Source organism: Equus przewalskii, chromosome 8, assembly GCF_037783145.1.
Source record: "Equus przewalskii isolate Varuska chromosome 8, EquPr2, whole genome shotgun sequence".
Lineage (NCBI taxonomy): Eukaryota > Metazoa > Chordata > Mammalia > Perissodactyla > Equidae > Equus > Equus przewalskii.
This window is the reverse complement of record NC_091838.1, coordinates 82,823,730-82,933,833: the sequence shown is the minus strand read 5'-3', so window position 1 is coordinate 82,933,833 and position 110,104 is coordinate 82,823,730. Positions and strand designations below refer to the sequence as shown.

Below are 110,104 nucleotides of genomic sequence, written 5' to 3'. Positions count from 1 at the left end.
ACACAACCAAATATTGACAATGTCCAGCATGCAGTCCAAAATTACTTGGTGCAGGGAAAACCAGGAAAATCTCAATTGCAAGGAAAAGGCATTCAACAGATACCAGCTAAGGGATGACACGGATGTTGAAATATCAAAGACTGTACCACAAATACTGTCGCTGTGCTCTCAGAAGTGTTGCAATGAGTGGAAAGCTAGACCATCTCAACAGAGAACTAGGAGACAGAAAGAGAACAGAATGTGAAGACAGTGTGGTAGTGGTGAAAGAAGACACAAATTGGTCATAGAACAGAATAGAGAGCCCAGAAATAGACCCAATTATAGTCAACTGATCTTTGACAAATGAGAAAAGACAATTCAGTGAAGAAATGATAGTCTTTTCGACAAATGGAGCTGGGGACATCCAGATGCAAAAAAAAAAAAAAAAAAAAAAAGAAAATTCATCCAGATGTGGTCCTTACACCATCCACAAAAATGAACTCAAATGAACCTTAGAGCTCAATGTAAATCTGTAAAACTTCTAGAAGATAACATAGGAGAAAATCTGGGTGACCTTGGATATGAGAAATGAGTTTTGAGATAAAACACCAAAAGCATTGTTTGTGAAAGAAAATATGGATGTTAGATTTCTTTAAAGTTAAAGACTTTTGCTCTGCAGGAGACACTGCTATACAACGAGAAGACCAGCCCCGGACCATGAGAAATGCTTGCAAGACACACATGTGATAAGGGACTGTCATCCATCATGTACAAAGAAGTCCTAAGACCCCACAATCAGGAAACACCCAGTTCTGCATCTGGCTTGCTGTGGAGGCCACAAGAGTTCACTCCAGAGCTGCACCACCTGATGGTGGAGGTGGCCACGCAAGTGTAGACATTGTCAAAACTCATCGAACGCTTAGAAAGGGCGGGTCTTCTTATACACCTTGCAGGGGAGCAGGATTTGCCGTCTCAAGATCTGTCTCTTTGGCATGAGGATTATTTTGGGCTGGTTATTTTTAAAAAACTGCAGACACGAGAGAAGCTCTGAAAAACCAAGAAGTTATCCTTTGTAAGAGATATTTCCATTTGCCAGGGAAATCTCCATCTGTAAAGGTGTCTCCCTCTCTGCACCAGGAAGAGGGGGACAACCTTATCTCTAGAAACTCTTGTCCATGCGGAAGGCCGAGAACTCAAATCTGCACAATAACCTTCTTCTTGTTCACTGTGCCTTTTCTGGTAACCTCCTGTAACTGACTCCCCCCACCCCCAACGTCCTCCTTTGTCTTTAGCAGAAGATGGTAACCTCGGCCATTCTGGTGAGTTACTCAGCTTTCCTGGGTTCCTCCCACGTATACACGATAAAAGCTCTGTTTGATTTTCTCCTGTTATTCTGTCTCGTGTCAATTTAATTCTTAGACCCGTGAGAAGGACCCAGAGGACAGAAGGATGTCTTCCTCCCCTACAACTTCAACGAAGCTGAGTAAAAAATGTGAAGTTCAGGTAGGCACGGGGGTGTTAATTACTCCGCACCGGGAACATCATTGTGTAGAGCTCCATGTAATCTGCGATACAGGTTTGGAAGGTTTTCTTTTTTATTAAAATAAATCATGTCAAGGAAAAAAAAAGAAATAGAGAAATAACAGATCCGATGCACACATTGCAACCCAGATGGATCTTTTAAAAAAAAGATCTTAGTGGAAGAAAGTAAAAAACAGAATGAGATATGTAACAATATAATTTAAATAAATTAGAATATATGTACTTTGATAATTGTACCATGGTTATGCAAGCTGTTATTGTTTGTGGGACCTTGTGAAGGGTCCAGGAAACCTCTCTATACCGTCTTTTCGACTCTTGTGTATGCCTAAAATTATTTCGAAATACAAAGTTGAACAAAAAGATACATTGTTTTTTCTAAGAGCAGTTGCAAACAAAAAGATACATTAAATTAAATTAGAATAATTTAGAATAGTTGCTTCTAGGTTGGTAGGAGGATTATGGGGATAAAAAGAATAAATAAACAAATAAAAATGAGGCTTGCATGGGCCAGTGGTGGTAATTCGCTGCGGGCTGAGTACGAGTAACACAATCTTCTACATGTGAAAGAAAGAGCATTTACCATCAACAGACTAGAAGGACCTGGACAGAATGTCCTTCGGGAGGAAGGAAGGAAGGCATGAAGTCTAAGAGGGAATGGTGAGATGTGGTTTATAGTAAGAAACATACATTTGGTCTTCATCCCCCTTCCCGGCACAGAGTCCCAAAACCCTTGGAATTTCCTAAGTTAAGAGAGCAATAAAGGTGCCTTTTTTATGCTAATGAAGTGATGTTTGGTGCTCTACCACGGGGGCTGGTTGCCAGGGGAACCAACCAAGTGATGAGAGGGTTGAAACTTTCAGTCCCACCCCCTTGACCTCTGGGGAGGAGAGAGGTGCTAGAGGTTGGATCAATCACCAATGGCCGATGATTTCATCAGTCATGCTTATGTAATGCATCCTCCACAAAAACCCAAAAGGAGGGCCTTTGGAGAGTGTCCAGGTTGGTGACCACATGGGGGTTTGGGGAGAGCGATGCTCCTGGACAGAGCTTGCAAGCTTCACGCCCTTTCCCCATACCTGCCCTGTGCATCTCTTCCCTCTGGCCCTTCCTGGGTTACATCCCTTCATGACAAACCAGTGATCCAGTAAGTAAAATGTTCCTGTGAGTTCTGTGAGCCGCTCCAGCAAGTTAATCAAACCCAAGGAGGGGGCGTGGGAACCTCCAATCTGTAGCCAGTTGGTCAGAAGCACAGGAGATGACCTGGACCTGCAACTGGCATTTGAAGTGTGTGTGTGTGCGTTCGGGAGACAGTTTTGTAGGACTGAGCCCTTAATCTGTGGGGTCTGACGCTATCTCCAGGTAGATGGTGTCAGAATTGAGTTAAATTGTAGGACACCCAGCTGGTGTCTGGAGCTCTGCTTGTTGGTGTGTGGTGGGGGGAGGTGTGGGGGAGACGCTCCAGGAATAGGAATTGGGTGCAGAACCCAATTAAATGGTGAGCAAAGAAACTGTTAAACACATAAATAAATATAACCAAACATTGTCTATTTTTTAAAAAGATGATAATAATGTCTAATTTATGGAGTTAAAAAATACAACACTAAAATAATAGACGATGTTACTGTGTACACCCAAATAGAATGATTAAAATGTTCTGAGGACCTTGTATTGTTTGAAGGAGGCATTAATATATTGATAAATTTTAGAGCTTGTTAAGTTAAATAACTGGTAAAATTTCAAAGGTAAGCTGAAAAGGAACAGAAAGAATCTGTATCATTTTCAGACCAATAAAAGGTAAAAGTGGATTAAAAATAAATATTTAAAAAATGTAATCATTTCAAAAAAGCAAGTGAGAGGGTGTTTTGTTTTGTTTTTGCTGAGGAAGATTCCCCCTGAGCTAACATCTGTTGCCAATCTCCCTCTTTTTCTATGTGAGCCACCACCACAGCACAGCCCCAGACAGGCAGTGGTGTAGACCTGCTGCAGGAACCGAACCCGGGCTGCTGAAGCAGAGCCCTCTGAAGTGAACCACTAGGCCACCAGGTCTGGCCCGAGAAAGAGGGTTTTCTAAAAATACAGTGAAAGCAGGACAAATATAGAGCACTAACCAAGATGGAGAAACAAGCCCAAAGAAATCAGTAATGACAAAAAAATGTTACTAAAAAACCAGTTAAAAAACAGATTCTCTGATTGGTATTTTAAAAGTCTAATTGTCTGCTGTTACATGAGTTACACCTAAAATTTGAAAATGAAACCATGAAAATACTGTTTAGCAAAGGATAGGGTATTTATATGAATATCAGACGGCATGACTTTACTCAAAAGATAAAAATGTTATATAGAGAGATGGTCACTTCAAAAGGATAAAAGATTTGATTTGCTGGGCAGATATAACAGCTCTAAACTTGTATTTCCCATATGAAAGAGCATGTAAACATATAAAGCAAAATTTGGTGGAATTACAAAGAGAAAATCTACTATCATAGAGGGGAATTTCAATACATCTCTTTCAACCATTGATAGGTCAACAGATACAAAGTAAGTGAAAATATAGAAGATTTGAGCAATGAAAATTGATAGGCTTGGTTTAACCACCATGTAAGTGATTTTTCACTCAGCAATCAGAAAATACGTATGGAGTGTTTTCAAAAATTGCTACATACTATGCAGCAAAGCGAGTCTCATACAGGCTGCATTCTATGACAGCATTATAATTAAATTGGAAACAACAAAAAGGTAGATTTTTAAATTTCTGTGGTTTAGAACTTTTGAAACATGTACAAAGTAACATATATCAAAGAAAGTAATTATAATGGAAATTAAAAGCCATTAAAACTGAATGAAAATAATATATATGGAAACTTGCAGGGTGGAGCTAAAGGAACACTTTGAGGGAAATTTGTAGCCTAAAATGCTTATGTTAGACAACAATAAAGGCTAGGGGGGATTCCAAGATGGCGCCGTGAGTAGTCCTCTTTGTCTCTCGCCCTTCGAGTCTACAATTATTTGGACACTTATCGCTTGACAAAGGATATCCAGACAGCATCTCAGGACGTCTGAGACACCCACGCGACTATACATCGGAAGGCGGACGGACTTTCCTCCGGGAGGATGTGGAAACAGGTGAAAACTCTCCGACCCCGACGGGCAGCCTAGTACCCGCAAGCGGCTTTCTTCCAACGGACGCCCCCAGAGGATCCACACACATCTAGGGCAGGAGCGAGAACACAACAGAGGAGCGACGGTGGAAACAGGTGACCAGAACCCTACTTAAACCCCCTGCAATTACTCCTAAACGCAGAGGGAAACTTTGGAGTTGCACACCTGAGCCCGCGGGGAGAGTCTCTCCCCGCCATTGGCGGGGAGACCCAGCCTGGTGCTCGGGGCGCCCGGAGGGTCCCAGAGAGACGCCCGCCCCGGGGGACTAGGGATTGCCGGAGATCTCGGAGAGGACCGGGGCGGGGGAACTTTCAAAGGCGCATCCGGCGACCCGGTGGGGAAGCGCCGGAGCTCCGCCAGGCAGCAGACAAAACTCTCTGTCTGCCGGTAGCAGAGGGGCCACGCTGAGCACTCAGGGCTCCCGGCAGAGGCTCGGACAGAAGCCCAGAGGGCGGGGCGTCCCCCAGCTGCTGTTGCCCGCCCCGTGGGACTAGGGATTGCCGGAGATCTCGGAGAGGACCGGGGCGGGGGAACTTTCAAAGGCGGGTCCGGCGACCCGGAGGGGAAGCGCCGGAGCTCCGCCAGGCAGCAGACAAAACTCTCTGTCTGCCGGTAGCAGAGGGGCCACGCTGAGCATTCAGAGCTCCCGGCAGAGGCCCGGAGAGAAGCCCAGAGGACGGGGCGACCCCCAGCTGCCGTTGCCCACCCGGTGAGGCTAGGGATTGCCGGAGATCTCGGAGAGGACTGGGGCTGGAGAGAGTTCCAGAGACCCAGCTTAGTAGCCTAGGGGGAAACCCTACAGGCTCACAGAAGCCTTAGGGAAAGCCTCTGCACAGCACCAGTAGAAGGCACCCAGCCGCCAGCCACAAGGCTGGAAGACCCCAGGGCAAAAGCAGCATAGCTAGGTGTACTAACCACAGACTGTAGAAGATGCCAATAGCTCTCCTGCGACCCATAGAGGACAAGTGAGATTTGGTGGGTGCCGACAGCAACGGAGCGACAAATATAAGTGATCCCACCCCTGGCCGCTGGAAAAGCCCATAACACCGTTGCAGACCCCAAGGAGAGAGCGCATCTAGGTGGGCAACAACAGTAGGCCCCTGCAGCCTGAAGCCCCCCGTGACGGCCCCCACGGCAGAGGAGGGAATCCAAAGGGCCACTGTGGCTACGAAGAGGGGCCCAGGCCCAGTTAGCAACTACGGACAGGGTTCCTGGTTGGTGAAGTATAAACAGCTGCTCCCCCCACCGCAGCAGCTGAAACAAGTGAAAGGAGCAACTAAACTCTATCTCCATGCGGAGGCACAAATCAACATCATCAAGCAATATGAAAAAATACATTAAATCTCCAGAACAGAAAGAAAGTAACAAATACACAGAAAACAATCCCAAAGAAAATGAGATATATAACCTAAATGATGATGACTTCAAAACAGCCATCATTAAAATACTCACTGAGTTAAGAGAGAATTCTGACCGACAACTCAACGAGTTCAGGAGCTATGTCACAAAAGAGTTTGATACGATAAAGAAGAACCAAACAGAAATATTGGAAATGAAGAACACAATAGAGGAGATTAAGAAAAATCTAGATGCTCTGAACAGTAGGGCCGATAATATGGAGGAAAGAATTAGCAATTTGGAAGATGGCAATATAGAATTGTTGCAGGCAGAGGAGGAGAGAGAAGCAAGACTTAAAAGAAATGAAGAAACTCTCCGAGAATTATCAGACACAATTAGGAGATGCAACGTAAGGATTATAGGTATACCAGAGGGAGAAGAGAAGGAGAAAGGGGCAGAAAACCTATTCAAAGAAATAATGGCTGAGAACTTCCCAAATCTGGTGAGGGAGATGGATCTTCAGGTGACAGAAGCCAATAGATCTCCAAACTTTATCAATGCAAGAAGACCAACTCCACGGCATATAGTAGTGAAGCTAGCTAAAGTCAACGACAAGGAGAAAATATTAAGGACAGCCAGGCAAAAGAAACTAACCTACAAAGGAACCCCCATCAGGCTATCAGCAGATTTCTCAGCAGAAACTTTACAGGCTAGAAGAGAGTGGAATGATATATTCAAAAATCTGAAGGACAAAAACCTACAGCCGAGAATTCTCTACCCAGCGAAAATATCCTTCAAATACGATGGAGAAATAAAAACTTTCCCAGATAAACAAAAATTAAGGGAGTTCATTGCCACAAAACCTCCTCTTCAGGAAATCCTCAGGAAAACCCTCATTCCTGAAAAATCCAAAAAAGGAAAGGGGCTACAAAACCAAGAGCAGAGGAGATAAGTAGAAGGACAACAACAGAGAGTAGCAGCTCTACATCAGAACAGATTAAACCATGGGACGAGAAACAAAGGAAACTGAAGAAAACCGGAAAACAAGACACAAAATGGTAGCGGTAGGTCCCCACGTCTCAATAATCACTCTAAATGTAAATGGATTGAACTCCCCAATCAAAAGACACAGAGTGGCAGGATGGATCAAAGAACAAGATCCAACAATATGCTGCCTCCAGGAAACACACCTCAGCCCCAAAGACAAACACAGACTCAGAGTGAAGGGATGGAGAACAATACTCCAAGCTAATAATGAACAAAAGAAAGCAGGTGTCGCTATACTAATATCAGACAAGGTAGATTTCAAAGCAAAACAGATAAAGAAAGACAAAGAGGGACAGTATATAATGATAAAAGGGACTCTCCACCAAGAAGACATAACACTTATAAATATATACGCACCCAACACAGGAGCACCAAAATTTGTAAAGCAACTCTTAATAGAACTAAAAGAAGACATCAACAACAATACAATAATAGTAGGGGACCTCAACACACCATTAACACCAATGGACAGAACATCCAGACAGAAAATCAACAAGGAAATAATAGAATTAAATGAAAAATTAGACCAGATGGACTTAATAGATATATATAGAACACTTCATCCAAAAACAGCAGGTTACACATTCTTCTCAAGTGCACATGGAACATTCTCAAGGATTGACCATATTTTGGGAACCAAAGCAAACATCAATAAATACAAGAGAGTTGAAATAATATCAAGCATCTTTTCTGATCATAACGCTATTAAACTAGAAATCAACTACAAGAAAAAAGCAGAGAAAGGTGCAAAAATGTGGAGACTAAACAACACGCTTCTCAACAAACAATGGATCATTGAAGAAATTAAAGAAGAAATCAAATATTATCTGGAGACAAATGAAAATGAGAACACGACATACCAAATCATTTGGGATGCAGCAAAAGCAGTCCTAAGAGGGAAATTCATCGCAATACAGGCTCACCTCACTAAACAAGAAAAAGCTCACGTAAGCAACCTCAAACGACACCTAACAGAACTAGAAAAAGAAGAACAAACAAGGCCCAGAGTCAGTAGAAGGAGGGAAATAATAAAAATAAGAGCAGAAATAAACGATATTGAAACAAAAAAGACAATAGAAAGGATCAATGAAACAAAGAGTTGGTTCTTCGAAAGAATTAACAAAATTGACAAACCCCTAGCCAGACTCACCAAGAAAAGAAGAGAGAAATCGCAAATTAATAAAATCAGGAATGACAGAGGAGAAATCACAACAGATACCAATGAAATACAAGAGATCATAAGAGAATACTATGAAAAACTATATGCCAACAAATTGAACAACCTGGAAGAAATGGACAAATTCCTAGACTCCTACAATCTCCCCAAACTGAATCAGGAAGAAATGGAGAATCTGAATAGACCAATCACAAGTAAGGAAATAGAAACGGTAATCAAAAACCTCCCCAAAAATAAGAGTCCAGGACCAGACGGCTTCTCTGGAGAATTCTACCAAACATTCAAAGAAGACTTAATACCTATTCTCCTCAAACTGTTCCAGAAAATTGAGAAAGATGGAGAACTCCCTAACACATTCTATGAAGCCAACATCACTCTGATCCCCAAACCTGACAAGGACAACACAAAGAAGGAGAACTACAGGCCGATATCACTGATGAACATAGATGCAAAAATCCTCAACAAAATTTTGGCAAACCGATTACAGCAATACATCAAAAAGATTATACACCATGATCAACTGGGATTTATACCAGGGACACAGGGATGGTTCAACATCCGCAAGTCAATCAACGTGATACACTACATCAACAAAATGAAAACCAAAAACCACATGATCATCTCAATAGATGCAGAGAAAGCATTCGACAAGATCCAACACCCATTTATGATAAAAACCCTCAGTAAAATGGGTATAGAAGGAAAGTACCTCAACATAATAAAGGCCATATATGATAGACCCACAGCCAACATCATACTCAATGGACAAAAGCTGAAAGCCATCCCTCTGAGGACAGGAACAAGACAAGGGTGCCCACTTTCACCACTCCTATTCAACATAGTTCTGGAGGTGCTGGCCAGAGCAATTCGGCAGGAAAAAGAAATAAAAGGAATCCAAATAGGTAACGAAGAAGTAAAACTCTCGTTGTTTGCAGACGACATGATCTTATACATAGAAAACCCCAAAGAATCCACAGAAAAACTATTAGAAATAATCAACAACTACAGCAAAGTAGCAGGGTATAAAATTAACGTGCATAAATCAGTAGCATTTCTATACACTAACAATAAACTAACAGAAAAAGAACTCAAGAACTCTATCCCATTCACAATCGCAACGAAAAGAATAAAATACCTTGGGATAAACTTAACCAAGGAAGTGAAGGATCTATACAATGAAAACTACAAGACTTTCTTGAAAGAAATAGGCGATGACATAAAGAGATGGAAAAACATTCCTTGCACATGGATTGGAAGAATAAACATAGTTAAAATGTCCATACTACCTAAAGCAATATACAGGTTCAATGCTATCCCAATCAGAATCCCAAGAACATTCTTCACAGAAATTGAACAAACAATCCTAAAATTCATATGGGGCAACAAAAGACCGCGAATTGCTAAAGCAATCCTGAGCAAGAAAAACAAAGCCGGCGGAATCACAATCCCCGATTTCAAAACATACTACAAAGCTACAGTGATCAAAACAGCATGGTACTGGTACAAAAACAGGTCCACAGATCAGTGGAACAGAATTGAAAGCCCAGAGATAAAACCACACATCTATGGACAGCTAATCTTCGACAAAGGAGCAGAGGGCCTACAATGGAGAAAAGAAAGTCTCTTCAACAAATGGTGCTGGGAAAACTGGACAGCCACATGCAAAAGATTGAAAATTGACCATTCTTTTTCACCACACACCAAAATAAACTCAAAATGGATCAAAGACCTAAAGATTAGGCCTGAGACAATAAGTCTTTTGGAAGAGAATATAGGCAGTACACTCTTTGACATCAGTTTCAAAAGAATCTTTTCGGACACTGTAACTCCTCAGTTGAGGGAAACAATAGAAAGAATAAACAAATGGGACTTCATCAGACTAAAGAGCTTCTTCAAGGCAAGGGAAAACAGGATTGAAACAAAAAAACAGCTCACTAATTGGGAAAAAATATTTACAAGCCACTTATCCGACAAAGGGTTAATCTCCATAATATACAAAGAACTCACACTGCTTAACAACAAAAAAACAAACAACCCGATCAAAAAATGGGCAGAGGACATGAACAGACATTTCTCAAAAGAAGATATGAATATGGCCAATAGACACATGAAAAGATGTTCATCATCGCTAATCATCAGGGAAATGCAAATCAAAACTACACTAAGATATCACCTTACCCCCGTTAGATTGGCAAAAACATCCAAAACCAAGAACGACAAATGTTGGAGAGGTTGTGGAGAAAGAGGAACCCTCATACACTGTTGGTGGGAATGCAAACTGGTACAGCCACTATGGAAAACAGTATGGAGATTTCTCAAAAAGTTAAAAATAGAAATACCCTATGACCCAGCCATCCCATTACTGGGTATCTATCCTAAGAACCTGATATCAGATATCTCAAGAGTCCGTTGCACCCCTATGTTCATCGCAGCATTATTTACAATAGCCAAGACGTGGAACCAGCCTACATGCCCAGAAACTGATGATTGGATAAAGAAGATGTGGTATATATACACAATGGAATACTACTCAGCCATAAAAAAAGACGAAATTGGCCCATTCACAACAATGTGGATGGACCTCGAGGGCATTATGTTAAGCGAAATAAGTCAGTCAGAGAAAGTCGAACTCTATATGACTCCACTCATAGGTGGAAATTAGCATATTGATAAGGAGATCTGATCGGTGGTTACCAGGGAAAAGGGGGGGTGGGGGGAGGGTACGGAGGGGGAAGTGGTGTACCCACAACATGACTAACAAAAATGTACAACTGAAATCTCACAAGGTTGTAATCTATCATAACATTAATAAAAAAAAAAAAAAAAAAAAAAAAGACAACAATAAAGGCTAAAAATTAGTGTGTTAAATATCTAGCTTAAGTGGTTATGTTTTCATAACAAACCTAAAGAAGGAAGGAAGGAGATAACAAAGAGAAGAGCAGGAATTAACCGAGAGGAGACAACATGGTGGATCCACAAAGCCAAGAGTTTTTTTTTTTTTTACAACTGATAAGTTGAACAAGAAAAAGAGAGAAGACAGAATTCAAACAACATTAGGGATGACAAAGGGGACCCAGCTACAGACACATCAGAGATCAAAAAGGGAATAAGAATGTTATGAGCAACTTAATTCCCCTACGTTTGAAAACTTAGTTGAAATAGACGGATTTCTAAACATATGTGACCTAGTAAAAGTGACTCACGAAGAAATGGAAAGTCTGAATAGCTCTATGATTAAATGTCAGTGAGAAAGACTAGTTAAGGGGGATGTGGAAGTGTCCGGAGAGAGAGGAAAGTGTCCTGGTGTAAAGGGCAGACAAGGAGGTAGGGACGGGAGGCAGGGCGTGGACACGGACGCCGGACCTGGCAGGAGAGAGCCAGCGGCCCACTGTACCGGTTCTGGGATAACGGGAGAGGCACGAGGCAGGTGAAGTCAGTGCGTTGCCCTCTTGCCTGAGGCCTGTCAGTGTGCCTGGCATGGACACAGGCAAATTTTACATCCGGCTGGCACTTTAGAAGAGTCCAGGCCCAGATGATTAACACAGTGGCGTGGGGTCTCACTTCTCGCTCTGTTTTCAGTTTTGAATGGAAACGGCTCTCTTTTTTCCAACAATACTCAGTCATCGCAATCACTTCATGCACGGGTGGCCAGTGTGGTGTTTGTTAGGAGCGCAGCTGCTGCAGCCTGAATGCCTGGGTTCAAAGCCCACCACTGACTTATCTCTGCAACTTTGGGCAAGTCACTCACCCTCTCTGTGCCTCTTCTGTGAAGGAGGATGATGATAATGGCACCTGCCCCATCGGGGTGCCAGGAGTTTGTTACAGATGCCTTCCCTCGGGCCCCTCGGCCCTTCACCAGCGCCAGGCACCCCGACAGGTCGTCTGTGATGGCTCTGGTCCTCACTAAAGTCCACCTGCTCTGGGAGCCTCCTCCAGGAGCCCTCGGGCCTACCACCACAAGTGTCCCTGCAAACCTGGCACCCACAGGAGGTGCTGCCTCGATGGGCCACTGAGACCAAAGGGACTGATGAGACGGGACTAACCCTGCCTCTGCCTCAGAGTCCAGAGTGGGCCGCTGCCCTCAGCACACGGTGTCGGCTCCTCAGCCTGGATTCCGCCCTTGCCTCCACCCTCACCTCTGTGTGTCCTGCCTGCTGCCACTGTCGTCCTCCTCCAGGGACAGGCACACCCCCTGGCAAACACCTGGAGGTGGTGAAGGCCATCTGTGGACCCCTCCCCAGCAAGCACTGGTGGGCCTGCTTCCCCAGGGTCCCCCTCAGTCTGCCCAGCTGTCAGAAGAGCAGACCCAGGTGCATGCCGGAGTTCAGGTGGCCCCTGTCCTGAGGGGACAAGACCCCCAGACCAAAGCCTGATGCAAGACGTGGTGACTGAGAGGCTCAGAGCCAGGCTGGGTGGGACGGGAGACCCCAGCACAATGGGGCCCGGAGAGCATCCAGCAGCCAAAGGCAGAGACTGCTGGATCCAGGCTGGCGAGAGCCCAGGTGGAGCTGAGACTCTGGGGTTCTGGGGCTGGCCGAGCAGCAGCCCAGGCCCCGCCTGTGTGACCCCAGCCACAGCCCCCTCCTAGTGTCTTGTGGGTGACCTGGGCTGGGCTGGAGACCTCTCTGGGACCCAGAATCCCCTGAATTCCCCCAGGGGTGGGACCTGAGATTGGAGCCTCCCTCCTCCAGCAGGTGGGCCTCCTGCTGAGCACTCACGCCATCAGCAGCCTCTGAGCCTGTGTCCAGGTGGCCCTCCTGGGCGCCCCACTACCTATCCCATGCACCTCCAGGCTCAGCCCAGTTCCCTCCTCCAGGAAGTCTTGGGGGTCATGTCCCTGCTCTGGCTCCCCTGCCAGCTCTCAGGATCCCATCACCAGGCCACCAGGCGTGTCCCCGTTTGCTCCTCCAGTGAAGCAGTCAGCTCCTCCCCACCCCTCCTCCTTCCTGTCGGCCCGCCCCAGGCACACCTTCATCCATCTGGGAGGCTGCCCTTTGGAAGACTGGGGAGGACTCTGTCTGCTGTCTCCCCTCTGCGGACTGGGGGAGCTGGGCCTCGAAAAGTTCTGGGAGGGAGCAGCAAGGACAAGAGAGGAGGCGGGGGCCAGGCTGGTGGAGGGAAACCATCAAGAGGACCGGGCCCCCTTGGTCATGGGCAGCCCAGCCATCCTGGAACCCCAGACTTCCAGGCCACCCCCACTCGCCATCTGCCTCCCAAGGAACTCCCAGGGATGGAGGGAGGAGGGAGCCCATGGGGGTGCAGTCTCCTACCTCCTCCCCACTCCCCTTCCTGGGCGGGGTCCATATGGTGTTCCCAGAGAGCCATACTGAGCCCAGCAACACCTCCTCCGCCTTCCCGGGCCAGCTGGGGCCGCCCTCGCCCTGCGGCTGGCCTGAGTGGGACTCCGAGCCACCCCCCTCCCCAGTCTGGGTCCCCACTAGCTGGGAGGCTGGGCTTTGGCTGCTGGGAGGGCATGAGGGAAGCCCAGCCTCCCTTCCTGGAGAGGCCCTGCCCTTGGGTCCCCTGAGATTTGGGGGAGGGTCTGAGTTTGCCTGTCCTGAGGTTGCACACATGTAAATGCAGCCTTCTGGACCAGGACATCTGAGGTTCAGAACATCTGCCTTCTGAGGCCCAGAGGCTCTTCGTTCAAGGAGTTCTAGCCTGAGCCTGACTCCCAGGCCCCCCACCCCACTCCCCACCCCAGCCCCAACCACCCTCCAGGGGAGACCCCCGCGCACAGAGCCCCACTCCCCGGGCTGGCATTGCTGGGAGGGAAGGTTCTGGAGCAGCACAGCTGGGAGGCTGACGCGCGGTGACTGGTGGCGCTCGCTTCCGGCGATGCCAAGGCCTTATTTGGAGGCGTTTCCGCTCCACGTGGGGCAGTGACTGGCACGTTCGCGAGCTGTTCAGGGACACCCCTCCCCTCCTGGTTATTTTTAGGGCCGGAAAAAATACTTGGGGAGACTGCTGCTCCCCACGCCTTGAGAAGTGCGGAGTCACAGACTGCTGCCCCGGGAGGGGACCGCAGTTACCCAGTCCTGCTCCCATGGGCTGGAGGGGAAACCGAGGCTCAGAGTGGAGGGGTTTGCCTGAGGTCAAGGCCTCCCGCCCCCAGCCAGGCCGTGGCCATGATCTGTTCACCCTGCACCCGGGGCCTCGCCTGCCTGCCTTTGGGCCCGTCTGTGGGCCACTCTGAGCAGACCTGGATAGAGGCAAGGGATGCCCCAGTGGGTGGGGCTGCACCAGCTGGGGACCTGCAGGAGAGGGTCCTGCAGGGACCAGAAACACCCTGCCATCTCTCACAGGTCTGCAGGGAGGGGACTGCGGGGATCCCTACTCTGCAGAGGTGGTAGATGGCAGGGCAGCAGCTTGTGTGACCACTCCCAGCCCGACCGGCGCTCTCCAAGGTCTGGGGGCCGCTCTGTGCAGGGTCTTCACACCCTCCCCAGGGCCTGGGCATGGGGACTCCTCAGAATAATGCCTCCAGCCAAGATGCCTACGGGGGTCTGGGAGGGTGGAGGCTGGGGCCCCCAGACTTCCATCTGTCAGGAGGGGCTGCCTGGTCACGTCCTAGGGCAGTGGATGGCTGAGAGGGGTTGGGGTGCAGTTTCTGGGCTTCTCAGGTGGGATACCAGCTGCTCTCTCACCTCAGGGGAGCCACACAGGTCCCACGTCCCCCCCACCCCACTGGCCCAGGTTTCAGGAAGAGGTCACAGTGAGCTGGGGGTGGAACAGGGACAGAAGGGCACTTTTGGCTGGTGGAAGGTTCTGGAACAAGTCCTGGAGCATGATGCACACTGCAGATTTGCTCCTTTCTGGAGACAAGCCCATGAGGGAAGCAGGGCCTGGGGAGGTGGCGGGACCCTGAAGGGTCTGTCCTTCATCTTGAATGGGATCAGGAGGAGCCGGCAAAGGTTGGGGGGTGACCACTGGGTGGTCAAGGAGCAGCCCAGACAGTGAGGAGAGAGAGGTTGTCAAGATGGAGGGAGGGGAAGAGAAAGAACTGATAAGAGAGTCTGCTGATGAAGACAGGGACCCCTCATTCTGCAGCACGAGGTTAGACTGGAGGAAGGACTTCCTGACGGCAAGTGTTTGCTGCTGGATTGGGGTGGAAGTGGGTGGGAGAAGCGGTCGTGAAGGCTTTGCTAGAAAGAGCCACTACCTGCCGAGAGGTAGGGCCCCTCCAGCCAGGGGTGGCGACTTCTAGGGCCTCCCTCCCGTCTGGCCCTGTGCGCCTTGCTGACAGGAAGGGGAATGAGCAGAAAGAAGTCAGGTGAGAAGAAGCAGCCTCCGGATCTCAGGAGTGTGGGTGCTGATGAAACGCATAGCACCTGGCAGCTGCTGCGCCTGTCAGCTCCACCCCGTAGGTGACTCAGACACTCCAGTCATTGTCCTTATGTGTCCTTCCTTCCATCCAGCCATCTATCCATCCGTCTTCCAGATACTCCCAGCCCATAGGAGTAGGGGACACAGCGAGCTGGTGAGATCCTCATTTTCAATTCCATAAGCACCGTTACCAGGAACATAGTTTGTAGTGGCTGCTGTCCCGGGCAGAACCAGCACCAAAATCACACCATATCGCCATCACTACCATCATCTCCAGCTCCATTATCGTGACCATTACTACAATCACCACCTCCATCACCATCATCTCCATCACCACCACCACCATCACCACCATCACCATCATCACTGTCACCACCACCGTTATCACCATCACTACCACTGTCATAACCGCCACCACCAACATCACCCCCGTCATAACCACCATCACCACCATCACTACCACTGCCAAGATATCCAGCTCCAGCTTTGTCCACGAAACCGTCACCATCACCTTTGGCCACACGCGTTCCTGCCCATCGCGGTGACCACCACCGTCAGCAGCCCCACACCTCTCCCCAGGGCAGGGTGGTGCTGCTGACAGTAGACGGAAGGCAGCAGGGAAAGCGGTGTCAGCTTCACTGGTATCTGGAGGACGGCACTTGTACAAAGAAGCAAAGACAATCGAAGGAACAAAGTCCAGGAAGATCTTTCTGGTGGCCAGGCCAACTCTAGACTCCACAGGAAAGGAGTGGCTTCTGATGGTGGGAACTGATACGGACATGCCACTGCTGCCCTTGGGTAGCCTCCCCATTGAGAGGAGGGTCCAGGAAGGAGGGTCAGGAGAGCTGGGTTCAGGCGCAGTCACACCCTTGCTACCTGTGGGACACTGGCAGCAGCGCTTAGCCACCTGGAGTCTTGGGTTCCTCATCCGTAGATAGCATCACCATCCCTGCCTTGCCCAGTGTCAAGAGCTGTCTGAACAACTGCGTGAATACAGAGGGAACCTGCAGAGGTCCCCACCCTGGGTCTGCGCACCTCATGGCCCCTGGCCCAAAGCACTGCCCAGCAGCGCTCACTGCAAGAGGGTGATGGAGGGCAGACCCAGGCAGGGCCCAAGGGTTTTGACGAAGCTTATGGGAACATCCCTGGCAGCCTTCTTTTGCTGACAGTGAGGGAGCAGACAACACTACCTGTGACTAGTCCCATACCAGACGGTCACGGAGCATTGAAGAACTGTGAACGTGGGGCCCAGGCAGGACACAGGATGTGGACTCTCCTGGAATGACATAGCTTTCTTGGAGGGAGAGATTGGGATGGAGGAGAAACTGGAGTCTGGTCACAGGCTGACCCTGACCTGGTCACCCTCTGAGCTCTGACCCTGGTCACACGCTGAACCCTGACCCTGGTCACATACTGAGTCCTGACCCTGCTCACACTCTGAGCCCTGAACCTGGTCACACCCTGAGCTCTGACCCTGCTCACACACTGAGCCCTGACCCTGGTCACACTCTGATCCCTGACCCTGCTCACACACTGAGCCCTGACCCTGCTCACACACTGAGCCCTGACCCTGGTCACACTCTGAGCCCTGATCCCGGTCACACTCTGATCCCTGACCCTGCTCACACGCTGATCCCTGACCCTGCTCACACACTGAGCCCTGACCCTGGTCACACTCTGATCCCTGACCCTGCTCACACACTGAGCCCTGACCCTGGTCACACTCTGATCCCTGACCCTGCTCACACACTGAGCCCTGACCCTGCTCACACACTGAGCCCTGACCCTGGTCACACTCTGAGCCCTGATCCCGGTCACACTCTGATCCCTGACCCTGCTCACACGCTGATCCCTGACCCTGCTCACACGCTGATCCCTGACCCTGCTCACACACTGAGCCCTGACCCTGGTCACACTCTGAGCTCTGACCCTGGTCACATGCTGAACCCTGACCCTGCTCACACGCTGAACCCTGACCCTGGTCACACTCGGAGCTCTGACCCTGGTCACATACTGAGTCCTGACCCTGCTCACACGCTGAGCCCTGACCCTCGTCATACTCTGAGCCCTGACCTTGTCACACTCCGATCCCTCATCCCGGTCACACTTTGATCCCTGACCCTGGTCACATGCTGATCCCTGATCCCGCTCACATGTTCAGTCCTGACACTAGCAGTTCCCATTGTCTGAGTAGTTCCCCTCCCATGCAATAAGTGTGAGACGTGGGTCAATCTTCTCTTTTTCTTTCGGTTTTTCTGCTTGAGTGGTGCTGGGTGTGAGCAGGGCAGAGGAGGTCAGGGAGCTGGAAGGACCCTGGCCTGGTCACTCCACAGGGATGGGGATGAGCTCTTCGCAGAAGCGCAGCCCTCCAAACCCCGGCCAGTGCCCTGTGCTGCCTCGCCAGAAGGGTTGCTGGGGGCTCCAGACTTCCTCCGTCTCGGCCTGCTGTTCCCGGGGGCTCTCCCAGCTTCCTCCTGTAACAGCGGGAGGAGGGGAAGCCAGCACAGGCCACAACCCTCATCTGAATCTCCGGGCCAGGTGGGTTTGGAACCCAGGACCTCTCCTGGTTGAGAGAGCTGGTACGGGGCGTGTGTAAGATTTCACTGAAAATCCCAGGAGGCCCTACTAAGACGCGTCTCTGTGCATTTCGTGGTCCAAATGAACCAGAACCTCAGTGTGGGTCAGGTTTTGCTGCCAAATCTCGCCAAAAATTTTTGGCTTTTTAGAAAGTGTTCAGAACTGTGGCTCAAAGACCGTGCACCCATTGTAAAGCGCTGGTTGCTGGGCGCCTGCCACGGGGCCCGTGGGGGCTCTGTCCCACCTTCTCTCGGCTCCTGCAACCACACGCCCTCTCTGTTGTCCATTCATACGGGGTCACTTGTGGTCACTCACAGTCACTCCGCCCCTCCAGCCATGCATGACCACCTGTGGTCACTCTCTATTCCTGTGGTCACTTGCAGTCACTCCGACCCTCGCAGCCATGCACCGTCACCGGGGGTCCCTCTCTATTTCTTGTGGTCACTCGTGATCACCCGCAGTCACTGTGGTCCTCACCCAGCCAATTTCCATCCCATCTCCACCCGATGAAGACTCTGGGGGCATCAGGGACACATCCACACCCGCGAGATGCCCAGGAGCTGTGCCCTGAGTGTGGACTTCCCAACAACGGGCAAGGCCGCTTGGGAACCCCAAGACAGGCAGTCACCCCACTTTTCCACTTGGCTTAGCATTGCTTTCATTTTGAATGACTTGGTTGGGGGGCCATAATCTTGGGGTGCTGGGACTCCAATGGCCCACCTGCACACTCCCTCTCTCAGGACCCCACAGGGTCACCCGGCTGCCTGAGGCCCTGGGGAGCTCCGCTGTGGGGCACAGGCTGCAGAGGGGACCTTCCCAGCCTCACAGCTCCCAGCCGGGCTCCCTGTGGAGGCTCAGGCTGCCCCCTGCTGGACACATGGAGAAGAGGCCAGACGCAGAACTTCAGTTTACGTTGGTATCTGAAAGCTCCTGCTCAGAAACCAGACAGGGGCCCTGGGCCCAGAGACGGGAGCAACAGAGGAAGTGAGGGTCCACCAAGGTCGGCCAGCAGGAGGGGGAACCGCAAGGCCCTTGCATTTCTTTCTACAGTCTCAGGATGTTTTTAAAAAGCACCATTTGTTGCTTTTGTCTCTCCTGCAATGAGTGAATGTACAGGAAAGTCAAATGCATCCCCCCATGAGTCTGAGTGTCCTGGGGGGGTGCGGGGCAGGGGAGAACCAGCATGGAGGCTCCCCATCAGGTCCCCTGGAAGCCCCCTTGGGGGATGAGATGCCTGGGGGCCGCATGACTGCTGGCCTGGGGGCCACGGCCCACAGAGTCCACTCCTGACACCCTGACACCGAGGCAGAGCTGACGGCTGGGGAGGAGCCGTGGTGCCTACCAGGCATCCCCCAGCCCTCCCTGACGCTGGCTGGGGGACTAAGACTGGTCAGTGAAGCCCACCCCCAGACCAACGGGGCCACAGATTGGGAACTGCACAGAGAAAGACCACACACATAGGACATGGTCTTTTAATTCTTTTTATTGAAGAAAAGAAAAGGAGAGAAAAAATAGATTCCCCACCCTGCTTCTTCCTGGAGTGGGCTTCTAGTCCCGCCCCCGAGGGCGGTGCAAGTGAGAGGGCTGTGCTCTCGCCCGGGCTAGGGAGGGGCCCCGGGCCCTGGAGGGGTGGGGGTTGGCTGCTTCCGGAGGGGTGGGGGTGTCTAAAAAACGGTGCCGGGCCCGCTGGGCCAAGCAGGCTGGTCCTCTGTCGCAGCAGCTCAGGCGGACGTCCAGGGATGCTGTCCGCGCCAGTCTGGCTGCTGGCCGCGCCTGCCCGCTCGCCCGCCCGCCCGCCGGGGCTGGGCTTGAGGAGGGCAGAGTCTGAGGCACCTTCTGGCCTCTGGAGCCCTGTGCCCGCCTGGGCCGCCGCCACCTCCTGTCCTGTCTGGCTCTGGTCCCAGCACTGCGGGCCTCTGCCTGGCCGCCATCCGAGCGCCCTGAGGCTGGGGCGCGGGCCTGGCCCGCCGCCCGCGAGCGTGTCTGTGCCCGTCCTGCGGCAGGAGCGGGCAGAGCAGCATCCCTCCTCCGTGGCCCGGTGCGTGGCCGCCACCCACCCGCTCAGACCTCAGTCTGGAGGTCGATGATGTCCTGGCCCACCAGCGGGATCGTGGCGCCCGACTTCTCCCACTCCACGTTCCGCAGCTCCAGTGGGTTCGGCGGCAGGGGCTCCAGCTCCTTCTTCACCCACGCGGGCGTCCCATGGGCTTTCCGAAGGCTCTCCCAGGGCCGCTTGTTGGGCGTCTGCTGCTTTTCTGGCTGCTGGCCAGCGGCGGTGAGGGGTTGGGGGCCCAGATGGAGAGACAGAGCAAGAACACATGGGGAGGGGAGAGAACGATGCAGACAAGAATCAAAACGGTGAGGAAGGGAGCGGAAGGAAAGGAGGAGTGGGGCAATAAGGAGAGGCCAGCACAGAAGCACGGGAGCAGAGCTTTTCCCAGACTGCACAAGTGTGCGGCCCCCACCAGTGCGTCACCGCCTGGGGACGGCTTGCAGAGGAGGGCAGCCTGGAGGCCCCTGCCTGCTCGGCACCCCTCGTTTGGCTTGGCTGTTACCCTTCTCCGGAGGGCAGCCTGTGCAGGCTGACTCAGCCCCAGCTGCACCCCAGTACGCTGCCTACCCTTCCAGACCGGGCCCCTGGGACACACCCATCTGCCTGTCCTGTCCCTCCAAGGTCTAGCATGGGCTCGGTCAGGCCAGGCCTTGGGAAAGACTGAACAAATGAATGAACATGTGGATGAAGTTGGAGAAAAGGAAGCAGGGAGAAGGCAACCTTACCTAAGGGCTCCCCCTCCGCCCGCCCCGCGGCCCCGCCCTTCGCCCCACCCACAGCCCACAGCTCCCGCAGCCCTGCCCCTCGGCTCCGCCCCCTCTCCCCGCCCCAGCTCCTAGGCCCCGCCCCTCCCTGCCCACAGCCCCTGCGACTGTCCACAACTCTCCAGCCCCACCCCCAGCTCCCCGGCCCCGCCCCCAGATGTCGTGGCCCCGCCCATAGCTCTCGCCGGCCCTGCCCCTCGGCCCCGCCCTCTCTCCCCAGCCACAGCTCCCAGGCCCCGCTCCCTCCGCCCACAGCCCCCGCGGCCACGCCCACAGCTCCCGCGATTGTCCATAGCTCCCCAGCCACGCCCCCAGCTCTCGCGGCCCCGCCCCTTGGCCCCGCCCTCTCTCCCCAGCCACAGCTCCCAGGCCCCGCCCCCCTCCGCCCACAGCCCCCGCGATTGTCCATAGCTCCCCAGCCCCGCCCCCAGCTCTCGCGGCCCTGCCCCTCGGCCCCGCCCTCTCTCCCCAGCCACAGCTCCCAGGCCCCACCCCCCTCCGCCCACAGCCCTCGCGGCCCCGCTCTCTCCCCACCCCCTCCCCACCCCCGGCTCCCCGGCCCCGCCCCGCCCTCCAGACCTTGCTCTCCGGGCCCAGCGCCTCCTTGTCCTTCTCTGCGTGCTGCAACTTCCGGTTCAGGTCCTGGAACATGTCCTGGTGCCGCTTGCGCGTGTGCATGATTTTCTGAAGGGGGAGGAGGGACAGCGAGTCTTGAGCCAGGAGCAGGGCTGCCTGCGCTCGTGGCCTCCGGGCCAGGGCGGGGTCCTCCTCCTCAGCCCCCTCCCTGCCTGTTGGAAGGGCCTGAGCTGGGGGCCCAGATGCTCTGGGGAAGGGACACGAGGACCCACCTCAAAGTCCAGTTCTGCGTACCGCGATTTCCGCCTCTGTGGGGAGAAGGAGTTTGCGCCCATTTGCAACCAGTTCCCTTGACTCCCCCAGACCACCAGTCCAGGCTCTCCTCACCTAAGGACCGGGGAGACTGAGGACCCCTCACCCCATGCCTGCCGGGGGGCCCAGCCAAGCCCTGCGGGACACGGCTCTGGTGCCCTCGAGCTGTGGTTCTCTGTGCCCTGAGACAATGGGGGTGTAGCTGGGGGCTCTAGGGGAAGAGGCTGGGCAGAAGGCAGGGCCAGCTCAAGTGCAGCTGGGTGAGTCCAGGCTGTGGGCCCCTGAGCCCCTCTGCAACAGGTGAGACCACCACTGCAGGGCCGTGGTTTGTGGTTTGCTATCAGGAGCACCCGAGAGGGCCCGGGGAGTATGGCTGGAGAGCAGATAGAGGCGTCTCCCTCGCAGAGTGGGGACCCCTGGGTCCTAGGACAGACTCTGCCCCTCCTAGCCATGCAGGTGGGTGCGCAGGGGCAAGAAGGCAAAGCCCTCCCACACAGGTCTCAGTCTCCCCTCTTGCCAAGGGGACACTTGCAGCAGAGGTGAGCCAGGGTGCTGGCATTCCTACGCTGGCTGCCAGCCCCCCCTGTGGAGCCACAGCCCCAACCACGGGCCCACCATGCGCCCTGCCCCGCCGCCTGGGCCCTCACCTCCAGGGAGCTCACGGACAAGGTGGAGACGTTCTCGTTCCTGGTCCCCGTCCCGGCACTGGGCCCCGGGTGGGCGGCGGCCTCTCCGGGCTCCCCCAGGCTGGGGGGCGCCGGCTCCAGGGTGGGCGGTGGGGGCAGAGGCTGCTGGGGGGGTGGGGGTGGCGGGGGCGGTGGTGGGGGCTGGGCGGGGGGCGCCTCAGGGGGCTGGCGGGAGGGCGGGCTGCGGGCGGGAAGTCCGGCCTCAGGGGCCATGTTGAGGTGGATGAGGCGCGTCTGGGGCATCTGGTCGATGTGGATGCTGTACTTGGGCTCCTCCTGGGGCTTGGGCCGCAGCGTGGCCGTGGCCGTGGGCAAGATCACGTAGCTCGTGTCCAGGGCCTTCTCCTGGGCCCGGCTCAGCTCCGAGTCCAGCTTCTTGAAGATGTCCCCGTCGCCGATGAAGGACTTGGGCGCCCTGTCCTTCTTGAGGGTCAGCGAGTGGTTGGGGAAGTCGGGCAGGGGGCCGCCCGGGCAGCGGGGCGAGCCGTGCAGGTGGAGCTTGGACACGTTGGCCGGCAGGCTGTTGAAGTTGGGGGGCGGCGCCTTGGCGTGGGCCAGCTTCCGCTTCTCCTCCTCCGGCAGCGACGGCCGCTTGAGCGTGCCTGTGATGGTGGCTGTGCGGCAGGCCGCGATGTCCTTGTTCAGCACTGTGGGGACAGGCGAGGGCGTTAGGACGGCCCGGAGCCGGGGGAGCCACCAGGTCCCGCGTGGCCCCACCTGCTGGGTGATCTCAGGCACACCCCATTGTGTCTGCTGTGGCACCGGGGGTTCCTTTGCCCTTTCACACAAGGCTGGCACGCAGGGGTGCCTCTCTGTCCTCTTCTGCAAGGGGACAGATGACCTCCACCCACACACTGCCCTTCCCAGCAGCTGCCAAGGGCCAGTGCGGGGACACAGCTCCTCGCCGTGGGCAGGACAACCTGTTCCTGGGGGGCCAGCACCCTGTCTGCTTAGCCACCCCTCTCGTCTGTTCAGCTGAGTGAGGACCAGGCCGCCCTGACCTCTGACCCCTCACTCGGGGCCCATCCTCAGGAAACCTGCTCTGCCTGCAGGCTCTCCCTGAGCTGGCCTGGTGCGAGGGCTCCCACGCCATACCCCTGCCCAGCTCCCAGACACCAGCGCTCGCCACTTGCTCCCTGCAGCCACCTGTCAGCACACAGCCCCCAAGCAGCACATGCCAGCGGCCACCCGCCCTCCCCTGGTCCTCCCCACCACCCGCTCCTGACAGCCGCAGGTCCCAGGCCCTTCTCTCCAGCCCTTGGACGTCCACTCCCTGCCCCATTCCACGTGGCCCAACAGGGGACTGCCATTTTCCTTGGGCAGCAGGTGGGCAGGATCAGTGGGGCATGAGCAGGGTCAGGAAAGGCCCCCTCCCTCACTGCCTCTCCCCTGCACGTCACTCCCATCGAGGTCTCCCAGTCCACCTCAGAGCCAGAGTCTAGCCGTGGACCAGGCTGTGCACACCCCTGCATCAACCCAGCCGCAGGGGTCCCATGCACTCGTGGGGGTGCCCCCCCCCGCTCCTTGCCTGCCTGGGCAGGTCACTGCTTCTCTGCACACTCAGCTCTTGGTTATATGTGTGACCCCCATCCCCGGCTGCCAGCCACTTGCTGCTCAAGAGGCCACAGGCCAGGCTGGGCCATGTGACCAACAAGGAAGGAACCAGAGGCGACAGAGGCCAGTATGGCCCAAACAGGGCTGAGCCCAAGCCCCTAAGACCCTCCAAGTGTTGGAGTCACCTCCCAGGGAGGTTGACTAGAGCACATGAGATTAAGAGGGGCCAGGAAGGATGTTCTGTTTACTTCCTGCCTAGTCCAAGCCAGAGGTTACCTCCTCCAGGAAGTCCTCCTGGGGTTCACCTGGCAGCAGCTGACATTTCCCACCAGGGCTGTCCCAGCCCCTCCCCGATGGCTATCTCTAAGAGAAAATGCTCCTTAAATATCTGACAGGCCAGAAGACTGGTTGGGCCTCCCCAGTCCAGAAAGACACTGCCTGCCACTTCCCCAGGCACTTGGCTCACAGAACAATGACACTTGGGGGGGCTTCCTTTTATTGGGCGATTGATTGCCTTTTTGCACTTGCACCCAGGAAGCCCATGGCGAATCCAGGGCTCAGCTTTGGGTTCTTCTCCCTGCTTTCCTCCTGCTCCCATTGACGTTCCCCACCCGTCCTCCACATTGAACTAACGATGAAGAAATGAAGGCAACACAGAACACAGGCCCTTGAGGGAGGGCAGGCAGGGGTGAGGGGGTGGGGGACTGCAGGGTGGAGGCTGGGTGGGGAGCGGGGCAGCTGCAGGTCTCACATGGAGCTTGCCCAGCCTCGCCGCTGCTCCCAGGAGGCTGGAGGGCCAAGATGGAAGGGTGTGTGGGTGCTGAGAATCAGGGGCACGAGGAGAGAGCAGAGGGCCAGGGCGGCCCTGGGGGCGCTGAGAGCTCCAGCAGCATTGGACAGCCCGCAGCCGCCGAGCCCGAGCTCCAGGACAGTTTTCCAGAGGCTTCTGCTCATGCCCCACCAACCCTGCCTGCAGCCTCCAGGGAGCAGGGGCTACGGGCAGGCACAGAGGCGGCCCAGGCCCTGATGGGGGCACTCGTCCCCACCTCCTGGCTCAGACCAGGGCTCCAGGGCCGCGGTGGGGGCTGTGGGGGGAAGGGGCGGGATGAAGACAGACGAATGAACAGACAGATACATGGAGAAAAGAGAAACAAGAAGCAGGCCCAGGCAAGGCCCCCTGTGGCTCTCACCTGTCAGGCGCTCACCTGATCTACAGGCCAGATCCACGTCCTTCTCGAAGTCGGTCTGCAAGACAGAGAGGTGGGGCGAAGGCCCGTGGGCGAGGGGCGGGCGGGTGCCGCCTGCGGGCAGGGGGAGCGCCACGCTGGAGCTGCAGCTGCACCTTGGAGGGGCATGTGCGTGCGCACGTGTATGTGTACATGCTGACGGCTAAGGGGGTCCATGTGCTCAAGGACACCCGTGTCTGATGTGTTCACATGAAGTGATTCCCAGATGGGCGGCTGCGCCTCTGCGCGCTCTTACCGTGTGTGTGCGCGTGCATGTAGCTGTGTGTGCACATGTGTTTGCATGCTTGCACACGAGAGCACGTCCTCCCTCTAAAGCATTCGTGGATTAGCTGGGAAGCGGGAAGCCAGTCCCACCACAGCTCGCTCACGCTCTTGCCCTCCGGCCTCAGTCTCCTCCGACCCCTAGCCCCTGACCTCGGTACAAGAGCTCTGTCCCTCCAATGGGGCAGGGCACACAGAGAGCCCAGGCCAGAGCCCCTGCTGCCCAGGCTGCGATCCGCCCACATGCCAGGCACGGGGTCCTGCCCCACGTCACCTCTTCAGTCCTCACAGCCCTGGGTATGCGGAAGTGCAGGCCAGCGGCCAGGGAGAGGTGGGGTGGGGCTGGGACGCAGATGTCTGGTGCCAGGGTGGGACCAGCTGCCCTGCAGCAGTGGTGGAGCAGGCTAGGAGCTGGGAGATGGCAGGGCCACCCTGGCCCTGCCCTCAGGGAGCTCGGCCAGCTGGGGAACAGGCGTGGGCCACCCAGGCTGGGCTGTGGAGCCCAGGGGAGGGCCGGGCCCTCAATCTCAAGCCTGGAGCCTCCTTCCCTGCAAATGCAGACATCGAGTCAGCTGGAAGACCACAAGGGCTTCCCCCAGAGGTCAGAGATCAGGCCAGGAAAAGTGTCAGGGGATCCAGGATCCAGCCTCCTCCTACAGCCTGCCCCTGCCCTCACCCCCAAGGATGCCAGCAGCCTCCCCGGGGTTGGCCACTGGCATCTGCTGAGGCCCTGCCTGTGACCCTCACAACCCCCAGGAGGTGGCGGGCACCCAAAGGCTGAATAAGCACCTCCCGCCTGCCAGGCGCACTGTGCGCTGGGGACACCCGGCGGTAGCAGATGCCGAACGACAGGGAGGAGAATTCACCCAGGGTGCTACTAGGGCCTGAACAGGCAGCCTGATGGGCCATCAGGGAGGGCCCCCTGGAGGAGGGGACATCCCAGTGCAAAGTGGGCAGCAGGAGGAGGCAGGGTGTGCAGGGCCTGCGGCCGGAGGGTGTGTGTGATGCTGGAGGACCAGGGGCTCAGGTCCTGAGAGGACCTGGTGGAGACAAGGCCACGATGGGTCCCGGGTGGAGGCCGAGCAAGCCAAGTTCCGTTCCCGGCTGAGCATGAGGGCACTGAGAAGGCGGGGAAGGCGTGTGGAGAGGCGTGAGGTGAGGGCCGCCCCATGGCACTGCTGGTGCCAGGGTTGGGCATGGGGTGGCCGCCAGCCCCGCCCAGACTCCTCGACTCGACCCCGCCCACCCCAAACCCTAGACCAGGAGTTTCACCTTGGCGATCCTGTTTCCCCAACTTCAAACTGGGCTTGGACTTCCTCCTAATGGGGCTGCTGGGGGCTAGTGAAGCTTTGGGCAGAGGGATGACTGGAGACGCCTGGTGGGGGCACCAAGTGGGGGCCACGTGTGCCCCTGGCTCCAAGCCCTACCATGAGCTGGGCGTGGCCATTCTGGAAGGAGCCGCCCGAGTCCCCGTTGCCCTCCTCCTGGCGATCGACCACGCGGCACTTCACGGCATCCTGGACCTGGAGAGGGAGAGCAAAGGCATCGACGGGCAGCCCACGCCCACAGGCACAAGGCTGGGGAGGCGAGGGTGAGCTGGGCGCGGCCTCTCGGTGAGGGGCAGCTGCAGATTCACACAGGCCGAGGGCCGTGGGGCACGCCCGGCCACCCTCTCCTCTCTGAGATGCACCCTCGCCCTCTGGGGCATGAAAACTCAGAGACGTGGAGCTCCGGCCGCTGAGGAATGCTGCCGGCCCTCCTCGCCAGAGCCCATGGGTAAGAACCGACCATCGAGCTGGGAGGGTCACTTGTGTCCAGGCTTGTCCCGAGTCACCCATGGCCTCCGCTCCGACTCTCGGGGGCAAGCCAAGGGCCCAGCCCCTGCCCCATCGGGGGGACACCCAGCCTGAGCGTGCACAAGGCTCCTGGCGGGGAGAGCGTGTCCGCAGGGAGCCGGGCGCCATGGTGCGCGAGGACGAGCTGTGTCATGGGCACAGCTTGCTCCCTCCAGGGGAACTTCACCATTGTGGCCCCAGACTCTTCAGAATGGATGGTGATGATGGCTCCGTGCATGAGGAGCCACTGAGCAGCCAGCACAGAGCCTATTAACAGGGAGGAGCCGTTGGAGGAGGAGATACCTGCTTATCCAGGGAGGCATCTGCCAGTACCATGGCCACCTAGGGGTGCTCTCTGGGCCCTGGGGGTGGCAGTGTGCAGAGTGCCCATCCACAGGGAGCTGTTGCTTAGGACCACAACGTGCAAACTGAATAAATGAATGTGCAGGGGCTGTGAAAGCACCGAAGACTTCCTGGAGGAGGTGTCCTGAGGCAATATATCCTGGCCCCCAGACAGCGACTCACCATGGAGCCATGGACCTGTCCCGGCTCACCCTGGCCACTGAGCTTATGCTGTGGGGAGGGGCTCAGGCAGTCTGTGCACCCTTCTCATCATGCAACGGGGACACTGAGGTCCAGAGAGGGCTACAGACTTACCCAGGGCCACAGAGTGGGTCAGAGGCAAGGCCAGGGTCTTGCTGGCCTCGGAGCCATGGACACCAGCCAGCCCCTGGGCCCCCCTCCACTGCAGAAATGCCTCCTTCCATCCTGTGCTCCCTGACCTGCCCAGCCAACACTTGCTAAGCGCCTACTGTGTGCCCTGAGGGGGCAGGCCACAATCCAGGAGACGGCAGATGAGAAAGCAGTTTCTCTGCCAGCAGGAAAAGGAGCTGGGACTCCCAGAGCACCTGCCTCCTAGCTCCTCCTCCAGGAAGACGGCCTGGGCCAGCATCACCCGACTCTGCTCCCCCAGGAGCCCAGGCTCCGTCAGAGCAGATGAGGACCTTACTTGTCCACCTGCTAGAATGTTCCATGCCATAGGGCTGGCTGGGGCTGCCTGGTGTGGCCTCCCCAGCCCCCCTGCAGCCCTCCCCACGGAGGCATGAGTATGGAGGCCCACGCCTGAGCTGGCCCAGACGGCAGGGCCCCTGCAGTATGGACCCCACACACGGGGCCTGATGGAGACATCTGACCCACGTGTCCTCTGCCCACCCAAAGCAGGGGCACATGTGTGGGATCTCCTCTGCCCTGCCCCCAGGTGCTGCCTTCCCGAGGGGTGCACCTGTTTCTCCTGGGAAGCCGGCTCGGCCGCAGACATCACTGCCTCCACCCCAGCACCAAGCCTCGCCCTGCGCCTCCCATTGTCAACCAGGCGGCCCTTCAGAAGCCACCTTCTGATGTTTTCCAACCCCCCTTCTCTCCTCGGTACACACGGCCGGGTCTGCCATCTCCTGGGCTCTTCAGTGTCAGCTCTTGCATTTTTAATTCCTACAGCTCCCTCTCCGTCCTCAGCACGTTCCTTTTGTGTTACCTGCTGTTCTTGTTTCACAGAAGCCAGGCGGCCGAGGGCCAAGAGGGTGACCCTAGAGCCCGGTCAGAGTGTGGCTCTAGGCTCAGACCCACCCATGGCGACAAGGTCCGTGCTGGCCGGAGCTGGCCCGTCTGGTGAGGGGCGTGGGCGTAAGTGTGCTGTGGGGCTGTCGTGCGAATCGCCAACCCGAGTAAATCGGGGGCCAGGGCCTGGCGCATGTGGGTGCTGGGCCCTGTGAGCGAGCGCTTCTCTCCGCGGATGTCACGCGGGTCTGCGGAGTCTCTTCTTCCCGGCCTGTGTCTATGGCCCATGGCTGGTGGCGTTTGTGGCTCTGCCAGCGCAGCCTCTCCTCCTGTCCTCAGGATTTGAGCACTGGACCCTCAGGAGCGACTGGGGCCGTTGCCACGTTAGCAACTTCCGGTCTCCATCCTCCTCCTTCCTTGTGGTCAGAGCCCCTGGAGAGGGGGACCCCGCAGGAATGAGCCGCGGGCCTCAGCTGACGGGGAGACTGGGGGTCAGCATGCGGGCTCCCCTCAATCTTTTCAGTATGACATCCCCACCTTCAGATGTGCAGGGCCTCCCCAGGCCAGGGCCCAGTGTCCACTCCTGCAGAGCAATGCTCCAGGTGGGGGGCTGGAGGGCAGCACTGCCAGTTCAGTGGGGATCGAAGCTGCCGCCCAGGTGATGGATAACCAGGCGTCCACTCCGGGCCTCCCCTCAGCATCCCTGGGCCCTGGCGGCTGCGCTTCCACAAGTGCCCTGGGCTTCAGCGGCGTGCAGCAGCTGCCACATGGCCCCACTGCCAGCTGCACACAGGCTCCTGTGGGCCGGCCGAGTCCACGAGCACTTATGCACCCGCCTCCCAGCCTTCCAGGCTTTGATGCTGTCGCCTCCTGTGGTTTTCTTTATCCTTTCACATCTCGCTTTAAAACATCCCTTTGCCATCTTTCTAGGCATTTCCATGGGAAGTAGAGCTGATCCCACACGTCTGCCCACCTGCTCCTGCCCCTTCAGCCTCCGCTGCCGTCCTGGCGCCAAAGCCAGTCCAGCCCGGCGTCCCGCGCCCTTGGCTGCCCTGCTCTCCCTCACTGCTCTCCACACGGCCTTGAAGGAGGAGCCCATTCCGTCGACATCAAGAGGGCCACCTTTTCGCATTGTGGTCCCTCTAAGATCCGGGCACACCACCGTAATCATGGCTACCAGCCAGGTGGTCGTTGGGATGGAGTCTGGTGAGGACCTTCTCCCACCACCTTCTGGAGAGGTCCAGGAAACGCCAGAACGGGAATCAGCCGCCGTGAAAGCTTCGTCTCCAGTGGCTCTCCTTCCTGTAGGCCCCGGAGGACGGAGCCCCCACCCCGTCTGCTCCAGCCCGGGCGCAGGGCGTCCCCGGGAGGAAGCTGTTCTAACAACGGCTGACCGTTCTCGGGACCTTGGCTGCGTGCTGGACGCAAGTCTGACCCCTCGGGAGGGTCAGGGGCCATGGAAGTCGCACCCCCCTCTTCCCGGCCTCACCCAGACTCCTCCCGACAGAGGAGCCCAGCTCGGGCGGGTGCCTGGCCCGCCGGGCCGGCCCACCTCTCTCCGCAGGATGCAGTGCACCATCACGATGACGAAGCCCTCCAGCGAGTCGAAGACAGCGAAGAGGATCTGGAAGAGCGCGGAGCGGCGGTCGGTGACGGCGAGCACGGCCGACATCCAGGTCAGCGCCAGCAGCGGCAGCACCACGCAGGAGCTCCACAGCGAGGCCCTGCGGGTGGACGGGCGGCGGGCGGCAGGCATCAGGGCTGCCCGGACCCTGGGGCCCAACCCCCGCGGCCCCAGCCCATCTCCCTCCCCGGCGCCCGGGCTGCCCTTCCCACGTGGGCACAGCTCCCTGGGCTCCCCACCACTCCCATCCTCTCCCTGGAGACCCTCTCTCCTGGGCAGCAGCGTCCTGCCAGCACCCCCACCCCTCAGCCCGAGGAGCTGGGGCTCAAGAGGGTGGTCCTGAGGGGCCAGACACGGCAGGGAGGGCGCTCTCCAGGAGACCCAGGCTCCTGACTGTCCAGGAGGCCACAGGGAGGGGAGGAGCCCCTGCTGGCTCCAGCTCCCGGGGCCCTCAGGCCCCCAGCCAGGGGTCCAGGGCCCAAACTGCAAGACGCCACGGAGGAGGGCACTGGGCCAGGCCTCTGAGCTCTGGACAGAGAGAGGGAGGGAGACAGAGAGGGACAGAGGGCTCAGGGAGGACCAGCAAGGGATCCTGCGAGGGAGGAGACAGGAGACAGGCCAGGCAAAGAGAGGACCAGGGCAGAGACAGACAGACACACAGACAGAGAGACCAACAGGTGCTCCTTCCTCTTGGCGGGCCCCGCTCTGCCCATCCCCAGGGGAAGAGCTGCCTCTGCCCTGCAGCCCTCACCCCCTCCTCCAGGAAGCCCTCCAGGAGCGCCCCTACAGTAGGCACTGCCCTGCACCACCGTGGGCTAAATGTGTGGCCACCCGGAGCCTGTCTCCTCATCTGTACTAAGGGAACACTGTGTCACCTCAAGGGGCTGTTGTGGGGACAGAGCGAGCACCAGCAGGGTGCCTGGTGCGCAGCAGGTGTCTGAGAAATGCACCTAATCCCATCCTCACCACTACTAGGACTCTGGGGGCCACCATGGCCTGAGGACGACAGCTAGGGCAAGCTCCGCCCCAGGGGCCCGTAACTGCCTGCAGAGGCTCCGAGGGGCTGATGGGTCCCTGTCCCTGTGGCCAGGGAGGGGCCGGCGTCCCCTCCTCCCTCACAGCTCACCCTCCTCCTATGGATGTGGCAGAAGCAGGTGGGGCAGAAGTGACAGGAGAGCACGCAGTGGGGGTCACGGAACACGGCAGGGCCACCAGGGAGGAGCCAGGGGCACCGGGAGAGGGGCTGAGAGGGTTGCATCCGGCTGGGACTAACCAGCGGGGCCTTGGCCAGGGGCCCGGGGTGCACCACAACCCGCATACTCCGCTATTCCACGCTCTCCAACGTGGCTCAGCACCGAAGCCGCCTGCCCTCGGGTGGAGGCCTGCAGGGCCCCCTCTCTGTGGCCCCGCCCAGTGCAGACACCGGCATCCTTCCCACCCCGCCTCAGCCCTCTTCCAGGACCCAGGTCTCCGTCCCAGACCCACTCCTGTCTCTTCTCCAGGATGGAGTCCCCAGGGGATGGCTACCGGAGTCCCCACCCCTCTTCACTCCTGGGCACAGCATGGGCTCCAGAGCCAGACCTCCCCGCCCCCTCCTCGCCTCCCTTTCCAGGACCCCCGCCCACTGAGGAGGAACCGGCCATGGTGCTCACCTCCCTCCATGCCTGCTGGGCCTGCACCCAGCCCAGAGCCGGCCCAGGGGGCCCTCCATCAACCTTGCACACCCTGACAGCCGCCCTGTGCCCCTTCTGGGGCTAGGCCTCAGTTTCGCCCCCGTGGCTGGTGGGGCCCAAGGGTCTCTCTCCTCCCTTCCAAGGTAGGAGGGACACCTGGCCACCTCCGCACCCACGTTCTGAGCAGGAGGGGCAGAGCCCTCCCCCGCCGAAGCTTCTCATCCTGCCGTGACCCATCTTCCCTCATCCTCCCTCGGCTGGCGCGTTCACATGCCGATGCCGGGGCCTGGGGACCGTAAGGTACTGAATTCCTGCAGCCCAGCCTCTGAAACACCCCGCAGAGGCCTCGCGGAGAAACCCGAAGGTCGGGCGCCATCAGAGGGGCGCAGAGGAGCCGCCAGGGAGAGGGCAACTTCTGTCCCCTTGGAAAATCAGGTGCCCCTGGGCTGGGGGGCACTTTGAGTGCAGACGTTGGGGGAGCAGGGCCTCCGACTGCTGTGTGACCACGCAGGTAACGTCCCTCCAGGCTTCTCGAGACCCCCGCCCCTCAGGGTGAAGTGGTGCCTCTGCCGCCAAGACTCGGGCGGAACACAGGAGGCCCCGCTGAGACCACGGGGCGCTGCTCCCTCCATCAGCAGCCGGTGCAGGGGGCAGCGCCAGGCACCAGGGTGCTGCCCGCTGACACCTCATCTCCGCCCCACCCTCCCAGCCAGAGGCTTCTGCCCATCCAACCAGTGCTGCCCTGAACCCGAGTCACCTTAGGTCAGGTGCTTCCTACGGCCAGGAGAGCCCTCTCCACGGGGCTCCTGGAACCCTGGGCCCCAGGGCCCAGCTCAGGGAGCAGACACAGGCCGGCCCCAGGGGATGTGCGGGTCTGGGGACAAGATGACCCGGCCACTCTCGAGTCAATTGTGCCAAGCTCGCTCCGGGTCTAGCCTCCGCCCCAGGCCCCAGGCCCCACTGTCCCTATCCTACAAACAGCGCCTGTGGCTGCCCGGGGTCACCCAACGAGCCAGCTGGCCCCTAGCCGGCTGCCTGTTTCCGTGGCCATGACTGACTCTCTCCCATTCACATTCACACTCTCGTGATGATCACCAACATGCACACTCACACACGTGAACACACTCACATACACGCACTCTCACAATCATCTTGCACATCACATGCCCTTACACACTCAGAGCCCTGACCCCAGCACGGCCTCACACTGACGATGGCCACCAGCTGACCACGTTCTCGCACGGACCACAACCCCATCCTGTCCATGGCCACATGTTGCCCGCGGCTGGAGGCCTGGCTGACATCCTGCCCTCCGGTTGGTCGGTACCTCGAGGCCCGGAGGACAGCAGAGGGCAGCCTGGCGGGGAGCAGAGCCAGGGAGGCCGGGCAGGGGCTGCCTAGGAACCCCAGGGTGGACGGCAGAGATGACAGAAATGACAGGAAAAGCTTAAAACAAACAAAATGTAGCTCAGAGGAGAGCAGGGCCCTGCGGGCGGGCGCTGGCGATGAGAGGCACTAACATGGCGTTACTGGCGGCTTCAGAGGTGGCGTCGGCCGCAGAGAGGGCTCCACACTCAGCACATTTGAGGGCACGCCCGAGGGGGGCCTGGGGCAGCTGACTGCAAGTGAAATTAAAAGGCTGAGACAGAAGCAGACACTGTTCTCACAGAAACCGATCGCGGGCGAACCAAAACCAACCAGACAGTGGGCCAGCCCAAGCCTCCCTGGGGGGCCGGGTCCTGGGGGGGAGGGGTCGTGGGGGTGTGGGACCAGGTCCTGGAGTGGGGATGGGATTCTGGGGGGAATAGGGTCCTGGGGGGATGCTGGCGGGAGTGGTGATGGGGTGCTGGGTGAGGGGAGACAGGGTCCTGGGTGGGGAGACAGGATCCTGTGGGGGGGTCAGGGTCCTAGGACAGGGAGACAAGGTCCTAGTATGGGGCGGGTGGGGATGGGGTCTGAGACGGCAAATGGGTGGGACAGGGTCCTGGGAGGGGTGCGGTGGGAGGGATGGGTCCGAGGGTGCTCAGGTGGGGCTGGGGGCGTCCTCAGGGCCTCTTTCCACCTGCTGCACCCAGAGCCTGGGGCGGGGAGAGCCTAGTGCAGGGTATGTGGGCCGACCAGGGCCTGGGTGGGAGGGGAGGGCAGGGCTGGCCCCCGTGTGCGTGCGTGCCCCGTTGAGGGTGAACTATCGGCCTACACTCACACAAAGCAGCAGAAATCCCAGAGTGAGCCCGCTGCCTCTTCCCCGGGGTCCCCAGTATCTGGTCTGACTACATGCTGCCCCAGCCAGGGAGCAAGGGACCCAGGAGCCAGTCAGCTGAGGGGTCTGTGAGCTACCCGGGCAGCGGCCTCCCACAGGCCGTGTGTATGCATGCGTGTGCGTGCAATTGGGCACAGAGCAGTGCACAGGGTGCTTCCTCTGTGCACAGCCACATGGACGAGTCTGGGTGTGCTTCTGAGCCGCTGCACCCAGCACACACTGGAGAAGGGGCCCAACGAGGCGGCAGCCACTCGGACACGCTGGCCTCCAGTGTCCGCCTGACCTGGCTTGAACCCCGCCCCGCCAGCCACTCCCCTGCCTGAACTTCAGAATGCTCAGCTGTACGATGGGAACGACAGCCCTGCCTCCAGGGTGACCGCAGATAGCACGCAACACAGGGCCGGCGCAGGATGAGCGCTGCACGACAGCTGCCTGGACAGTGCATGGCCGGGATGGTCTGCAGCGCCCTGAGCCCGCTGCGCAGCCCTGGGGGCCTCTTCAGTGTGTGACCCACTGTCCCAGGAGCATGGGTGGGTAACAGTATGTTCTGGGGCGAGGCCTGCCAATCCCCACTACACAGACCAGGACCTGAGGCCCAGGGAGCGGGGGCCCAGGCCCACGGACCACGAGGCCAGGCTGCCCGCGCCTGCGGGACTCCACGGTCACACGCCTCCCCCAGACAGGGCAGCAGGTTCCCAACTGGGAGCAGAACCCTGCACCAGGGACCTGAGGGGAAGGTTTCCTGAAGCTTTGTTCACTGGGAAAAGCAGGAGCAGGAGAGGGGAAAGACAAGAGAGACAGACACAGAGACTGAGCAAGACAGGCAGGGAGGGCGGCGGGGCGGGGCGGGGACCCCACACAGACAGTGGCCAGGGCAGAGGGAGAGACACAGCAGCAGGCGGAGGTGAGGTGCGGAGGGCTCAGAGGGCTGGGGCAGGTCAGAGAGGGGGCGCGCCTGTCCCGGCCCGGAGTTGACCTCCCCCCATGACCTTGGGGCTTGGGTCCCTAGCAGGTTGTAGGTGCACCTTCCCAAGCACACTCCCTGCCACCGCTGGGCACCACCCAGCCGCCCCAGTGCCGCGTGCCCTCTGGCCAGCGGGGAGGAGCAGGCGGCTGGCCTGCGTTCTCCTCCCCAGGCTGAAGGCACCCCCAGGACGAGCAGGCTGCATCCTGGCTTGGGGTCACTCAACCCCGTGACAGGGAAGAGGGAGGCTGGGGCACCCTCCCCCATCCCTGATGGGCCTGGCAGGGGTGGGGGCTGTTTCACTGTTTCTGAGGACTTTATACGGCCCCGGCACCATCACAGGTCAGATGGAGAAACTGAGGCACAGAGCTAGGCAGGGGCTGGCTGTGAGCCTATGCAGACCTCTGTGTGTCAGTTTCCCCACCTCCTCGGGGGAGGGGGGGCCCTGGGTCTTTTCGACTCAAAGCGGGCAAGGAGCCGCATGGCCCCGGTCCTACCCTGCCCGCTCCTTCAGTTTCTTGTCCGTGATGCCGTCTTTGGACACGAGCTTGTTGAACACCAGGATCCCGATGACCATGTTCACCTGCCAGGCACAGAGGAGCTGGGTGTGGGGGCGGGGGCGCCCGCACTGGACCGGCGAGTCACCCCCAGCGCCAGCCCAGGCCAGCAGCCGGGGACGGTGAACACAAAGCGAGGGCGGGGACTCCAGGCTCCAAACCGGGGCTCAGCTCACGCTCTGCCCGCAGCACGGGGCCAGCACAGGGTGGCCCTGCGCCCCACTCCCATTGGGAGACGAGGCTTGGGGAAGCAGCAATCGGCCTGCACTCTCGCCCCCTTCCCTCATCTCCTTCTAGAACATCATCTGTCAGGCGGGGCTCTCCGTGCCCCATGCCCCTGACAAGGCCGGGCACTGCAGCTCAGGGCTCCCACGTGACCCTCCCATGCGTCGGGCTCCGAAGGTGACACGAGCGGCTCTCCCCGCAGGCTGGACATGGTGGCTGCCTGGGGCTGGGTCCCAGGGGTGGGCTGCAGTGCACGGCCCAGAGGCCTATCTGCTGTCCCCACTGTGGTCAGCAGCAGTTTCTGAAGCCGGGATCCCAACAGGGACAGAGCCTAGAGGTGAGAGGTCAGGCTGGGGTGGGGGCGAGCCTGGCCCTGTCCACAGCGGGGCTGATCAGAGTCAAGCATGCGACTGCTGGGCAGTCACCCTGTTCAGACCACAGAAGGGAGCTCAGGCGACGTCCAGTCCAGCAGCTGCCCACATCCAGGCTCAGCCGTGCTCCCACCTCTGAGCAGCCCTGTTCCTCGCATCCTCCCACAACAAGGAACTCGCTCTGCACCAGGGCCCTCCTGGAGGCCCATCTTGGGGGCACGTTCCCTGACCTGGCTCTGCTGGGCCACCCCGTTGTGCCCTCTGCCCCAGGCAGCCCTTCAGAGACCTTAACTCAGAGCCGCCCTCCCAGCGGACATCTTCCCTGACCCCCACTGCCGGGTGCCCGCACCCAGGAAGTACTTCTCGGTGCCAAGGTAAGTCTATGCTGCTGCCTGAGCCACCGCCTATGACAAGAGAAGCTGTCCCCAGGGCGCCCTGGCCAGCCGCTTCCACGGCTCTGGGGACCCTCCTCCCACCTTCTCCGCTGGGTGGGCCAGGCCCCCAGCTCACACCCTCCCTCCCCTGCACGCCCTCCCTCGGCTCCAACTCTGCAGGGGGGCTGCCTGACTGGGGCGCCCGGCTTGACCCCCCAGCCACGTTGCTGTGTTTCAGGGACCCTGGGACCCTGTGGATCCCTGGACCTGTGACCCTGGGCCTCTTGGTACAGGGAGACCCAGGCCCGGCAGCCCCACAGCTCTGGAGTGCACAGCTACAGAGGACGGCCGGCCTGGGCCCTGCCCTCCACCACCAGGTGAATGAAGTCCCCAGACGGGGGCGCCCAATGCTTGGGGCCTGACAGTGGAAGTGTCCCTCCCGCGTGGCCTCGTCTTCTGACGCAGGCAGGACATCAGTCATCACCACCCACCTGCAGCAGACTCTGTGCTCAGCCTTGACTGCATGTCCCCACATTACAGAAGGGGTCCAACAGACGCTCAGAACCAGCCCCTGCCCCTGCCATGCATTGTGGGAGGGACGTGGGGGGATGGGGGCTCTTGCCTCTGACACCTGCCCCTCCGACCCCTGCTGGGGAGCCAGCCCTTCAAATGGCCAGGGCCATTGACTTGCCAGCATTGAAATGCACAGCACGCAGGCCTCTCCCTGCCCAGTGCCTTGGAGGAATAAAGGAGCTGGGATTCTGGGCTGGGGCTGTGGAGAGGGTGTGGGGCTGGCCCAAGGACACCGCCCCCCGCCTCTGCCCCTACCCAGGCTCCCCCAACTCGTCCCTTGTGGACTCGGCCCCCCCCTGGGTGCCCTGGCTGCAATGTTCTCTGCCACGTCCAGCCTGTGCCCAAGCCTGGCACCACGCCCCCAACAAGGCAGCATCAGCCTGTGAGGACACCCGATGCCCTCTCCTGGGGACAGGAGGGAGGGGAGGGCGAGATGGGCCTAGAGCCGGGCCAACGGAGCCCGGCGAGCTTGGTCAAGCCCCCAGCTGCCCCTGCTCATCAGCAACCAGGGCAGAACAGCCCCAGAGCCACACAGCGCTGCCCCGCATCCCTCACCAAACAAAGGCAAAAACAGCGGGAAGGAAAACGCGGAGGGCCCATGGAGGAGAGCTGCTGCCCTCTCCAGGGGTGGGGCTGGTGGCCTGTCAAGGGAGAAGCCCAGCCCAGCCAGCCTCCGGCTCAGTGCCCAGGCCCGGCCCGCACCCCTGTGGCCCCAGCCATCCATCTGCCCAACAGCCCCCACCACCCCGTCACTCACTCATCAAACCCGCACGCACCTCCTGGCAGGTACACAGCTGGTGCCCAATAATCAGGCAAGTTGTGTTGACAGCAATAAAAGGCTGCCACCGCAGCCCAGCCTCTGCACCCCAGTGGAAAGTCGGGGGAACAGAGGATGGCACCCACCCTCTGGTGACCAGGACAACCAACCCTGATTGGGGCAGCAGGCACAGCCCAAGGCCCAGCCCAGGGAGAGCAAGGGGCCCAGCCCGGGATGGCGGGGCGGGGTCAGTACCAGCACGACAGCGGCGGCCGGTCCCACGAAGGCGTACAGCAGTCCCCCCTCCAGGGAGAGCCAGCAGCTGGGGAGGGAGACAGGCCAGTTAGCGCCGCCTCCCCCGTCACAGAGCGCACCCCGCTGGCCTCCCAGGAGAAGCGGCAGAGGCCGGCCAGCGCTGACAGGTGCCTCTGCGCACGACACCTCACGCTCACTCCTGAGCTTCAGCATCCTGGTGAGCCCGGCGGCATCGTCCCCCCAGTTCACAGATGGAAGGGCAGGGGCGCACCTGCTCGGAGCCACTCAGCAGAGGGCCGGATGAAGGGGCCCTGGCCGCTCTGCCCCCCGGCTCTCCTCTCCTAAACCCTCACCAATCTCCTGGGCAGACCCTCCCTCCCAACATGACGCCAGAACGTTAGGCTGGGTCCCAGGCCTGGCCCTCGTCCGCCCACCTGAGCAGGCCCCATGGCCTCGGCACCTGGCCCTCTGCTCACACATCCGGTCTGGTCCCTCCCCACGCTCAGTTACCAGCCCCACACTTCCCCAAATCTCCGAGATGCCACCCATGCGGGCCCACAGGAGCCCTGAGCCCAGTGAGGACATGGCAGTCTCCACGTGATGCCTTCTCTGCCCCGAGCACCCTACGCCAGGCTGTTCGTCCAACAAACTCCTCTCGGCCCTTCAGAACCCCACTTCAACGTCCCATCTTCTCCTGATCCTCTGACCCTGTAGGCTGGGTGCTCCTTCCTCTCAGGTCTGGGGACGGTGTCCATATTTCCCTCCCAGCACTCACCCGACTGGGCTTCCAGTAACCGGGTCCTCGTTCACGTCTGCTGCCCCCCACCGCCCAGGGCGAGCGGTGATCCAGGGCCTGGCTACATCCTGTCCCCTGGGGCTCCACAGTGAGCCAAGCCTGCACAGCCTCACCAGTCCTTCCTCCTGCCTCCTGCTGTCCTGTTCTTGCCCATCCTCTCAGCCACAGCCCCTCCAGGCCTCAGTTCCTCTCCCCCGACCCTGGGAGCCACACTGCCTCTAACCCCAACTTCCTGGCTTGGCATTCAAGGCCCCCAGGACCTGGCCCAGCTGACCTTCAGGGCCTCAGTGACTTTATTTGTAAAACAGCCACCCCCACCTGCCTGCCTTCCCGAGGGGCCACACAATTCCCCTTGTGCAAGGGTAAATGCCCTATCATGCAGATGGGGAAACTGAGGCTCTGAGAGACTAAGGACCTGTCTAGTGCCACGTGAGGAGGAAGAGAGAGGCTCCAATGGCCCCAAACCCCACGTCTCTCGATCCCACTGCCCACTGCCAGGAGGAGCTGGCGATGGGATGGAGGAGGCTGCCTGAGGAGCCCGGCCTCCAGCTCCCAGGCCCCGCCCTCTCCCAGCCTGGGCTTTCTCATCTGAGAGATGGGTGCCCGGCCAGCCCTCACCTTCTAGGGTGGTGGGAGGGTCTGGGGGGGCCGTGTGGCCTCCACCACGTCCCCACCCCGCCCCAACTCACTAGTTCACGGTGCTGTACCCTTTGGCCTTGGTAAATCCCACGGAAATGGCCACGACCAGTGCAGGGAGCCCTGGGGAAGGACGAGAAAGAAAGGGAGTCGGGCCCCACCACCGTGCCCAGCTCCCCTGTCCGCCCTCTGCCTCCCTCCAGCCCTGCCAGCAGAGGGCGGGGGCCAGAAACGCGCCTCTGAGGTTCCCAAACAGGGGGTGACCCCAAGTGTGTGAGAGAGGGAACAGGAGGGAATCATGGGTGAGGACCGAGAGACCTGGGGACAGGGCAGCCAGATCTGCAAATAAAATGCAGGACACCCAATCATGTTGAACTTCAGAGGAAAAAGAAAACGTTTCTTAGCATAAGTTAAATCCCAAACGTTGAACGAGGCGTAGACTTACACTAAAACACTATGCTTTATTTGGAATTCAGATGGAACCTAGCGTCCACGTTGTATCTGGCAGCCCTACGGAGGATGGTGGCCCGGGAGAGTGCCCGCCCAGGGAGCGCCAAGAGACCCCAGAGGGATGGGAGAGGGGAGGGGCTGCGGGGGCCAGGCCCACGGCCAGAGCTCACCCCAGCCCAGGCAGAGGAAGCGCTTGCGGATGAGGCGGTTCCGGAGGCGGCCCGTCACGGCCATGTAGGACTGCCAGGCCTCGGTGAGCACCCAGCAGAAGGAGGACAGGAAGAAGAAGTGCAGGAAGGCGGCCACCAGTGTGCACACCACCTGGGTGGGTGGGCGGGCGAGGCTGGCAGGTGCTTGCCCACCTGGCCCTGCGCCCGCCCCGCGTCACGGCCCAGCGCAGCCAAGAGAGGCCCAAGCCTGGCGCCCGCTGCTGGGACCACATCCAGTGCCCAGGCAGGCCACCGAGGGGCTGCCCGCCACTGCCCTGAGATGGGCTGTGCAAGGTCTAAGCATCCTGGTGCGTGCTCGCGTGACCCTGCCCACAAATCGCTAGGGACAGACACCCCTCCCTCCCCGTCTTCCTCAGCCCCCCATTCACAGTCACACCAGATGCCCGCAAGCAGCCCACTCAGAAGTCCTGGGTCGAGCCCACCTGTTCAGTAGGTGGTGAACTCGAGGCCCAGAGAGAGTAAGTCACCCGAAGGCCACCCGGCAAGGCACAGACAAGGTCAGACAGAACCTGGCCCGTTAGTGGGCCGGGGACAGGGGGCTAGAGCTGGCTCATCATGAAGCACCAGTCTAGCTGGAGACTCTGGACACCAAGCCCCCAGGCCCATGCTTGCTAGGTGACAGCCCCCTCGGGCCTGAGCCGCCTGGCTGCCATGGCCCGAGGTGGAGAGCACAGGATTGCACAGGGCTCTGCAGCCCTCTTCCCTGAGCATCCCAAAGATCCCAGGTGTAGGCCCCTGCTGGGGGTCATCACCATGACCACCCTCACCCCACCACACCACACCCAGGGATGACGGGAGGTGCGTGATAGGGCCAAGGCCACCTACCTTGTTGCGGGTCTGGGTCTGCCCGATGAGGATGAGGGCGTTGGAGGAGATGATGGACAAGCAGAAATTGATGAGGATGACGGAGCGCTCTGAGCGGATGTACCTGTGGGAGAGGGAGGGAGGTGCACGGTCAGCACCCAACAGGGCCTCGCTTCACAAGACTGGGGTCCTGTGGCCACACCAAAACGAGGGTGCCACCTCCTCCCCGCAGACACTGCTGCCGCCACTGTCATCGGTGCCGCTGCCACCACTAGCACCAGAACCAACACAGCACCAGCACCACCACCATCAGCACCATCACCAGCACCACCGCCACCACCACGGCCACCACTGCCATCAACATCACCATTGCCACCAGCACCAGCATCAGTAGCAGCACAAGCACCAGCACCACCACCAGCACCATCACCACGACCATCGTCACCATCATCACCACCATCACCATCACCACTACCATGACCATCGTCACCATCATCACCACCACCAGCGCCAGGATCAGCACCACCACCATCACCATCACCACGATCATCATCACCATCATCACCACCACCACCATCACCATCACCACGACCATCGTCACCATCATCACCACCATCACCATCACCACTACCACGACCATCGTCACCATCATCACCACCACCAGCGCCAGGATCAGCACCACCACCAGCACCATCACCACCACCACCACCACGGCCACCACTGCCACCACCATCACCATTGCCACCAGCACCAGCACCACCACCACCATCAGCAACAGCAGCACCATCAGCACCAGCACCAGCACCAACACTACCGCCACCACCACCAGCATCAGTACCACCACCATCAACATCAGCACCAGCACCATCACCACCACCACCACGGCCACCACTGCCACCAGCATCACCATCACCACCAGCACCACCAGCACCACCAGCACCACCGCCACCACCATGAGCATAAGCACTGCCACCACTAGGATCAGCACCGCCACTACCAGCATCAGCACCATCACCATCAGCACCACCATCACGACGATCACCACTTACACTCCACCACATATGAAATTTCAGCACAGAGTCAGGTGCTAGGGAGAGCCCTAGGGAGCCACTGAGCACTGCCGCACATTCCTGCTGGGGAAGGCTCTTCTTGAGGAATGCAAGATCCTCCCCCTGCCACTCCACCCCTCAGACACAGCTCATTCCCAGGGTCTCACTGTCTGCCTGTTCCTGGCTTTCACCCCAGCCACACCCCAGTCACTGCAACCTTGCCGGCCCTGTCTGATCCCTAATTTGAGGTGAGGAGTGGTTCCGAGTGGGGGCTGCAGAGCCCATGCCTGCAGTGGCTCAGCTACGTTCTGGCTGTGTAACCCTGGGCAAGCGACTCAACCTCTCTGTGCCTCGGTCTCTCCATCTGTGGGATGGGATCAGGGTAACAGCACCTGCTGCTCAGGGCTGTGGCTAAGATGAAAGAACTAGGATGCAAGAAGCATCAGCCATCATTGCTTCTGTTCCCCCATTTCCCAGCGAAGTGTCCCCAGCAGCCCTGGGGGCTGAGATCCAGGCAGGTGGCGCGGAAAGGGTGCAGGGCCACGATGTGTAGCCTGATGTGGTGTGTGACCTTGGATGGGTCACGTCCCCTCTCTGGGTCTCCACTTCCTGATGAGGAGCAGTGATGGCCAGCAGAGCTCGAGAAGAGGGCACTTTGGAAATGGGGTGAAAACCTCAGAACTGCATTCAGCAGAGCTGGAGGGGCCTCCCCGAAACCAGATGTCTTGGGAAACGAACGTCTCAGGGCAGGGGCTGGGCCAGGGGGCCAAGCAGGCCGACAGGGGCTTCAGGACACATGGTCTGATGAGCGCTGGTGGGAGGGGCACTGAATGCTGGCATTTCTGGGTCAGCTGGCTCTCTGGGCGCCTCCACCCTGGGGCAGGACAGAGGAGGGGTGGCTGCTGCTCATAGCCACCCAGTCGCCAGGAAGTACAGGTCACCCCTCCCCACCAGCCACATCGACCTCTCGTTGCTGGCCTCGGGGTGCGGCATCAGTTCCAATTACCAGCTGACACCGTGCTGCCCAGGGAGCTGGACACAATGGGAGTCCCAGCTGGGCCCAGTGGGCGGCTGCCTGGTGGGTGACCTTGAGTTCACTCTCCTCATCCCAAACGTCTGCTCAATGGGCTCAAAGTGGGGAACTGGGGGCAGGGAGATGGGACTCACCCCGCCACACACGTGTGCACTCACACACTCTCACACACATTTGTGGCTGCCTGGGCCTGACTGAGGCCCACACCTCTGCATGCACGTCCCTCACCCCTGGGCTGGTGACCAGCTCAGATGAGATTCTCAGGGCATCGGACGCCCTGACACTGCCCTGCATCCACCCCACAGGCCGAAACTGGACAGAGAGCACCCAGGGGGCAAAGGCGTCCCGCGATGAGGCCCTGGGGCCTGGGGGAGGTGGTGCAGGGCAGGGCGTGAGCAGAGGTTCCCGCCCTGACACCTGACCTTGGGGTCCAGGAAGGCCATGGCCTTGCCCATCCTGGTGACAGGACAGACAGAGCAATCAGGGGGCCATGGGGACCCGGGTGGTCCAGGGGCAGGTGCCAAGCTGGGAGTAGGCTCAGGGCTGGCACCTGCCAGGGAGTGCATTCAGGGGGCAGGAGGGAGTGGGGCCCCAGGGAGGTAGGAGCAGAAAGCGGTGGCCCCGTCCATCCCTGGCCTGCACGCCCCGGGCAGGGTCTGCGGAGCAGCCCTCAGTCAGGAACCTAGAACCAGCAGCGTGGGGATGTGGGTGAGTGAGGGGGATGGGGGTGAAGGCATGGCAGAGGTGGAGGGAGGGGTCCTGTCTGTTGTGATGGCAGAGGGCAGGGGAGGGTATGGCGGTGGTGACAACAGACCAGAGAAGGAAGGGGGTTCCAGGCCACCCCACCCCCATGGCCGCCCTGGATGAGACAGGATGAGACTGGCCCGGCCACCCCTTCCTGGGAGCCAGGGCGCAGGCAGCACCTCCACACGGAGACGTAGATGATGATCAGCATGAGCAGGGTCAGGGACGACACGCCGCAGCCCACGATGAGCGTCACCGACGGCACGATCACCTTCTCCATGTTCTGGCGGATGTCAGGGGAGAACAGAGTGAGGGCGGCAGGGGCCGCACGTGCAGACTGAGGCCCCAGGAGGCCCCAAGGTCACTCTGTGTGTCCCTGAAGGCTGGGGGGACGGCCGGGTGGAGCTCCCCAACCCCCAAACCCCTCCTCTCACAAGCCCCTGACTGCCCAGCGGCCTGCAGCCAACCTCCCAGCCTCCTGCAGCCGCCAGTCCTGGCGCCTCTGCTCGGGGCTGTCCCCTATGAGGGGGTCTCGGGTCTGGCTGAGGGTGTGGTCTTTGTCCCCCCCATGGTGTAATTATAGTCACGGACCAAGACTGGCGATAAACCCTTTGCAGCCATCACATCTTGCCCCCCCCCCCCCATCAATTCCAAAGAAGGACCATCCCCCGCGTCACAGATGGGGTCACGGAGGTACCAGGCCCGGCGTCCCCACCATGGACAGCTCTCCTAGGCTCTGTGGTTCTGGACACCAGCCAAGCGGAAGCCCCAGCTCTTGGACAGGCCCCCGCAGCTCCAGCTGCATCTAACTTGGCATCTGACCCGCGCCTGGACCCCTCCCCCCGAACCTGGCTTCCCGCCCAACCCTGCTCCCCCACAGTCTGTCCTCTTCCCTCGCCTCCCCTCCTGCTCTCCCAGGTCCCTTCACTTTACCCACGTGTCTCAGCTCGGTCCTCGGCCCTCCCCGCTGCGCCCCAGGCCCAGCCCCTTGAGCTCTTCTCCAAGCAGCAGCCAGAGATTCTATAAAATGCCACTAGAGACCCCCTCCCTGGCTGGCTCAGAGTCCTCCTTGCCCCGCTCTGCTGAGCCGCATCCAAGTGCCCCAAGGCCATCAGGCTGGGCCCTGCCCAACTTCCAGCTCCTGAGACTGCCCCTTGCCACTGGGCTGCCTTCTTGTTCCTGCCTCAGGGCCTTTGCACCAGCCGTTCCCTCTGCCTGGGATATGCTTCCCACCCATCACACAGCCTTCCGGTCTCAAGTCGTAGCCTCTCTGAGGGGCCCCGGGCTGGCTGATGGGCAGCTGGTCCTTGCTTATGCATCCATGTGCTCGCCCCCATGTGACTATACGACCCACAGTCCTTGACGCAGGCCACACCGTACGTGGTGCCCAGGGCACGCTGGCACACGACAGGTAGACAGTGTGCACTCGCTGAGGGATGAACGGGGCCCCTCTGTGTCCAGAACTCAGAGACCACTCGAGGGACTGAACAGAACCTGCTCCACGGCCCCTCCCCTGCCCACTGCCTGCCATTCCAGGAAGGAAGCAGAGAGCCGGGAGGTGACAGAGAAAGCACAGCGGGGACCGGGCACGAGGGCCTCTTATGGGGTTCTCCCACCCAAAGATGACCCCTTCCTGCTCCTGCCCCACGTCTGACTGGGCCAACACCCTTCAGAGCAGCTCTCAGACCCCTGCTGACCCCTGCACACTGCAGAGTGAGACCCTCCCACTGCATTCCTGCCGCGGGGGCCTCCCGCCCTGCTTGGGGCCTGAGGTCCTGGGCTCCTGAACACAGCCCCCAGGGGGCCCCCAGGGCCTGCCCCACCTGCCCCGACACGCGGGTGCCCGAGCCCGGCTATGCTCCCCACGCGCACGCCATGCCTGCGGCCTGGACTGCCCTTCCCCATGCCCGAAGCACCAGCTTCTGCCCGCCAGGTCCCTCTAGCTGTCCCACTTTGTCCCAGCCGGGTCCCACTGCTGGGGATGCCTGCCTGTCCAGGCAGCCCAATGTCCTCACGTTCCTGGGCCCCCTCGGGCCGTGCCCGGCACAGACGCGCAGTCAATGTGCCTGGCTGGGTGAATGGAGACTGGAAGGCAGGCTCCAGGAAAATTGAGAAAGTCATCCAAGGTCACCCAGACCCCAGCGGTCCCCGGGGGCACGGCCCAGGGCACAGCTCCAACACGAGCTTCCATGTTTGCACACGGGGAGCTGGAGGGCCCCAGGGAAGGGGGAGCAGGGCTGCGGCCGGCGCCCCTGACCTCGCCAGGTACTGGAGCCCCGGTCAGGCACGCAAGTCACGGGTGGCCGAGTAAGTGGCTCACGCCTGTGCCGTGGCTGGCTCCGGACCCGACCTCTGTGGCCATCTGCCTCTATCTGCCCTCATTAGGCCTGGCAGCCGCATGTCTGCCAGCTCGCCCACCTGCCCGCCCTCTCCCTCCTCCCCTCTGCCTGGCTCATCCGTCACTCCTGACAGCCCCAGCCTGGAAGGTTCTGGATCAGGTGGGAGCGAACAGCTGAAAGAACGGGTGGACAGGGGTGTCAGGGAACTTCAGGTCTGTTGGGAAGGCTAGACTGGAGACCTCAAGTGTGAGAGACTGGTCCCAACTTAACAGAGAGCAGGCAGAGGCAGGCCAGCCTCCTGCTGGAAACCGGCTCATTAACCAAGCTCAGTGCCACCCAGGGCCTTTGCACATGCTGGTCCCACTGCCTGGTGCTCTTCCCCTGACCTTCACATGGCTGGCACTTCTCTCAGCTGAGATGTCACCACCTCACAGACCCTCACTGAACATTCGATCTGAACCGGCCCCTCAACTCTCGGCCCCATGACCTTGTCCTGAGCCTTTCCAGGGTACTGGTCCCCACTCCTACCCAGGGCTGCTCCTATTGGTTGTTTACAAGGTTATTGTCAGTTTCTACCTCATGAACTCCCTACCTTCAATATTCTCCGAAACTATACCACCATCTCTGTCCTGTCTCTGCTCCAACACCTCCCATAGCTCATGACTACCCACATAAATAGGCCCCTACCACAACCTAGGCTGAGCCCTGATCCAGGTCATATTCTGATTCCAGACTCTGGTCACATGCTGAGCCCTGATCTTGGTCACACTCTGAGCCCTGACCCTGGTCACACCCTGAGCCCTCATCCAGGTCAGATGCTGAGCCCTGATCCTGGTCACACTCTGAGCCCTGATCCAGGTCACACACTGATCCCTGACCCTGGTCACACTGTGAGCCCTGACCCTGGTCACACGCTGAGCCCTGATCCAGGTCAGATGCTGAGCCCTGATCCAGGTCACACGCTGATCCCTCACCCTAGTCACACCCTAAGCCCTGACCCTGGTCACACCCTGAGCCCTGATCCAGGTCAAATGCTGAGCCCTAATTCTGGTCACACACTGAGCCCTGACCCTGGTCACACACTGAACCCTGACCCTGGTCACACTCTGAGTCCCGACCCTGGTCACACACTGAGCCCTGATGCTGACCAGACTAGTGACCCTGTTTCAGGCACATGATAGAAACAACACCAGCAACAACTGTGCACACAGACTGTTTACTACACACCAGGCTGTTTGGGGGCTGTAAACACCTCACCTCGTTCAGTCCCCCCACTGCTGAGGCAGGTGGCATCGCCCCCCTCACAGATGTGACTCAGAGCAGTTACTCAACACTCTGGCTCCACACCAGGCTCCAGGCGGTGGGGGGGTGAATGCCTGAGTCTTGTCTCCCTTCACTCCACACCCCCACCAGGATCTCATCCCTCCCCAGCTCCTGGGGTGTGACCACAGCACCCCCTCCCTGCCATCATCTCTCAGGCCCTCATTCTGCTCTCCAGTCCCTTGAGGCCACCCATACGCCAGGCTGCCCGCAACCCCTGTCGCTCAGACCTGAATCCCCACGCCCAGCCCAGCTCACCCCAACCAGCACCCCAGCTGCTGGCCGGGGTTTTGTGCCCTCACTCCTGCTGGGATCCCGCCAGGACCCCAATCCCGCCACCATCCTCTCTCACCTCCCAGCCCGACCCCTCGCCACCACCCTCAGGATGAAGCTCTAATTCTCCCCAGCCCCCGCCCTGCAAAGCGCCTGCACCCCTGCCCTGTCCTGCCCTCACCCTGTCTCCCCCATCACTTGCTGCATTCCTCTCTCCCCCTCCCTGGGATGACCGTCACACCTTCCCACCGAGCTTGGACGGTGAACTCCTGCTCACCCTTCAGGGTCCCACTGCAAACCTCCTCATTGGTCCAGGATGTCTGTTTCCCCCATTAGACGCTGTGCCCTTCGAGGGCAGGACCGGAGTCCGGTGTGGGCCTCAGCCCCAGGCACTCAGTGACAGGCTGCATGACAGCGACCTCGCCTTCATTCTCAGTCCCTCCCCGCTCCGCCTCTCTGGGGTCACCCCTCCCTGGGGCCAGAGCCGGTCGGCAAAGGAGAGGAAGGGGGTGACGGCTCTGACGGCAGGCAAGCACGAGGCGGCAGGCCAGGCGGCCTGCTCTCTCTGGCGCTCTCCCTCTGAGCTCACGCCCATGCCCGCAGAGATCACAGAATCAGGCAGGGCTGACTTCTATGCCATCTTACAGATGAGGAAACTGAGGTACGCTGAGGTCCAGAGCGACCAGGCAGCCTGCCCTTGGTCCAAGGCCAGCGGTGACTCTGGCTGCTGTGAGCTCCTGTACCCTCAGCCTCAGCTGCCTCTTCTGGGCTCCGGGGACGGGGTGCCCGACTGCTGGCCTCCATCCTGCCTGTGCGCAGCTGACCTGGTTGGCCTGGCTGACCTGGAAGCCCCTGACCGCAGCTGCCGAGCCCTGCCAAGTGAGGCCGGAGACCCCCGCAGACCAGGAGCTCTCCTCTGTCTGCCCAGGTGGTGCCGCAGCTGCTGTGTGCTTGCCCGAGGCACCAGCACAGGTCAGCTCTTCCTAGAAAGGCGCCCTCGGCATCGAGCGTCCCACTCCTGGAGCATCCTCAGCATCAGCCACCCACCGTCACCTCCCTCATGGAAGATGTTCTCCCTGCCAAGCCTGCCAGGAGCTCAGCCCCCGACCGGGACGCCACCTTCCTGTGGAGGGCTCCTGTGGAGCGGCCCTGGTCCAGGAGGGCCCCGTCGACTGGCTTACCCCCATAGCCACCCAGAGGAGCGCAGGAGCACTTCCCATTCACAGGGGAGGAAGCAGAGACTCAGAGAGACTAAAGGCCAGTCTAGGGTCCCCATGCCTAAGGGACAAGCCTATTTCAGCATTCAACCAACACTGACGTTCTACCGGGCCAGACCCTAGGCTGGGAGAAGGGGTTATGGGCCACGTGTCCCACTCCAGAACCCTCTCCTGCCCTGGGCCCTCCTCACACACCAAAGGATGAGCAACCACCCGGGGACCCAAGGCTGGGCCCTGCCCTGTCTGCTCCAGCCTTGCAGAGAACCCAGAAAGCCCCTGGTCCCCTTAGTACTGCAGACGGAGCCTGCTGCTTTAGCACTGATGACTGTCTACACAGAAAGCCACCTCTTCCAGGGAGCCCCCAGGATGGCCCTTGGCTGCTGCCTCCAGGGCCCTGCTCCCAGAACCAGCAGCACCAACAGTCCTGTCACAGGGACGGCCTGATGGGGGAGAGCACGCCTGGATCAGGGCCAAGAGCACAGACCCCTGTTCAGCCGAATGCCCGAAGACCTCCAGCAAGGCCCCCTCCCATCTCCAGGCCTTGGCTTCCCTGCCTGTCAATAGAAGGGTTTAGTGGCAATGACCTCTAAGGTCTCACCCAGCTCTGACCCTGTGGGGGACCCTGGCTGACAACATCGCCCCACCTACCCACGTCCCAGAGGACAAAGGGGGTGGGTGGGACGTTCTCTGAGAACCTGGAGCTATCTTCCACATGGAACCTGGGGTTCCACTGGGGGAGAGCTGTGCCGCCCCACGGATGAGGGCCAACCACTGCAAACACTCTGGAAAGCCATGCCCCTCGGTCTGTCGTCCATATCCTGATGCCCCATGGGCCTGGGCCAAGGGACTTAGGGAGCAAAGACCCTTGCCCCTTCCCTCCTCAGCCTATGGCTCTGGCCTTCCCAGGACCCTGAGCGCAGCTTGACCCTGGGTGAGACAGCCCACCGGCCCCAGTGGGCTGGGCCTAGCACCCAGGGCCCCAGCCATGAAGCTAGCCCCAGATGCCGTCACCATAGAAACCAGCAGCCCCCACAAGAATCTGGAACAAAAAGGAGGCCCCTGAGATGAGGGGACTTTCTGGGGAGGCCAGGCCCAGCACCCTCCGCCACCCCGACCCCTACCTGGGGGCACCACACCTCCAAAGACCAGGGTCCACCTGGGGTGGGTGGGGAAGAGCTCCGAGGAAGGTGGCAGCTCCTCCCTCTCCCTGGCAGTCTGGGACCCTGCCACCGGCTGAGGGAGGACCCGGCCGAGCAAAGGGGTATGTGGGCCTCTGCCAGGCCAAGCCCTCCCCCGGCCCGGGGAGCCTCGGGGCCCAGCGTGCCTGCTCCCCCGAGGACCCCAAGGAGTGTTGGGGAGACCCACCCATCAGTCACTCCTGGGGCCCCAGCCGGCTCCTCCCAGGCCGTCCCCAACTCCACGCTGCCACCCGCTCCACAGGCCCGGGCCCTGCCGGCCAGGCCAGGGGCTGCTGCCCGGCGCACGACCCCTCGGGCAGGGCAGAGTCCCGCCCCTCCCCGCCGGTCGCCAGTCCCGGCCCCTCCCCGCGCGCTGGCCCGGAGGCGACCTCCGGCGCCGGAAGCCCCCCGCGCGCCCCCGCCGCCCCCCGCGCGCCCGGCCGGGGTCTCACCGCGTCGGCGCTGAGCTGGGCTAAGATGGCGAAGGTGGAGAGCCGGTCACAGAGGCAGCGCGTCCGGAGGGCGTCGAGGGGCACCGTGCGGCAGCCGCGCCACGACCAGGGCCCGAGCTGCGGGGGGGCGGGGGAGGAGGGTCTGGGGGGCGGGACACACGGGGGGGAGACAGGGGCAGCGTGAGCGGCGGCCGGCCCGCGCCCGCCCCTGCGCCCGCAGCCGCGCGCCCGCCCCGCCGCCGGCCCCCGGAGCCCCGCGCCCCATGGCCGCCGCTGCCGAGCCACGGGAGAGCGGCTCGCGGGAGCGCGGCCGGCGGGGGGCGGGCGCTGGCCCCGAGCCCGGAGCGCCCCGCCCCCGCCGCGCCCCCGCCCCGCGCCGGCCGCCGAGCCGGGGGAGGGGAGCCCGGGGGCGCGTGGGCGCACGTGGAGCCGGGAGGGGAGAGCGGGGTGGGCGCGGCCGGCCGGGGGTGCGCGGCGCGGCGCGGCGCGGCTGGGAGCCGGGCGAGGGGCGGCCTCCGCGCCTCCACAGCCCCGGGCGCGAGCGCCGGTGACCTTGGGACTGCCCCATCCCCCCTCCCTCCCCCAGGCCTTGTCGCCCCTGGTGTGCGCTGCTCGTCTCCTGGGACACAAAGAGGCTTCCCCTCGCATTTGGGAAGCAGCCAGAAAGTACCCCCTCGGGTCTGACCCAGGTCCCTTCTGCTGTCTATAGGCCCACGCGTGCGCCGGTTCCATCGAAACACAAAGCACTGGGGAGGGTCTCAGTGCACCCGCCCGACTAAACCGCTCTGCAAACCAGTGCCACTGATCCAAGCCAGCCCGCGTGCGTCCAGGAACTTGGGAGTGTCCAGCTCCACAACCCTGGGCCAGGCTTGCCTTCTCTCAGCCTGCTGGCGTCTGGCCTGCGGAAGGTGTCCACGGGGGGCCTGCGGGCTGTGGGGAGCTCCTTCACTCTGCGATTCAGGAGCCACCGCAGGAGTGGTCTCCTTCTGAACTCAGGGCGGACAAGGCCTCGCCCCTCCCTGGTAACAGACCCAGCACCTGCCCCAGGACATCAGGAGAAAATTCCGTCTCTGCTAGCAGGGTCCTCCCATGGTCTGCCCAGAGCCCTCACGCTGCAGTTTCAACCCACTTCCAGCCTAAGACGATGGAGCTGCACGGTGCCTGTCTGTCAGAGCCTTCAGCTCGCCTCCCCCATCCCTCCCTCTGGATCAGGGGTGGGCTGGGGGCTGAGCTGCTCCCTGCCCAGTGCCCTCCCCAGTGGCCTGACCCCCCCCCCCACACACACACACTGAGAGTGCCACATCTGCTCAAGACCTGGATTTGCACACGACCGGCCTTGGCTACATCCTAGCTGTGTCACCTTGGGAAGGTACCTACCCCCCCAGGTTTAGTTTCCTCATCTCCAAAATGGGGAGGGGGACAGGCGAGAGGATGAAGCGGGCAGACGCCCCGCTAAGCGCCCGGCACAGTGCTCGCGTGTCCGTGTTAGCGTCTCTGGGAATGTTCAGAGTCACCAGCTGCAGGTATCTGAGAGCCCCAGAGCAGCTTCTGTTGAATTTGAGATGTTACACAATCCCCTTTCTGAGCTCCAGGCACCAGGGGAGAAGGGATGTGCTCTGAGCCAGCTTGTCACCTTCACATCTGCTTTTCTCTCTTGATTCTCCCCCCACAGGGAAGGACCTGCGCCCATTTTACAAGGAGGAAAACTGAGGCCCCAGGGGCAGGATGTGCCCCAGGTGAGAGCAAGGCAGAGCTGTCAGGAGGCCCCGGAGTTGGCCCCAGGCTCTGCAGGTGCATCAGGGCCCCTCCTTGCCAGCCTGTCCGCTCATCTCTGAGGTGCAGTGAGAGGAGGACACGTCCCTCTTGTGGGCACTATGCCCTGAGCCCATGGGGGCCAGGGCTTGCGAGGCCCGAAGCACATTCATTTTAGGAGCCCTCTATAAAAAAAGAATGCAGACGGAGACATCAGCCACGGAGGGGCCCTGCAGCTTCAGCCTCCAGCTCCATGGACGCCTCTGCCTGAGCCTTCTGGCCTCGGCGCAGCTGAACCTCCACATGCCCAGAAGGACCCAAGGTGTGCCAGGTCACATGGAACAGCAGAGCCCAGCCAGGGCCAGGGCGGAGGCCACAGCCTTGACCCCAGCCACCAGGATGGAGGCCAGCGGCTCAGCCGCCCGCATGGCCCCGCTCCCGGCACAGTGAGGAACAGAAGTCAAAGCCTAGGAAAGCCCTGGCAGAGACCTCTTCTCCCCTGCCTTCCTCGAGAGAAGGGAGACCCCACCAACCACAGCGGCAGGAACAAGACCTGAGGACGTCAGTAACAGAGAAGGAGTGTGGGGTCCTGGAAGTCCCAGTGACACCCCAGGTCCAGCCTGAGCCTCACACCCTCAACTGGAGCTTTATCAAGGCCTCACTCGGCTGCCCCGGGCACGCCGGCTTGCCATCTCCCTTCGTCCCTCAGCACCACCCAGGACATGGGCACCAAGCACTGAGCCCTGGCTGACCCCAGCCCCCACCAAGGCCCTCCAGCCCTCCTTCCCCCGGGACTGCCCTGTCCTCACGCCCAGGGATGCATGTGTGGCTGCAGCCTTGCACGTGTAAGCTGCTGACCAGACCCAAGGACAGCCGACGCAGCGCGGGCCAGAGGACCCAAAACCCAGTGCTCCCAGGAAGACTTTAGGCCGTGTCTCAAGCTGACCGGCTTGCCCACAACACTGACCGTGTGGCTGCTCCTAAGGGCAGGCTCTGTGGCCAGCCAGTGCTGGGTGCAGATCCCAGCTCTGCCTCTCAGGATCCAGGCACGGACACCGCCTCCGCCCTGCTCCTGAGAACGGAGGGGGGACCTGGAGACCCGCTCTCCGGCTGACCTGAGGGCTGCTGGAGGACCGGGAGGGAACAGCACCCCGAGGCCTGGGGTGAGCCTAGCCGGGCTGGCTGGGGCCAGCAGCCTGGCAGGTTCCCAGCCGGCGGCGTTGGCGGGCCTGCAGGGCGCCAGGCAGACAGCTGCCGGCCACCTCCTGGGAGAACGCCAGCCCAGGCCGGTAGCTGGCCCTGCAGGGCTCCTGCTGTGGGCACTAATTAGCTTATCAGCCTCCCAGAGGAGGGCAGAGCCAGGGGGAGCTGCCCGCTCTGCCTAGGGGTGGGGCCAGGACCTGCCCCTGCAGCCTCAGGCCGTGGAGGGCACAAGGAGGCGCCCGCCCCTGGGCCAGAGAACCAGCTGGTCGGGCCGGCAGCCCAGGAGGTGGGCAGCTGCTGGTCGCTCTGGAAGTTGCTGGACCCTGTGGGAGTGCAGTGCAGGCTGCCCGGCGTCAGCGTCTTCCCCCGCTCTGCAGTCCCCAGGGCTCAGCAGCCCCTGGTGGCCTGTATCAGGGGAGCAGGGGGGCACGGACCCTCTCCTTGCCCCCTCCCAGCACCTCAATAATAACAGCTTCCTGTGCATTTTATCACTTAATCTCTGCAATAACCCTCAGCTCAGCTGTGTAGATGAAGACACTGAGGTTCAGAGACGTGATGCAGCTACCCAAGGCCACACAGCAGACATCACGAGGGCCAAATCACAGTTCTTCTCTATCTGACCCCCTCCCCTGCCTGCCCCCCGCCCCCCGCCGTCTGAACCACTGGACTCTGAAGAACAGATCCGAACGGGACCCTCAAGGGACCCAGACGACACAGAGGTCAAGCCCCCATCCCAAGCCAGGGAAAGAACTCGGTCAATGGAGGTTTCCCAGGCAGTTGGCTGAGCCTTCCACGCTGTGCTGGACATCAGTGGACAGGTGGATGGGTGGCCCCTGCCTTGCATCTTAGGCACACCCTGACCTGGGGAAGCTTAGGGGACCCTCAGCCCTCCTATTTTCAACAAAACCTCTAGGATGCATCCTCCTAAACCCACAGCATCTGGAGGTTCTTCACCACGTCTGACCAAAATCTTTCCTGCTCCAGGGGACACCTGTTCCCATCTCTGCGACACAGGCAGGTCATTCCCTCCTCTTGTGCACAGCGACCGCTGCCACACGTGGGAGACCATTTGCTGCCTCCTGTCTGAGCTTCAGAAACTTGGAATATCTGGGTCATAGAGCCAGGCCCTCCCTCCTGGGCCCAGACCCGAGGAATCTGGGTCAGCGACACCTGCTCCTCCCGCCTCCCTAGGTCCAGGGTGAGAGAAGGAGCAGGGGCAGTGGCACCTCCCAGGACCAGAAGGGCAGGGGGATCCGGGGCTCAGAGCAGGAGCCCCTCCCTGCCTGAGTTCAAGAGAGAGTGAGGGGCCCTGGGCCCCTCAGATCAGAGATCCCAGAGAAGGGCTGTCTCTCCCATCAGACAGGGCCCCCAGGGCAGAGCTGTGCCCCTTCCATCAGATCAGCTGACCTGCTAGGCCCTGCCTGGCTGGCTCCACCTCCCCGGCCACAGCCAAGGCCAGCTCCCAGGCTCCCCCTGTCCCCCCGGGAGGCCGTCCCTGACCCGCAGCTTCCATCCACAGGTCTCCCGCCTCCTGCCTGCTTCTTCCCACCACATGACGCTCTGCCCCTGGTTCTGGGTCCTGCCCAGCGTCCCCCGCAGGAGGGCAGGACCGGATCTGGCTTGCTCACCCTGCTGCAGGCACACCAGTGGGGACAGTACTCAGCCAAGACTGAGGAGCACAGCCTCTCTGCCCCTCCAACCTGCCACTGCCCCCCCGAAACCTCAACGCTTCCTCCCTCCCTCCCTCCCTCCCCTACAGCCGCCCCATCGGTAAGTCCGCCTGGCCTTCCTTTCAAAATGCACCAAGAGTCCACCAGCCGCCCACCCCTCCATGGCCACCACCCCGGGGGACCCACCACAGCGCATCCCCCCTCGCTGCGGCTGCTGCCCCGAGGGCCCCCACTTGGCCACTGCAAGGCGCCAGCACCATTGTTTGAAACACGCCTGGCCACATCGCCCTGCTCCAAACCCTGCACAGCTCTCTCACTGAGAGCCACGGCCTCTCGCCCTCAGGGACCCCAGGGCCCCGGGGGCTGGCCCACCCTCCGACCCGACTTCCCCACTCCCCGCCGAGCGCTCCCCTCCGGCCATACTCAGGCCGCGAAGCCCCAGCAGCTCCCTCCGCATTTCACCCTCAGCACCCAGCACGGGGCCACGGCCTTGTCCCAAGTGCAGGCGGCTCGGAGGAGAGAGCCTGGTTCCCGTCTCCAGCTGGACAGGGGGAGTGGGTTTGGCCCCCACTCTGGCTAGGCAGCTCCCCCAAGGCACTAACCCTGGGCCCAGGGTGGTGGGGAGCCAAGCAGTGTCAGAGGCCCCAAGAGGAGGCCCAGCCTTGTGGCACCCCTGCTCTCCTGCCACCTGGCCGGTGCCCAGATAACGCTGGTCCAGCCCGGCTCCAGAGGGGAACTGGGCCACCAAGGCCTGGTCCCACCCTTGGGTCGGCTCCCTCCTGGCCACTAGGAGTCGACCTGCCTCCCCTGTGAGGTGGGCACAAGTCCTCACCCCACATGCTGTTCAGGGAGACCACAGGGACCCAGGGCCCACTTCAGGGCCCGACCCACCCAGGGGACAATAACACAGAGAGAGAGTGGAGAGTGCCCCCCCACGCGCCTGCCCACCGAGCCAGGGCCTTGGCTGCATGCATGATGCCTCCTGTCGGCCCACGAAGCAGGTGCTATTATGGGACTGTGCCCGTCAGGGTCCCCTGGGGTTTGATGGGCTAATTCACACTGGAGTGTGAATGACTCATAGGTGTCCTCCCACACAGCAGGAAGAAGCCGGAGTGGGCACAGCACGCCCCAGTGGGGGAACAGGGAGTGGGCAAGGTGTCTCTCAGCCAGGGGCTTCCAGGAACCTCTCCAAACTTCTCAGCCTGGCCTCCGAGACCCTCAACGGTTGGCCTCCATCTGTGCTCCCTACCACCCATCCCAGGCACAAGCCCTGCTAAGTCATGCGTCACCCATCAGGAGGGCCCACCTCCCTCCGGCTGGTGCTGTCTCCTCCAGGGAGCCTGCCCGGATAACCTGTCAGCTCCTGAGCATTGCCCCAGCCCCTCCATCAGGTCCTCCCTGCCGCTGGGCCAGGGCTCTCCTCCCCGGTGCTACCTCGCCTAGCAGCCAGAGCTCACCATGACTCCCCAACCCGCCCTGGGCCCTGGTGGCCCTGCCTGCACACGCCAGCCCAGAAGGAACCACTAGTGACCCAAACACAGGCGCCCTCTCCGGCCTCCAGGCCTTGATCTTGGCTGGTCCCTATGACCACATGCCTTCTGTCCCCTGGCTGACTCAGCCTAGTCCTTCAAGGCTCCTCAGAGCCACTGCCACCTCCAGGAAGCCCCCTTGATCCCCACTCCATGTCCAGCCCCTATCTGGCTGCTGGCTTGTGAGAGGCCCCAGGGTAGGCCGGCCATGTCCGCTTCCCCAGGGCTTGGCCAGATCAGCTCCGTCCCCTCAGTTCAGGGCCTGGGGGCAATGCCTGTGGCCCCGTGGGGACCCCGGGGTCTGTGACGCATGGACCCCAGGGATGGACACCTGCCTGACCTGGGCCTTGCTGGCTGAGTGAGCTGCCAGGTGAGACCCGCGCCCCCTCGGGCCCGTGTCCCTGCCTGTGGCTGGCTCTCCGGGGCCTGAGCCGGCGCTGACTCTGAGCCTCGGTCAGCATCTGTGCTTCTGTGACGGGGGCCTCCAGGGCTTCTCAGGTTCCCTGCGATGCCACGACGCCAGTCCCATGGCTGCCCCCGGTGCCCCCGCACATGGAGTCAGGGCTTCCAGCACAGGCCTGATTGGGGTCCAGTGGCCCTTCCTCCCCCTGCCCCCCGACCTGGGCAGGGCCACAGGCGCACTGCAGCCTGCCAGGCAGACAGGGCCCTGGAGAGGGTGGGACCCTGGGCTCCCCGGCCCCAGAGGAAGGGGTCGGCCTGGGAGGGCAGGGGTCCTGCCGACCCCTCTCCCCCTGCTGAGTCCTCCCAGCTCAGAGGCCCACACCCCAGGACTCCTCCCCGAGCCCCTGCCCCTCACTCAGCACTTCACCTGGAGTGCCTGCGGCCCAGCTCTGTCCAGTCTGTCACCTGAGGGGCCTCTGCCCTGACACCCGCACCCCCTCACGCTCCTGCCACTGATGTAGCTGGAGAGTCAAGCTGGTATGTCCATTCATTCATTTAGCAAGCACCTCCCTGGCCTGCCTGTGCCAGGCCCGGCGCTGGGCATGGGGAACCTCCGTGGGAAGGCCCCTGACCCCAGCAGGTCCCAAACCTGACCATCTGTCACAGCCGGCCTGGCCTTGTCTCCTCCAAGATATCCTCCCAGACAGCCCTGGCCTCGTGAGCGCTCCCCTCTGCTCTCCGCCCCGTCCTTTCATCCACCCTGGCTGGCGTCGGATCCTGTCTGCTGCTCATTAACGGTGCCATGGGTGTGTCCTGGTTCCCGCAGGGAAGGGGGCTTCAAATTCCCTAGCTGAGCCCGTGACCAATGCCACCTTAACTGTCACCACAACCTCTACCTTCATAGCCATCAGTGAAACCACCGCCACCCTCATCAACATCACCCTCCACACCATCAATACAATCGTTACCACCGTCATCATCACTGCTACCGCCACCATTATATTACCAACACCCCACCACATCACCACCACCACCAACACTGTCAACATCAACACCATCATCGTCACCCCCATCACCAACAACGACACAATCACACGACATCATCACTACCACCAGCACCAACGTCATCATCCTTACCACCAACTATTATCAGCAACATTAACACCACCATCTCCGTAATCACCACACAGTCATCACAACCACCACGACCACCAACAATGCCACCATTAACACCACTACCATTACCACCACATCACCAATACCACCAGTACGTTATCACCAGCACCAACATGACTACCACCCTCACCATCACCAACAATCACACCATCAACGCTACCGCCATTGCACCAACACTGTCACCATCATCACCACCATCAACAACACGATCACTCCCAGTGCTATCGCTCTCACCACCACCACCACAATCGTCACTACCCCTGCCACCACCATTACTGTGCCTTCAGGTCACCAGCATCGCCTCCACTATTAGCACCATCACCATAACCGCCATCACCTCCTCAGAGCCAGCATCGCCACTGTCGCTAGGACCGACGTGAACCAGAACCCCCATCACCAGCATTCAGCAACAAGCACTTACTCCACACCCGCCTTGTCTCGCAGGAGGTCTTGCCACCACCCCGTCAACCAGAAGACTGAGCTCAGGCAGCCACAGTATCACCATTGTCCGGCACACCCCCACCTCCACCCCACCCTCCAGGCATCTCCCAGTTCACCTGACTCCCAAAGGTCCCGTCTCCTCAGGCGACTGCAAGGTCATCTGCCATCTGGCTCTTCCAGGTGCCTCTGCACCAGGCCAGGAAAGGAGAATGGGCACCCCCACGGTCACCGTACCGTCCCTGCCAGCCTGGGAGTCCCTCCTGTCGACCCCACTTCCCGCCCCCCACATCCCGAGGGCTCCCTGCAGAGACAAGGACAGTTAGCCGCCGCCCCCCAACACGCTAGCAGGGCGCGAACCACTGAGCCGCCCGGGAGCTGGGGTTTTGATGGAGACTTTCCTGCCTCTGGAAACAAGCAGTTGCACCCTCAGCAGAGGGAAGCAAGTGTCCTGAGGACGAGGGTGACCACAAGCCCTCCAGGAACATCCCCCCCATGTGTGGACCCTTGCTGCCCCCTGCCCCTGCCCTTGCCATGCCGCCTCAGGGTCACTGGGGGCCATCTGCGTGAGGGAGCCTGGTGGGCACTGCAGGGTCACTCAACTTGGGGTGAGGACCCATGAGCCGCTGTGTGACCCAGGCAAGCATCACCACCACTCTGAGCCTCTGGCTTCTTGTCTGAGGGCTGGGGCCTGGTGTGAACTTGCCAGGGCTGGCGAATGGAATGAGCTTTTGGCAGAAGGACCAGGCACAGTGCAGGTGCCCAGGAAGTGTCAGCTCTGCCTTTCCACACCCCTACCCCAATTCTGCCCCTCCTTGGTCACCCCCAAGGCCAGAGAGCTCACCCCTGTCTGCTCCTAAAATGAGGCCTGGGGACTTGGATGAGGGGCTGGTGGAGGCCCCAGTCCCACCTCTCACTGGACTGCTTGTTCCCCAGCTCAACCACTCTCTGCCTTGGTGCCTTTGCACAAGCTGCACATGGGCCTGGGGGCCTCTACAACCCTGCTACCAGTGGACTCCAGCTCCGCCCTCACGACCAGCCTGAGGTGTCCCTCCCCAGGAAGCCCACCTCACAGTTGGCCTGTCACCCCCAGTACACGGGGCAGTCATGCCCCAGCCCCCCAGCCCCCGGAGGGTGAGTGGTTTGTCTGAGTGGCTCCCTGCTGTCCCCTAGCACAGGGCACACACAGTGCCAGCTAGGGAAGGGGCCTTCTCCTCCAAGCAGTCCTCCTGGAATAGGGGACACGATGGCATCTGCTTTTGAGCACTTCCTGGCTCCAGTTACTCGACGCACATCATCTCATTCAGAAACCCCACTTTATGGATGGGGAAACTGAGGCTCAGGGAGGCAAAGGGGCTCCCCATAGTCACCCCATTAGTAAGAAACAGGGCCGGGACTGGAGCCCAGGCCTGCTGGAGGTCAGAGCCCTGCCCCTCGTGCCCACCTGTCTCCCGTGTCACCATGCCTCGGGGAGGGCACTCGGGACCTGTGGGCTCCCCCACCGGCACAGCCTTGGAGGGAGTGGATGGGGGCGGATGGAACGGCCCTGCGGGAACAGTGTGGGGTGAGCCTGGAAAGCAGTGGGCGAGGCTCCCGGGAGGATGGCGAGGAGGACTGGGGCCCCGTGGGAGGCAGCAGGACAGGGCCTGGGCAGGTGGGGGGGCGATGCTGCAGGAATGACATCAGACACAGGTTTGGGCAGGAGGCAGCCCCCACCCCAACCTCCTCTTGGGACAGTGAAGCCAGGCCAGAGGGCTGGGCGTGGCCTGAGCGCTCCATGTGGGCGGGTCATCACTGGGAACACACAGGGCTTCGGCACTTGCAGATAGAAGGACGGATGGACAAGCGGACAGATGGATGAAATCCCTGCCAGGCGCATCCTGAAGGACCCCTGTGTGCCGGCCAGGCGCAGGCCCATCCCAAGAGTCCCCTGCTCTGTGCCCACATGCGCCCCTTCCTGCGCCAGCACAGCCCAAGGCAACCGCTCCCCCTGCACCCGCGGCGGCCCCTCCTGGACCCCGCAGGTCTCAGTGGGAGGAGGGAAGCGGGCACGGCTGAGCCCTTTAGCCCTCCCTCCTACTTCCTGGCACGGCCCGGTGTCCTCAGTGCCCAGCTCTACTGCCCAGTGACCTCCCGGGTGCCCCCCTCCCCGAGGGCAGCTCCACCTCCTCCCCTTGTCCTCTGCTGGGCACGGGTTTAGTCAGGAGGCGGCTCATGGCAGAGCCGGTGGGGTGGGGGTGCTGACAGTGGGATGGGTGATGATGGCGGGGCCGGAGGCGAGGGTGACCGTACCCAGAGAGAAGGGGAGGCTGTGGAGTTACCTCTGACGCTCAGCCTCCTGACCAGGGACAGACGACATGGTTGACGGCTGACTCAACCTGTCCCCTGCCGCGCAGCTGCCCCGCCCACCTCACCAGTGCAGGCACCCTCCAGAAACCACACTGGCCACACGCCGCCCCCACTCCCGTCCAGCGGATCCCGGAGCTCAGGGCCGGCCACGCTCTGTGCCTCCCTGACTCGCAAGCCCCCTCCCCTCCCCCTTCTGTCTCCATGGACATCGTGCCCAAAAAGCCACAGACCTCCACCCTCGCACCCACCCACCCACACAGGTGCAGAGAAGCTGCATGACACAGGGGCAGCCGGACACACGGGAACCCCCGAGGTGGGAAAGCACGGGGCCAAGACAGGGCTGGACACAGCGCCGTGCAGGGAAGCCCCCAGCCCCAGACGCCCCTGCCAGACTAAAAGCCCCAGAGGCTGGAGCACAGGTGTCTGGGACACCCCCGCATGCTCCTGGCACAGGACCCTGCCGCTCCTCCTGCCCCTCCTCCCCAGACACTCCTCACCAGGGCTGTCGCAGGCCAAGCAGCAGCCGGCAGTGCTTTTTCTAGCAGGAAGAGAAAGGAGAGCAGGGGAGGGCCCGGGGGAGGGGCCGGGGGAGGGGTGGGCAGCTCTGGCAGCCCCAGCAGCCCCACCCTCTGCATTTGCCTGGGGGCCCCAGGAAGGGGTGGGGGTGGGTGCTGGGTGGCACCTGCCTGGACCAGGAGACGGTGGGCACTCATGGTGTCCCAGTGTACACTTGAGGAAACTGAGGCTCGGGTTTGCCCGGCCATCACAGGCAGAACCAGGGATTCCTGAGTGCAGGGAGGGGCCGTGCTGACGGGCCAACCTAGGCTGTAGGACCCCACAGAGCCCCAGCCCTTGGACACACAGGTCCAAGCAGGCACTCCAGGGGGGCACCTTGGAGCTGTGTCGAGGGCAGGCCCAGGTCCCCCCTGTCCTGGGAGGGCCCCTCTCACCCCATCTCCAAGAGGAGGAAGGGTGGGCTCACCAGGGCCTGGCCCCCTGATGGATGTCCTGTTGGGTAGGCAGTGTGTGGGGGCACCTTGAGAGCAGGACCCTGTCACCACAGTCAGACTGCACTGGGCAGGCTGGACGCGGGAAAGATGCGTTCAGAGAATGAATGAGTGAGTCAATGAATGGTCGAATGGGTGAGTCCCCAGTCCCCGGAGGATGAAGGACCCCGTCATCCTGTGGTCGCACTCCGGTGGTCTCTGTTCACCTCCTGAGGGCCTACTGTGTGCCCAGCATGGAAACACGTGGACGAGACCCAGCCCTGCCGTCGGGTGGGGCTCACGTTCTGCAGGGGTGGGGCCAACAGGAAGCAGGGAACACAGATGTATGGACTTCCTGCAAACTGGGGTCGGAGCAGGGAAGAAGCGGACAGGGTACAGATGTAGGAAAATGGGCAGGAAGGCCTCCCGGCACAGGTGGCTTCTGAGGCCGGAGGAGGAGATGAGAGCACAGGGACCAGGCAGCGAGGGGGCCGGCGGGGTGGAGGGCAGTGGGGGGCGGGCCAGGGGATGCTCATTGTCCCACCCCAGGTTCAGAGCACCCCGGTCCTCCTGACCTCATGGCCTGTCTCCTCCTCCAGCTCCCAAAGCCAAGGAGACTGGCAGGCTGGGCTCTGGAGCCCCTTGAGGAGAGGTGGGCCCACACCAGCCTCTGCCAGCCCCTGCTGCCCCCAAGGACAAAGTGGGGGCAGACTCAGAGACCAGGGGGCGCTGGGGAAAAAGGCTGGGCTGAGTCCAGGGCTGGGCAGGGGCGGAGGGTAGGATGGGTGGACGGTCTCACTTCTAAGAGCAGACTCCACCTCTCCCCAACCCAGGTGGGGGGGCAGCAAGCACACCCTCCCCCTGCCCCACCACGCTCAGGGAGGATGAGGATCCTGAGGCCCTCCCAGGCCGCCACAGAGGCCTTCTGTGTTGGGCCTGTCTCGGCTCAGCCCACCCCCTCTGCCCCCATCAGCAACAGCCGGCGTGGGAGAAATCGGGCTGGGAACCGGCCGCTGACAGCGACCTGGGGACCCTGCCAAGGCTCCCTTCCGTTCGCCCCCCTCGGCCTGCCCCCTCACTGCCCTCTCCACGGAAACCAAGGATGGGGGGGGGGGGCAAAGCTCTTAAAGGGACAAAGACGCACACTTGGGCATGGAGCCCAGGGAGGAGGCTGGGCCTAGGTCCTGTATGTTCCCGGGACAGCTGCCCCCAGCCTGGGCCCTGTGTATGTGGCAGGGCTGGGAGTCTGCACAGACTGGAATGACTCACGGGGTGACCCTGGGCTTGTCAGACAGCACTCTGGGCCTCAGTCCCCTCAGCTGGACAGAGAAAGCTTGTGTGAGTAAACGAGCAGATCTAAAGGGGCCTGGGGGGGTCAGGCTTCGGGAAAGGAGCCCACACTGTGTGCGGGGATGTCCCCCTCTCTGCCAGCCTGTCCCAGTGTCTACTCTACTGGCTCAGGGTCTGGAGAGTAAGGGTGCCAAGAGCCCACAAGTTAGGGACACTCCCAACCCAGGTGAATAGGAGCCCGCTGCAGGCCTTCTCAGGGCCTTGATAGCTGATGTGTGTGTGGTGGGCATGGAACCCTGCTCTTCCTGGAGCCCTCTTGGGGCTGGCATCTGGCAGAACACCCCTGAGACACTGGCCTAGCAGGACAAGCACCATGGATGGGGTCTGGCCCAGGCCCTGGCCGATACTAACGTCCCCACGTTGGGCCTCAGTCGGACCACTTTCAAGTGAGGGCAGAGCAGATGATCTCTCGCGACCTTGCAAACTCTGACTTTTATGCTCTATGTAACTCTGGGTTATTTATTTTTAAAAAGGAGACTGCGAAACACTTGCAACTTCCCATGAGTCCGAGACCCAGGGAGCTGTCCTTTCAGAACCACAGAACTCAACTCCCGCCACCTGCTTCCCAGCCTTTCTCGACCCCCGTCACCACCCCTCCATCCTCTCTCCACTCCTCCTCCACCCACCCGGCCATCCATCCACCCTCCTAAACATCTGGGAACTCTGCAAGGACCCCCTTTTCCCTCCCTAACACTCTCATTCCCCAGGCCCTCACTGCCAATGGCCAGGCTAGTCCAGGGGTGTAGGGGGCTCCCTGGGCCATGCTGTCAGCCAGTGTTCAGCAGCGGGTGATCCGGGGTCTTTGGGCTGAGAGGGTGGGACTGGTCGCATAACTTGGGCTCCAGGGGCAAGAGCGACTCCAGGGGGCTGTCAGGGCCCAGTGTTTACAGAGCACGAGCAGTCGCCTTGAGAGCGGATGTGGAGCCGCTGTGGGTAAGTGTGTGTGTGTAACTGGGGCGAGGCAGGTGGAGGGTCTGCACTGTGGGTGGAAGCCTCTGACTCACTCTTTCTAAGGCGAGTGTGTCACATGCAGGGAGGCGGCCCTGCAAGCATATGACACATGCGCAATTACATGTGAACATGCACAGTGATTCCAGGTGAGACACAGGGTCAGGGCTCAGTGTGTGCCCAGGGTCAGGGCTCAGAGTATGACCAGGGTCAGGGCTCAGAGTGTGACCAGGGTCAGGACTCAGAGTGTGACCAGGACTAGGGCTCAGAGAGTGACCAGGGTCAGAGCTCAGAGTGTGACCAGGACCAGGGCTCAGAGAGTGACCAGGGTCAGAGCTCAGAGTGTAAGCAAGGTCAGGACTCAGAGTGTGACCAGGACTAGGGCTCAGAGAGTGACCAGGGTCAGAGCTCAGAGTGTGACCAGGACCAGGGCTCAGAGAGTGACCAGGGTCAGAGCTCAGAGTGTAAGCAAGGTCAGGACTCAGAGTGTGACCAGGACCAGGGCTCAGAGAGTGAGCAGGGTCAGGGCTCAGTGTGTGACCAGGGTCAGGACTCAGAGTGTGAGCAGGGTCAGGGCTCAGTGTGTGAGCAGGGTCAGGGCTCAGAGTGTGAGCAGGGTCAGGGCTCAGTGTGTGAGCAGGGTCAGGGCTCAGTGTGTGAGCAGGGTCAGGGCTCAGAGTGTGAGCAGGGTCAGGGATCAGTGTGTGAGCAGGGTCAGGGCTCAGAGTGTGAGCAGGATCAGGGCTCAGTGTGAGCACTGTCATGCCTCAGAGTGTGAGCAGAGTCAGGGCTCAGAGTGTGACCAGGATCAAGACTCAGCATGTGAGCAGGGTTAGGGATCAGTAGTGACTAGGGTCAGGGTTCAGGGTGTCATCAGGACCAAGGCTCTGTCTGAGTTTGGGATCCAGGCTCCGTCTGTGACCAGGAAGAGGTTTCCGTAACGGATCACAGTCATGGACGGAGAGATCACTATTTCTCAGCTGAAGGTCACTGATGGCTCTTAGCTTCCGCCCCTACCCCACACACACAGTCCTGCTGACATGTTTGACCCTTTCTGATCATGCACACACAAACATAGGCCCACATCAGCACAGACCCGAGCCCTGGGAACACTGGTGGAAGCAGACCTGGGGCCCTGCCCTTGGACCCCATTTCCGGTCACCTGGGAAACCCTGGGCTCCTCTTAGCCCATTCATGGGGTTTGGAGTGGCCCCACCAGGCCCCAGAAGAGTAGCTGTCCAGCACAGAGCAGAGGGGACAGGGGTGGAGGAGAGGGCAGAGCCAGCCCCCCCGCCAATTCCCATCAGCCTCTGACCCTCTCCATGGGCCCAGGCTGCCCGCTTCTACGTGAGATGCCTCAGTCCCCGCTCCTGAGGTTTCAGCTGGGCTTGGGGCCTCTTGGAGCCACAGAGTCCTCAGTGGCAACAGGCACAGTGCCACCAGGCTCCCAGGGCCGGGCCCAAGATGGAAGCGAGAACTCATGTGCAAAATGCTGTCCGGGGCATGCCTCAAACACCGCAGAGCTGTGGGCACCCTGCCGCTGTCCTTGGGGCCCCAGGCCCTCAGGAGCAGAGACCTTAACAGTCCCATCCATCCAGAAATGACCAGGTGGGCAGAGCACCCCTGGGGTGGCAAATGTGCCCCCCCCACCCTTGAGAGAGGAAGGGCAAATGGAGGCCACGGTCAGTCCTCTCCCCGCTCTGCTCCCACCTGCAGGCAGGCAGACTCGGCCACGGGACAGGAAGCTGAGGCATCCCGAGGGCGCGATCTGCTCAGGCCACACAGCCGCAGGGGTCCTCCTTGACCACAGAAGGGTCCGAGGGACAGTGAATTTACACACTCTGGGCTGGCAAGATGTCACAGCCTGCTGCCCCAGGAGGCAAAGGGGATGGGCCCCACTTTTCAGGAAAACAATTTACTACCGAGAGCTTAAAACTCTCCAGGGACGCAATGCCAAGGAAGTACTGGGAAATGCAGGCGGGGCTGTCCAATCAGGCTGGTGTTCCCAGTAGAATGCGGAGGGCTCCTTCAGTCGGGCCGCCGGGGCGAAGCAGGCGCCCCAGGGAGCCGCAGGCAGCCTCTGAACAGCCCCTGGGGGATGTCTGGGCTGTGGGGAGGGGCCTGTGCCAAAATCAGGGGCCAGAGAGGATGGACCTGCAGCCGCAGTACCAGCTCCACCTCCGAAAATGCAAAGCTCTGGGCTCTCCCGCCATGCGCCACAGGCGAGGGCCGCAGGGGCCCGCCTGGGTGCTGCCAGCGTGTGGGCCTTCTTTCTTGCTTTTTCTTTTTTTATCCTTTTCTGACACCCCATTTCGTACAAAGAGCTTGTGCTGCTTGCAAAACCCAGAGAAAATCAGTCAACAGCAATCCAAGCCAGAGGGCCTGTTTCCAGGGCTGTAGGCTCCGCCCCAGCTCTCCCCCAGCCCAGCCCCCTGGCCTAGACCCTGTCCTCACACCCCCAGACCAAGAGTAGGAAAGGCAGTGGGTCTGCCATATAGCCCACACACTCCCACCACAGGGCCTTTGCACTTCTGTTCCCTCTGCCAAAATGTTTGTCCCCAGACCCCCACGTGCAGAGTGCCGTGTGCCGTGTCAGCCTCCGCTCAACATCACCTCCTCGGAGAGGCCTCCGTGAACCTGCTCTGAGAAGCACCTCACCCCACCTGCCATGAGATCCATCTGGCTCCACTTCTTGGCATGTGACATGACCTGACATTTTCACACGGGTCTATATGTTCCTGCTTCAGTATCCCTTCTCCCTGGAGATAGGAGGAGGCCGAGGGCCAGGACTTCCTAGAGCAGTGCCTTGTCGGTGGTCAGTAACCATTGGTGGATGGGTGGGTGGGTGGATAGGAGGGTGGGTGGATGGATGGATGGATAGGGAATGGATGGATGGGGGATGGATGGATTGGAGATGGATGGGTGGATGGATGAACGGAGGATGGAAGAATGGATGAGTGGATGGATGGATGTGAGATGGATGGATGGATGGGTGGATGAGTGGATGGATGGTGGATGGATGGATGGGGAGTGGATGGGGATGGAAGGGTGGGTGGATGGATGGTGGATGGATGAGTGGATGGATGGATGGGGAGTGGATGGGGGATGGAAGGGTGGGTGGATAGATGGTGGATGGATGGATGGGGAGTGGATGGGGGATGGATGGGTGGGTGGGTGGATGGATGGGGGATGGATGAGTAGATGGATGAGTGGATGGATGGATGGGGAGTGGATCGGGGATGGATGGGTGGATGGGGAGTGGATGGGGGATGGAAGGGTGGGTGGATGGATGAGTGGATGGATGGATGGGGAGTGGATGGGGGATGGATGGGTGGATGGGGAGTGGATGGGGGATGGATGGGTGGATGGGGAGTGGATGGGGGATGGATGGGTGGATGGGGAGTGGATGGGGGATGGAAGAGTGGGTAGATAGATGGGCGATGGATGAGGAATGGATGGGTGGCTGATGATCCCCTCCCTCCAACAACTTCGATAGTTCCTGACAAGCAGCCCCCACAAACCACCCCCACACCCCTCACAGACTTCCCTCTGCACCCATCCTGCCTGCTCTCCAGCCTCTGCTCTTCCTGGCCACCCCTCACGTTCCTCCTGTATCTTCCAACCTCCACACTTTTGCTCAAGCTGCGCTTCTGAAACCCCTTCCTGCCCTTCTCCGTCAGGCAAACTTGACTCCTCCTGTGTCAGCCACTCCGGGACCCTTCCCTGACCTCCCAGGACACGCTTTCATCACTGTAGTGCCCCGAGCGTGAGGGACTTGCTGATGTAACCCCAGGCCCGAGGCCCAGGCTGAGCACACTCACAGTGCCAGCCGGCCTGGGGAAGGGCGCAGGGAGGCCTGAGGGCTGGCGGTGCCAGGGCTGAGAGAGGCGGGCCGTGACAATGACACCCAGCGCCCTGATCACACCCTCTCCAACGCACACCAAACCCCTTGTGGGGAAGACCCAGCCCCCACTAGACCCACCTGGCCCATCGGATCCAGCCACCAAGCTCTCTCCCGCCCCGTCTCCCAAAATTCTGACCCTATTCGTGTCTGGGAGCTGCTGCCACTTTGGGGCCTTTGCGCAAGCTCTTCCCCGTGACTAAATGAGGCCCCCCAACTCCCCCTTGGTCTCAGTGTGTCTGGGAGGGCACCCCACTCTGGTGCCCGCGCAGAGCCCTGAGATCCCACATCACGGCCCGGCCAACGCAGCCCAGTCCCCGCCAGGCATGGCGCAGGTGGCCCACTGCTCTCGCGGTGCTGCAGTGCGGGCACGGGCTGGCGCTGGCGGGTGCTGGACAAGGATCTAGGCAGGGACCCCATGGGCCTCTGCTTCCCATCTGATCGCTCTGGGTCTCCAGTCCCACCCAGGGGGCCCCGCCTGCCGTGGTGCTCCCCCAGCTCCTGCAAGCCTAAACTGCCTGTCACCTGGCCCAAGGTCAGACCTCCACGCCCCGCTCCTCCTCGGATTGCAGACTCCCCTGGGAGCGGGGGAGGCGGGCTGGGTGGGCTCCATGCTGCCTCAGAGCCAGACCTGGGCAGGGAGGGACCGTGCGAGGCGCAGACGCATGGGGGCACGGCGGCCTCAGACCTGAAGGCTGCCCCCTCCCCCGCTGGGTCAGCCCCCCTTCAAGCCCACCCCAGAGCCCCCGAGGCCACAAGGCCCAGATGGACTTACATGTCCGTCTCATCCCACAGGATACAGGTCTGGTTGGTGGTACCCTGGGGGAGAGGGGGGAAGAGTCAGGGCCACCTGCTGCCCTACGAGCCCACCCGAGGGTCACGGCCAGGTCCACCCACAGGTGTGCTAGGCACACAGGAACTGAAGGAAACTGAGGCCAAGATGGGGAAGGGGCTGGCCCAGCCCCCCACTCCCCGCTGTGTGGCCTTGGGCAGCTCCCATCCCCTCTCTGAGCAGGGCTGTGCAGCAGTGACCAAAGCCCCTCTCTGGAGGCCCAGGTGGCCGGTCCAGCTGAAAGCAGGAGGGGTAAGAGGGAGCAGAGACAGGAGGGCGCAGGCAGCGCCTCAGTAAACAGCCCGTCCTGAGGCCACACTGAGTGGGCACCGGGGCTGCGGCAGGCACAACAGCGGGGGTTATTAGCGCTCACGAGGGGCGGTGCTCTAAGCACTGGTGGGAAATACTTCATCCTCACCCAACTCTACAGTTCCCACTTGATAACGGAGGGAGCCAATGCACAGAGAGGTTGAACAACTTGTTCAAAACCACACAGCTGGTAAGAGCAGGGCTGGTTCTTCGCACAGCCCTGGCCTGGGGTTGGAGACCCTGTCCTGGCTGGGTAACACGGACAGCTGGCGCCCTCGGGCTCCTGGCTCTCAGCTGGCCCAAAGGGCATCTTGGCCCCGGCTCCTCTGAGGCCCAGTGGAGAGCCCCCTGGGTCAGAGCACGGAGACTGGTCTCTCAGAAAGGAATGGCTCTCTCTTCTCCAAGGAAGCAACCAGGCCACCGAAGGGGCGGGGCCGGGGGGAGGAGTGGATAGGGCTCAGGCAGTGGTGTCAGATGTGGGTTGCATTTCAGCTCCCACGTGGCCCTGCCGTGAGACCCTGGGCAAGTCACCACGCCTCAGTTTCCCCACCTACCATTTGGGGATAAAAGCAGCTCTCTCACAAGGCTGGCGTGAGACCCGCGAAGTGCGCGCACACACGCTCCACACGTGGATCAGACAGGAGGACTCACGCACACGCACACAGACATGCACACGTGGAGGGCACTCACATTGTACATGTGGGCAAACTCAATCTCCAGGGGTGTGAGCAGGGAGCGGGGTGGCGGCTTCACGGTCACCGAGATGACCTTGGAGTTCAGGACAGTCGTGTTCCTGGGGACACCAGCAGGCCGGTCAGGGGTCCGTGGAGCCGCCCCCTATGACCCGAGCCCCAGCCCCTCCCCCAGGCCCGCAGAGGCCCGCATCCCTTGGCACCCTCCAGGCTCAGGCCCGGTGCCCCCGCCCCGAGCCCCACGGCCCCACCTCTGCAGGGCCAGGAAGCTGCCCAGGTTTCGGTAGAGGACGGTGCCCACCACAAACACAGACGAGTCATCTGCCTCTGGAAGAGAGGGAGGCCACCGCGTCACTCTCCTCTGACCCGCTCCCACTCCCGCTGGGGGAGGGCTGGAGGGGGCGGGCAGGGAAGCGCGTGTCCCAGAGGAGGCCCGGGCTCTGCGGTCACGTCCACCCCCACCCCGGACGCAGGGCTGCGGTTGGAGAGCCGGGGCAGGCAGGGCACTCAGAGTCGCCCGCCGCGTGACTCCAGGCGAGACCCTTCCCCTCCCTGCAATGAGAAGGTCCCTTCAGCAGAGATGGTCCACGAGCCTCCCCACACAGGGAGGGCAGGAGAGTTTCTTGGAGGAGGGGGCAAACTCGGGAACACTGAAAAGAAATGGGTGCCACCCTGGCCCTTGAGGCAGCAGGCCAGACTCCAGAAGGAACTTCCTGGGGGGGCTGTGCCCTCAGACCCCAGGCCCGAGTCTCCCCTGAGGGCCTCACCCACACCCTGGGGCCGCTCACCTGCCAGCCCGGTGGAGAAGACGCTCTTGGACACAGTGACCCTGTCCTCCGGCACCTTCGCCCAATCGCCCGTGGCCCGCCAGCCCTTCATGGGGAAGCTGATGTCTGTGGCTCTGCTGGCCGGGAGCTTGTGGATGCTGAGGACTTGGGGGTGGGGGGCGGGCAAGAGATGGACAGACACAGACAAGGGGAGACAGAGAGACAGCGGTCACCCAACAAGGGGCCTCGGCCCTGGGGAGCCAGAGAGCGGGCCTGGGAGTCCAGTGCCACCACGCAGGGGTGCTCATGGTTCAGAGGGCACGGGAGCCACCTGGCAGGCTGCTGCCTGGCACCGACCTCCCAGCCTCGGGGTGAGGCCCCTGGCCCTGTCCCTACACAGGCTCCCTGGGTCAGCCGTGTCCCCAGAGCCCAAGACTGTCTTGGGTAGGGGACAGGGAGGGGGCAGCAGACGAGAGCTGGGGGTGGTCAGAGCCCCAGAGAGCTGGCCTGGGCCTGAGGAGCCCAACCCAGAGGGGCTGGCCTGCCTCCCCGGCCCCTTCCAGCCCTGGAAGGACCGTCCCGCCCCAGCAGGAGCCCCTGTCCTTGTGAGGAGCCCGGCCTGCACTCGGGCTCCGCGGCCCCAGAAGGTGTCAAAGGTGAGTTCTGCGCTCAGGTCTGTGGCCACGGAGGGATCCACAGAGAGCAGCGTCCACCTTGGTGGCCTCCCCACTCTTGGGACGCTGCAGCCCAGCTCCCCACTTCCTCCACCCCGGGTCTGTAAAAGGGGAGAGAAAGGCCCCACCACAGGGCTCAGGGACATTAAAGGAGATGACAGACCCCGCAACCTCCCTCCCAACTCTCCCTGGGGGGCTGGCCAGCCTCCTGAAGACCCTCAGCCCCACCTAGGCCCCCGCCCATCCGGCTCTGCTCCCCTCCACCCTAGGCACACTGTCCCTCCCAATTCCCTGGGGCAAAGTGGCAGACATAGGCCTGGGAGGACAGGATGAAGGGTCAGCGCTGGGAGGCAAGGCCAACAGCTGGGAGAGAAGCAGGGTCCCGGGAGATGGGGGTCTGGGAACGCAGTCCCCACAGGCAGTGCTGTGGCCCACAGAAGTCAGGGGTTCAGAGACATGTGGCGCGGGCCATGCAGGGCGGCAGGAGGAGGCGCCACCCTGTGCAGAAGGGCGGGGACAAGGGTGGTGCCGCCGCTGGACCTGCCTGGATGGCGAGGAGAGCCAAGGGGGTCCAACGGGGCACTCAGAGAGAGTGCGGGGGAGAGGCCAGCGGGCAGAGCAGGGCTGACAAGACCAGAGCGGGGGGTCCCTGGGGGGCCAAGGTCCTTGGAGGACTCCAGGGGACTGAGGGGCCAGGGCACGGGAAGGGGTGTGTGTGTGAATATTGACACCCCAAGGTCTATACCGGGAAAGCACAGAGAGAGTGACCCTGGGTGATGGGGACAAGGAGCAGGTGGGGACAGGAGGGAGGGGGAGGGTCTGGAGGGGCCCCAAGGAGCCAGGAGGACCCAGGGTCCCAGGACTGAGAAAGGACCACCCGCCCCCTCCAGAGAGGGACGCAGGCCAGGAAGGAAAGGGAACCCTAGGGAACGACGTCGGACCTTGGGATTTTGCTGGTAATGAAAGGGGTCCTCAGTGGCACAGAGGAGGGGCCTCAGGAGAGACGTGGAGGAATACCAGAGATGCGTGGGGTGTGTGGGGTGTGTGGGGTTTAATGAGTGACTGGGAGGAGCCACCTTTGGTACACAGAGCTGGCCCTGAATGGCCATCCACTCAGCACAGGGTCCCCGAGGCAGAAGGTTGGTAGGGACTGTGGCCCGTGCCAGGGCGGCCCTCCAGGGGCTGTGGGCGGTGCCGTCGCCCCATGAGGTCCTGGACCGGGAGGGCCCCACGCCACCGTCACAGGGCTGCACGGAGGCCCTCCACCCCCTGGGCCACTGGCACCTCACCTGTAAAAGGGCCAGTCTGCCCCAAGAGGAAGGACAGGAAGGAGGGCACCTCAGAGATGGAGCTGCTGGGCCAGCGGGTCCGACCCAGGTGGCCTGGTGCCACCACTGACTCCGCTTTGCCAGCTGACCTCCAAGAGCACCTGCCCCCCCAGGCCTGAGTCTCCCCATCTGTGAGATCAAGGCCAGTCATGCCCCCGCCTGGCCTCAGAGGGTCTCCCCAGCTCTGACTGGGCTCAGGGATGCTAAGCTCCTCGGGCAGACAGGCAGTGCCAGGTCTCTGGGAATCTTCAGCTTAGCAGATGTGGGGATGTTCGTCCTGGCCCAGGGCAGCTCTGTGCCTCTTAGCACGGGGGCTGATCTTGGGCATATCACTAGAGGTTGAGTGTCTCCACAGGAAGGTGACAATCTCCCTCCTTGGTGCTGTTTGGATCACAGCTGGGGCCAGCACCCCCTGCATCCCCCACTGCGAGGAGGGACCTTGACCACTGAGAGAGTCAGGAGAGGAGCCCCAAGATGGGGAGGATTTGAGGAACACGGCCATGAGAGCTATCTAAGGGAACATTGACAGTAACCACCAAATATGATTGCTGTAGGATTTACAATGACAGCGCCATCAATCTCCCAGGTCCCAGGCCCATTTACTGCTCTCTACATCCCCAAGAGGTGAGTCCTGTTTCGGCCCCATTTCAGAGTTTCAGTGAATGCCATGGCGCTGGGTGGAGACCAGGCCCCTCCGACAAGATGCTTCTGGGCACGGGGGAGGTGGCTGCACAGTCCCACCCTATCTGGAGGCTAGGCCAGCACAGAGAGCACTGGGGGTGATGAGCACAGTGGGCCCAGCCCGAGTGAGGGGTAAGCAGAGTGCTGGCTGTGGTCTGGGTTCCTGGTGTGTCCCAGGATTCGGGGGCTCCAGGACCGAGTCTGGGTCTGAGCCACCCCATGCTGACCCTCCCGGGGCCCCATCAGACCAGGATGGTCAGGAGCCTCGGCTCTGGGCACCTGAAAACAGGACTGAGCTGAGGAAGGGCCCCGAGGGTCCACAGGGGCCTGGCCGCCACCTCTTTATACAGAAGAGGAAGCGGAGGCCCAGGGGTGCAGAGCAGGGGGCACGGGCCCAGCAGAGCGAGCGGGCTTACCCAGGTTGTCTGTCACCTGGTACGCGTCCCGTAAGTCCTTCATGCGGAAGCCGATGACGTCCACGAAGTCCTCCACCAGCCGGAACAGCTCCTTGGCATTGGGGCCCATCTGGGGGGCGGGGAGGTGTGGGTCAGGGAGCCTCGGAGATGGTGGGGAGCAGCCCCTGCACCCCAAGTTGGGGACCCATCTTCTCGGTCCTCTGCCTCCTCCCGCCTCCTTCCCTCGTCTGCCCCCTTCTCAAGCCTGTTGCTCCTTCCCTGGCACCACCAGGCTCCGGGACGGTGGAGGATTCTCTGCCATTTTGTGGATGAGGATACTGAGCCCAGGGGGGCTGCTGAGCCGGCCCCGTGGGCAGGCGTCTCTGGGGACCCGCAGCCCCACACCGGGGACTGCCCCGGAGAGTGGTGGCAGGTTCCAGGTCCACTTGGGGAGAAGGGAGGCTGACCCCTCTTCCCAGATGAGAAAGAACCAGCACGTCCCGGTCGCCCTGACCCGCCACGCACAGTCACCGCGGTTTCCCTCACCCCTCACTGAGCCCCACGAGGTGAGAGGGCGTCCTCTGTGAATGGGGAAACCAGGCTCAGAAGGCTAAGCAACTTCCTCAAAGTCACGCCCCTGCACAAGCCCTGTTGGGATTGGAACCCAGGGCCCCAGCCCAGGCTAGCCTGGGCCTGAGGGGGCGCCAGAGACGCCGGTGCCCATCCTGCTGCTCTGACCACAAGGGCCCCAGACCCGTGTCCGCACCAGCTGGGCCTCCTCCCACTTGTCCCGGTTCTCCTCCGCCAACAGGTTGCTGATGATCTGGACAAAGTTCTGGAAAGAAATGGAGGGCTAGTGAGCAGAGAATAAGGCACCAGAACTCAGGCTCAACCGGAGACCAGGGTCAGGGCTCAGAGTGTGACCAGGGTCAGGGCTCAGAGTGTGACCAGGGTCGGGACTCAGTGTGTGAGCAGGGTCAGGGCTCAGAGTGCGACCAGGGTCAGGGCTCAGAGTACGACCAGGGTCAGGACTCAGTGTGTGAGCAGGGTCAGGGCTCAGAGTGCGACCAGGGTCAGGGCTCAGAGTGCGACCAGGGTCAGGGCTCAGAGTGCGACCAGGGTCAGGGCTCAGTGTGTGACCAGGGTCAGGGCTCACTGTGTGACGAGGGTCAAGGCTCAGTGTGTGACCAGGATCAGAGGTCAATGTATGACTAGGATCAGGGCTCAGTGTTAGACCAGGGTCAGGGCCCCACCTCTGTCCCGGTAGGGCTCAGTAAGGCTGGCGTCCAGGACTACTTCTTGCCCACCCTCCCACACACCCCTGGCCTGGGCTTTGCCCCTGGGAGCCCACCTGCACATCCCCGGGGGTGGGGCTGTAGTATGCCCTCCGGAAGATCTCGGTCATGTTCCTGAGGACATCGATGGTGGAGAGGAGGTCGCCGCTGTAGCTGGTCCCATCCTGGGAGATCTCCACCAGCGTCTGGATGACCTCAGAGACGCCCTCCCCGGGAAGCCCGCGCTGCGCCCTCGCCAGGTGCTCCCGTGTCTGGGGAGATGGGGGTTGGGCGCCATGACTCTGCAGGACGCAGCAAGGCGGTACCACGAACTCCGCACATGTAGGGGACCCTCTGCAGCCCCCAGCCAGGGGTCACAGTTGACTGGTGCCCACAGGGCATGCCACTGGGGACATCGGGCTATGTCTGAGGGACACAGGGCAGAAAAGCACCCTGGAGTGGTGGGGAGCAGGGTGGGAGACCCCAGGCCGGCCCTCACCATCATCTGGATGTTTCGGTAGTCGATGGAGACACAGCGGATGTAGGTGGGGGGCTCCCAGTAGGCAATGCCCTCCTCGTCCAGCTCACAACGTCGCAGGATAAGGCCTGGGGGGACAACGGGCAGCTCTGCCTCCCCTTCTCAGGCAGGGGATACCTCCAGCACAGGAGTCCTGCCCCCAGCCCCCAGCACGAGCCCCTCCAGATGGGACCCCAGAAGCAGGGACTCGCCCTGAGCCTCTTGCTGAGAGCAGGGCCACACAGGGGCCCGGCCTCTCTTCGTCCTTCCTTCAGCACGTTCCAGAGCAGCTGCTGCAGTCAGGAGCTGTGCCAGGGTGGGGACCGGCAGGAGCCACACCTCCAGAGACCCCACTGCGTGGAGGAGGAGCCCTCAGCCGGGTGGGAGCCTCTCCTGGAGTCCCTCCCAATCCAGAGCCCGGGGCGGGGTGTGGGGGGAGAGCCAACACCCTGCCCGGCTCCACCTCTGGGGTGGCAGAGGCCTCGGGCCAGCCGGAGAGGGTGCCCTCCAGCGGCCTGGGTGAGCTGTGGACACTGGGACACTCAGAGTCAGTACCAACAGCCTTCAACAGGGGCATACCCTCAGTCCCAAAACTTACTCCTAGGAAATGGTCAGGGGACCAAGCACAGCCACATGCACACACAGAGATGAGGGCCACTGACAACTACCACAATGTGTCACCCAACAGGGCCACGGGGTGGCCAGTGACACCCACTCCATGGCGTGGCACAGGATCAAAATGAGGAGTGATACAGTCACGTGTGCAGACAGGAGGCCCGGGGAGCCGCACCATCCTCTGGCCTGTGTTGCCTCATTTTGCTCCTCTGATTTGCAATATGCTACCAAGAACACGTATTGTTCTGGAAACAAATCAGGGGGGCAGGAATCCACGGCCCCCAGCACTGTCCCCACCTCCCCTGGGCCAGCCCACCACCTCCTTACCACAGCCCTGCAGGGGGTAGCCTGCAATACCATTGTTTTACAGAGAGAAAAAGGAGGCTCAGAGAGATTAAGTCACTTCCTGAATGTCACACAGCAAACAGGGTACATGAACTGCCAGCATTCCTTTACATAAGAGGGGCAAAGAAGACCAACCCCTGGGGGGGGTGGGCCCCTTCCCCTGGGAGCCCAGCCTGCCTCTCCAATCACTCCACAGAGCTGCTCGGGGATTAAGACCACAGGCCTTCAAAGCCGACTTCCCACTTACTAGCCCTGCAAGCCCGGGGCGAGTGTGTTAACTTCTCTGCGCTTCAGTTTCCCACCTATAAGTGGACAACTTCGTGGGACATTGCATGTAATGGGCTTCGTGCGGGTGCTGGCTCTTGGTGAGCGCTCAGGACACGTGGTTGCCAGCAACGTCCCCACTCGGCGGCCCTGGGCTCCTGACCTGCACTGTGCCTGCTTCGGTGCACACGTGGGGCGGCCTGGGCAAGCCTCTGGGCCGCGTCCACTCCCGGGCAGGCCAGTAGGGGCACCTCGGTGCCTCACGCACACCTCTGTGACGACACGACAGGAGCCCCCCACACCACCCCTCTGGCGGCCCTCACCCGTGGCATTGCGAGGACACCGGACTGCGGCCACCTCTCCTGCGGGGGTCTCCTTCCAGATCACAGCGCCAAAGTTGTCCTCGTCACAGATCTCATGGGGCTCTGCGAAGAGGCCAGAGACGGTGAGTGGGGCTGGATCCAGAAGGGGGACAGAGAGCTGGCAGCAGGTGTGGGAAGGCCATGACCCCTCCAGGACACCTCCTGGAGGGGGAGGCATTCCCCAGCAAAGCCAAGCCCCAAGCCCACCCAGTGGCTCAGGGTACCCTTCCCCAGAGCCCAGCTGTGCAGTGGGGGACGCTCACCGGGACACCGCTGGGGGCTGCACTGCCGGTACTCATCCTGCGGGCCCTGGCAGGCCACTCCCCCGAAGAAGGGCCCCAAGCAGACCCGATCCCGGCGCTGCGTGCCGCCCCCACAGGTGACACTGCAGCCGGCCCACGACGCCCAGGCCTGCCACTTCCCATCCACTGCGCGACACGGCCAAGCACGGAGGCGCAGGGGCGGGGACGAGGAGGTGCAGGTCCAGCAGCCGTGGGGATGCAGAGACACGGGGACGCGGGGACGCGGGGACGCAGGGCCAGGAAGCCATGAAGAGAGGAGACGTTGAGACCAGGAGGGGAGAAACCAGAGTTCAACTTGATGCAGAAAAAGACAACCGCCTGGCCTGCACAGCCCCCTCATGACCACGCACAGCCCACGCCCCCCACGCCCCCACGGCCATTGGCTGAGCCCACACACAGCCCCCACGGGCCTCGCCCCGCCCACAGGCACCCGGCGCCCTGACCTGGGCACTGCTGCAGGAAGCAGTCTCGGGTCTCCACCCAGTGGCCCTGGCACTCGGCGCCCCCGTACGAAGGCCCGTTGCACTCCCGCGTGCGCTGCTGCCGGCCCTGGGAGCAGCTGGCGGAGCACGTGCTCCAGCTCGACCACTCGTTCCAGTTTCCATCCACTGCCCGGCCCAGGGGAGGAAGGGGACAGGAACCGGCGTGAACACCCAGGGCCCCGTGCCCAGCCTGGGACACAGGTGTGCACCCCGCTGGGGCCACCACCCCAACAATGAGTCTGGGTCACAAGTATGAGCACCCCCAGGGGACTCATCACCCCAACGCCCATGGCATACGAGTGAGATGCCCCAGGGTCTCCAACCCACAGCCTGATCAAAGCCTGGGGTTCCAACCTCTGAGCACCCTGGCAGGTAAGCCTGGCTGGGCACACCTGGGCTCCTGGGGCTATCCAGCGACCCCCTGGGCCCTTCCCCCTTTCCTCCTCGACCCGTCCCACCCCCTTCCCAGCGCCCTCCCTCTCACCTACCAGGGCACAAGGCGATGTTGCAGAACTTAGTTTGCTTCTCTGGGCCCTCACAGGGGTTGCCTCCGAACTGGGGCGGCCTGCAGGTGCGCGTACGGTCCCGGAAGCCGCGGCCACAGGTGCTGGAGCACAGGCTCCAGGGAGACCACTCATCCCAGGCGCCATGCACTGCGGAGAGACCAGAGGGCGGGGCTGCGCTCGGCCGCCCCGCCCCCCGTCCCCGACCGCCCCACCCCCGATGCCCCCCGCCCCCGGCCGCCCCGCCCCCCGATGCCCCGCCCCCGCCCGGCCGCCCTGGCCCGCGGCGCAGACCCACCTGGACACACGGCGGAGTTGTTGCACAGCCGCTGCTCGCGCAGGGGTCCGCTGCACTGCGTGCTGTAGGAGGAGGACACGCAGAAGCGCGTGCGGGTCTGCCAGCCCTCGCCGCAGGTGCTGGAGCACACGCTCCATGGGGACCACTCCTCGGCCGCGGGGTCACCTGCGGGCCCAGGCCTCCAGCATCACAGGCCTGCCGCTGCCTCTGGGCCCGGGGCTGCGGTCAGACCCTCAGAGGACTCCCCAGGAGGACGGCCGCCGAGCTGGGCCGCAGGCAGCCACAGCAAGGCCTCAAACCCAAGGGGCTTGAACCGGGGCTGACCTCAAGGACTTGCCATTCTGCAGACACGGCCCGGGACCCCTTGTGGGCGGCCTCGTGCCGGGCCTGGGACCCTGTGGTCTGGCCTGGGACAGGCACTTCACCTCACAGCAGTTCCCCTAAGGCTAATCTGCCTGGAGGCAAGCGCGTGGCACCTGAGAGGTTAGTCTAATTATGGTAAGTTATTAGAGTTATTTCTTAGAAGTAGCAGCAATTAACAACATATAATATTTGCCCAAAGGCTGCATCCCCTGGAAGCTTCCCCACCTGACAGTGTTTCAGTCCGATCGTGTCAGCCCCGCCCAGCCCCTGAGCTCACCTGTCTGCGGGGATGGGAACCCAAATTGCTGCAGCTCGTCCCCCAGCTCCTGGCGCCGCCGGGCATCCGTGGACCGCAACGACTGGCTCCGGGAACTGGTGCGCCCGGCGGCTGCAGGACGGCTCAGGTCAGCGTCCAGGCCTGGCCTGCAGCGCTGGCCCTGGAGCTCCAGAGCGGCGCTCTCTGCCCTGGGTCCCTCAGTCCCCAGCCACCGTGGGGCGGGGCTTCCCAGCACCACGGCCACTTGGCCCCACTGGACTGTTGGGAAACCTGGCACAAGGGCACCCAGCCTGGCACCAACCCCTGTCTGGCCACCATGAGACCCCTCCCTCTGGGTCCCATCTCCCCTGCGCTCCCTCTCTCTTTTCCTTCAGGGCCTGTAGGCAGCACCCGCAGGACGGCACGTCTGAGTGGCTGCTGTCCTCCTCTGCTCAGCATCCCACCAAGGCCCCTTGCCCCCCCCCCCCCCCCGCCACACCCCAGGGCCCTCCCCAGGCTCTTGAGATGAGCTCCTCTCCCCAGGAAATTTCATCAGAGGAAGAACAACCCGAAGAATGACAGTCTCATTATAACTTGATTTAACTTTATAGAAGCCCTTAAAATATGCATGAGATCATTAGAGAGCCTTATTAGAGAAATACATCCTGGAGGCAGGATCAGGCTGGGGCAGGCGGCTCTGGCCAGGGCTCCCCCGATCGGGGGAAGGGGGCAAGCCCCACAGCCAGCCTTGCGCCTGCATGCCAAAATTTCCGATCCATAGATGAGAAGAAGGCTCCATCCAGTCCCACCTAACTCTGGATCTCGCCACTCCTCTTGGGCCCGCAGCACCAGACCTCGGCCCGCCCTTAGCTAGGCTCCACCCCCCTGGCCCCGCCCCCGAGCCAGGTGCCGCCCCCGCCTGGCCTTGCCCTAGGGCCCGCCCTCCCCTCGGCCTCCTCCCCACCGGGCCCCACCCGCTCCGGGTCCTCCCCGCGCCCAGCCCAGCCTGACTCGGATTCCAGCCTCTACCGGCCCCGCCCCCGGCCCACCCGGCCCGCCCGTCCGCGCACTCACGGCCGCAGGCCTTGCGGTTGCATAGGCGGCCCTCCTCCAGCACCCCCTCGCAGCCGCCGCCCTCGATGCCCGGCGCGGGCAGACAGGTGCGCGTCCGCGTCTGCAGGCCTCCCCCGCAGTCCCGCGTGCACTCGCCCCATAGGGACCACAGCTTCCAGCCGCCTGGTGGGAACCAGAGGGCAAGGGTCAGGGCCTGGGGCAGAGGCAAAGGGCTGGGGTGTCTTTCAGAGAGTGGCCTCTGGAGTGTCCCAGGCAGGGACCTGGGGCACAGCGGCCCACGCGGAGAGACCCACACGTGCGAAAGCCCCCCGGGTGGGAACGGCACAGCACGGTGGAGGGCCAGCCAGGAGGCCCTTTGGGCCTGGGCGCCAAGTCATGGGGGTGTGAAGCAGAGGGGGGCAGGGGCCGGGAGAGGCAGAGGTGCAGGCAAGGATCTGACCAGGGGCGCTTGGGGTCGCTGCCCACCTGGCTCCCCAGCGCCCTCTGGGTGCCCAGGTGACAGAACCCTCCAGCTCTCTGTCTACAGGCACCTGTGCCAGGGTCTCTACTGCCTTTGAATCCAGGTCCCCAGTGGGGGGCCAGACACAGAGCTGGAGCCCCAGGCCCGTCTGAAGAATGAATGCATGCATGCATGAATGAATGAAGACACCCCTGCCCACCCCCGCGGCTGCCCTACAAGGTCCTGGTGATGGGGGTGAGGGCAGAGGGGACCCTTTGCCAGGGCTCCCATTCCTGGGCTCAGGTCCTCAGGCCCTGTGGAGCCCCTCCCACGGCGCTCAGTCCAGTTTCCTCTGAGCCTCGCTTTCCACATCATCCCCGCCCCTCAGCTATGACTCATGTGCTGTCTCCCTGACCCCACACAGGGACACCAGAGGTGACCAAGTTTCCACATCTGGTGACCACACAGGACCTCACACCCAGGGCCCAGCCGGGCTGAGCCTCCCCTGGACCCGGCAGAGCTGGCCACGGGCTGCGGAGGGAGCCTGGGGACAAAGGCCTCCGCCCGGGCCTCTGGGCCCCTCCAGCCGCCCCTGCCCTGACCCCACCTGGCCCCTTTCAGCCCCTCTCATGGGTCTTCCTCCATCCTGACCCTGTCCCCCTAGTAATCCAGACCTCATGCCCCCGAGAGTCTGCGCCCTGTGGTGGCCCCAGTGCCACTAAAGACACTGAGCAGGACAGCCTTGAAATCCTGGGGAGCCCCTGAGGGGTGAGGCACAGGGAGGCCGCTCGTCTTGGGCCAGAGCGTGGAGACTGCACCAACGGGCTGAGGCCGGGCTGCTTCGTCCGCCTCCTGTCCAAAGGCCATGCTCAGGGCTGCCCCGGCGGCTCCCACTGCACGGGACCCTGGCTGCCGGCCCATTGGTCCTCAAGAACCTCCCAGTGACGCAGGGTCGGGCGGGCTCACTAAGGGAGAGCAGCCTTACCAGGCACCTGCTAGGGGCCAGCACCCCGCCCGCAGCACCCCAACACTGCTCCCACCCACGAGGCGGCCAGGAGACAGCGGATGGCATGGCCAAGGTCCGGCACTGGGACCTGCACTCGGGCTGGGCCCCTGCCCCACACTGCCTGCTGGCCCAGGGCTGGAGCAGGTGAGTCCTGCTGGCCGGGGGCAGGTGACACCTGGCCCATCAGAAGGGTCCCCGGGCCTCTTGGAGCTTGCTCATCAGTGGCTTGGGAGAGCTGACCCACGTCATGGGGTGACAATGAGGCCGGCAGGAGGTCCCAGAGGGTGGGCCCAAGAACAGGGCCCGAGGGGGCAGTGGAGCCGGAAGCCCAGGTTCCCGTGGTGGCTCCACCACCCAACGGCCGTGGGATGGTCAAGTCCATCCCGCCCTGGCCTCACGCCCGTCATCTGAGGATAATGAGGAGCTACTTCCCAGGACTGACGGCATGAGGATAAACGGCAAGGAAAGGTTCGGAAAGGACATGTGTGAGTTGTCACTGGGGTCCGGCTGACCCCACAGAACCCACGTTGATTTGCAGCAAACTCAGTGTCCAGGTGACTCCGGTCAGGTGCCAACTGTTCTGTCCAGGGCCTCTTGAAGGGTGCCAGAGCCCCCTTCCGCATTGTCCCTGCGCCTGTTCTAGGAAGCAACCAGCAGGGGGCGCCCAGGGCAAAGGAAACAGAGGCGGGTGGAGCCAGGCGGCCAGTGTGACCAGGCAGGCCTCGTTCTCCCTGCTGGGCGCGTAGTGTGAGGAGGGGAGGCTCCATGCCCCCAAGCCTGTTGTGGAATCTTCCCCCTCCCTTCTCTCACAGAGCCCACTCCCCTGCCCACAGGTCCCACCTCCCCATGAGACCAGAGAGGCAGAGCACCTCGGTTGGGGGCACACAGCGGCCAAGACTCCTGTCCTCTACAGCGGGCCGGCCCTGTGGCCATGCCGGTGGGAGGCAGCAGATAGATGGGCCAGGTGGGCGGGCACCCAGACAAGGGAACCGGATGGGGAGGGGGCTGGCTCGGACTAAGTTGCCATCCCTCAGTGTGGGTGTGGACCCTGCTCTGTCCCTCACTCACATGTAGTCACGCTGCCCCCAGATGTACAGCAGAGGCCCAGGGAGGAGCTCGCTAGGCCACAGAGTGGGGCAGGGCTGGGCCTGCGTAGACCCTCGCTCGGGGGGGTGGGAGGGGCCTGCTCTGAGCCCCTTCCTGGGTCTGGGTGTGATGTCCTCGTCCATCACTGTGTTCCCACAAGGGCGGCCTCGCTGCTCCCATTGTTCAGCTGAGAGGACCGAGGCCTGCCACAGAGAAGGGATGTCTGTGCCCCCAGCCAGGAAGCGGCCGAGCGGGAATTGGGCCCCCCTGTCGGACCCGGGCCCCACACCCTCTGAGGAAGGTTGCTCCCCCCGTGGCCGGCTCTCCTGGGGCACCCTGGGCTGGGGTATCCTGCCCCCCACCCTGGCGAGCACTGCTCTGTGCCTGGAGCCTCAGCACACAGGAACCTCGAGGCCCAGGCCACCCCAGGAAGCAAGATTTTCACCCCATTTACAGTGGAGGAAACCGAGGCTTAAAGAGGGGTGGTCTGGACAGCCGAGGGCTGGGGTGAGGCCACCCCCAGGAGGGTCTGCCCCGGAGCTGGCACCCAGGAGGCAGTGGCTGGAGCCTCAGAGGCGGCTGGGGCCAGGGTCTCAAGTGCTGAGTAAGATCACAAATACGGAGGATACTAAGTAAATACTACTTCATCGTAAACGGCAAATATCTGGGGGACCCCAAAGAGGCGAGAGTGGGAGGTGCAGGAGAAGGCCACCAATCCAGGGGCCCTGGGGGAGGGCGTGGGGAGTCCCCAGCACAGCCCCAGGGACAGGGCACGTGGACAGGGCAGGTGGGCGGCTCTGAAGGCATGATGGCCAAGGCTGCCGGTCACCCGGCCTTCACTGCAGCCACTTCACACAACTCCACCTGGGTGATCCCAACAGCCTTGTGACCCCGGCAGTTCCACAGATGCAGACAGGGAGGCCAAGTTATGCACCGGGCTCACAAGGAGAGAGACTTGAACCCGTGATCAGATTCCAGAAGTTCCCCTGTGCCCCCCAGACTCAGGCCACCTACCAGGACCAACCATAGGACCCCAGCCCCACGTTCCAGGCCTCTGTGGTCTCACCTGACAAACCATCCCAGCCTGAGATGCCCAGACAAAGGAACAGAGAGGGCTGGAGTCCAGGGACACAGGCCTGGCGACGGGGTCAGGGTGGGCACGTCCTGCCTGTCCTCCCTTACGGCCCCAGCCCAGCCCAGCCCAGCCCCCACAAGGAAGCCTGAGTGACGTGGAAACTGGCAGTGGGTGGGAGAGAGAGGGTGTCCAAGCCAGGCTAATCGGAGGATGCCACTCGGTTCCCATGGCAACTGCTGCAGAGCTCAGTCTTTCAGGATAGACTCAGGTTAGGCCTCAGCTGCCAAAACACCCACTATTTCGGGGCTGGTTACCTTGGTGACCCAGGTGGTGAGGATGTGGTGGGGGATGGGGGGCACACCAAGAGAGGCCTGAGGGGGTGCCGCTGGCTCAGAGGACAGATCAGCCCCAGGCCTAGCCCTGACCCAGGTCACACACTGAACCCCGATCCTGGTCATACTCTGATCGCAGACCCTGGTCATACACTGAGCCCTGATCCTGGTCACACACTGAGCCTTTACCTTGGTCACACTCTGAGTCCTGACCCTGGTCACACTCTGAGCCCTGACCCTGGTCACACGCTGAGCCTTGATCCTGGTCACACACTGAGCTTCATCAAAGACTGACTTCTGATCCTGGACACAGGATCCCTTACCCTCCATCATATACTGAGCCCTGATCTTAGTCACATACTGATCCCCGACCTCGGTCACACTCCCGCCACTAACAAACACTCAGGAAATGGCAGCTGCTATTTCTGTTACCATTTTTATTTTAAACGTGTGTCTCCACACATACCTGACACTTGATAAATGTTTGTTGAGCGAATGCATCCATGTCAGGGGGGATTACCAGGAAGCACTCCTGGGGCCCGAAGTGCTGGGCGCAGAAGCGCTCAGGCCACCCTTTGCTGGGTGGCCATGGTGCTCTGGGCTGAGTGGGCTTCTAGGGGCAGCAGAGGAGTGGGCAAGGCTAGGGGGTGGGCTGCCCCTCCAGGCCCGGAAAGAAGCTGCCTTTCTTCCCCCGCTCAATGCCCCCTCTGTCTGGAAGCCTCATTTCCATCTCATTAAGGGATGAATAGAGCCAATTAATGGCCGCCAGGCAGCCTGGCCACCCAGGAGAGAGGGCACCCAGTGAAGCAAGGGGGCTCCGGGCCCCCTTCCCACCCTGGCGCCCTAGCCTAGAAGCCATGGCCTCCCGGTCCCTGCATCCCAGGTCAGCTGGGATGGGGGCACGGGGGGAGGCCCTCCCCTGGCTGGGCTTCCCCAGCTACCGGGGACCCCTTTGGAGGAGGGGAGGCATGCACTTACCTTCTCCTCCAGCAGAGGGCTCCCCAGTCCAGCACTTTGGGCAGCTCCTGCCCATTCTCGCCCCCGCCCGCCAGGCGGGGTTCCCCCAGGACCCACTGCATCATCCAGCTCCCCCCACCAAGTTAGGGCCTGTCCTGGGGCACCAGGCTCCTCCTCTGAGCCCCCTGCATGGACGTGCAAGTGGGGACCACAGAAGGCAGGACAGCTCCCTGAAGCCCCTCCCCAACCCAGCCCGGGTCCACGGCCCCCCTCGCCCTGCAGATCCTGACTTAGCCCATCCTCCACCAGGGCCGAGGCTCCCACTACCAGGGCCGGAGTGGCCGGCAGCCCGCCCAGCTGCAGCGGACACCGTCAGATCTCAGGATGGGGCTGAGAGAGCGGTGCCAACTGCCCACGGGGCCACTTCCCAGGAAGGAGGACAAGGAGGGCTGCTCCAGGCTCCCGGGCCAGAGGAGCCGCCTCCCTCAGCCTCACACAGACCCTCGGAGCAGGGCTGTCCCATCCCCCTCTCACAGAAGGGGACAGGCTCGCTGAGCTGGCCAACCTGCCCCATCTGCAGGTTGTTCACTTTCTGGGTGCTTCTTTCCCTCAGTCAGGCAGGTGTCCCCTGTCCTAAGAAGGGAGTCCTATTACAGACCTGAAGGTCCAGGTCCCTCTGCCCCCATCCTTCTGCGCTGGGCCACCTGGACAAGTCGCTTCCCCTCCCTGGGCCTTGGCTGTACGACGGACATCCCCGCTCCCCTTCTTTCTGGGAAGTGGCACCCACCCAGGGCCATAACTCGCAGCCTCCCTGGCAGCTGGGCAGGCAGGCGTGGGGCGAGCTGGGCCTCGCGTGGGAATATTTCCATGGATGACGGCGTACGCGTGCGTGGCATTTTCACAGGCTCACGGCCTGCGTGCCCAGCTGGAATGGGCGTTGTCTACAACGGAGCCTGAAACCTCATTTTCTAGATTTTTCTAAATTGGCCCTTGTGCAAAAAGAATAGCATCCATGGCCAAGATGATAACACCAAGTCCCCAGCAGGGAGGCCCTACCGCCTCCTATGCCCCCTGTCCTCCCTGGTGTCCCAAATAGAGATGGGGCCCTTCCACCTGGAATTCCAAGCTGGCCCTGTCTCCACACCCTACAGACCCCAGAAAGGGGCTCCAGAGCTGCTTCCTGAGGGAAACTATGAGGGTCCTAGGGTGGGGCACTCTCCACAGCCCTGCAGGGGTGGGTGTCACGGCAGGGGCCACCCTGGCTCCCTGGGGACAGGCCTGGAGGCGGAGGGCAGGGAGGGACTCAGCCCGGCGTGGGCTGTGTGGCCTTGAGCGGGTCATGGCCCCTCGGCCAGCATCACAGCCTCCCACACCCCTCCAGACCCACACGCCCAGGTGTCACTCAGTCACACACTCGGGCTCCAGCCCAGGCCCCGACACCACCCTGTGGGGGCACATGGGGGTGCATGCACACACAGGGACACACACACAGGAACACACACACACACGGGGACACATACACACAGGGACACAAACACACACAGGGACACACACACACACACACAGGGACACACACACACAGGGACACACACACACAGGAACACACATACACACACAGGGACACACACACACAGGGACACACACACACAGGGACACATACACACACAGGGACACACACACCCAGGGACACACTCACACAGGAACACACATACACACACAGGGACACACACACAGGGACACACACACACACACAGGGACACATACACAGGGACACACTCACACAGGGACACATACACACACACAGGGACACACACACACAGACACACATACATACACACAGGGAGACATTCACACAGGGCCACACATACACACACACAGGCACACACACACACACAGGGACACACTCACACAGGGACACACACATACACACAGGGACACACACACAGGGACACACACACACACACAGGGACACACACACACTGGTTCTCAGCCCCCAGGACGCTGCTTTTTCATTATCTTACATGTCGCTTCTGCAATAAAATTCTTTAATTAAAACATGAATATTTAAAACAACCCTTGAGAGAAATGGCCTCATCTCACCAGAGGCAGAAAAATGCAGAGAGAGACTCCGGGGGAGAGATGGAGAGACGAGAGACAGCGCTGAGAGACCCGGGTGGGAGCAGGCGGGCAGCCGCGGAGGGGGCGGCGGGGCGGAGACAGAACAGTTGCTGTGGCCTGAGGAAGGCCGGCTGAGTCGGACTCGTGACGTGGCCATGTGGCGTTTGGACAGGCCGGGCGGGGGGCAGGGCTGAAAATGGGCCACAGGCTGGCCTGGGCTGCCTGCTCGCTCCCTGGCTCGACCGCGAACAGCCTTCCCGGGCTGAGATGGAGAGATGTGTGTGGCCAGCGAGAGGGGCGAAGCTCCCAGGGCACAGGGCTCCGCGGGAAGATCTGGGTCTGGTGCCAGCCCAGCTCAGCTGTGTGTCTTCTGAATGACTGCTAGACCTCTCTGGTCTCTGCACCTCACCTCCCCCCCCCACCCCATCCCACACACATTTGGGCACACGACCTTCCCAGCAGAGCTCACTGCAGGAGAAGCCCCAGGCAGGAGCACCAGGTGGCCAAGAGCTGACTCTGCTATCAGATTCCCCTTACAAGCTGTGTGACCCTGGCCACTGCCCTAAAGTCTCTGTGCCTCATTCCACTCAACAAGCAGGTATTGCATGCCCGCTGTGTGCCAGGTGCTGTTGCACCTGCTGGGGGCCGCATCAGCAAGTGGGAGAACCCCTAGGCCTGTGGTGCTTACATCCAAGCAGGGACAGACCCAACAAACACGGGAAACCATGCAGCGCCTTGGCGGGTGACACAGGTGAGGAGGAGAACAAGAGATGGCGTGTGGGCGTGGAGAGCACGGTCAGGGTGGGCCTGGCCGAGAAGGTGACGTCTCAGCAAGAAGCGGAGGGAGGGAGTCCCACGGGTATCCGGGGAGGAGCGTTCCAGGCCGCGGGGACAGCCCATGCACAGGCCCCACGAGGAGGGGCCCTCCGAGGGGAGCCTAGCTCGTGGCTGCTGGCAGAGTAAACTGGTTCACGTGTGGATGCTTCCGCACAAGGGGAAGCTGCAAACAGGGCTGCTGTTACTACCTCTGATGCCATGTTTACTCCCAAGGTCCCAGAAGCAGCCGGGCCTTCTGCGTGTGGGGCATAGGCCCTGGGGTCCGAGCTGTCTCCGCGCGGGGCCACCGCATTCTGGTCCACCCTGCCCAGTGCAGATGAGCTCCCCCTGCACGTGGCTGGCAGTCCCAGCCCACAGGCTCTCCAGACTGTCCTCCCACAAGATCGCCAGCCCGACACTGCGCTCTGTCAAATCGCCGAAACTGGCCCAGCCTCAAAACACACACGCACGCACAAGCACGAACACGTGGACATACCATGCACGCGCACACGAACACAACGTACTGCACACGTGCACACGGCAATCACGCACACACGTACCCACATGCACGAACACGTGGACATACCATGCACGCGCACACGCACACAACATACTGCACACATGCACATGGCAATCATGCACACATGCACATGTATGCATGAACAGGCGCCTCTGTGTGTCCAATGCACCATACACATGCATGCACACATCAGGCACGCCCAATACATATGCTGACACAATGCACACATCAACACATATACATACCACACATATACGCCCACACGCACATACTTGCACATTTGGGCACATGAGCACACACATGCACACATGATGCACTGCACCCAGGCACACGCATGCACGCACAATACACTGCACGTGCACACACACACGGGAGCATGAACACAAGTCCATGCGCACACACACCTTGTGAGCACGGCTTCCAAGCCTCCCCTTTCCCAGAATCCCTGTGCAAGTCCACACTGCCCAGCCCAATCTCCCACTATCCCTTCCTCCTCCAACCCCGCCTTTGCCCGCAGGGCCTCTATTTCCCTCCCTAATAACAAACAAAGATGTTGACGCTTCATCACTGACACGGGTGGGGCTTAGAAACACTTCCACCCCAGTCCTCACGCCTCACACAATCAGGGAGACAAGATATTTGCACTCTTTCCGTTTCAAAGATGAGGGGCTGTAAGAGCTGAGGGGATTGGCCCCAGGACGCAGAATGAGCAGGGATCAGGCTGTGATGGGAGCCTACCCCATCCTGCCCTGGCGCCCCCCGAGCTCCTTGCTCGCGTGACAGTCCCACCTGGATGACCCCCGGGTACCTCACACTCAGGTCCCACTCTGACCTCCAGATCTTCTTCCCCAGGCTGTTCCTCCCCACTGTGTCCCCACCCCAGCACTTCCCCACCTCGGCCGATGTCCTTGTTCCCACCAGGAATCTGGGGGTGCTCCAGCGCCCCTTCCTCCCTGGCCACATCCTTTGCATCAGCAAGTTCATCAGCTGCACCCTGCTCCAGACTCTCCTCCCCGCTGCAGCTGTGCCCTGACCAGGCCAGCGTCACCTCCCTCCTGGACACCTGCAGCAGCCCCTTCCTGGTCCCCAGCTTCCCCCTCTGAGCCCCGACACCCTTCTGCATTTATTGGCCAAGCAAGGTCAGCGTGAGTCACTCTCCTGCTGACAGCCCTCCAGTGGCCCCTCTGGGCTCAAGATAACAGGCAAACGCGCCCAGGACGCCTGTCCGCCCTTACAGCTGACTCCTGTCCAGGGCCTGCATGCAGCGGGTGCTCAGCAAAGGAGTGAAGCTCCAGCTCCCTCCACCATACAAGCTCCCGCCACTCGTCACGCATGCAACACGCCAGCCCCGACCCCATGACCTTGTCCCTCCAGCAAGCTCCACACGGCTCTGAGCAGCGCTGGCTACTTCCCCGGCGTGGCCGCCACCCCGAGATGCTCACAGAGACCAGCTCCTGTGCCCTGGGCGCCAGTGCAGGCCAGGCCCTGGGGCCACCGTGTCTGATGTGACAGAACAGTCCCGCAAAGCAGTCAGCACTCTGCAGACGGAGAAACCGAGGCGCAGGGGCAAGCGCCTGTAGGGGAGCGGCAGGGTGAGATGCAGCGCCAGGGCACCGCCCCGCGCGGTCCACCTGACCCGCCCGCCTCCCAAACCAGTCGCCTGCTTCTCTGCCCTCCGAAGAGCCCTCCTTACTCTCTGCTCCGTTCTCCGCCTCCTGTCCCCGCGGACCCACTCCCAACCTCCCACACCATGAAAGCTGCCTAAGCCAAGGTCACAGTGACCTCCGCCTTGCCCAGTCCGAAGGTCAGCCCTCCTAGCCTCGCTCTGACACAACTAATGTCCTCTGGTCTCAACGGGGCATTTTCTGCTGGTTTCCCGGACACCCCCACCTCCCGGGGCTCTGCCTCCTCCTCCCTGGGCCACCGGAGGGCTAGCATCGCCCCTGCTCACCTCCTCTCCTCACCGGCTAAGCTCACCGACTCACCGAGGTTTCTAACCTGGGAGCCGCGCCCTAGAGGCTGTGAATAGAAACGTGTTCCGGGGTAACTGGCTTCCTTTGTGACCCTACGAAGCTAATTTTGTGCCTTTAATAAATACGTTAATTAACATTAATAAACATGTTACTCTGAAGAGTCCATCGGCCTCTCTGACTCAGGAGGGGCTAAGGGCCCTGGACAATGTCACCTCGCTCCACGGTGACCCGCCTAGCATGGACCAGCCAGCCCAGCCGGTCTCCTGGATGCCCAGCACGCGTATTCAGCTGCTGGCCTTGTGTCTCAAACTCAACGGTCTGAGATGAGCCGTCCCCGTCCCCTGCTGCCCTTGCCATCTCAGCCACAGCCCTGGCCTCCCAGACGCTCCCAGGAAACCCTGGGCATCCTGTGCATCCTGCCCCGCTGTCTGTGGAGCCCCACCCAGTGTCCCATCCTGCTGACCCCATCCTCCTGCACAGGCTCCTGTCTCACGGAGGAAAAACCAAGCTTCTCTGAAGATGGACAGCTGGACAGCCGGACAGCCAAGCAGGACACACCGGACCCCTCTCTGCTGGGATGCACTGAGCATACGACCCCTTCTGGCCTTTGCCTGCCCTTCCCTCAGCCCAAAATGCCGTTCCCGATGCCCAACAGGCTCCCCTGCACCTCCCAGAACCTGGAATACGGCCCCCTGGTCCAAGTGGCCCCCTGACCTCTGGTGAAATGGCAGTGCTGCCACCAGGGAGCCTCCCTGTGTCCTTTCCCGAGAAGCCCTTGTCACCGGACACCTCTGCTTCTCGTGTTTGGCTGGTTGCCCCCGGCCCCCTTGAAGGCAGCTCCACGACAGGGGCCTCTGTTGTTGGTTTTCTCACCGTGTCCGTGGCGCCTAAACACGCCGCCAGTGCTCGGTAGCCATCCCCTGGATCCACACTCAACCCCCAAGTTTCGTCTCCTGATGGCGTCTCCACACAGCCCCCCTCTGCCCCCTTCTCTCCACACAGTCGTGGCCCAAGGCCCTGCAGACCCTGGCCCGTCAGAACCGTCAGAAGCATCCTGCCTGCAAAATGCGAAGGACCCTCCCCCAGCCAGGAATTTAAAACTCCCTCCTCTTCCTGAGAGGAGTCAGACCCACTGGTGCTCCCTCCCTTCTCTCGTTCACTGCACGCTCAGCAAGCACTCCCGTGTGCCGGGCGCCACACGGGCCCTGGGGCCAGTGCAAGCCCCCTAGGCCTCCTGCGCCCAGCATGCCCGCAAGGACTGATCTCTGCGTGAGATCCCCTGATGGTGCACTCGGGGGTGGGTAGCCAGTGCAGCCCTGAAGAGAAGACCCTCCCCCACCCACCCTCTGCGCAGACAGCCACCCACGGGTCCTCTCCCGGCCAGTCACTCACCTGGGGCACCATCCCCGCCCCGGTCCTGGGTCAGGCTGGTGAGGCAGTTCTCAGGGCCACCGGCCATGCCGTCCCTCAGGCAGACATCCCCGCGGGGCACCAGGGGACTGGAGGCAGGGTCGCCGGTGTCCCCCCCCAGGCAGGCACAGGGCGTCTGCATGATGCCACAGGGGTGCGAGCTGCGGCTGCCGGCCAGACAGGCGTCCAGCCAGCGGCACAGCATCTGGCAGGCGGCCCGGCTGGGGTTGCGGTTGCCCACGACCAGGTACTCCACGGAGAAGTCGTCGCCGGGGCCCGGGGGCCCAGCCGGGGGGCCGGGGTCGCCGTCCCGGGGCGGCTGCTGGCGTCGCATCTGCAGGAACTGCTTGCTGGCCTGCAGGAAGGCCAAGGGCGCCGAGGGGTCGCAGAGCCGCAGCACCTCGTCGAAGCTCTCCACGCCCAGGTAGGTGCGCGTGGACTCGAGGAACGAGTCGAACTGGTAGGTGCGGACGCGGCCGGGGCCGCTGCAGGGCACAGGCGCCTTGGCCACCTTCATGTAGAGCGTGTAGCGCCGCGGATCCGGGTTGCGCAGGGTCCAGGAGCAGCGCGAGGCGTTGGCTGGGAACACGGCGGCCGCTGAGAAGTACCCAAAGAACTTGCCCTGCACCAGCGTGGCGCACGGCTCAGACCCGGGCCCCACGTCTGCCCCCGAGGCCGCACGCGCCCGGCGCCCCAGCAGCAGCAGCAGCAGCAGCAGACCGAGGATCCAGAGGGGGCCCGGGGCAGCGGCCTGGCCCCTCATCCTAGCTCGCGGGGCCGCCGGGGTTCCGCGGGCTGGGCAGGCAGGCGCGAGCCAGGCCTTGACATGCCAGGGTCCGGCGGCGAGCGGGGCAGGGGCTCCGAGCGAGGGCAGGAGGAGGAGAGGGCTTCAGGTGGTGGAGAGGGCAGTGGAGGCTCCTAAGGTCCAGGGCCCCGACGCCCGCCTGTGGCCGCCAGCAGCAGCTAGAAGAGAGAGAGCAGAAGGCGGGATGGTGTGAGGCCCCCCCCCCCGGAAGACTGGGACTCCGGGCACGCTGGGGGCAGCGCCCCACCGCCCACCCTGGTCTTTGCTCCCAGGCACCTGCTCTGTCCACCTGTCTGTCTGCACCCACCAGCGTGTCCACCTGCAGGGGCAGAGCAGCCAGGGGGCCAGGGGACCTCCTCCTCCATCAGGCCAGGGTGCGTGCCATAGCGGCCTCAGCTGTGCCCGTCTGACCCAGCAGCCTGGCGTGTCTCCCACTGGCTCTGGGCCAGCCTGCCCACTCACCCCATCACGGCCACAGTGGCTGTTCTCCCCTCTGGGCTCTCTCTGACCCCCTGGCGGGGTCTCCCAGGCTCTGCCTCTTTCCTCCCCTACCTTCCCCCTTCCCCCTGCCCCCTGACAGAAGGGAAGTGGGCAGGGGGAAAGGAAGCGAGGGTCTTCCAGCACCGCCCCCCCAAGGTTGTTCCAGAGCCCCAGCCTGCGGGCAGTCCTGCCAACTAAGCCTCCGCCCTGGGTAAGGGTGCAGAGACCCCGCCCATCGTCTGCCTCTCACGCGTGCTTTGATGGGCAGGTGGGGTCAGACCCCAAGCCCGTGGCTGTGACTGTGACATTGCCTGTCACTGCAAGCTCTCAGGCCCCGTCCTTCAGCCTCCTGCCCTGTGCTCATGCCACTGCCTTGCCTCTGTGCAGGACGTACTGGCCTTTGGGCCCTGCAGCTCCAGGCGGGGAGGTGTGGGGTGTCCCCTGGAGCCCCGTGTCCAGGCTTTGGCCTGCACTAACCCCTTGCCTTACCCCTCCTTTGCGAGGCCAGTGCTGTTACCTCCACTTCACGATGAGGAAACTGAGGCTCAGAGGAGTAAGAGACTGACCCAAGGTCATGGGGAGGGCGTGGGAGGATCCACCCTTGACCCCCTCGGACTGACCCTAACCTTGTGTCACTGGGGTCACCTTGCCTGCTCCAGGAGAGGGTGCTGGCTGTGCAGCCCACACACACCTGGGGGAGGGGGACAGCTCCCAGCACGTGTGAGCAGGACCCAGCCTAGCCACCCTGGCTCAGGAAGCCGGCGCTGCCCGTCCTGGACTCACCTCCACGCGGACCCTGGCAAGCTCCTCCTGCCTCCAAACCTACTTCCCTACTGTCCCCGAGCACCTGGCTGGGCCGTCCGTCCCATGCAGCAGCTGAGCCGGTGGGTGAGGGAGGGAGGGCCACAGCCAGGACCCCAGAGCCCGGCCGGCCTCCTGGTGCCAGTGCCTCCGCTCTGCTGACCGTGCACACGCCGGCCGCCTGCCCACAGGGACTCGCCGCTTCCTGCCGCCTGGGCCCAGCTGGCCAGCGACACAAGGTCGGTCACTGCTCTGCAGTCCCCTCCTGGCGTCCTTCCTGCGTGAGTCCTGTAGGCAGAGCGGGGAGCTGGGCGCGGCCGCCTGAGGCTCTGAGCCGACCGGAGCCGAGAGGCCCAGATGCGGGCTGCCCCTCTCACGGCTGTGTGGCCTCGAGCAGGTCCCTCACCTCCCAGCCTCCGTTTCCCCATCTGTAAAATAGGAGTGAAGCCTCACTCTCTCGGCAGGAGGGTAAGCACAGGACTGGGGTTACCCAAAGCAGGGCAGTAGGTAACCCAGTGGGGAGATGGGATGGCGCAGGGGCCCTGGATTGCCAGGGCCGGGGCGTCAAACCCGGCCCCCTGGGGAACTTCAGCGGCAAACGCTCAGGTCCCCTGAGAAGAGACTTGCCAACTTCTCATCCTGGTGCCTCTGGGCAGAGGGGGCAGACCCTGCACTTGGCCCCCACCTCCGGGAAGACACTCATCCTATTCACCTCTAGACCACTCAGGGGGCTGCCCTGGACATCAGCACAGCAGAGCCACCTGCCCTGGCCACCCACCCCTATGTTATGGGGACGGAGAGGTGATGGCCAGGGTCCCAGTGCCAGTGTCAGATGTGGGGGCCACCAGCCCAGCCACACTGCACTGCTGGGAGTGTTTCCAAACCTCACTAGAGCCCCAGCCCGGCCACAGTGCCCCCTCCCTGGTCCCAGGCTGGGACCTGAGCAGCTGCCAGCCCCCAAGCTGGAGCCCCACCCACAGGACACTCTCCCTGATGCCAGAGTGCCAGCGACGCAGCCCCAGTCCCAGGCTAACGCCGGCAGAGCCCCGCGGAAACTCCGATCGAAGCCGGCGCCACCTCGACTCCTACCACGCGGCACGGGCCCACACCGCCTCATACCCCACGCCTGAGCTGCTGGCCCTGACCCTGAGTCAAGGCCACCCCAAATCCACCGCCTTCCCACCGAGAGGCCTGCGCAGCCTGAGACAGCCTAGGCCAGGGCCCACCTCGTCCACAGTCCCTCTCCCATCCCTCCTTTCCTGGCCCCTGGCTGCCCACTCCACAGCCCTCCCACCACGGGGAGCTGATTCTCGGGGACCTGGGGGGCCGGGAGCAAGTGCAGAAGCACCAGCCACCAACGGCCTGCACCAGACACAGGATCCTCCAGGGCTCAGCCACCCCATCCGGAAAGTGGGTACAGCCTGTTACAACACTCAGCCTCAGAAGCCGGGTGCTCATGAGCAGCCTGGTGCCGGGGGTGAGGGGCTGGCGAGCACGGCCACTGCCTCCACAACGCTGCCGTGTGGACTCGGCAGGCCCGGGGCAGGGGCATCCTAGCGCAGGCCCAGCACGGAGAGAAGACACAGGAAGAGCCCCGTCCCAGGCGCACAGAGGGAGACTCGACGTTGGCTGAGCTCACCCTGGGCCGGGCACCTCGTCATCATGGCAGCAACCCCAGGGCACCCGTTACAGTCCCATTTTGCAGACGGGGATGTCGGGGCCCACAGGTCTGGAGTGCCTGAGCCAGGATTCGAGCCCGGCGCTGCTGGACAAAGCCCGTGCTCTCTGCATGGCTGGCACTGCCCCGGGCAGGTAGAACCGGACCTGATCCTGTCCCCGTCCTGCCAGCCGGGCCTCGTCATCCCCGGCTCGCTCCACTCCCTGAGCACCTGCTGATCCACACGCAGTGTCCTGCACAGCGGACAAGAGGTGGCAGCGAGGGTCAGGAGCAGGACCGCGCCCCAGTGAGAACCACCCCTTAGAGAGGGGCCCTGGCAGCCCACGCAGGACCAGATTGCCCGGGGTGGGGGCAGGGAAGGTGGGAGAGGCATGGCAGGGAAGGAGGCTGGGGGGAGGATGCTCAGGAGACAGAAGAGAGAGGCCCCAGCAGCCAGCTTGGTGGTGGGACGCAGAGGGGACATTTCTGGCCTGGACGCTGAGGAGGTGAGAGGTGCCAGCAGGGAGGGTAGGGTAAAGGACAGGTCAAGGCAAAGCCCAGAGTCCCTTGAGGCAGCCACACCCTCGGGGACCACAGCTCTGGAGTGAGCCTTTGACAGACTCCAGGGGGCAGAAGATGGCCTAGAAATGCCCACCCTTGTGGTTCTCAAACAGGGTTCCTTGGAGTCCTGGGGTTCCACAGAGGGGACCACAAGGGCCACCAGGGAGCCAGGGTGAGGGGGGAGCAGTAGGGCTCACATCACTTCCTGGCCCCCTGGGGTCCTCTAGAATTTGAATCAGTCTACACTCTGGGGACTGGGAGAGGCCTGGGCAGCACAAAACCAGCCCGGCCCTGCCTCCTCCGGCTGGTCACAGGGCAGAGCTGGGCAGGGGGCCCAGGCTGTCAGCGTGGGCAGTTCCTGCAGCTGCTGTGGCCCCTCACCCTCCACCTGCCCCCGCCCCAGCAGACCCACAATCCTTCCCAGCCGAGCACGCCTCCTTCATCCCCATTAACTGCCTGATCCCCTCCAAGGAGGCCTTGGAGAAATGGTTGCGGGGCCCCTCCGAGCCCTCTCCACCCGCACGCTCAGGGAGGCGGAGAGCTGGGCATGCCGGGAACACGTGCGTTGCAGGCCCCAGGTCCCACAGCCGTGGTGGAGGCTGACAAGTCAAGGCCATCCCAGGCCTGGGTGACGGGAGCTGAGATGGGGGAGCAGTGTGCAGGGGAGGCAGACGTGTGTTCACATGTGTGTGTGCGTGTTTGTGCAAGCATGTGTTGGTGTGTGTGTATGTGCATGTCTGTATGTGCATGTGTGTGCACACATGTGTACGCACACATGTAGCACACTTGTACAAGTTTACATGGCAGGAGGTGAGTAGGGCTCAGCCCACGCCTACTGGGATGTGCGGGAGAAAGACCAGAACTGGGAGAGGAGGGCCTGGAGGGACCCATCTCAGGAGAGCCCAGCAGCCAGGCTGGAGCCCAAGGAGCCCACGGCCGGGCCTCAGAGGAAGAGGAAGGCTGGCCCCACGCCAGGCGGACACGGGTGACCGCCAGCAGAACCAGCCACGTCTGCACTGGGCCCCCCAACAGGCCCTTGGCCCCTCCCCTCCCCACACCCAGCGCCCAGGCCTCCACTGGGGGTCAAAACTCTGGGGGCCAAGGGTGAGGGGCTGCAGGAGGGTCACGGCCTCTGGTCCCAGGGCTGAGGGCCCAGTGTGGGTGCGGGTCACTCCCCTCCCTAGGTGCTCATGGTTGAATTATGGGTTTCTCCCAGGGCGACTGTCCCCTTCCCTAAACCACAAGCCGTTGTCTGGCCACGGGTTTCCCTTTTCCCAGCCTGGTCACTGCTGCTTCACCGTCCACTGCCCGCCTTGGGCTCCCAAGGACCGTGACCAATCGGCAGCCAAGCCCCTCGGTCCCTGCCCCACCCATTACCTTCTCAGGGCCACGCTGCCCTCACTTCCAGGAGGCTCTGCTGGTGTCCAGCCCCATCCCTGAAGCTAGCTCCCAGCCCGTTCCTGCCTCACGGCCCCCTAGAGCCTACAGGTGGCCTTGGGGAGAGGGGTGGGGCAGCACTGCAGGTGTCTGAGAGGGGCAACAGGTGGAGGCCATGGGGGTGGGAGGGGAGCCCTGAGAGAGCTGGCAAGACCAGGCGAGAAAAAAGAGTGACAATGACCATGGCTCACTGAGCACTGACCATGCGCCAGGAACCCCAGGTCTAAGACCTGACAGGATCCCCACGAGGTGGAGCAATACCCACCCCATATCGCAGCCTGCAGGGTCCCCGTCAACTGAGAGACGCTGCACCCTCCCTCCCACCACCGTCCCAGACGTATCCACGCACGTGAGAACCATCCATGGCCCCTGCCTCGCAACCAGAACCCTGGGTGCCTCGGTTTCCCCGTCGTACAATAAGGGCTTGAGGTGGACACTGCCCCTCGGGCTCTACGATTCTCCAGCCTCACCTCCGTCTGTCCCGCCCTCCTCTCCAGGCTCAGCCCCCTCCCCCACCCAGCCCAGTGCACAGGCACAGACTGCGCCCAGCCCCGGCCTCCGCACCCCTCCCCACCCACCCCAGGCCGCCAATGGCATCCCCAGACACCAGCCACAAAAGGCACTCTGTTGTCCTGCCGGCCCTCTGAACAGTGCCCGCCTGTGTGCCCTGGGAAAAGGCTGCTCTGGGGGAGGGGGGTGGGCCCTGCGGCCCCGAGGGCGGCCCAGGGGCTCACGGGCCGGCAGGGGCTAGGCCAGCAAGCAGGAGAGGCCTCCCAGGGGTGCCCGACCACCCCTGTCCAGGGCAGCCTGCCCTCCCGACTCGGGATGCCCTGCAGGCCCCTGCAGATCCCTCCGGGGCTGTGGCATGTCGGGCAGTCCCATCACTCAGAGGCAGAGGCAGCTCGGGCCGGAGCTCCTGACGTAGACCCAGGACCACCCGTCTGAGTGGTCGCGGGGGCTCGGGGCCACGAACCCAGGCAAGCCCCCATCCATGAGCACAGAACCAGGTGGGGCACTAGGAGAGGCTGCCTCCTACCCACAGCCACCATCGGTCCCCACCCCCAGCCCTTGCCACCGGGTCCCCAAAGCCCCCCAGATGACCTGCCCTAAAGAGGCCCCTGGCCATACTCCACTCACGGGGGCGGAGGGAGTAGGGGACACAAGGCAGACCAGTGAAGTGTCCACACCGGGCCGGGAGGGGGTGCCCAGACAGGGCTGGGTTGCCAGCAGGGCTGGGTCCCGGGAGAGGCCCACCATACCCACCATGCCTGCCAGGCCAGGCCCCCTGGGAGGCCTGGGCATAGGGGCCACGGGGGAACCTGACCAGAAGGCAAGCAGAGCTGCCCAGGAGCAGAGGAGACCCCCGAAGGTCACTGCTGGGGCTGAGGGAGGGGCCTTGTCCTGTGCTGGCTCTGCTCCTGGGCACCCTGTACAGGTACAGAGGCTCATCTGCTCCCCTTGGCCATGGAGTGCAGGGTGATCACGACCTCCATTTCACAAAGGAGGGGAAGGGACCCCCAGGAAACCCCGGACAGACAGTCACCCCTCCCCCTCAAGGCCCCAGGGTCAGGGGCCAGCTCTGTGATGGCCCTCGTCACACCTCTTCTTGACCAGGATCCTGTCACCCCAGACCACCTGCAGGCCTTGAAGATACTCGGCAGCACCCTCAAGTGGGCAGGGCTTCACTCGCGCCACGCCCCTCCTGGGCACCCACCTACCCTCAGGACACGGGTAGGCGGCTGCCCCGGGAAGCCTCATGTGAGCCTGCTAAGGCCTCCCAGGAGAGGGCGTGCCCTTTCCTCTGCGTCCCGCAACCCGAAGCTTGCACATGTGCATGCAGAGAATGCACGCACGTGCACACAGGAACGTGCACACATTTTGCAAATGTGTGAAAACGTTGTGTATCCACACAGACCTGCTCTCCAGGAGAGTTCCCAGTGGAGACAGCGACAGCATCTGTCCCATGGGTTGGGCCTCCCTGCACGGGCAGGGGACTCTCACAGGGAGGGGGTGCTCCTGGAATTCTTGTGGGACACATGTCCTTGTTCTCTCCTCTCTGCGTCCCCCTGCTCGGTCCCCAGAGAGCCCTGCATCCCGAGACGGGAGCTCAGCTGCCACGTCTAGCTGCTGGCCTACGAGTGATGCCCCCATCCACACCCCACGCCAGGGTCTCTGTTCCTGAGTTCCCTGGGGTGGGGAGGGCTCGTCCAAGGTCACCTGTCAAAGGTCACAAAACAGGGAAAGGGGACAGTGGCAAGATTGGAAGCAGTGGTCAGGAAGGACATCACGGCATGCCTAGGCCCCAGGACGGCCCTGGGCAGAAGGTGCCGAGGTCCCAGGCGGCCCGGCCAGGTGGGGATGGCAGAGCTCCTGACAGCACATGCCTTCACAGTCCGCGGAGGCGGCAGAGGAGACCCGTGCTCAGCCTGGACGTGCTCCGTGGGAACCAGTCTCCTGGCTCCCGATGCCCCCCATCCACCGCACAAGCAGCTGCAGCAGGACCCACCGTCCCAAGAAGGAGGCAGGGCAGCCTCCTGTCCCCGGGGTTCAGAGGAACCGAGTCTCCTCGAGCTGGAGGCTGCACCCTGGGAGCATGACCTGGGGCTTCCCTGATGCCCATGGGGCACCCTCTCCCCTGACTGGGACAACCCAGGAGAAGGGGGTTGACAGAGAGGGTTTGGAGCCAGGTCTCAGGGCCACAAGCAGCTGCACCCCTGATCACTGGGCTGGGCTGGGTGGAGACCAGCATCCCAGGCCGAGCTCGTGCAGGGGGCCAACCCAGCAACCAGAAACAGGACCATGGGGCCCTCGGCTGGGACAGCCAGGCACTCAGGTACGTGTGTGTGGGGGGACACATGCATGTGTGTGTGCATGCGGTGTATGAGTGAGTGTGCATGGAGGTGTGAGTGTGAGGGAGCGTGTGCATAGGCAGTATGTGAGTTGCAGTGTGCACATGTGTGAGTGCAAGCGTGTGCGAGTGTGCACATGTGAGTGTGCACAAGTGGATGTGGGTGTGTGTGAGCACATGTGTACTGTGTGCATAGGTGTGCTGTTGTCAACAGGAAGACTTCCTGGCAGTGCCCCCTGTGAGGGGGCCCAGGGACAGGTCAGGGCTGGTGAGGTGGAAGCGGCAGGCACTCTCTCTGGGCCACTGGCTTCTGCTCCCATCCATGCAGGTTCTGAAGTCATGGTCACAAGCGCTCCTCAGGGGACAAGATGTCACCCCCGAGGTGGAATCTGGTCCTCCCCCAGAATTGCCCTCCACAGCCCCGGCCACTGCAGGTACACAGCACTCTACAGCTCACGGCCCGGCCCCCTCGGGCGCAGGACGGTCCACCACCCTTGCGTCACGAGTCTCAGAGAAGTGGCTAGTCCAAAGTCACCACACCAACAGGAGGGAGGTTCAGGCTGGCCTGGGGCCTGGGAAGAGTGAGCCATGAGGGACGGGGGTGGGGCCTGGGGCTTTGGGAACGAGCTCCATCCGCATCCAGGTAGGGGTCAGTGACCTGGCCTGGCCACCCTGGACAGAGCTCCAAGGCCCTGCTCACCAGCACCTCACACTCGCCAGCACCAGTCACTCCTCTGCCTCTTCTCTCAGCTCAGGGACCCCTCAGCCCACATCGCAGCCAGAAGCCAGCACCCCCAAAGCCAGCCACAGCTGCGAGGGGACGGGGACAGCCTGGTGCTCATCTCACTGCCCACCGCAGCCTCTGAGCCCCCCAGAAACTGCCTGGGCTGGGGACCGACTCTGGACACCTGCCCTAGAGGCCTCTCCTGGGCTCTGGCGGCACTGGGGCCAGGATCCCACAGTCACACAGCAGGGCCCAGTGGGCCGCAGGGACCCCATCTGCACCCCCTCAGGTGAGCCCTCGAGGACACCCACAGACTTGAATGGGCAGGAAGACAGGTGGCAGGATCAGCACAAAGATAATGGAGGTGCCAAAGGTGAGGGTGAGGGTGCCAGGGGGGCAATAGGTGAGATAGAGTGGGGGACGATGGAGAGGTGGGGGCAGTGGGAGAGTAGGGTGGGGTGTGGGGGAGGGGTGTGGGTGGTGAGCTAGGTGCCCATGGCATACACAGACCACTTCTATTTGTCTAAACCATTCACAGGACAGACACACAGTTGTGCTTGCGGAGGCACAGAACATTCTGGAAGGGCAGGGCTACGCAGGCGGCAGGACTGGGCTCCAGGGTGGGAAGGAGACCCTTTTGCACTCGTTCTGTGGTTCTGATACCATCGCTTGTCACTTTTTCAGCTAATAGGAATGAGTTAATATGAAAGTGGGGGGCAGAGCAGAACATAAGGAGCCCCCTTAACGTGTTTTGTACTTGTCCCCTGAGCTCCAGTCCCCACCTTATGCTGGGAGGCGGGGGACCGTTGTCCCCACCACACAGCTGAGATGGTGACACAGGGGAGGGCTCCCGGGGGTCTCAGGCAGGAGACCTGAGCCAGGGTCTGTATCCAGCTGCGCCTTCGGGGTCAGGGTCTCGCTGCCAAGGCTGCCCTGTGGGGGGGGGGCTTGCGCCCGTGACCTGAAGCTGTACCGTCACCTGTGGCTGGTCCCCGGCTCGGGGATCAGCGTTCCCACTGCAGCTCTCCCCTCTCAGGCCTGCTCTTCCAGCGACTGTAAGAGGGCGGGAAGAGGGGCTCTCCTGGTGCCCCGCCAGCCCCAGTGAACACTCAGCGGGCCCAGGTTCTGGGGCAGGAGCCCCGGGCGCTCCTTTTCTTTCTGGGACACGCGTGCTGCACGGCGCGTCTGTGTGTGTTGCATGCTGCTTAGCGGTCTGGAATGGGTGAGGGTGTTGGCCGCCCTGTTGTGATGAAGGACATGTGGAGTGTGGCACAGGTGTGGGCGCGGGTGGCCCCAGGCACCGCATGGGCGTTCTGCCTCCTGTACCTTGCTGCCTGCGGGGCGCCCCCATCTCTTCAGCATGTTCGTCAGGCCAAGTCACTACCCTGGTTAGGACCTTGCCTTGGCTCTGTTCTGCTCAGGGGACACAGCCCGAGGCCTCCAGGGCTCTGAGGTCTGGCCCTGCCCCTCTGAAGCCCTCCTCTCCAGCTCCAGTCCACCCCTCACACCTACCCTGACCTGCCACTGCGCCTTTGCATGGCTGCTCCCTCCACCGAGAACCCTGGAAGCCCTTCAGCATCACCTGCCCACCCCTTCTCTGGGTCGCACTCTAGCTGCCACTTCCTTGTGGAAGCCTCTTGGGGGAGCCCCACCTCCGGGCTCCTGCAGACAGTGGCTTTCCACCTCCCAAAGCCGATTCACCGAGCTCGTCAGGGACTCTTTCCTCCAATATTCCCACCCGTCCTCCCCCTGGGAGCCACACTCTCTGCCTCACCCTTACTGCCCCTCAGTGCAGGGGTGTGGACACCCACATGTTTAGTATGTGTGTGCATGCGGGTTTTGCACAAGGTATCCGGGTCGTGTGTGTTTACCCAGAACTCACAGCTCTGCCCCATGGCGTAGCTGCAACCAGGGAGTTCCAGAGGACAATGGGGGACTGTGGGTTTGCTGGCATGGAGGAGGTTAACAAAACCTCCCAGGTTTGGGGTCTGGATGGGGGGAGGTTAGAGCTTTACTCCCAAGGGTCCGCCTCTTGCACACGGCGCGGACATAGGACCTGTCCACAGTAAAACGTGGTTCGACTACGTACTCCATCCGAGGTGCATATTCACACCAGACATGCACCGCGTCATGCACACACATGTGGCACTTTACATGACTGCACACACACGCCGACAGCTTGCCGGCCGCATAGGCACGTACATGCGTGGCACCCATGTACACATGCACACCAACAAGCTCGCTCACGCCTGTGCAGGGCACGGGGGCACGGGGGCCAGGCGAGTTCGCGGAGAAACGGTGGCGGGGGCTCGGGCTGAGAGTCCAGCCCGGGGCCCGGGCGGGGGAGCGGAGGGACCCGGGAGCGGGCGGCGGCGGCCGGGGCTGCCCAGGGTGGGCGGGCGCCGCGGGCCGCGGAGGAGACGTAAGGGGCGGGCAGGGCGGCGGGCGGGCGCGGGCGCCCTCTCCCGGCCGCCCGAGGCAGCGCGCCGCCCTCCGCCCTCCGCCACCGCAGCCCCGCGCGTCGCCCGGGCCCCGAACCGGAGGCGTCCCCAGGGGGCGGGCTAGGGGCTCCAGGACCCGCTCCGGGAGGCGAGGCCCGGCCGGGCGGGCCGACCAGGGGGCGAGGGCGCCAGCGGAGGCTACCCGCGCCCCGGCCGCTCGTCCGGCTCTGCCCGGCCGCCTCCTGCCCGGCCCCGCGGCGTGTGTCCGCGGGCGCTTGGCTGCCTCGGGAGCTGGCTGGCCCGGACGCCGCAGACCCAGCACGCTGCGGGCCCGGCACGCTGGATCTCGGGACGAGCGCGGAGGGACTGAGCCGGAAGGGCTCCGAGAGCACAACCCGCGCCCCCATTTCACGGATGCGCCCACCGAGGCCCGCGAGGGGCCGGAGCCTGCGGTCGAGGAAGGGCTCCGCAACTTGGCTGCGTCTTCTCCAGCCTGGGGTCCGGGGGAGTGCGGCGTGATGCCGAGGGCGGCGAATCGTCTTCTTCGCCCCCGCGCGGGAGCGCGGCGGGGACAGGCGCCCTTCTCCAGGATCGGAGGCGGCAAACTCCCCGCTCCAGGCCCCGCGCCGCGCGCCGCCCGGGCGCATTCCCGCCGGCCTCGGGCTCGGTCCCCCGCCGCCCGGGCTCCGGGCCTCCCAGGCCGGCCCCTCGTCCCCCAGATCGAGGCGCAACAAGTCTGAAAGCAGCGAGAGGAGCAGCGAGCGAGCCGGGAGGGAGGGCGCCGGGCCGGGCGCGGGGCGCTCCGGGATCCCTGAACGCGCGCAACGTCCGCCTCCGGGGACCGGGCGCAGGCGGCGGGCGCTCGGGGCTGATTCGGCGGGCGGCCCACACCCCCTCCCAAGGCTCCGACTCTGCGCGGGCGGGGGCGCGCCCAGGAGCCCCCGCCCCCTCCTTCGGCTGCTTGACCTTGCTCGGGTACTCAAAGCCGGAGCCGGCGGCACCCGGGCGTCCGGGAGCAGAGTTTCGCTGCCGCCTGCGGTTGGGGAAGCAGCGGTTCCCTCCCTCGACCTCCCTCGCTGCCCGTCGGCTGCGAGGGTCGCAGAGAAATGCAAGGCTTCAGGGTTCTAGGAGACGCTATGGCCGAGTCCTCAGACCCCAAACACCATATACCACCTCCCGGATATGAAAAGGGATCCCAGCCTGCCATTTCCCCCAGGTCCCGCTCTGCGCGGCCGCAGCTCGGCCCCCGCCGCGGCTCTCGCTCGGAGGGGGAGTGTATTAGTGTTTGTGGGGGAGGGCACCAAGGGTCTCCATGGGTCCCCAGGGTCGGGCGGGAGAGCAGACCTCCCAGCCCCCTCCCAACATGTACGCCAGGCGGATCCTCTAGAGCGGGGGTGCGCGCCCCTGCCCACCCACAGCCTTCACGCCTTTCAACTCCCCGGGAGTTGCCGCTAAGGAATCGTCGCCCCAGACTCGGGGGAATGGAACGTGATGGGGCAGGCGCGGAGGGAAAGGGTGCTGAGGTGGTGGCGGGGAGGCATTAGGGCTCGTCCGGTTCCAGCCTGGATCCTTGCGCTCCAAGAAACTCGGAAGCCCAACATAAAAGTGGGAAGGGTAAGATGCCCGGCGAGCCGGGGTCTGGGTGCCCGGCTGGGCGCTCTCTCTGGGCTGCCTGGGAAGTGACCCAGCCTGAGCCACCGCGGCCCGGCGGAGGGGCCCGGGCTCCGAGCTGCAGCTTGTGACGAGCCCTCCCGGCCACCTCGCTACGCGGCGATTCTCGGCTCCGTTGCCCCCTCCGGAGGCAGGCCCGAGGCGCGCTCTGCCTTGCCCAGGGGGCTGCGGCGACCAGCGGGAGAGGACGCCGGGCCGGGCTCGGAGCCCCCAGCCTCCCCAGGAGGGGGCGGGGGCCATGCTCATTCCTCGAGGCAGCTCCGCGCGGCTGCAAGCGAGCGCGGTGGCCGGGGAGGGCCGGCGGCCTCTGCCCGCTGGGCATGCGGACCAAGGAGTGCCTGGCGGCTGGCCTCGCTGTTACGCCGTGCTGACCCAAAGTTCGGAGCGGCTTATCGGCGGGGCCTGTCCGACCGAGAGAAAAGAAGACGCGAACGGAACGAGCCAGGGCGTGTGTGTGTGTGGAGGGGGTGCGATGGGGAAGAGAACCTCCGGGGAGTGTCCACCGCCAGCGCTGGGTCTATGGGTGAGAGCTGCGAGGGGGAGCCTGGGGTCTTCTGGTGCCCACCCCGGGGCTCCGTGCGGGGGAGGACAGCCCCGGCCCCTACAATGTCTGTAGGGGCTCTGGGTGTGATTAGAGGAAGGGGGATACACTGGGGTGTCTCTCCTGAGCCTACCTGGGTCTATGTGTGGCTATGGGGGTCACATCTGGGGCTCTCCAAGACCCTTGCTAGCGTCTGTATGTATTAGAGACCCAAGGGGAACGCCTTCCCTAGCCCACCCTGGGTCTGCATATGATAAGGAGAGGGTGCCATCCCCAGCCCAGCCTGCCAGCCTGGCCAGGCTGAGTGTGTGTGTAGTGGGGGGAGGCGAGCAGCGCCGAGGAGCCTCTCCCACGTCCAGGGTCGCCCCCTCCTCAACCCGCCCGGTGCGGGCGCGCGGAGACCTGCCAGATTCCGTCGTCGCCGCCGGAGGAGGCAGGGGGCTGAGGGCGGGGGGGTCCAAACTCCCAGGCTCCGAGCGCAAACCTCGGAGCTGCGAAGCCCCAAACGGCGAAGTTAGGAAGTCCGGGCGCCCGCCCCTCCCCCGGCCCCCTCCCACCCTGGCTGCGCCCCCTCTCGCCGCGCCCCCAGCCCCCAACCGGAGCCTTCCTTACCTTCCCAGGCAGCAGCGGCCCCGCCGGCGAAGACTTGATCCGGCGAGTTGCAAATCCCCCGGAGCGCCCCGCGTCGCCGGCGGCCGAGCCGGGCGCCCGACCGGAGGGGGGGTTCCTCGCGCCGCCGCCGCCCCCGGCCCGCTCCAGGCCTAGCCGGACGCCCCCTGGAGCGCGCGGCCGGCGCACGCAGGTCCCCTCCCCTCCCCCAGCCTGCCGGAGCCCCCCGGGCGCCGCGGAGGTCCGGATGCCCGGGCTGCGGGCGATGCGGGGCGCGCGGGCCCGGGCCCGGCCAGGACGCGGCGCGGCCGCCTGTGCTCCCGGCTCGCCGGCTCCGCGCTCCTCCGCCGGGGCCGCCGCCAACGCCGCGCCCGCCGCCGCCTGCGCCCGCCGCTCCCTCTCCGGCCGCCGCCGCTCCGCTCCTCTCGCCTGCCCCGCTCTTCTCGCCTTTTTTCCCCTTCCTGAGGGGGGGGGGGCGAGCTGAGCCGAGCCGGGGGCGGGGCGGCGCGGGGAGGAGGAGGAGGAGGCCGAGGACGGGAGAAAGAGGAGGAGAGAGGCGAGCTGCTTCCCCCACCGGGCTGCCGGCGCTCCCCAATCTCTCGCTCTCTGAAACTGGATCCCGAATCGGGAGCCAGGGACTGCATTACGGATTACATCAGGCTTTATAGAGCTTCCAGATCACACATTAGAGGGGAGCGCGAGCGGGGGGCGGGGTGTGGGGGAGGGGAGCGAGATGGGGGCCGGATAAAATGCACACACGCGCGCACACCGAGGAAAGCCCAGCTCTTGCCCCATGCAGTAGGAAAGCCAAGAGTTGGGTCTCTGCTCTCTGCCTCTTCCAGGAGCCAGGAGCCGAGGAGTGGTTGCCGGCTGGCTGGCTGGACGATGGATGGGTGGATGGATGGGTGGGTGGATGAATGGATGGATGGATGGATGGACAGACGGCAGATGGATGAAGAGAAGGAAGTTCTAGGGGGTTGTGCACAGACAATATAGGTGCATGGGAGGATGGGATGGGTGGAAGGATGCAGGAGGGGCTCCAGGGGATGAATGGATGGACAGATGCCTGGGAAGATGGGTGGGATGTCCGATGGAAAGGGGGAGGGTAGGTGGGTGGATGGGTGGATGGGTGGATGGATGGAGGAAAGAGGCCGGTGAGGATGGACAGGATAGATGGGTGCGTAAATGGGTGGTTGGCATATGAGCGGAGGGCTGAAGAGATGGGTGGGCCGTGTGGATGGATGACCTGGGGCTACGTGACTGAGAGTGCTGGGCAGGTTGGATGGAAGGTGGAATGAGTGATGGGCAGGAGACAGAGTCAGAGGCACGGATCTGGGCCCCATCCAAGAGGATCAGAGGTTGGGGGTGCAGGAGGGCCAACTTGAACGCCCAGGTTGCATTTGTCCAGTCTTTCCTCAGGGCGTCTCCTGTTCTGAGAGATGCAGAGAGAGGGGCTTAGAAGAAGAGCTGAAAGGCGGGGGGGTCTGAAAGTGAGGTCTAGCCCTCATTGACTCTCTGTGGCTGTCCTCACTCATTCCCTCCCCATTCTCATCCTCTGTCCTTCTTCCTTTGACTTGGTGACAGTGCAGACATCCCATTCCCATACTGGGATCTTGTTTTCCGTAGGCTGATGGAGATGGCCCCTCAGCAGCTTCACCTCCCAAATTCAAGTGTCCCTAGTCCCTCTTCTAAGACCTTTGGCCAGATACTCGTAGAGGGCCTCTCTAGAATGAAATCCAGAATCTTGGAGGAATGACCTCGGGGAAATTACTTCAGGATCCTTCTCTACTAGGATGCTTCTGCCTCCCAGCCCCTTGCTCCTTTTTCGCAACTTGTGGTCCACTCTGAATGCAAGATCCTCTTTGGCTCTGCCTGAATGTCCAATACTTTATACACTTATCATCTTAGCAGTCCACTAATGCCTTTGCTGCCCAACCTAACATCTGGTCCAGTTGTCTGCTTTTCTCAGCACGCTCAGCAGGAGGTTTCATCAGAGAGTCATCACTGTCACCATCAAACATTAATTTGCAATCATTGTCACTATCCTTAATCTGAATGTCAGCTTCTACCCCTATACTGTTCTTTCACTGACCATCACCATAACCCACAGCCAGTGCCACTACATCACCATCACGGTCAACACTATCACGGGTCACTGTCAGCACCCGCCTGCCTCCCTCCCCCCAGCACCACTCTCCCCGGGGGCAGGGGAAGGGCAACTCAAGGCAGCCTTATTCCCTCCTTCCTCTGGAGAAAGGGCCTTCTTCCCTAAGTCTTTGAACTGGGGGAGGAGATGGAGGTGGCGGCACCGGGGCTGCACCTGCCCACCCTTCCTCTGCCCAGGTCCTCTGCAGCTGTCCTTGCTTGAGTCCCCTCGCTGCACTAGCAGCCTGTGGCCACCAGGGGGCCTCTGATGTTAGGCAGCGAGGCGGCACCAAGGGTGCGGGCAGCTCTGAGTCAGGATTTCAGCTGCTGCTCTGCCACCAGCCCATCTCCCTGCGGGTGGGGGAGGGTAGCAGCCTTCCCCGCCCCTCTGCTCAGGGCCCTGGCCTGGGGTTCCCGGGGAAGGCTGGGGCCCCTCCAACCAGGCCACCCCGGGGGAGGTGGTGTCCCCTCAGA

At 62.0% G+C, this 110,104-nt stretch overlaps 1 protein-coding gene across 7 annotated transcripts; it reads right to left on the bottom strand.

Moving 5' to 3' along the window:
- Positions 1 to 19,610: 19,610 nt before the first annotated feature.
- Positions 19,611 to 108,098, bottom strand: ADGRB1 (adhesion G protein-coupled receptor B1). 7 transcript variants are annotated; one of them, XM_070631174.1, is made up of 32 exons: positions 107,489 to 108,098; positions 92,893 to 93,873; positions 81,179 to 81,340; positions 80,126 to 80,236; positions 79,486 to 79,650; positions 79,173 to 79,337; positions 78,646 to 78,810; positions 78,164 to 78,328; positions 77,862 to 77,963; positions 76,297 to 76,403; positions 75,875 to 76,069; positions 75,290 to 75,358; positions 74,545 to 74,653; positions 71,467 to 71,610; positions 70,930 to 71,005; positions 70,677 to 70,779; positions 69,621 to 69,664; positions 51,142 to 51,283; positions 44,542 to 44,645; positions 41,558 to 41,660; positions 40,673 to 40,823; positions 40,106 to 40,175; positions 38,621 to 38,687; positions 36,006 to 36,091; positions 33,805 to 33,903; positions 30,540 to 30,711; positions 27,026 to 27,121; positions 25,281 to 25,335; positions 22,498 to 23,183; positions 21,811 to 21,846; positions 21,542 to 21,646; positions 19,611 to 20,407 (listed from the first exon to the last, which is right to left on the bottom strand). In XM_070631174.1, exons 2-32 carry the CDS (start codon positions 93,671 to 93,673, stop codon positions 20,207 to 20,209), a joined length of 4,836 nt encoding a protein of 1,611 aa, XP_070487275.1. In that variant the 5' UTR covers positions 93,674 to 93,873; positions 107,489 to 108,098; the 3' UTR covers positions 19,611 to 20,206. The 7 variants fall into 7 exon arrangements, with proteins under 7 accessions (XP_070487275.1, XP_070487279.1, XP_070487277.1 ...); XM_070631178.1 differs by having other exon boundaries at positions 25,296 to 25,335; positions 107,489 to 108,096; XM_070631176.1 differs by having other exon boundaries at positions 19,611 to 20,404; positions 107,489 to 108,095.
- Between the last annotated feature and the right edge of the window lie 2,006 nt (positions 108,099 to 110,104).

What these genes read in the sequence shown, in the direction of transcription:
- ADGRB1 (XM_070631174.1), bottom strand. Translation starts at nt 93,673, where the DNA reads ATGAGGGGCCAGGCCGCTGCCCCGGGCCCCCTCTGGATCCTCGGTCTG. An exon ending in AGTTTGCCCACATGTACAAT is followed by an intron (nt 69,665 to 70,676) that starts GTGAGTGCCCTC and finishes CCTCTCCCCCAG; the next exon opens with GGTACCACCAACCAGACCTG. An exon ending in CGCTGGGCCCGGAGAGCAAG is followed by an intron (nt 20,408 to 21,541) that starts GTCTGGAGGGCG and finishes GCCGCTGGCCAG; the next exon opens with CAGCCAGAAAAGCAGCAGAC.